The 144,179-nt window shown below is 41.8% G+C and overlaps 1 protein-coding gene across 1 annotated transcript; it reads right to left on the bottom strand.

The window, feature by feature from the left end:
• Positions 1–48,753: 48,753 nt before the first annotated feature.
• LOC309566478 (uncharacterized protein) lies at positions 48,754–120,860 on the bottom strand. The gene is made up of 4 exons (XM_082271633.1): positions 120,741–120,860; positions 119,348–119,500; positions 113,033–113,184; positions 48,754–49,211 (listed from the first exon to the last, which is right to left on the bottom strand). Exons 3-4 carry the CDS (start codon positions 113,084–113,086, stop codon positions 48,927–48,929), a joined length of 339 nt encoding a protein of 112 aa, XP_082127759.1. The 5' UTR covers positions 113,087–113,184; positions 119,348–119,500; positions 120,741–120,860; the 3' UTR covers positions 48,754–48,926.
• Between the last annotated feature and the right edge of the window lie 23,319 nt (positions 120,861–144,179).

Below are 144,179 nucleotides of genomic sequence, written 5' to 3'. Positions count from 1 at the left end.
ACCACGGATGCCAGCCTGTCGGGCTGGGGTGGTGTTCTGGGCGTTCTATCCGCCCAGGGAACTTGGTCGGAGGAGGAATCTTCCCTTCCGATCAACATTCTGGAATTGCGGGCAATAAATCTTTGCCTTTGACGCTGGGCAGACAAGCTTCAGGGCTGTCCGGTTCGGGTTCAGACGGACAATGCCATGGCGGTGGCCTACATCAACCACCAAGGGGGCACCAGGAGTGCTTGAGCGGCTCGGAAGTGGCCGACATTCTGTCTTGGGCCGAGACGCACGTCCCGGCGATAACGGCAGTTCACATTCCGGGGGTGGACAACTGGCAGGCGGATTATCTGAGCCGCCAGACTCTGAACCAGGGGGAATGGTCGCTCCACCCGGAGGTCTTCCAGATGTTGTGCGCGAAGTGGGGTCTTCCGGATGTGGACCTGTTTGCGTCTCGTCTGAACAACAAGGTGGGAAGGTTCGTGGCAAGGACGCGCGATCCTCGGGCAGACGCGTCAGACGCGTTAGTGGCTCAGTGGCATCAGTATCGGCTGGTGTATGCATTCCCACCAATTCAGTTGCTATCCCGGTTCCTTCGCAGGTTGTTCTCTGAACCAAAAACGGTGATTCTGGTGGCGCCAGATTGGCCTCGCCGGTCTTGGTACGCAGACCTCGTGAATCTGGCGGTCGACGCTCCATGGCGTCTGCCTCTTCGAGAAGATCTTCTGTCTCAAGGACCGATATTCCATCCTGCTTTACAGTCGCTGGCTTTGACGGCCTGGCTGTTGAGACCGAGGTCCTGAAGGATAGGGGTCTCTCTCCGGAGGTCATTCATACTTTGATCAATGCTAGGAAGGCCTCTTCGGGGAAAGTATACTACCGTACTTGGAAGGCCTATTTTGCCTGGTGTGAGTCCAGGGGGTACTCCCCTCGCTCATACTCGGTTTCGAGAGTGTTGGCTTTTCTTCAAACGGGCGTGGACCAGCGTTTGGCGTTGGCCACGATTAAGGGTCAGATTTCTGCTCTGGCCGTTCTTTTTCAACGCCCTGTGGCGTCTAATTCTCTGGTTGGCACCTTTGTTCAAGGGGTGCGACATCTGGTCCCTCCTAGGAGGGAGCCTTTGCCTCCATGGGACTTGAACCTTGTTCTGTCCGTGTTACAACATGCTGCTTTTGAAAAAATCAGGGAGATCTCGTTGCCTCTGTTGTCCAAAAAGGTCGCCTTTTTGGTGGCGATCACTTCGGCTCGCAGAGTTTCGGAGCTGGCGGCTTTGTCCTGCAGGTCTCTGTATCTGGTACTCCACTTGGATAAGGTGGTCTTGCGACCTAATCCTTCTTTTCAATGAGGACATTGTCTTGCCTTCGCTTTGCGCGGAGCCTAAGCATCCGAAGGAGGTGGCCTTACATTCCTTGGATGTTGTTAGGGCGATCAGGGTTTACCTGAATTCGACTAAATCCTTCCGCAAGACGGATTCTCTCTTTGTCCTTCCTGAGGAACCTCGGAAGGGCATGACGGCGTCGGCTTCTACAATCGCCAAATGGATCAGACAGACCATTGAGCAGGCATATGCTTTGAAGGGGAAGGTTCCTCCTATGCCTGTGAAGGCGCACTCTACTAGATCTCTGAGTACGTCTTGGGGCTGTCATCATCGGGCTTCTGTGGCCCAGGTGTGTAAGGCGGCGACTTGGTCGTCCGTTCACACCTTCTCAAAGTTCTACAAAGTGGATGTTCAGGCATCGGCAGATGCTTCCTTTGGCCGCAAGGTTCTTAGTGCGGCAGTACCTTAAGGTCCCTTGATTTGGGCCCTTGGCTGTTTTGGGATGTTTTTATCCCTAGGTTATTTGTTCTTCCTGGGTTGTTGCTCCTGTTGAGCAAAGTTTTTTTTTTCATGCTGCCCAGCTGGTTTCCTCCCCTTGGTAAGGTTACTTTTTCTGATGTGGAGACGGCGTTGCCTTAAGCGCGGCTGCGTTTCCCACCCCTCATGTTTGCACTGCTTTGGGACGTCCCCATTGTGACAAATATGAAGAGGCGGCGACTGTCAGAGGACGTAAGAGAAAACTGAATTTTTGTAAAATCTTACCTGTAAAATTCCTTTCTCTGAGTCCTTCGACAGTCGCCGCCCCCGCCCCTCTTTTGGGGTTTGTTTATGTACTCTACTGCTATTCTACTGAAACTGAGGTATGGAACAGGAAGCAGGAGGGTATTGACTGAGGGGACCACCCACTGGGGGTGGGATATGTTAAAAGCTTTAATATTGACATATTCTGTTGCCTAGCTACTCCTACGGAGAAAGGTCAATTACCCCATTGTGACGAATATGAAGAGGCGGCGACTGTCGGAGGACTCAGAGAAAGGAATTTTACAGGTAAGATTTTACAAAAATTCCGTTATTTTATCATGAGGACTAACTCATAAAGCAGAAACGGGATAGTGAGTATAGAACTTTGTTTTCGTTTTATTTTTATAACCTGAATAAGCCCTGGTTCACACCGCTGCGACTTCTCATGCGTCTTGTTGCATCATGCGACACAGAAAGTCGAATTACGAAAGATCACTTCCAGCGCTCAGCAGTCCTCCACTATTGAATAGGACTGTGCAACAAATCTAAATGCTAGACAGATGTAGTCCTCCATGGATAGGGAAATCCAAAGTGGAACTACAAAAGCAAGGAGACAGGAAGGCGTAGGCACCTAGTGCATTACCACAAAAAATGTATTTGAGCAAATAAAATGGATAAAAATCTAATACTTACAAAAGTGCAACTGGTAAAAACACATAGACCAAGATGCTATATAATTTAGGATATGTATGCTTCAATTGTATCCTGCTATATAACCAAGCTGAAGTGTTTTGGGTGCGCACCCTCTTCCTTAGAGCTGAACTCAATGAGTTGCACTTTTGTAAGTACTCCATTTTTGTCCATTTTACTTGCTCAAGTACATTTTTTGTGGTAATGCACTAGGTGCCTGCTCCTTTCTGTCCCCTTGCTTTTACAGATAGTCACATGACAGGTCAAAACACATTCATTTCAATGGGTGCTGACTTATTTGCTGCAAAAAAAAAATGTTCCTGCACTACTTTTCTGCGTCTTCCTGTGCAACATGAGTGCCATTGACTGCAATGCTAAAATCACAAAAGTAGCAAGGAAGTCTTTTCTTTGTCTCATCTTTGCAACTTTGGCTGTAACTTCAGATGGTTAAATAATTCCAAAAATATATGTCACACTCTGTATTGTTATGATTTACCAAAGTCAGAAAACATTACAGTGGCATTGAAGGGCGGCACAGGGGTGTAGTGGTTAGCACTTTCACCTAGCAGCAAGAGGGTCGCTGGTTTGAATCCCAACTATGACACTACCTGCCTGGAGTTTGCATGCTCTCCCTGTGCCTGCGTGGGTTTCCTCCGGATACTCCGGTTTCCTCCCACACTCCAAAAGACATGCTGGTAGGTTAATTGGATCCTGTATAAAATTGGCCCTAAGGTGTATGTATGAATGTGAGTTAGGGACCTTAGATTGTGAGCTCCTTGAGGGCAGGGACTGATGTGAATGTACAATGTATATGTAAAGCGCTGCGTAAATTGACAGCGCTATATAAGAACCGGAAATAAAAATAATAAATAATAAGTTGCACTGGGAGTTGCATGACTTTGGAGTTGTAGCAGTGTGAACTGAGCCTTAGATCTGGTCAGCAATTGTTTATGGTTGTCAGAAGTAAAATGACCTCATACAAAGTAAGCATGTAAAAAAAGAAAGAAAAAAAAAAGCTTCTTCTGAAATGTTATTGTGGGTATTATATGAGACCATTATAGATATGAGGCCTTGGGGAAGTTTTTATGAATGAATACTGTGGGGCCTTTGGTTATGTCTTCAATTTTCTGTTGGTATTGAAGACTCTGTTTCTGCTATACCATTGGTACCCCGCTTGGGAAAGGAACTATATAGCCTCAAGATAGAATATTTTATTGGTTAATATAAGAACAAGTTCTCTTGATGGCAAGTAGCTTAAGCAAATAATTAAAAAAAAACCATGAGAATTACTGGAAACGGCAATAGCAGAAAATAATGGCAAACCAGCAAAAACGGGTGAAACTGCAGCAAAAAAATGCTTTCTCCTATTTAATTATACTCTGCAATGCGGGTTCTGCACACTGTGGAGAAGCAAGCACTTCTGCATTCTTAGTAGCCTACAGGGTGCAAGTTTAAGGAAGATGGTTTTAACCTCCCTTGAGCCTCTTTATTAACACTGACCTTGCATAACCTCACGCTGGTCCTCTAGTCTTTTCATATCGCCAAAGTGTAATCAATAGTCCCTCTCGCATTAATGTATTTGCTTCCCGTCACAGAAGAGGGTCGAGAATTGGAAAGTGAATAAAATAGACTGAAGAAGCTAGTTTGAAATTGTGTTGTTTATTTAAATGTATCAGCAAGAGGGGAGAATGCCAATGGTACATGTAAATATTAGTTTACCCACTTAGTTTTTCGTTGTAAGTAATGGCAGTAATAATCTGCAGATTTACACTCCAAAGCTTTCCAGGAAAAGAGGAAAATAAACCTCCATGCAGTTATTTTGGACACTTTTGCTTAAAATCTATTTTCTGAGCTACCAGTCCTCAATGGTTAAAGTGTCCCCCGCACTGTTCAGTAACCCCACTGCCTGGACTCTGTTTAGGGTCTGCACAGCTTAAAGTGATACTAAACAGATAAGTGTTAGAGCCCATTCAGACTAGCGCGACTTGTCAGGCGACTTGTCAGGCCGACAAGTCGCGCTTGGTCGTGGTCCATGGAGTAGTACAGGACCCGTTCTAATAGGAGCGACACAAGTCGCTCCGACTTAGAAAAAGGGTCCTATACTACTTTGGGGCGACCTCGGAGCAACTTGCATAGACTTCCATTATGTGAAGTCCCTGCAAGTCGCTCCGAAGTCGTGGTGCACGGAACTGACAAGTTGCCTCCCCAAGTCATGCAGAGTCGTGTCGCGCTAGTCTGAATGGGCTCTTATTTGCCATAAATCATATATATCATGCCACTGTATTTTGGATTTGTTTTAACCCTACAAACTAGAAGTACAGCTAAAGCTTGTTTGGCTGTACTTCTATGGATCACATGAGTGCAGTTCCTTCTGTACTCCTGTGACCCGTTTTCAGCTGACAGAGGACTGAAGCCCGCTGTCGGCTGATGTCACAGAGCCGGGAAAGTTCACTACCATACCATATGATCAGAAAGGAGCCCTGGCAAAGATTCCAGAAAATGCCTAAATCTCCAAACATCCTATGATGAAGAGCCATATCTGGCTCTTATTTCTAATAATGAGCAAAGAACATTCCCATTGTAAAAATCGTTATTGAACATCAAATGTGTATTTTTGTGCATTAATATGATGTAGGCAGAATAAGGGATTACTGACACTAGCTTTCATTTTGTTTAGATGGCATCTACATCCAAGGCTCTTTTTTACTTTACAGGTATTAGCAATGAGTTTGTTTCATGAATGTAATCACTTAGCATACTATACCCCCCCCCCTACACACACACACACACACACACAGTATTTAGCAGTAGGAGGACAGTGAGGGGAAGTGCCATTTACCACAGTGTATACGTCCACATTTCTGACTCTATAGTCATATGGGCTGTACAGATAAGAAAAAGGAGGAAGTGAAGAGCTTAGAAGGGGACTGAAACTGGAGCATACTCAGTAGATGGCAACAGCTGGTCTACACAATCTCAGGCTGCAGTGGGGACACAGAGAAGATGGGAGGGACAGCTGAAGTCAGAGTCAACCAGGTATATTTAACTCTAGAAAAAACAAATGCATTAGCAGCTTTGTGAGTATGCACAATCTGTTTTATAGCATGTAATAGGAGTTTTCGATAATCTGGGTTTAATGACACTAACACCTCTCTCTACCCTCCTCACTACCTGAAGTCTATCACAGCTGCCATGCATTAAAACCTCAACTAGACTGCAGAAAATTGTCACTCACTACTGTCCTCTGCCCCAGCAACCCATTCAAAAACTCCAACTGTCAGCCTGTTTGGAAATTGCATCTTGTGCACGCAAGGATTTAGAAAGTGTTTTAAAAAAAGATTATGGGTAACAATATGCAGAATTTTGAAATCACTAATTTATTAAAGTGCAAAAAAAGTTCTTCAATCCAGATCTAAGGTGCAATGGGCCCACATAGAGGCATCCGACGTTTAGTGTGTGTCATTTGCAGTGCAAAGCATTATAAAAATATGTCTTGAAGGACTGAGGTGCACTAAGAGTTCAGGTACTTTCTCTCCTTTTCAACCTGCTTCTTATTATCTGTAGCCAAGAGCAGTGTTGGGGGTAACTAGTTACAAAGTAACGGATTACAGTAACTGCATTACTTTTTTTGGTAACGAAGTAACGTAACTAGTTACAATATTAATATTGGTAACTACACTACTTTACTAGGCTATAGGAGGTAACTACACTACTTTACTAGGCTATAGGAACGCGCTTTCCCGCGTTACCCAAGCCGTGCGATACAATCGTTATTTCGAAGAATAGAGAGGGATGAAGTTTATGACTTTTTGTTGCACTTTATGTTTTATTCTGTTTTTTCAGGTTTTGTTCTCATGTTTCCCAAAGCCTGTGTTTATACAATAAACTCTATGCAGAAAGAGTGTCATGTATCTTCTTCTACACGGTCAATTAAGAAAGAGGAAAGTAAAGTAATAAGTAGTGAAGTTACTTTTCAAATGCAATAACTAGTAAAGTAATCTCATTACAATTTACAGAAGTAACTAGTAACTAGTTACATTTTTTGAGTAAATACCCCAACACTGGCCAAGAGTAATGATACCTCATCATGAGCACCAGTTCCTCTGGCAATGTGCAGCAGCAAGTCAACCACTCCAACCTGACTTCTGTTTGACAGCCAACCAGTCAGAACTTGGGCCAAGCCTGAGGTATAAGTCTATGAATGATCATTCCTGCAGACAAGAACTGTAATGAACCATCCACTCATGTGGCATTTTAGTATCTTATCAATGGGTTTGAGCAAAATGAATGCTTCTATATTTATACAGAGGCCATGTAGGGAAGACGCTGCTTACAGAATCCTCACAGTACCTTGGTTTGAAGGTGTGGCATTGAAGCAAAGCATGTAATATCATTACTTTAGTTTCTGCTATAACTGGTTGATTGCTGTAATAATCTACAGAATTACTTAGCAGTGTAGCAAATGGAATGCTTTTAGCCGCCTCTGTTAATATCTGGAAATACTGAACTGTATTAATCTAACCAATTAAGACAGTGAAATGGAGCCTACTAAAATATCTCACATACATTAGATGATTAAGTAATTACTTAGTGGCATACATATATATTCAAATCGGGAAAGCTTATGTGATAAAAGGGAAGAACCGCTAGCCCTTTTTTGCCTATAGAGACAGAGTCTCAGTCTTAAAATAGGTGTACACAGTCTTTTGGAAATCTACCAAGCTACACATACCATCCTTCCAATCACTTCCTATATGGTCAGTTGAATCCTACACGTGACATTTTGTACATTTAAAACAGGAAGGCTTAAAGTTTCATTAAACTCAGACTATGAAAAACTCTCATTACATTCTATTTAACAGAGTGTGCATACTCACATAGAAGCTAAAGCATTTCATGAGTGAAATATAGCTGGTTGATCCTCCCTTAAGCTGTACCTCCCATCTTCCCTGTGCCCCGCTGCAGCCTGAGCTTGTGTAGACCAGCTGGTGTCCTCTACTGAGCATGCTCATATTTCAGTTCCTTTTTAAGCTCTTCATTTCCTCCCTTTTCTTATCTGTGCAGCCCATGTGACTACAGAATTACACATGTGGGCATATACATAATGGTATATGACACTCCCCTCCCTCCCTACTCCTCCATGTCCTCTTATTGCTAAACTCTATCACAATGAAACACTATTTGATATATTAGACTGATTGATTACATTCGCTAAGAAACTCATAGAAAAGCTTAGTTTTAATATAAATCAGTATTAAATATATCAAATGTAATTGCTAATACCTGTAAAGTAAAAAAAAAAAAAAAAAAAAAGAGTCTTGGATGTAGATGCCATCTGAACAAAATGAAAGCTAATTTCAATCATCTTTGACTTCGTCTACACCATACTGATGCACAAAAATGCACATTTGACGTTCAATAAAGATTTATAGGGAGCTATAAAACAGTATTTTGATATTTATAATTTAGTTGCCCCTTCTTTTATCCCACACCCTTCTCTATTATCAAATGAAACTGCTCCATTACAAGACACTCCAAGATCCCTTTCCATCATTAGTCCAAGCCTCCTGTCATTATAAGTAACTTTGCTATGAAAATTGTACTCCAATTGTGTACCCAGTACATCCCTTTTATAATGGTTCAGAGTGTGAGTGTTTGCATCTCTTAGTTTACATCTTTCTATGAAAGAGATAGATTGTTCACTCCAACACAGAAAAGGAGCCACAGGAAAGCTGGCAGTAGGTCCCAACAGTACAGCAGTTGTAGTAATTCTATTTTTAATAATATGAGCAGGAAAAGCCTGGTAGTTCTATGCCAGGGTTTCTCAACCAGGGTTCCTCCTGAGGTTGCTAGGGGTTCCTTGGGCAATGGACAATTTCTGCCTCTCAGATAAGTTACCAATGACACCAGTGTACCGTTTAGCTATCTGTAAGGGGGTAATTCTTCCCAATGATGACAAGAGTAAGGAGCATTCTTCCCACTGACTGTCACACTAATGTGTCATGAGTAGTAGATTTTTTATTTTTAGCAAGGGTTCCCCGAGACCAGAATTTTTTTTCAAGGGTTCCTCTGTGTTGAAAAGATTGAGAAAAGCCGTTCTATGCTATGTGTTGTTTAGTAAAACAGTGGAGGTAAATTAGGCTACATTGCACATTTAAATGTGTGATGTTGTGTAAATTGTATTCAACTGTTTATTCAAATGTTTTTCTGGTGAAATTCATAGCATCTCTTAATGTACCCTCTTGTACATTTCTTCCAATTTTACCATGGTAGTTTTTTTTTCTGTGTGATGACAGAAGGAAGCATATGGGGAGGGGGAGGCCATATTAAAGCTAGTGCACTATAGATCCTGAGGGCAGTACTGACAGAGAAACAATATCAGGCTGGATTTGTAAGTGGGGCCGAGAGGCCATGAGACAGATTCTGATTTATTCCTCATTCCCTGCATAAGATCTGACTTGCTATTGCAGTATATATTAATCTCATTAATCTATGCTTTGATATACTCACTTAGAGGTAAAGGTCCTTTTTCAAGCATAACTCAAGTATTGTTTTACCAGGTTGACTAAATCCTGCAATGTTATGCAAAGGGTAGACTCTAGTTTTTAACAGTACAGTGTGTATATAAGTATACAGTGGACAATAACACCTGAGCAATGTTATCCTTAAGGTAATTATGTGTCCCAGGCAAATATAAATGATGACACCCCCTCCTATCCTAAAAACTAAAATCCTAAATGATTTCATCTCTAGGCACGCCATAGATGGTGCAATTTACTTTCTTGCAACCGCGGGTTGCGCAGGGATCCGTCCCTACCAGGAGAACTGTTAGGGCTGGGCTTTTAGCAGCTCTTTACATGGTGCTCAGGCTGCTCAGCTGTCAATTAATTACCAGCCACTCATTGTTTCCACAGTGACTCACCTGGTTACTATTACCTGCCTTATTAGTCCAGCCTTCAGCCAGCCCCTTCTGACTATTTAAACTGCCTTGTTCATTCCTTTCATGCCTTTGCCTGGTCAAGATATCCTGGGTGTCTCTGCTGTGTTCCAGGCTGACATGCCTTCTGGTTCCTGATCCCGACCTTCCGCTTCCGACTACGCTGATTTCGGGCTCCCTGATCACTGGCTTGCCTGAATACCTGTTTTTGGCTTCTGAACCCTGGCTTATGTTTTGACTACATTTCTGATCTGTACTTTTTTTTATTATTACATTAAAGGTGTGATTTTTATTTCATTTTCTGTCTCAGTCTGATTCATGGTTCCTGACAAGACTACAGTGATTATTGCTAGCAGTGCTAATTTTGATGTCAAATTTTGATTAAGTTTAGTCATAATCTTTTTACTAAAATGCCATTTTAGTTTTAGTTGTATTTTACTCATCTGAATTGTTTTAGTTGTATTTTAGTCGACTAAAATCTCCAGTACATTTTAGTCAACTAAAATCTCCAGTACATTTTAGTCGACTAAAATCAAATGGGTTTAGTTAAATTATAATGCATTATTTTAAGGGTAATTACGCTTTCATTGGGAAAAGAATCAACAAATAAAGAAAAACCAATATAGCCTATATAATTGTGACACAAATCATATTGTAATTGAATGTTATTAAAAATGATCTTTCCTTTTCAATCTGCAGCTGTTGTAACTTTCTGAAAATGCAATCCAATATGGCTACCTGGAGTTGTTCTGTACACAGAATGTATACTGACCACACCCCAGAAACATAATTCCCTGCTTGTGTAATTGGCTCACCAATTTTCCCAGAAGTTTGCCTAAGATACAAGTCAGATTTCTGGCATCCCCTGCAACAAAAATGTCATTTTTGGTGAGATACTCCCAATAGGAACACGTCTAAAGGGATGTAGGCCCAGCAGCTTTCCTCATTAGAGCCCTGCAGCTGCCACAGCTGATAGATAATTATGAAACCACTCCCATTAGACCCACTCAGCACAGAGGAATAAACAATGATTTCTTCAGAATAACAAAAGGTAGGAATCTGCAATAAAGTTTGTTAAAATCCTTGCAATGTACAGAGATCACCCAGAGGGGAATGTTTTTTTCTCAACAAAAGTGGAGTTATGCTTTAAGCATTTCTGTAGAATTTCCAAACTCATTATAAATTCCTGGAGTAAAGATCTAATAAAATATTATTTATGGTATTAAGGTTTGAACATGCACTACAGACACAGATTTAGCCTTTGTGATATATAACTAGTGTTAATTTTGATGTCAACTTTTTATTAAGTTTTAATCATAGCCTTTTGACTAAAAGGCCATTTTAGTTTTAGTTGTATTTTAGTCAACTAAAATAGTGCTAAAAATAAATTTGAACACTGATTGCTAGTGGCTATAGCCGCTGGCAAAAATCGCATGCCGAAAATCGGACATGCTGGTTGTACCCAAGTTGATCGATTGATTAACTTGAGTACATTCAGGCTACCCATATATGGTTTGAATCTTGCCCGCTTCCTGCTGAACCGGCCAAGATTTGAACCATCTATGGCCGGCTTAAGTCGTGTAAAGTGGTTAACTTAGAAAAGGCAGAAGTTAGCAATTAATCGTGTAAACCTGTTGGCTGCCAGCGCAATTTTCAACTTAGATTTTCTAGGGAAAGAAGAGGCTGTAGCATTTTGAGTTATGCCATGAGCAGAGGTTACCTTCAATTAAAACCTAGGGGCAAAAGAACTTTTACAGATAAGGTTGAACTTGGCCCAATCCTCACAAACCTCCCTCCTATTTAGTGTTGCAGTCCATCACATTAAGGTCCCATTCACACTGGCCCACAAGGGACATTGCCACCCTAGATGTCAACATCCCCAGCAAACTCAAAACTGATACTCTGTAGTACTTAAATTTGCTCCTCCCCCAGATTACAGGCTTTTGTAGGGAGGTGAGGGAAGGAGTGGAATTGCTAGGCCAGTATAGACAGTAATTAGAAACTTGCAGAAGAGGAGAGAGCTGTGATGTGCAAGGTGCGAGCGGGCTGTGCTAGGGAATGGACATTTCTAAAGTAGGCAGACTTGCTAGCAAAGTGAATAAAAAATTGTAAATTGAACATTTAGAATGCTGCGAGAAAGAATTTATTATTCCTGATGTTTCTGTGCTTCCACCTGAAATGTTTTAATTTGGTGACTGGATCTTTGTAAAACACGGCTTGAGTTTTTTTGGCAGTTGTGCCTTTTTTTGCTTTGCTTTTTTAATCCAGCTTTCGATTTACTGATGTTTAGTTGAAAGCCCAAGTAACCGCTAGTATGAAAAAAAAAAAAAATGCCAAAACGAATGCTCATTTTATTTAACTGAAGCCATGGTCACATAATTATCCTTCTCTCTTCATCCCTTTACTTCCTAGGGTCCTCTTTCAGGTGTCCACATCACTGCCTGCTTGATGTGAACACCTCCTATTAGTGGAGGCAACACTTCCAGTGGCCGAGTTCTTTCTTATTGGCTCCAAAGGCAGGAGAACTCATGGGGCCAGTGAAGGGACCAGTGCCCAAGATGCTAAGGAGCAGGGAAAAATGTCTGGTCCCAGGGCAGGTTATTAGCTTTGCTCATAGAGGATAAAGTGATTGTTGATGCGATAAATTGCAGGATGGCTTAGGAAGAGGTGTTTGTAATCAAGACTGAAGAGTGGTAAATGATGCACAATGCACTTATTTTACCGGTTCCCACCCACTCTATAGTCAATTGATGGCTGGGTGGGACTGCTCTAGTTCTGGGAGGACATCATATGACGTCCTTCTATTCTTGCTGCGCATCGTGGAGATCAGGGTTAGCTGTGTCCATAAGAAACAGTGCATCACTGCTCGGGGTAAAGAGCCCATGGACCTAATTCACTATTGCACCTAGTCGGCAAATGGGTGAACAAATGGTCACAAACTACTAAAACTAGTCAGAAACGGTATTCACTATAGCACACCGTTAATATTTACTCACAAAATCAATATCACTTTAGGTCACATAAATCTGTGACCATTTAAATCAGTAGTCATGCTAGAAGCAGGTGAATTGCACATGGAAATAATGTTTAGAGCTTAATCTCTTAAATTAAATGGTTCCTAAACATGTGGTATATTGTTTGGAGATGATCTGCTTTTAAATTTCTTGAAATATTGTTGTGAAAACAGAAATATGCTTAAAAGTCTGAAAAGATATAAATTCAACCTATTTTTTGAACTCTGTACTGACACAACTGAGCATGCCCAGACTAGCAAACTAGTCACAAACCTACTCTCACTTCCTTTTCGCCCCGTGCTATAGTGAATTCTGAAATGTGTGAATGCCTAACAATCGTATATATAATTACAAGTGTCAACCATTGTTTCTCAATGTATAACTGTTAGAGCCGGTTCACACTGAGGCGACACGACTTCGGGGGGCGACCTGTGAAGTCGCGTGCACCGCTGTGCACCGCGACTTTGGCGACTCACATAATGTAAGTCTTTGCAAGTCGCTCCGGGGTCGCCCCAAAGTAGTACAGGACCCTTTTTCTAAGTTGGAGCGACTTGTGTCGCTCCTATTAGAACGGGTCCTGTACTACTCAATGGACCGCGACCGACCGCGACTTGTCAGGCTGACAAGTCGCCTGACAAGTCGCGGCAGTGTGAATGGGCTCTTACTTCCCCAAAAACATAATTTGTTTTTGTAAAAAGGTCCTTAACCTATCAGCAGGACCTATCAACATGTAACCTCATGGAATAGCAGACATTACTCTGTAATAAACCTTCAGAACAGCATTCGTCAGCAAAAGAAGAAAACCAACTATACACAATAGTTGTAATATAAATAAATAGCCATACACCCCATATTTATTGGCATACATGCACACACATGATCATAGCTAAATACTGGCAATTGCCAGTTATGGAACCGTGATTATGCCAATTTGGAAATCACTAATGCACATTCGCCTATTTCTACTCCCACTTTTCTGTTCACATGTTCACCTAGTTGAGGTCTCAGTTGTTTTAATTGGGAGTAATTAAATGTAGAATGAATATTTCTTCTCCTTATTCTTAATGAATTAGGCCCAATGTGTCCAATCACAGTTGATCACCATGTAAACACACTTGGCGGTTATTGTCATTTCTTTCCTCATGCCATCAGAGGGTAACCAGCTAATGTGAAAGGGGACATCTGCACTGATAATTAGGGCACTGATCATTAGTGTCCTGATTATTAGTGCAACCCCAACAGTACCCATCAGTGCTGCCTATCAGTGCCAACCTGTGCCCACCAGCGCTGCCAAACAGTGCCCATCAGTGCTGCCAATCAATGCCTCCCCATCGATGCTGACTATCAGTACCCATCAGTGCCGCCTATCAGTACTCTTCAGTGACGCCTATCAGTGGCCATCAGTGACGCCTATCAGTTGCCCTTAGCTTCATCAGTACCCACCAGCGCCACCTCTCAGTACCCATCAGTGCTACCTAACAGTGCCGCCTCATCAGTGCTGCCTGTCAGTGCCCATCAGTGCTGCTTCATCTGCGCACATCAGTAAAGGAGAAAAATTACCTGTTTGCAAAATTTTATAACAAAGACTAATAAAACTTTTTTTTTTTCATAATTTTTGGTCTTTTTTTTTTTGTTTAGCAGAAAAAACCCTCAGTGGTGATTAAATACCACCAAAAGAAGGATAAAAAAAATATACAAATTTCAAATGAGTACAGTGCTGCATGACTGCGCAATTGTCATTCAAAGTGTGACAGCGCTGAAAATTAGCCTGGGCAGGAAGGGGGTAAAAGTGCCCAATAGGCAAGTGGTTACATTTAATGAATACCTGGAGTAAGGCTTTACCTTTAATTTTGAGGGAAACAAGCGACTTAGAAAGGATTCACTTACTCCTTTGGTCCTTTGGTTCTCGTCTCTCGTTCATGCAGGCACTTTAGTTGGCAGGTAGTTGTATCTTTGGTACAAAAAATTATGGGGAAAGTTTACAGGTAGGTGAACATAGCATAGCATGCAAATAATGTCAGACTTTCTTCAGGTAGTCTATACATTAAATGGACTTTTTCATTTGAATATTCGTAATTTGTGACCATTCTCATTTCCTAATTAACTACAGCAGAGAGCTACAAATTTTTCTGCTCTTGCTAAACCTGCTTCCTGCTCTCATGTAAGCACTAATTACCGTTCCTGCCATAAATTAGACATATTGGAATTCAGCAGGCGAGAAAGACATTTAACCTTTTTGATACTGGAGAGGTTAGCAGGTCCACGCACCTCCTACATTCTCCGCGATTTATCACATCTTAAGCTTTATTGTCTTTCTCAACAAGTGTGGCTGATTCTTAAAAATAGATTTACTTTTATGACTGTACTTGGCTTGCTTCCAGGTTTGCAGATGGAGCTTTTAAAAACTCTAGCCTCCTAATGCGCATTTAATGTAAGAACAAGTATTCTTTTTATTAGTTAAATAAATATGAAATGGGAAATCTAAATGGGATGAAGAGAAATGGTGTATCTTTCAAGATTTGAAGATGCTGGAAATAATTACTTTTATAAAGTTATATTGTGTGTTGATATAACACAGCACTTTATTTCATCATTCGCACTTGTCCTTGCTCCTAGAAGAGTTTATAATGTAGTGTCCTACCAGCTTTGGTATTCTAGACAAAATTTTTCTCAGCATTAAAATACATTTTGTATTATAGCAGAAAACTATTGGCAATTACCTAACAGAAAACAAGGTGTGATCTAGTCGTCCTGCCTAACAGAATATTAGGTCATTGACTTCAGTTTTAGATAGCAGATCAGCTTGGTCACCAAACCACCATTAAGATAATGCATTAAGATAAAAAAACCTTCTGACTTTACTACCACTTTAAGTATTGTTCGTTTAATTACCTGAAATCTGCCTTGTATAATAAACACCCACTGGAAAACTGGTTAAGAGCCCGTTCACATTAGGTCGCTCCGACTTAGGGGGCGACCTGTGAAGTCGCGTGCAGGGCGACTTCGGCGCGACTTGCATGGACTTCACATAATGGAAGTAAATTCAAGTCGCCTCCAGGTCGCCCCCAAGTAGTACAGGACCCTTTTTCTAAGTCGGAGCGACTTGTGTCGCTCCTATTAGAATGGCCCCTGTACTACACAGTGGGAGCGACCATGCACGAATTGCCAGGCTGACCAAGACACCTGACAAGTCGTGCTAGTGTGAACCGGCACTTAGAGTGTTGTGTGTATCCTTACTGTACTGTGATGTAAAGGTTCAGGTCCATACATTTACTGTAGTCCAGTCATTTCTCATTCATGTGATTTCACTTTTAGCCCCCGGTTTACACTGATGCATTGCGGAATTTGCAGCAAGTTCTGTGCGGATTCTGCACCACATGCAAATCGCACCCCGTTCATGTAAATCGATGTGTATCTATGTTAAGTGAATGACACTCTGAAATCGGTTCTCAAAATGCAGTGTGATTTGCGGAATCGGATCACATGGGTGTGAACACCCAAGCAATCCGATTCTGGTGCTGCCGAAAAAAGGGTCCTATGCGTTTTTGGTGTAAATTCGGTGGAATTTGAGCCATACAGAATAATGGCTCAAATCACACTGCTGAAGATTTGCATGTGATCTGACCAGCAATGCAGTGCGATTCCTGTTTAAAATCACATGCAATTCCCCGCACCGCATAGTGTGAACCAGAGCTTGAGGAATGTATGGGGATCTTTGCAGTCAGCTGGTAGAGAAAAAAGATCACTGGTGGCAGTTCCATTATAACTTTAGCGTTCACCATTTACAAACCAGGGACCTAGGGTGCTTGCTGGGAGACCGGTGACCTATACCCAGGCCTAGGCATGTCATGGTGTTGTCCCCATTTGTGACTATTATTATCACATGCACTATGTAAATCTACTTGCAACATGAGCTGAAGCTGCCAGGAGCCAGAGGTGCAGCTGTACTTACACCGATTCTTGCCGTCTTTCTTAATCTTCTCCCTGTGGAGCTTTAACCACTCAGTGCTGGATTGCCTGAAATAGTTCAGTGGTTTAGCACACCTAATTACATTAGCCAATTCAAGAGCTAGAGTTCATTAAGGCAGAGACAACCAGCAATTAAATACAATGATTTAATTCTACAAATGGTCAACAACACCACAAGGAACTGCTGAGAGGCAACGATAAATGATGCACCAAACTGCAGAAGAGATATAGGGCCTAATGCACAAAAACAGAACAAAGAGATGTGCCTCTTGCCTATGGCAACTGATCTGTGTTCAGTTGTCTCATCTGACAGAATGTGGTTGCTCTGATAACAGACACTTAGGTCCGTGAGACACATTGTACTGTAATTGGTGCTACATTGCAATGATGAACCACTGTACTAGAGCCTGAGGAAGGCTTGTTTCTTTATTTACTTTACACATTTCCCCCAGATGTAGTTCTACCCAACGAGTGCTCTCTGTCATTCATAACATTTTCGAAACCACTAGATTCCATCATACGCTTTCATTTCAAGCTGTGGCTATTTTTTTTCTTCTGGGTTCTAAATGTTCCATCTTTTAAAATACTCCAATTTTTCTAAACATTTTTTACAAAAAACAAAACAATTTTAAATTTTAAACAATTTTACAAAAATGACCTGTGTTTCGGAAACATAATTTTCAGTTGATATTGCAAAATTTTATTTTATTGGCGTAAAACTGTTTAAAGCACACCTGTCCTGTGTATAAGTTTGCAGAAATTTGCATAAAAGGTATAACCTAATGTAGTGTGCAGATTGGGTAGCCTCTGCCCCTTGTACAGATTATGTGACCACTGTAAATTAAGTGGTGGGAATTAGTTTGGTTTTAGAAAGAGAGGTTGACTCCAGACATGTACAAAAAAAAAAGTCCCAAAGCAATCTGTTGGTGTTGTCCTAGAAGGCAAATGATGGTGTGTGCAAATCACAAGATAACCTTTTCACATTAGTTTGCTTATTGAACTAACACCCATCCCCTATTGGAGCTCTCCTCTGAAAAGCACTTTATCACTCTTCAGTAGTGAACTGCATCACGGACCTCCACGGTTACGCTGGGGTTCCTAGTTACTAGCCAACAATTATCCTTAGGCCCCTTTCACACATACGGTCCATTCAGTTCATCAGTTCAGTCACGTCAAAGTGTATCAGTTTTTTCATCCGTTTTTTTTTTACATCCACTACCAATGCAAAAACGGATGAAAAACGGACCGTTTGTCCGTTTACATCCGTTTTTCGTCCGTTCAAATAGAGCATTCATCCGTTCAAAAAAACAGACATTGACAGAAGCGGATGAAAACGGATGTTAACGGATGATCATCCATTGTCATCTGTTTTTACATAGCGATGCATTGATGTCCGTTTTTCATCCGTCAACGGATGAATGAAAAACGGACAAACGGACCGTATGTGTGAAAGGGGCCTTATAGGTATAAGTATGGAGGAGTGATTGATGCAGCTGCCTGTCCCCCATGACAACGTTGTCAGGTTTTAATCCTGCTGATGAAGGTGATACATTTACATTTTTTATATTTTTGTTACATGTGTTGTTCACAATAAAGTTGCATATTTAACCGCTTCCGGACCTCCCACCGCCATTTTACTGCTGCAGGGTGGCCCTCCTGCGAAAAACGACGTAGACCTACGTCGGTCGCGTGCCTGCAGCTAGGGGGCGAGCGCACGCTGCCACCAGCGCACTACCGCCCCCACTCAGCAGTGGGGATTCCGATGCATGGGGCAGGCGGCTCCGATTGCCGCCTGCCGCCCGCGATCGTTCCCCGCTGAGAGAGAACTGTCAGCTGTTGTAAACACAGCTGACTATTCTTGTCTCTGCAATGATCACAGAGCTCATGTGATCCTTCTACTGTATATAGGATCACAGGTCTCTGTGATCATTTCACAAGCCACGCCCCCCCCACAGTTAGAATCACTCCCCTAAGTACACATTTAACCCCTTGATCACCCATAGTGGTAACCCCTTCCCTGCCAGTGTCATTATTACAGTATCAGTGCATATTTTTAGCACTGATTACTGTAGTAATGTCCCTGGTCCCCCCAAAAGTGTCAAAAATGTCAGTTAGGGGTCCGATCTGTCCGCCGCAATTTCGCAGTCCTTCTAAAAATCACAGATCGCTGCCATTACTAGTGAAAAAAACTGTAAAAATTACATAAATCTTTCCCGTAGTTAGTGGACGCAAACCAATCAAAATACGCTTATTGCAATTTTATTTTTTACCAAAAATATGTAGCAGAAAACAAAGTGGCCTAAAATGTTAAAAAATTATGATTTTTACATTTTTTTTTTGGGAATGTTATATATCAGAATGTGAAAAATATAGTTTGTTTTTTTTTTTTTCAGAATTGTCGCTCTTTTTTTTCTTTATAGCGCAAAAAATAAAAATCGCACAGGTAGTCAAATACCACCAATAGAAAGCTCTATTTGTGGGAAAAAAATGACATCAATTTTATTTGGGTACAGCGTCGCACTACTGCGCAATTGTCTGTTAAAATAACGCAGTGCCGAATCGCAAAATATGGCCTGGTCATTAAGGGGGAAAATCTTCCGGTCCAGAAGTGGTTAAACAGTGCACACACATTACTCTGTGATGTATCTCTTGAGGGTTTTCCTCTTTAGTATTATACGGTTCTATTAGACTAGAGGAGATTCTCACTACTTTAGTACTTGTGAGTGTTTGCTGGTCCAGTAGGGGTTAATTGGAAGTTATTTTCCTCCTCTACTGTGGCTTACTTACGTGGTTGAGCCGGAGCCTTTTAATTTTTCATATGTGTGCAAATCATGAATTTAATCCAAAATGGTGTGGGAAAGAGTGAGATTGAACTCAGTAGGTCTTCCACAGGAATTAATGGTGAGTCCTCAATAAAATTAATAATTTGCAAATAGTAATAAAGATTGGACCAGTGAATGTGACACTGACTATAAGAAAATAATAAAAATATGTTGGAAAATGTTAGAGACTTGCATATGGTGATGACAAAGAATCTATCCAACAAATGTGTGAGCAAATGTGGTTTGCAAATCTTGCCCTAGGTGTCCCAGCTCTAAAGCAAAAATCCACTTTTGTGAAAAAACAAAAATGTTGCTAATTAAAAAAAATGACTATAGTATAAGCAATTTCTACACAAGCAATATTGTAATTTAATGTAATTAAAAATGACCTTTCCTTTGTAGCCCTCTTGCACACTGTACTGATGTATGAGCATCAGATATTCCTGGCAGAAAAACACAAGTATGGGCTGTATATCACCTGTGCGTATTTGCATGCACGCACAAGCATAAAAACTATTCTAGCTTTATTTTAAATGAAGGAAGTGTGGCATATGCACCTATTTGTGCATATTTGCACGTATACACGCAAAAATACTAACTGTCGGATCAGATTTCTGTAATTTTTTACTGATCTATGGGCCTCATGCACATGGGTATATGAAAATATGGTGCATTTTTTCTACCAAAACTTGGCAGAACAAAATTGCTCTAGTGTTGCATTTTTATGTGCATTTGCAAATGTACTTGTGCGTGATTACAGGCGTATGAGTGTAAACTTTTTCTACTGGCTAGAATATTAATTTCTTCTAGCCATTAGAATAAATTTATGCACATAGTCTGTTCAGCACAGAGGCACAGGAAGAGTGGAAAGCTCCATCGGAGAAAAGTTAAATGTTTACTCTAAGAAAAGGGCACTTAAAGAGGGATTAAAAACAATTGTAGTGCAGATCCCCCACCCTGCACAGCCAGGCACACCGACTCTTCCCAGGTACTCCAGAGACAGAGAACAGTCCGTGACTTGGTTTATTGAGGGTTAATAACTTTGATGGGGATATGAAATTTTAGGGATGCCCATTTGACTTCAGCAACAACATTTTAGCAACATCTTCAGGGACATCTTCCTGAACAAGTCTATATACAGCTTCCTCGACACTCCTGCACTTTATTTGTTTGCAGACTCCAGCTAAATCACTGAAATGGATCTGACAGGCACTGTCAGATTTAGCAATAGCCCTTTGTAGGCAGGAACTCAAAGCCCCTTGTTGTGTAGTAGAACACAGTGATCAGCCTGCAATCTCCCTCCTGTGGCTACTGGTCCCAGCACCACTTCTTCCGGCAAACCCAACCCACCTGGCTGCAGCTGCCCCTTTCACTAGCCCTCCAGGCTAACTTCACACAGCAGTCCTCCAGACTGACTCTATCTCACCAGCCCACCCGGCTGACTCTGCAGGAGATCTCCCAGGAAAGGGATGAACACTTGGCACAATGCGGTCTTCAGGGAGAACTGACTACATGTGGCAGTCTCCCCCCTTGTAAGTCCCCAGTAGTGCTGCTGTACTCACACCATTCTCACACTTGCTCCCATGACTCCAGGAAGGACTTTCCCCATGTGTTGTGGCAGGATCCTTCCAGCACTTGAGCCTCAGCCCAAGGTCACCCCCCCCCCCCGCCCCCCTAGATTAGGGGGTACCTCAGAGGGCCACCGACAGTCTCCACAGCACTTTATCTTCATCTTCCACCTGACTGCCCCTGCTGGCATGGCTCATGCCTATTTATGAGGTGGACTGCCCCCTGCCATCCTTTTACTGAGGTTTGGCTGATACCCTTATAAAAATTCCAAATGGCCCCTCCTATCCTCCACTCACTAGCTCTAGAAGTTTCTACAACCTTCTAGACCAGGGGAAGACACCAGGGGAGCTGTCAGGATAAGTCATCCCTGTGAACCCTGACCCAGATTCACAGCTCAGGCATAGCCATGTATTAAATACATTTACCTACACTAACAGTCCTACACTAACACCTAGCACACACTAGGGTCTTACACTATGTATAAATATATCAAAGGCAATTATATAAACAGTAATAACCTGTTTAATTCAACCACTCAAGCCCCGGAAGATTTTACCCCCTTCCTGACCAGGTCCTATTTTGAGATTCGGCACTGCGTGACTTTAACGGACAATTGCGCGGTCGTGCAATGCTGTACCCAAATGAAATTGACGTTTTTTTTTCCCCACAAACAGAGCTTTCTTTTGGTGGTATTTGATCACCTGTGTGATTTTTACTTTTTGCGCTATAAACAAAAAAAGAGCGACAATTTTGAAAAAATAACAATATTTTTCACATCTTTTTTATATGAAATTCCCCCAAAAAAATATGTAAAGATCAAAATTTTTTAACATTTTTGGCCAATTTGTTTTCTGCTACATATGTTTGGTAAAAAAAATCGCAATAAGCGTATTTTGATTGGTTTGCGTAAAAGTCATTTTTGGTGGTTTTTTTTTTAACGAGTAATGGCGGCGATCTGCGATTTTTTTTGCGGGACTGTGACATTGCGGCGGACAGATCGAACCCTTGACTGACATTTTTGACACTTTTGGGGGTACCAGTGACATTACTACAGTAATCAGTGCTATACATATGCACTGTTACTGTAAAAATGACACTGGCAGGGAAGGGGTTAACTTTATTGGTGATGCAGGGCTTAAGTGTGTCCCTAGGGGCATGCTTCTAACTGTAAAGGGGTGTGGCTAGTGATGTAACCACAGAGACATACGATCCTACATAGCAGGATCGTATGATCTCTGCGGTTAGATCAGGGAGAATGACAGGCGGCTTTATTTACATCAGCCGCCTGCCTTTCTCCCTCTCCACGGGGAGATCGCGAGTGGCCGGTGGACATCGGGTTCGCCGGACACACGCACGGACTTGTTAGGGAACGAGCGGGGGCGGGAGCGCGCCTCTGGCGGCGCACGCTCGCCCCCTAGAGGCTCACAGGCTAGTGACGTAGTCCTACGTCACTTTGCCTGTACGGGGCTGACCGCCGCAGTAAATAGTTGTGTGGCGGTCGGCAAGCGGTTTTAAGACACCTGGTCAAGATTTAAAAGCGAAAAGAGCTTTAACCCTAAACCAAGAAAGGGATTCTTTGCTGTTAAAGCAGTGAAAATGTGGAATATCCCACTGAAACTTAGGTAAGGTCACACGGTCTTCATTCTTGGGGTCATGCAGGACCAGCGTAACTATTCTTACAAGAGATTTCTTGCACTTTAATTAATTGAAGATGCAGGAGTATGGGCTTATGTGGTCTGCAGTATTTGGAATGTGGCCAAAGTGGACTGTGAGCACCATGTATATGAAACAAGTAGCAGTGGTGACGGTCAATAACTTCTTAACACAGGGCACCTGTAGGCACTACTGGCTGAGGATAATCTTGCAGAACATCAACTAGACAGATTAGAAAGCCTTATCCTATCACCACTGTAGTCCCCCTAATAAGCTAGCTTCAGAGGTGTCTACAGCTCACCTCCTTCCTTCTTCTTTCTATAGGCCTAATCATGAATGGTCATACAATGTACCTGTCAATATTTAGGTCACAAAAGATGCCCGACTGTGTCTTTGGCCTGCTTTACTGATGGCTTGTACTCCACTCGCTGTATTTATTCTCAAAAATAATTACTGAAACACTTGTTTAGAAACACCATGAAATGTGATAAAAAAAAAACTGCAATAAGAGTTGTCTTGTTTCATCTCAGTGGAGAACGTTTACAGGATTCTAATTCAATTATGTGACACCCATTACGTTTTAACTGTGCCATAACCAAGAAGCATACTGCATACTTTTATGGGCCTCAGGTAATAAAGAGTGTCGTATTCATAAACTTGCATTGCTTTCATGTAAGACTTAGAGAGATGAAAACACAGCAGCAAATTTGTGATTTCTCTTTAAACAGTTAACATTTCAGTGAGCTCAGTGCCTACATTTTGATCCAGTACACTTTTTAATCCATGGAGGAAGGTGAAGTGTGGATCTTAGCAGTTAGTTCAAAATGCCCTTGTACTGGTGCAAGGTTTCTACCAGTCATTTTGTTTTTAATTTTCAGTTTAATCTAAATATTGTAATTTCCAATTTAATTTTTTTCATCAAATATTTTAAAGCTGAACTCCCGGGTGGCCAGAATCAGAGGCATGCACTCCTTGTTTTTCACTCAGCTCCACTGGTTCGGCTTGAAAACTTTGAACACTCTCTCCATCTCCTCCCTGGTCCCTTTCTGTATTATGTGGCTGGTGCCTCTACCCTGTTTGTTGGATTGGTTATTTGGTTAGTTCCCCTTTGATGATGCTACAGGGTATTTGGTGGTTATCTGCACTGCTTTTCATGAAACACTCATAGATCATCATATATTTTGCTGATTTTAGCAGTTTGTTTGATGACACTGTGTGAACCTCATTTAGACCCTGATGAAGCTATAGATATATATATATATGAAATATATCGAACATGAGTCATCTCTCCGTCAAGATACCACTCTGATACTGAGTCATTTTGACCATCTTTACTATTGATGTATATATGTTTAGCTGGTTCATGATATTGCCCCTGTAGGGTGCTTACAATTTACAATTTATGATCACCATTGATGCACATAAATATATGTTTTAATGGATGTTTTATCTTTTTGTACAAATAAACATATGGGTCTAATTTTGATGAGTGACTTACTGACGAAAGAGTCATACCATTAAAGTCCTGGTTCACCTTTCCCAACTAATTTATGTCCTTCCCCCAGCCTGTACTAGACTGGACAGTAAAAGGAGGAGCCGAAGACTGGTGAGCTCAATCCTCTGTCACTCTGCTCTCCTCCTGACAGTATATCCTTACCTAGCACATGAGCTCTGCAGCAAAATTGATTAGAATCTTGTGCTGCTTCTTTCTCTCCCTGTCAGGGTTCTGCAGTATAGGGCACTGCAAAAATCTGATACCATCTCAAATTTTGGTACCCACACAACTTGCATTTAAAAAACACATTTAATGATGTGTTAGTAAATACGAAGCTGCATGTTCTTTATACCTGCTTGGAGGTCAGCTTTAAAAGGGTTGTAAACCTTTGACATACAAAATATTCAAGGCATATCCTTATATAACATGTCCTGTCTCAATCCATAGCATCTAATTTGGATCCTGATCATTCTCTCCTTCCTCTCCAGGTGTCACTTCTGGCAGTTTTCAATGACCTCGAGCATTTCATTTCTCTTTTGGGTAGAGAAGGACAGAGTTCAAATCCCTGCCAGGTCTTTTATGGTACTTTTCCACTGCAAGTACCGGCTCGGCTCCACTCGGCACTGCTTGGCCCAGCTCGGCTCACTTTGCTTTTCCACTGCGTGGTACAAGTCGGCACCTTTCAGCACTGTATAGGCTCTACTCGGCTCGGTTTGCTTTTCCACTGTTGTAGTAATTAGTACTAAGTGGGTGGGATTACAACGATTCTCTGACCAATCAGTGGCTAGAAGTGACAAACAATCAATGCTGCATGCAAAGGATTGTGGGATATGGTATCGGTACGGCCTGCTTGGAACCCCAACCGAGGTGGTACTGTTTAAGGGAGCCGTACCGACGCCGTACCATGTAGTGGAAAAGCGCCGCTGTACCAAACCGTACCGAACCGTTCTAACCCGTACCATGCGGTACCATGCAGTGGAAAAGCACCAAACCGAGCCAAACCGATCCGTACCATGCAGTGGAAAAGCGCCTTTATAGTTCTAATGGGCCTTGTCAATGTCATGCTTACCCCTAATGCAGGTGGTTAGACACTATAGCTAGCTTCTGTGTTTATCTACAGTGTCAAAAATATTTATTTGATCCCCTGCTGATTTTGTAAGTTTGCCCACTTACAAAGAAAGGAAGGGTCTATTATCATAGATGTATTTTAAATGAGAGAGACAGAATATCAACCAAAAATCCAGACAAAAACACATGATAGGAATGTTATCAATTTAGTTGCAGTTCAGTGAATAAAATAAGTATTTAAACCCCTACTAACCAGCAATAATTGTGTCTCCCACAGACTGGCTACAGTATGTGCTCATTTGGTACACAGATTAGTTCTGTCAATTTAAGCTCCTTTGTGCTCCTACACAACAACACCTTATGTGTATAAAAGACACCTGTCCACAGAATCTCTTTCTTCCATTCAAAGCTCACCATCATGAGCAAGAACAAAGAGCTGTCAAAGGACATCAGGGATAAGATTGGAATGATTATTCGCAAATGGAAGAAATACAAAATAACCATCAATCGCCCTGGGTCTGGAGCTCCATGCAAGATTTTGCTTCATGGGGTAAGGATGATCATGAGAAAAATAAGGGATCAGCCCAGAACTACACGGGAAAAGCTTGTGAAAGAATCCCAAGGCAGTTGGGAACCATAGTCACCAAACAAACCATTGGTAACACAATACGCCGCCATGGATTGAAATCCTGCAGCGCCTGCAAGGCCCCCCTCCTCAGGAAGGCACATGTACAGGCCTGTCAGAAGGTTTGCCCATAAACATCTAAATTATTCACAGAAGGATTGGGAGAAAGTGCTGTGGTCAGTTGAGACCAAAATTTAGCTCTTTGGCAATACTTGACTAAATGGCTCTTGACTCACTGCGTTTGGAGGCAGAAAAACGCTGACTATGATCCTAAGAACACCATCCCTACAGTCAAGCACGGAGGTGGAAACATTATGCTTTGGGGCTGTTTCTCTGGTAAAGGTACAGGCTGACTTTGCCACATTGAGGGGCCAATGGACGGGCCCATGGAGCCATGTATTGTAAAATCTTGGATGAGAACCTTCTTCCCTGAGCAAGAACATTAAAGATTGGTTTGATTGGATGAGTCTTCCAGCATGACAATAACCCAAAACATAAAGCCAAGGCAGCAAAGGAGTTGCTCAAGAAGAAGCTCATTAAGGTCATGAAGTGGCCTAGCTAGTCTTCAGATCTTAATCCTCTAGAAAATTTATGGAGGGAGCTGAAACTTCTGTAAAGCAGAGTGGACAAAAAACCCTCCTGAGATGTGTGCAAACCTGGTAACCAACTACTAGAAACATCTTACTTCTGTGCTTGCCAACAAGGGTTTCTCCACCAAGTACTAAGTCGTGTTTTGATTGGGTATCAAATTAATATTTGTGTTTTTCAAGAATTTTGGCTGATATTCTGTCTCTATCATTTAAAATAGACCTATCATAAAAATGATAGACCCTTAATTTCTTAATGGGCAAACTTACAAAATCTGCAGGGGATCATATAATTATATTCCCCACTGTATAGCAGCCCCCTTTGCCATAAGGCAAGCAAGCCTACCGGTACCCGGTGCCTGGCCACTACGCCTAGGCAAATGCAAACTGAGCAAAGCAAACAGGTACGTGCGGTTGGCAGACAGGCAGAGTGGTTCAATGACAGTCCAGATACAAGGCAGGCAAGGTTCAGAATAGTCAGGGTCAACCCGGAGACAAAGGGTAGGCAAAGTTCAGAGAATAGTCTGATATCCGATCTGAGGTTGTCAATAAGGAGATTCAAATAGCAGAACAGGACAGACAAACAGGTAGCTTGAGCACATGTAACCAGCACTATCGCAAGCATAAGACTGCAGGTTTGGCTGGCTTAAATCAGGTTTGGTCTCTACCCAGAGGCTGGCCACATAAATCACCTTGCAGGTGGACAGACAGACAGGGATGAATCATATGCCAAATCCAGGATGCTGGTATGAGATCAGCAGCTGTCAAGGAACAGGAATGTTTACACGTTTACATGCTCCTGACAGCCAAGTCTGTAAAGACTAATGCAAACGCAAAATAAGCAGTGCATGTGCTGCCTGCCACTTTCTTCACCGTCTCCTATAGGCTGTGTTAGAAAGCTTGAAATGACCACTTCTTATGCCATAACCACTCACTATAATCACTAGAGTAGCCTTAAATGGCCTGGGTATGAATTGAACATTTAAATGCGGTGAAATCCTTAAATTAATGGCCCATTAACTTTGGGACAGAGAGGCTTCCTGTTGCAACAATTCATCTTAATTTTTGTTAATCTTTATACTTAGGTTTTCACTGGTGAATCTTGGATTACTTACATTTCCCTGTGTAAATCAAGATAACATATAGTTAGCTTTACTAAGGTGCTTTTATGGTGCAGTACATATATCTGAGTACTGAATCTCTCCTATTCATTTCACTGAAAGCACCCGCTTACCCCATTTGACGTTTACTTAAGTAACTTAATTATCATTACCCAAGCAGGATTTTATTAATGGTGGCACTGACACAGTCCACTTCCCCTGGGAAAAGGCAGCAGCCTGTAGATTACCAAAGGAGACAGCCGAGAGAGATGGCGTTGCAAGAAGAGAGGAATGGGGTAGAATCAGCATTGATCTCTTCAGTCTATTTCAGAGACTTTCACTACAGTTTAAAAACTGGTGATTTACAGCTTGCAACCCCTCTGACAGAGACATCAGCGGAAGGTCCTCTATAAATCACAGGCGTGTGCCACTCGTCAGCACATTAACATTCAGTGATGCTGAGTAAAAACTAGCAGAGAAAACAAAGAAATGAAGTGAGCCACGACAAAATGCATTACAAGGGTCACCTCGTATCTAAACCTCATAAGGCATTAATGTATAGAGTACAGCATATACACATAAAGCATTTATTGCCCATTTATAGAACATGAACCTTTCATAAACAAAACAGTGGGTGGCATTTATGATGGACAAGAAGTATTAAAAAAGCAAAGATCATACAAGGTTTATTTTGCTGCTTGGAAATTTGCATATCCAAGCTATTTATGCTCAAGTTTTGTGGCGTAGTATGTTTAAGGAAAACACAAAAACAGTGGAATGGGAGATCTGGCAAGCACTAATGACACAATACAAGTAGGCAAACAGAGAAGGGTCCGCAACAAAGAGCAGCTCGAAAAGATGGGTAAGGAAGTCCGCTACTCTTGGTTGCATTGCCAACATATCAAGGAGCATTTGGAAAGAGTTTGTAATTTTTGCAGGACTAGATACCACCTGGTTAGGATATGGTAACCTGCTTCTGGAATTTTATTAATAATAAATGCCTTGTGTGAAAAGTATGTGTTATAGTCTTGTAATCCCCAGTTTATACTCCAACTGAGCTATATAGCGTGCAGTGGCGGAGCCAGAGGGCTAGCTGGGGTGGCAATTGACACCCCAGACAAAGTGCTTGCCACCCCGGTTGCCACCCCGCTCGCGCTCGCTGAAAATATACACTTATAAGTAGTATTAGAACGAGTGGGAGCCTGCAGCGCCTAGTTCTCCTGTCCTGACTGCAGAGTCGGTACAAGAGGTGGGCGGACCTGGGCGGAGTGTTGATGGGGGGCGGGGAGCTTCAGCTCCTTCTGCATGTAAGTGACAGGCATGGTTGACACTTGAAAGTGGTGATCTGGGCAAAGTTGTTGCCAACTGTCCCCGCCCGCTGGTTTGCCCTCCACCTGCAGTGCTTGCTTCTGTATTCTCTCTTCATTCTGGGTCTGGTCTCGGCATTTTCCGACAGCTTCTGTGTTCGCCTGTAGCTCTGCCCACTATCTGTAGCACTTCCCTAGAGTTCGTGCTACGGGTCTGATAGGTGGTGGGCGGGCCGTGGGCGGGGACAGAAGCAGTCAGGAAATGGAGACCTGGAATGATGAAAGCATACAGAAGCAAGCACTGCAGATGGTGGGCGGGGACAGATGTCGTCATGCTGGGACTAGACCTGATGTGAGAACACTGACTGTAGTATTACAGGTAGAGTGCAATTTTGTTCTGCTATTTTTACCTGAAATGATTGGAGAATCAAGGAGTACTCAGTGGACCTTTTAATAGTTCTTAAAGTGACTTTGTGCTATTGGATTAGTTAGGATTAGTTATGTTGGAGGCACTGTGCTTTATTCATTTGCCTACTTACTATTAGGGCTCATTTACACTTGCAGGCATGCCGCATGGCTGAGCCTCATTTTCATTCTCACTCCCTTCCTCTCCCCTAGGCTGCAAAGTGTTCAGATGCCACAGTCATGATGCTTTATATTGAGGCTGCAGGAACAATGCCTGTATTTGCATTACAGCTGTGCTGCATTTAGAGGATTAAAACAGGTGATGAGGAGGTGACATATCACCTCCATATTTCCTGGCACACACCTCTAAAAAGTCATCTCAGCAGTCCTTGCCACATGTGTAAACAAGCTCTTACTGCTAATTCAGTTGTACTTGACAATATTTGAAACCTACTGTATTATCTTTTTTTTAATAATGATGTCTTTTAACCACTTTACCCCCTTAATGACCAGGCCATTTTTGCGATACGGCACTGCATTGCTTTAACTGACAATTGTGCAGTCATGTGACGCTGTACCCAAATAAAATTGATCTCTTTTTTCCCCCCATAAATAGAGCTTTCTTTTGCATATATTTGATCACCTCTGCTGTTTTTATTTTTTGCGCTATAAACAAAACAAAAAAAAAAAACTTTTGAAAAAAAAAATCATTATATTATCATTTTAGACCAATATGTATTCTGCTACATATTTTTGGTAAAAAAGATCCCAAAAAACGTGTATTGATTGGTTTGTGTAAAAGTTATTGTTTCTACAAACTATGGGATAGATTTATGGACTTTTTTTTTATTAGTAATAGCAGCGATTTTTAGTGGGACTGCGACAGTGCAGCGGACAAATCTGACACGAAGTGACACTTTTGGGGAACAGTGACACCAATACTGTGATCAGTGCCAAAAATATGCACTGTTACTGTACTAATGACACTGGCAGGGAAGGGGTTATCATCAGGGACGATCAAAGTGTTAAGTGTGCTATTATGGAGTGCTTTCTAACTGTGGGGGATGGACTGAAAATGGGTGAGATCTGTGTTCCTGATTAGTAGGAACACAAGCTCTCTCTCAGTCATGCGTCCCCTGGAGCCCTTTTACAAAACCAGATATGTGATTTTGCGCTTTAGGGCCGGCCTGCCTTAGTAAATGAATGTGGGGCAGCCCTTAAGTGGTTAACATACAGTATATACACAGTAAAACCACTATGCAATAAATGTATATCAATTACAGATATGTGTAATGGAAGCTGCACTGTGGGGTGTTGCGTCTAAGACGCGCATCATCTTTAGTGCTGAGCAAGCAACTATATTGCTTTATTGCACGGTGATTTTATATGTATGCTATAGCACATTGTTCTCACTATTAGGCCTCATTCATACAGGGCATACTGCGGTCTGCGTTTGAGACTATGCATGCATATCAAATTGAGAGCAGTGGCCTTATTTTAGTGTTTAAGCACCCTTTTTTTTTATTATGTAGTCTATATCATTTGTCCTTTTAACATAGCAGCTAGAAATAATTTTATAAAAGACAGGAGCACAGACTTTAGTTTTTTTGCCTTTTTTGTTTTGTGAAATGTATTGGCAAACAAGCTGGATTTTTAATATAGAAGAGGCATACTATGTCCCTTCCTTACCTTCCTGTACAACTTGAACTATGAGCTGAGCACCTCAGTCACACCTCAGAGTGGGGCACAGACCACCCCTCTTTCTGTCTCCCCTTGTATGTGGACATATCAGATAACCAGAGAGGGGAAGACGGAGAAGCTGCCTCCATGCCCAGCGGGTGCCAGACTGAGATAGGAACTGTAAGTACACATCAGCACAGGGGGGGCGCAGTTTGCCATCTCTGCCCTGGGCACTGAATGACCTTGTCCCAGCACTGCCTGACTGACTCACTGAGACTGTCTGAGCGCGGTGAGCAGCAGCAGCGGGCGGGGCCGTGAGTCGCTGCACAGCTAACCAATCATGTATGCCGGCACACCTGATTGGTTCGCTGTGCCGCTGCTCACGACGTGATTGGTTCGCCTGTGTGTGTGAGAACTAGCTGCGGGCCGGCATGTCACGTGGGATGGATGTGGCAGGCTGTGTTCTTCACTTCTTCTTCTACCTGAGTGTAACCGTTACCTTAGGTAAGTCTCTCTGGTGGTGGTCTCTGCATGATTGTACTCTTCTAATAGATTAGTCACCTCACACTTCCCAGCTCATCATGGTTCTGTAGAGCAACTCCATAACCCCCCCCCCCTAATTTCAATGAAAGGGGTACCTATTTGGTACTGTGGTCACTGGTCCCTGTACACTCACCAGTGCCCAGCCTGGGAAATGTTGGTGTCTGCTTCCTGCATTAGGTGTCAAATCCAGGAGATAGAACACTGAGGTAACCCAAAAAAATTTGTGTACCACCAAGTCCAGGAGATGTAGCCAAAGGATATATGGAAGGCACCAAAACCTCATTTACCAGGCTAGGAGATAAGATCAAAGGGCACTGAATTGGTGACCCCCAAAGTCTCAGGTATCAAGACCAGGTGCTAGAATCTAAGGGCACTGAATAAATGATCTCTACAGTCCATAGCTCCAAGACTAGGATATAATAGCTAAGGGCAATGAATGAGTAACCCCCAGTCTCAGGTACCAGGGCCAGCAGATAAGGGCATTGAAAAGTTAACCCCTACAGCCTCATGCCAGGCCAGGCCAGGAATTAAAATCTAAGGGCACTCAATTGGTGACCTCTATAGCCTCAGGTACCAGAACCAGGCAGAAGATAACATCTAAGGGCACTGAATGGATAACCCCCCATAATAACCTGAAGTACCCAGGCCAGCAGATGAGATCTTGGGGAACTGATTGGTACTCTGTAAGTGGCATAATAACAAGACATATCTGCCTTATTTCCCCATCCTAAATGTAAATCATGAACTCCAAGGGGGCTGATTGGTTGACTGCTACCATGGCCCCTTTACCATCAGCAGATGCACAATGATTTGTATTCTGCCACATGCAGGTAGACAATGAAAGATTAAAATCTATAAATTGCTGTTTTTTTCTAAGCGCCCTCTACAAATGGCAGTGATGTGGCCCTCAGAAATACCCAGCACAGCAAATAAAATCACAATGCCACATTCAATATACTGATTGCAGTTCTGTCACTTTCTAAAATTTGCAATGCTCAATTTTGCTTTTCCAAATAATCCAGGTGCAAAGTGCAAAGGCAGACAAAGCTGTTTGAGTTAGCTGGTGCTTCTGTGCCTGCTTTAACCCTCCCAAATACTGAGCACAGCAAATGGTATTAGTGCCCCAGCACCCCTTGTGCTATCGGTGCAGAAGCAACCTGCAGAGTTAGACAGGTAGCAGGCACTAGGGGGTACTCTGCAACATTACAAAACCCCCAGCACAACAGGTAGCTGGCACTTGGGGGTCCCCTGTAACCCTGCAAATACTCCAGTACAGCAGGTATCTGGCATTTTGGGGCCCATTGTAACCCTGTAAATACTCCAATACAGCAGGTATCTGGCATTTTGGGGCCCACTGTAATCCTGCAAACCCACCAGCACAGCAGGTAGCTGGCACTTGGGGTTCCCCTGTAGCACTGCAAATCACTCAGTACAGCAAGTACCTGGCACTTGGTAGTCCCCTGTAATTTTACAAATACTTAATACTTAATACAAATACTTAATACATATATAATTGTGTACATTTTGGAAAATAAACAACTTTAATTTAATCTATATACATTTTGTGGAAAATAACTTATTTTTAGTGGAATCGAACACTTTGTATATTGACCCCCCAAAATAATACCTTGCCACCCCTTTGCCACCCCTGTTTTAAAAGTCTGGCTCCGCCACTGATAGCGTGGAGTGCAGTTCTCATCAGGATAGAATAACATAGCTATGAGAGAGGGTGTGTCTTATTGTAGGATGATCTATATACAGTTGGAACAAACAGGTGAGTGAGGATGTCAAAAGGCTACGCTTCATGGAGGAGATTTTAAAGTGTCTAATGTCACGGTCTGGCTCGGAGGCCAGTTGTTATAGCAGTAGTGAGCCACCAACCAGCTGCATAAGTACAGAAGCAGGTCACCCTGGTGGATGATATGAGTTCTCCAGAGGTGCGGAGTGTAAGTACTAACCGGTGTTCACCAAAGCTCCTGATGGTGGAGATGGGTTTTGCTGCATGTTAGTACCAGGTTGCGGTCCACAGGATCGCCACGCCAGGAGGTGAGCAAACCAAGGTCTAGAACCAGATATAGCAAGTAGGGACAAGCATAGTCAGTAAATAAGCCAAAGGTTGGTAACGAGTGGTTGTAGGTTAGGAACAAGCAGAAGCGTAGTTGAGGAAGTAGACAAGGGTCAGTAACCAGTGGTAGTGAAGATATGGATGGCAGCAAGAGTGACAACAGTGAGATATTGGCTGAAGAGAGCACAATTATCTGGCAAACAGAAAGTGCAGACACATGGATTAGATAAGGAAGTTCATGGGAGGAGCAAGGTTCACTAAAAAACAAGAGAAAAGGCAAGAAAGTCAAAGCAATCAGACAGGGAGCTGTCCAGCATCTTAGGTGACTCAGCAAAAAAGAGCTACTGCCAGACATGACAGAGGTCCTGGGTTCAGATCCAGACTCTGACATTCAGTTTGCATTGCCTTCAACATAGCAATGTCTTTAATGTGGGAACATTCTCAGAGAGAAAATAGGGATGCCTACATTTTGATAATTGTAAATTTATGATTTCTTATCATAGGGAGCATAACAGAAGTTGAAGGGAGATAAGTTTACTGGCAGTGGAATAGAATGTGCTTATGGGTACAGAGCTCATGGGCTGGAAAGTGTTGATAACCAGGGATTTTCACAGAAGCCCTGGCAGGGGAGACAAAAAATATGTATATATGATTGTAACGTTGTCGGATGGGACGCAACAACATGGCATGGCTACGCAACAACCAGATGTGACTTCAGGACTTTGAGTCAGGAAGTGATAGCGGCCACTTCGATTTATGAGGGATGGTGAGACAACTGAACTGTGACACCTGACAGTGATTTTAATTAGCGGATTTCCTGATGATGCCTATGACAGGCGAAATGCATAGAGATCTGGCTGCTGTTTGAAGTACAAGTCGTACCACTGACCTCACGTCCGGTGCCACCATGGAACGCACGCCAGTCGGCGGAGTGAGGGGTGAGAGCGAACTGAAGCTGGGGAGTTGTTTTGGGCAATTCAAGCTGATGCCGGTCTGGGCACCTTTAATGTAAGCATATTACCTACCAATGCTATATAGGGAAGATTCTCAATAAACGGTATTGCACGATTATTCTGCTTTCGTTTGCTTTGATGTGACTATTATCGGACATCTGAGGGGAGTCTATGGACTCAGACTAACGGCATAGGCTGGGGAAGTATCCCTGGATGATCTGGCGGTCATACCCATACACCGCCTGGTGGTCCCTGGGACCTGGGGATTCTGGTGAGCGCAGATTATTTGTTTCTCACGAGGTGGAGCATTGGTCTTAAGGCAGAAGAGCACCTTTATTGGGAGTGCAGTGTCACATATTATTGATAGCTTATGTATATCGGAGTGGACTGTCACAATCATTATTATAGCAAACCAAATATGCTATATGTTTTTTATTGTGCAAAATATTGGTTATATTTTATTTGTTCATTCACACTATATGCAACTCTGCAGGGGGTTGTGATTTATTCACTTGTTTATTAATATTGATGTTTACAAGTTTGAAATGTATGGCACTGTAATGTATATGTAGTTGACACACATTTATGCTATATTCCACGGGCCCCCCCAACCAAAGGGGCTACTGTCAAAGTACCTTTAAGCTTAGCTCCACCCAAAAGGGCAAGTTCCGCCGTAAGGCCTCCTCCCCAAAAGCTCAGTTTCACAAACAGGAGCCGGGAAGCGAGTACCCAATTTCGACAGGTACCCGCTCCCACTGCCGTCCTGGTCATCTTAGGGGAACAGAAGCAGAAGTTCTCCTTCCCAAAGTCTTCTGGGACACATGACCAACCGCATCACAGAGCACAGCCCTGCTCACGCATGCACAGTGGGCACCTGGCTGTGAACCCACAAGCAATCAGAGCCGGGTGCTTATAGTGAAGATGACAGTGCCGCCGAGGGAGGACACAGAGAGAAACGGCTAGGGTGTGCACCGCTGGATCGTGGGACAGGTGAGTGGCTGTCTAATAAAAGTCAGCAGCTACACTTTTTGTAGCTGCTGACTCTTAATAAACACAAAAATGACTGGAACTCTGATTTAAGGTTTTACACTATTGGAGGTTTATTTTCTATGTGGCTATCCATATGAGATCTGGATGGTGGTTGGAACTCCATAGCATTTCTTGTATCAACATAAACAGTAAGTGTTATTTGCCAGTCATGAGAATGAATGATTATACCATCTGGAGATTATTATTTTTAAGGGAGAGAAACCTGCACAAACACTGTGGTGGTGGATGTGTGGTGTACGATTTCACAGTCGGAAGAATTGAAACACTAATTTATTTTACGGACATTCATTTACGATTTTGGATGGATTTTTTTACTCACTGATCTTTCTTTGTGGGATTATTTTTGGATTATTGTTTTTTGGTGCGCTACTGTGGAATATTATTTGAATATTACTTATAATTTTTCATCTTGGTTTGCATTTTATGTAATTATAACAAGTAGCAGCACATAGTGGTATAGGTATCAGTTGATTATTTAATTTATATGAGCGCATTGTACTTATGTATTAAGAAAAATGTATAAATTCTTGTTCCAACGCGACCCACTTTTTCAGATTCATACACCAGTCTAAAAACCTTTTAGTGTGTGAGGCCTTGTAATAGAACACTGGATCGGGGAATCTGATGCCTCCATGACTTATTGGCCATGACATTGATCTGTTCTGTTCAATTTGGCTCCCCATATGAATTCAAGGAGTTCTCTCTTTATTGCCAGAATAAACCGACTGGTATATGTAAGGGAATGGTCTGGAATAGGTACAACAGACAAGGAAGTATGTTTATTTAATTGTTCTTTCCAAAGCAGGAGAAATATTTGGTACTCCAGCATTTAAGGTCCTTGAAAGTATTTGCCAAGAGGGGGAGAAAATTGGCCTTAAACATTTGTGTTATTGTTGGGGTATTCCAGGTCTCCAAGTAAGTGAAGGATGAATTTGTCCATTTAAGTGGAAAATTATTTTTATGTACAGGGATAGAAATTTTCATAGCTTGTCATTTCTATACAGTAACCCTAACATAGAAGTTCTCCATAGTGGTGAAGTTCAGCGAGTAAAATTGGGTAGAGAAGTCTTAGGTAAAGATATACTGTAAAGAAAAGTAAGACATCCGCATAGGTGACAAATTTATGCTAGCCCTGTTTAGCGGAACACCCTTTGATATCAGTGTTGTTTTTTATGTGCTGTAATAAGAGTACCTGGTGCCATTGCAAAGAGAAAGATATTCTGAAATACATTCATGGCTCAAACTGTCGCGCTTTGGTAGTAATATACAGGTGCATCTTGAAAAAACGTTAATCTATTTCAGTAAATGAATTCAAAAAGTGAATCTCGTATATTGTATAAATTCATTACGCACACAGAGTGATATATTTCAAGCATTGCTTTCTTTTAATTTTGATGATTATAGCTTACAGCCAGTGAAAACCCAAAAATCTGTATCTCAGAAAATGTGAATATAGTGAAAAAGTTCAATATTGTAGACTCATGGTGTCACACTCTAACCAACTAATTAACTCAAAACACCTGTAAAGGTTTCTTGAGCCTTTAAATGGTCTCTCAATCTGGCTCAGTAGGCTACACAATCATGGGGAAGACTGCTGACTTGACAGTTGTTCAGAAGACAGTCAATGACACCCACCACAAGGAGGGTAAGTCACAACAGTTCTGTATCCAAGCATATTAATGGAAAGTTGAGTGGAAGGGAAAAGTGTGGTAGAAAAAAGTGCAGAAGCAACAAGGATAACAGCAGCCTTGAGAGGATTATGAAGCAATGGCCATTCAAGAATTTGAAGGAGATTCAAAAGGAGTGGACTACGGCTGGTGTCATTGCTTTAACAGCCACCACACACAGATGTATCCAGGACATTGGCTAAAACTGTCGCATTCTCAGTGTCAAGCCACTCCAGAACCAGAGACAACGTCAGAAGTGTCTTACCTGGTCTAAGGAGAAAAAGAAATGGACTGTTGCTCAGTGGTCCAAAGTCCTCTTTTCGGATAAAAGTAAATTTCTCTTACGTCCTTCGACAGTCGCCGCCTCCTCTAAGTCATCACTGTTGGGTATTGACTTCCGCTCCGCAGGCGTAGCGGAGCGGAAGTCAATACCCAACAGTGATGACTTAGAGGAGGAGGCGACTGTCGGAGGACTCAGAGAAAGGAATTTTACAGGTAAGATTTTACAAAAATTCCGTTTTCTCTTACGTCCTCCGACAGTCGCCGCCTCCTCTAAGTCATCACTGTTGGGTATTGACTTTCGCTCCGCTACTCCTGGGGAGCGGAAGTCAATACCCAACAGTGATGACTTAGAGGAGGCGGCGACTGTCGGAGGACTCAGAGAAAGGAATTTTACAGGTAAGATTTTACAAAAATTCAGTTTTTGCATTTCATTTGGAAATCAAGGTCCCAGAGTCTGGAGGAAGAGTGGAGAGGCACAAAATCCAAGTTTCATGAGGTCCAGTGTGAAGTTTCCACAGTCAGTGATGATATGGGGAGCCATGTCATCTGCTGGTGTTGGTCCACTGTGTTTATCAAGTCCAACGTCAGCGCAGCCCTCTACTAGGAAATTCTAGAGCACTACATGCTTCCCTCTGCTGAACAACTTTATGGAGATACTGATTTAATTTTCAAGAATAAGCAGGGCTTGGCACCTGCCCACACTGGAAAAAGTACTAATACCTGGTTTTATGATCATAGTATCCCTGTGTTTGATTGGTCAGCAAATTCGCCTGACCTAAACTCCGTAGAGAATCTGTGGGGCATTGTCAAGGGGAAGATAAGAGACACCCGACACCAGACTAGCTGAAGGCTGCTATCAAAGCAACCTGGGCTTCCATAACACCTCAGCAATGCCACAGGCTGATCGCCTCCACGCCAGGCCGCATTGATGCAGTAATTCATGCAAAAGAAGCCCTGCCCAAGTATTGAATGCATACTATACTTTTTAGTATGCCAACTTTTCTGTATTAAAAATCCTTTTTTTTATTGGTCTTATGTAATATTCTAACTTTCTGAGATACTGAATTTTGGGTTTTTACTAGCTGTGAGCTATAATTATCAAAATTAGGAAATGCTTGAAATACAGTATCTCACAAAAGGAGTACACCCCTCACATTTTTGTAAATATTTTATTATACCTTTTAATGTGACAACACTGAAGAAATTACACTTTGCTACAATGTGAAGTAGTGAGTGTACAGCTTGTATAACAGTGTTAATTTGCTGTCCCCTCGAAATAACTCAACACACTGCCATTAATGTCTAAACCGCTGGCAAAAAAACGTGAATACACCTCTAAGTGAGAATGTCCAAATTGGGCCCAAAGTGTCAATATTTTGTGTGGCCACCATTATTTTCCAACACTGCCCTAACCCTCTTGGGCATGGAGTTCACCAGAGCTTCACAGGTTGCTACTGGAGTCCTCTTCCACACCTCCATGATGACATCACGGAGCTGGTGGATGTTTGAGACCTTGCGGTCCTCCACCTTCCATTTGAGGATGCCCCACAGATGCTCAATAGGGTTTAAGTCTGGAGACATGCTTGGCCAGTCCATCACCTTTAACTTCAGCTTTTTTTTAGCAAGGCAGTGGTCGTCTTGGAGGTGTGTTTGGGGTCATCATGTTGAAATACTGCCCTGCAGCTCAGTCTCTGAAGGGAGAGGATCATGCTCTGCTTCAGTATGTCACAGTACATGTGAATGGGAGGGGGGTGCGCTGGTCTGTGAAAAAGCTGCTACTGAAAAAGTGAAATGTGTGATATGTTAAAGTGAGTGCGCTTTTTCTTGGAAATTTATAATTAATAAATTATAATTACAATGATGGTGATGATGAGATATTCAACAATATCAAATAAATATTAACACATGTGTATAAACAAAAGCATAAACACAAAGTGATTAAATAAGTCCAAAATGAAGAATCTTCTTTCAAAGTGATAATATAATGATGAAAGTGTGAAGGAATCCAACCAAATAGTGACTGTGATGTCCCTCCACCTGGTGAATTTCCTCCTTACCCCGCGGAAAAAAGGTAAGAGCCTTAAGTGAATCCAATTTTTCCACAATCGCTTATTGTGTGCAATACACCTCCAATATAGTGATAACACCCCAATGTGTAATGGTTGAGGGCTAGAGGTAAAAGGTGGTCATGGTGCAATCTTTGAAGAAAATGCAGCGAAGAACAATGAATTTTTTGATATTGTTGAATATCTCATCATCACCATCATTGTAAATATTTCACAGTACATGTTGACATTCATAGTTGCCTCAATGAACTGTAGTTCCCCAGTGCCAGCAGCACTCATGCAGCCCCAGACCATGACACTCCCACAACCATGCTTAACTGTAGGCAAGACACGCTTGTCTTTGTACTCCTCATCTGGTTGCCGCCACACATATTGGACACCATCTGAACCAAATACGTTTATCTTGGTCTCATCAGACCAGTGGCGGCTGGTGCTCAAAATTTTTGGGGGGGCGCAAACAGAAAAATGTAATAGGCATTGCTTTGCAGCAAAATACGCTGTAAAAAATTGCGTGACTTTGAGTTCACAAAAGTGTGAAAGGGGCCTTCAGTAATCAAGGTATAGTGCGCCCCCTTCAATGGAGAGTGACCATCATGCCCCCTTCAATGCAGAGTGACCAGCGTGCCCCCTTTCAATGCAGAGTGACCAGCGTGCCCCCTTTAGATGCAGAGTGACCAGTGTGCCCTCTTTGAATGCAGTGACCAGCGTGCCGTGCCCCATTTCAATGCAGAGTGACCAGCATGCCATGCCCTCTTTCAATGCAGAGTGACCAGCGTGTCCCTTTCAATGTGGAGTGACCAGCGTGCCCCCTTTCAATGCAGAGTGACCAGCGTGCCCCCTTTCAATGCAGAGTGACCAGCATGCCCCCTATTGGACCCGCTTCCTGATTGGCCAGGAGGAGGATCTGTGTGACAATAGCGAATTTTAATTCGCTATTGTCACACAAATGGGTGGGCTAGGGCACAGTGCTCTGTGCCCCGGATCCACCCTTTTCTGAAGCCTATTAGAGCCTCTGGCTCTAATCAGGTGATTCAGAAAGAAAAAGCCCCATTGAACTCCATGCGTCCGGCGCCCCGCATGTAGATTAGGGGGCCGGAAGCATGGATAGGGGGGGCGTGCCCCTGCGCCCCCAACGCACCAGCCGCACTGCATCAGACCAGAGGACATGGTTCCAGTAATCCATGTCCTTAGTCTGCTTGTCTTCAGAAAACTGTTTGCGGGATTTTTTGTGCATCATCTTTAGAAGAGGCTTCCTTCTGGGACGACAGCCATGCAGACCAATTTGACGCAGTATGCAGGCGTATGGTCTGAGCATTGACAGGCTGACCCCCCCACCCTTCAACCTCTGCAGCAATGCTGGCAGCACTCATACGTCTATTTCCCTAAGACAACCTCTGGATATGACGCTGAGCATGTGCACTCAACTCCTATGGTCAACCATGGCTAACCTTGTTTTGAGTAAAACATGTCCTGTTAAACCGCTGTATAGTCTTGGCCACTGTGCTGCAGCTCAGTTTCAGGGTCTTGGCAATCTTCTTATAGCCTAGGCAATCTTTATGTAGAGCATTGGTCTCTAAACTAAGGCCCGGGGACCAGATATGGCCCTTTGATTGCCTTTATCTGGCCCTTGGGGAATTATTCGTTCCACTGATATAAGACAAGACATCGGCCTACTGACACCAATAATGGGGTACCATTTCTCACACTGAAGCCAGCAATGAGGCACTATTCCTCCTAATGATACCAACAATGGGTCCCTATTCCTCCCTCCAATATCAAATGTGGCAGTGTTTACTCTCATTGATGCCAGGTAAATTTCCGCTCCTGATGCCAGTCTGGCCCCCCTCTAGAGCCTCAAGGACAATAAACTGACCCTTTGTTTAGAAAGTTTGGAAACCTCTGATGTAGAGCAACAATTCTTTTGTTCATATTCTCAGAGAGTTCTTTGTCATGAAATGCCATGTTGAACTTCCAGTGACCAGTATAAGAGAGTGAGAGCGATAACACCAAATTTTACGAACCTGCTCCCCAATCACAACTGAGACCTTGTAACACTAACGAGTCACATGACATCAGGAAGGGAAACTGGCTATTTGGGCCCAATTTGGAAATGTTTACTTAGGGGTGTACTCACTTTTGTTGCCAGCGGTTTAGACATTAATGGCTTTGTATTGAGTTATTTTGAGGGGACAGCAAATTTACACTGTTATACAAGCTGTACACTCACTACTTTACATTGTAGCAAAGTGTCATTTCTTCAGTGTTGTCACATGAAAAGATATAATAAAAAATTTACAAAAATGTGTGGGGTGTACTCACCTTTGCGAGATACTGTAGATCACTCTGTGTCTAACACATCTATATATAATATATACTGTATGATTAACTTTTTGAATTTAATTAATGAAATTAACTTTTTGATGATATTCAAATTTTTTGAGAGGCACCCTTTGATCCATTTGTACATATTATGGCCCAGGCCTTGTTTTCAAAGGGTATCTTGAATAAAATAAGCCAGGAGACTTCTGCATTACTCTGATCTTGGAAATGATCGGTGAATAGCCAGAAAACACAACTTTCACTTTATTCTCCCAGAAACAATCAGACGTGGTGGTCATAAACAAAATGTGTCTATGATCATTTCACACCTGGGGTATCTTTATGCTAGAGCTGTACATATTTTGTTTTATATTAAAGATAACCTAAGGTAAGGTAATATAATTAAAGATAAATAAAGGTGGTTATAGAAGGTCAGAATGATAGGTGGGGAAATTTATCCTCAAGTGTGTCACCACAGTCAGTCTTAATTGTTGCTGATAGCTGGCACCTTCCCCTTTATCCTCTTACATTCAAGAATTAAGGATGTGCCTGTTGCACTTTAGACCCCTTTCACACTTGTGGACGGATCTGAACGGATGCCCCATGCATCTCTATGGGGCATCGGATGTCAGCAGAGACATGTTCACTGACATCCAATCCGATCCTGTCCTTTAAATCCGGACGGATGGAAACCCTATTTTCCATCCATCTGGCAGATTGGATCAGATGAGAACGGACAGGCGGTCCGTTCTCAGGCAATTCCCACATAGAGAAGAGTGGGAACCTGACGGCTCTGCCATCCGCCTGCTCAGTGGGGGATTGGCGGATCGATCCCTGCTGAGAAAAACGGAGTCCGCCGACGGAGCGGCAAGTGTGAAAGGGGCCTTAAAGTATATGTCAACTCTTAAGTGTCGGTTCACACTATGGCGATCCGACTTCGGGGGCGACCTGTGAAGTCGCATGCACCGCGACTTCGGCGCGACTTGCACTGACTTCACATAATGGAAGTCAATGCAAGTCGCTCCGATTTCGCCCCGAAGTAGTACAGGAACTATTTTCTAAGTCGGAGCGACTTGAGTCATTCCTATTAGAACGGTTCCCGTAGCACAGAATGGACCGCGACTTGTCAGGCTGACCAGTCGCCTGACAAGTCGCGGTAGTGTGAACCAGGACTTACAATTAACTTTTCTTATTTGTTTTAAGTTAAAAATACGGTTGAAAGCATTTTATTTCTCAACCATTGCTGTCTGTAAACAGGTACATTATTCTGAGCTCACTCTGTGGACTACAGAACACCATCCCTTCCATATTATGAAGAAGAGGATGGGGGGGGGGGGGTCTGTAGACCAGTCCAAGGATGACCACACTTTTCCCCCATAGATACAGTACATTGACGAAGCGTTGTCATCTTAGGACAGGCAATTTGTAACTGGCAGGATCTCCAGGTGAAAGTGAATGGAAAAAAGAAACCTAATGCAGCCACCACATCTAAGGGCTGATAAGCAGCAATATATTACATTTGTGTTCTTGGGTTTAGATACACTAAAGGACTTTGCTAAATAAAGAGAAATCTGCAAATCTGCAGCGTATCTCATTGCCATTTGCTATGGTTGAATGCTGGGCCGCTCTAAACAACAAAACTCTGACATTTCCCTGCCCACTCTTCACCCCCACCTTACACACCTTCCTACTGGCTAATAACATCATGACTCGCACATTATATATAACAAGGGGTCAGTAAGAATAGGGGGGTAGGGAAAAGCTGAAGTAGTCCATATTCCTTGTATGCATCTCAAGGTTTTTCTTTTTTATTGCTCACTAGCATACACCTTAATTTTATAGACTGTTAGCCATTTCCTGGGATCAGTTGACATAATTGTAGCTATCGCTGTATTCGGTGGGCCCACTTTCCTTCCTGATTTCTGAGTAAAGCATTTCCAGTGTAACCTGTAAGACCGCACATGAGCTTTCTAAGCAAGCCTGATTAGACAAGAAAGCAGCTATCGGCCTTTAATACATTAGCATAATGTCAATGCTCATTAGATGCCATTGGGACTTCTTAGTAGAGGGGAAGGTCATAGCAAAGGAGAAAGCAGAGTGTACAGAAGATGCATACTATACGTCTTTGTTTTCCTAGAAAACAGTATTGATGCTGCTCTAAATATATAACAGGCAGGAAGCAGCCCATGTGATTGATTGGAAGCCTAGGAGTACCCAGGCCCAGAGGAAGTCATGTGACTATGTGGCAGAGGCAATATGACTCCTTCCAGCTGCTGAAGAACTAAAAATGATAGCATGTCCTCCCATTCATAGCCTGCAAGGTGCTCAATCCTGAATGACAGAAAGATGCCTGCTTCCAGGTGGGAGCTAAACTTTAGTATTGTATAATTTAAAATAATAATGGACACCTCTCAAAAATCCTGATTTTAATAATTTGTCATTGTCATAACTGAATGGTTCAGTCTAAGCCAGCCATTCTCAACAATAGTTCTGTGGAACCCTAAGGCTCCTGTAGAGCAGGGTTTCTCAACAAGGGTTCCATGATACCCTAGGATTCTTCCAGAGGTTGCTAGAGGTCGCTTGAGCAATGAGTCATTTCTGGCTCTCAGATAAGTTGCTACTGAAACCATTGATCTCTTTAAATATCTGTAAAGGAGTAATTCTTCCTAATGACCACAGGAGGAGGATTCTTTTCACTGATCATCACTCTATGTATCATGAGTTGTAGATATAGTCATTTTTAGCAGTGGTTTCCTGATACTGGAAAGTTGATTTTAAGGGTTCCTCTGTGTAAAATAGGTTGAAAAAGGCTGATCTGGAGGTTGCTTAAAGCAGAGCCTGGGTTATTGATTATGTTATTTTAGGTCATGTGAAAATCTTTTACAAAGGCATGCTCTTTGCATAATAATAAATAAAAGATGACAATCAATCCCGTTTGTAGAACATAGACATTTAATGACATTTAATGAAAAAATAATGCATTACAGAGGCACTGGATTTTGAAAGCAAGGATTCCAAATTCTCCATTAAATGGCATGCTAATATTGGATGTATTTTGATGTCCTGGAAACTCTCAAAAAATTTCAGGTAGTAAACAATAAATATATAAGCCACAAAGTTCTTTAAAAAACTGTAGTCTTTTTAGGTGCGTTTACCTTGCTAGAAATTGCAAACAAGTTTGGTATTAATTTGTATCTTATACAGCATTCCTGATCAAGGGGGGATATACTGCACCGTTCTTATAGGCAACACTTTTTTTTTTTTTTTTCATTTTTGGATAAAGTAAGGGAGGTTATAACCCCTGTAATGTTTATTTTTGGCATCTTTATCCCTTTGGGGAGATTTACATTCACTTCCTATCCCATAGCCAAACAGAAAGTGATAAGGATTCCCTAAAAAATTAAGAAAATTTCTTGGGGGTCCCCCTCGTCACCAGAACTAGTGTCCCCATTGGAAGATTTGCCCTCTATTGCTTTTCTGGGGACAACCCAAAATTTGGGATTTTCTGTTCACTTTCAATGATAATGGTAAACAGGACAAATTAACCACTTGCTGACTGCCGCACGACTATTTACGGCGGCAGTCAGCCCCTCACAGGCAAAGTGACGTAGGGCTACGTCGCTCGCCTGTGAGGCTCTAGGGGGCGAGCGTGCGCCGCCGGAGGCACGCTCCCGCCCCCGCTCGCTCCCTAACATGTCCGCGCGTGTGACTGGCGGACCCGATGTCCGCCAGTCACTCGTGATTGTCTGGTACAGAGGGAGAAAGGCAGGCGGCTAATGTAAAGAAAGCCGCCTGTCATTCTCCCCTGTGTAAGTGCAGAGATCATACGGTCCTGCTATGTAGGATAGTATATCTCTGTAGTTACACAAACAGCCACATCCCTTTACAGTTAGAAGCACGCCCCTAGGGACACACTTAACCCCTTCTTCGCCAATAAAGTTAACCCCTTCCCTGCCAGTGTCATTTTTACAGTAACAGTGCATATGTATAGCACTGATTACTGTAGTAATGTCACTGGTACCCCCAAAAGTGTCAAAAATGTCAGTCAGGGGTCCGATCTGTCCGCCGCAATGTCGCAGTCCCGCAAAAAAAATCGCAGATCGCCGCCATTACTTGTTAAAAAAAAACAATAAAAATGACAAAAATCTTTCCCTTAGTTAGTAAACGCAATAACTTTTGCGCAAACCAATCAAAATATGCTTATTGTGATTTTTTTTACCAAACATGTGTATAAGAAAACAAATTGGCCTAAAATGTTAAAAAATTTTGATTTTTACATTTTGTTAATGGGAATTTCATATAAAAAAAATGTGAAAAATATTGTTATTTTTGCAAAATTGACGCTCTTTTTTTGTTTATAGCGCATGATCAAAAAATCGCACAGGTGATCAAATACCACCAAAAGAAAGCTCTGTTTGTGGGAAAAAAAAGACAGTCAAATTTGTTTAGGTACAGCGTCGCACGACCGCGCAATTGTCCGTTAAAGTCACACAGTGCCAAATCGCAAAATAGGGCCTGGTCAGGAAGGGGGTAAAATCTTCCGGGGCTTAAGTGGTTAAGAGGGTGAATCTCTTTAACATGGGCACAGACAGCAATACAAATCTAATAGGTGTTCTGATCCATCTCCACTCTATTCAAAACTAAAAAGAAGTTTTCCCTTTAGTGTTTTTTTTTTTTTTTTTTTATCTTAATGCATTCTATTTAACAAAGAAAAAAATTAGACTTTAGTATCACTTTAAATCTGCCCCATTCCATCAAAACTTGTCTCTTTTTTTAAAGTATCACTAAAGACATTTTGTATTTTGTTTTGGATGGGGTAGAGAGGGATTACAACACCTGTCAAGTTTTTTTTTTTTTTTTGCTGCCTGTGCCCCCATAGAGCGAGCCACACACTCTATGGGGTTGATTTACCAAAGGCAAATGGATTGCGCACATTGCAAAGTGCAGTTGCTCCAGAGCTTAGTAAATGTGTTTAAGCTTCACTTTGCAAAAAATACCCAATCACATGCAAGGAAAAAAAAACAGCATTTCAGCTTGCACATGGTTGGTTGATGGAAGTAAGCATAGCTTATGCTCATTTACTAAGCTCTGGAGCAACTGCTCTTGCAGAGTGCAACTGCAATTTGCAAAGTGCACAATGTATTTGCCTTTAGTAAACCAACCCCTATGTGTCCTGTTTAATGCTATCACTGAGAGTGAAAGTGAAAGATAATCCTAAATTTTGGGTTGTCACCAGAACAGGAATAGAGGGTAAATCTTTCAAAATTAGTTCTGGTGACAGCAAGGGACTCCATAACTTTTGAAGGATTTCCTTTTACTTCCTATTTTGGCTGTGGGACATGAAGTGAAGTAAAATCTCCCCAATAGGATACACTGCAAATAGTAATTGCCTAGGATTTTGACCTCCCCTTAGAGCCAGTCCACACTAGCGCGACTTGTCAGGCGACTTGTCAGCCTGACAAGTCGCGCTCCCTCGCTGTCCATTGACCGCTACAGGACCCGTTCTAATAGGAGCGACACAAGTCGCTCCGACTTAGAAAAAGGGTCCTGTACTACTTCGGGGCGACCTTGGAGCGACTTGCATAGACTTCCATTATGTGAAGTCCCTACAAGTCGCTCCGACGTCGTGGTGCAATGTAATGCACAAGTCGCCCCCGAAGTAGTAAGGAGTCGTGTCGCCTCAGTGTGAACCGGCTCTTACTCTATCCAAAATGGAAAAAAAAAAAGATTTAGTTCTAATTTAATCATAAATATAAAAACAAACATCTTCTATCTCTCATTTTCAAAGCCTAACTGAACAAGCTGAAGATAGATGCTTATTGGTTGCCATGCAGAGCTGCTCCAGATTCTATTAGCTTCAGTTTTCATCAGTTTTCCTCAGTGCTTTGATATTTACCATTAAAATAGAAATGAAGTCAAAACGTTTTCTCATTTTGGATAGAATAAGGGAAAGTTATATTCAATTACTTTTTTGCCATGTGTGTCCCATTGGGGAGATTTCCCTTCACTTCCTGTCCCTGTTTTGTAGATTGTAAGATTTATTGAGATGTTGATATAGGATATTTTAGCTTTATCAGGTCAGCACCTGCATGTTAATAAAGTATAGGATCATGCTCAGATCTTACATATTTCTTCAGAAAATCTTGTTTCATTAGCCTAGCTATTTCCTTCACATGTGTAGTGTGTAAATAAAGTAGGTTAGGGCACAATCACTCCCCTTGTATTAATAGAGGTTTGGTGTTCTTGAGGAGACTTCAGACAACCCCTTATGTTGGTGGGAAAGGGGGAGAGGGGATAATTCATCTTCTCTGCAAGAACAAAAATGTGTGTAGCATCTCCTGGGGTTGATTTACATAAGTCAAATAGACTGTGTATTCTGCAAATACAGTTTCTCTAGATCCTAGTAAATGAGGGGAAGCTCTGCTGACTTCAATCATCCAATCATGTGCAAGAAAAATGCATTTTTTTTTTTATCCTTGCATGTGATTGGATATTCTTTGCAAAGTGAAGCTTTACCTCATTTCCTAAGCTCTAGAGCAGTACTGTTTTGGAACTACATTTCCCATGATGCTCAACTACACTGCAGAGTACATGAGCATCATGGGAAATGTAGTTCCAAAACATCTGGTGTGCCAAGGTTCGCCATCACTGCTCTAGAGCAACTGCACTTGCAAAGTGCACTTTCTGTTTGCCCTTCCCCATTGTATATGTATATTGTCTTTGGTGGCATGTTAGAGATAGAATGACAAGATCATTTTACATCTTAAGTGACATTAAATCACATGTGATCTGGTCAGGCCTGACCATGGAATATGACCAGTTTAACACTTTTGTATTCTTAAAAGGCACATACTATGCACTTTGCTGCAGCCAGTACAATGATAACCTGTTTTCTGAAAAGCTCTCCATTTCCCTGACTGCCTACACAGTGCTGAGATCAATGCAAAGAGAATATTGAGATTATTAATCGTCTAAAGCCTCACTTATACAGAATTGACTTGCAAGCACTTAATGGATCAAGCACTGCCCTCCAGATCAGAGCACAGGCGGCTGATGAATTGTCCTGAGACGTCACTCGTTATCGTTCGGCTATCGATAGTGACCCCGGTGGCCGTTTGTCTTTTGGGTTCTCGGTGACGAATCCTCCTCTTCCTCCGGCTGGCACAGGCGTCTGCGTGATCAATGCACAGCTGCAGCTGGTTGAAGGGGACCAAATCCATCCAACAGTTGATCTGGTTCCATTTTACCAGCTTCAGCAAAGCATTTAGGCGTGGGAAGATTGGTGATGTGCAAGGCACTTCCTATCAGAGAGAAATGAAAACTTTTTTCCTTTATAAGCTATTATACAGCAGCCACATCAATGCACTTGTCACACACAACAGAACATAAAACTGTATTGTAACAGACACAATTCGTAGCTCAACTCGGATTACATCAGCCAAGTTTGTTAAAGCATATATATGGTCAAAATGTAACATCATATACTAATTTCCACATTGCATTTAATTTATTTCCAGCCTACTCCTATTTTTCAGAATAATTTTGAAGTTTGCAAATTTTCTTTGTTAAAATCCTTGAATTTTATGACATGAATTCACTATGCCCTGTGAGTAGGTCATGCTGCTTCACACAATGCCTGTCTTCTGAACTACAGAGGTGCTGAGTGTTCAGGAGGCGGAGTCAGTACAGTAATAACTCCTTGTAGGCTGAAAAGTACCATGGGATATGTAGTCCTTCGAATTTAAATGTAAACAGCAGAGGAGAATCTGCAAAGCATGCAGAAAAGTCACGGAAAGAAAAGGCCAGCACACAGGCAATATTTACTACTTGAAAAAAGATTTTTCAGGTAAGATTATATTGGATTGTCAAAAATAACTATTGTTTGTATTGCTATTACAATGCTGATGTTAAAATAAACGTGTTTGCTGTGACTATGTAGAAACACCTTTGCAATTTGAAAATACAGTTTCTCTGTGTATCTAATGATTATTGCAGCATGTGTAGACAGATTTTTATTTTTTTTTTTGATGTTTACATGAGAGCCCTTATCCTGCAGCAGGTCAGTACTTGCCAAATTTTAGCGATCGACCGATATCCGTTGCCGATACCGATATTTTTGCCAATGCATATCGGTATTGGCCGATATTTTTGTACATTTAACATTTTTTTATTTTTTTTTATTTTTATTACTTCACAGGTACTCTTGTGGAGGGCAGACAAAGAGAGACACGGTGCCCAAACAACCAGTGGATGAAAAGCCTGTGTATAACCTCAGCAGCTCTGATGGGGACTCCTGGGTGCAGAGTCAGATCAGTGAGAGGGCTGGAAGTTAGGGAGCGCTTCTGGTAATAATTGTATTAATGAAATTAGTCACAAACACCTGATGGTAAATGGTATAGTGGTGGAAAAAACGACACAGTTTATTGTATAAAATCAATAGAATTTAAAAACACACACTGGTTGGATGTGTACTTGCCCCCACCGCCGATGTACTGCTAGCTGGGTTTCTGGCCAGTATCAACGTCGCCAGCAGGCATCCATGCCGTCACAAGGATGGATGGATGCATGCTTGATGTGACAGGGCTCCAGGTGGACCAACGGTATACAGAAGACCGATAAAGGAAACACTTGCGCCGGACAGCTAAAGTGGTGGCAGCGCGGGAGATGGTGTCACTCCACCACCCATCCATCCTTGTGACGGCACGGGCGCCTGCTGGTGGCATTGACACTGGCCAGAAACCCAGCTAGCAGTACATCGGCAGTGGGGCAAGTACACATCCGACCAGTGTGTGTTTTTAAATTCTATTGATTTTTTGCAATAAACTGTGTAGTTTTTTCCACCACTATGCCATTTACCATCAGGTGTTTGTGACTGATTTCATTAATACAATTATTACCATAAGCGCTCCTTAACTTACAGCCCTCTCAATCAATATTTAAAATATCGGCAATTTCAAGGGCCGATACAGATATATCGGCCAAAGTCAATATCGGCCTCGCCGATAATCGGTCGATCTCTAATGCCAATTATAATATAGATCCGGTATCAGACAGAAGAATTCTAGATGGAAAGCATGGAGGAGTGGGGTGCAATGCGCTGTTGGCCATGTTGAGAATTTGGGTTGCTTTCTACTCAAATACATTACAGTATCACGTGGCAGCAGTTCTAATCTCTTATATGTGGTCTCTTGCAAGTTGATGGCAGTGTTAACAATACCTACTAACATGGCAGCATGAGATAGAGCTGCTTACATAGACTTCCTAAGTCTTGGCTAGGGTTGTGGGTCATGGAAGAAAGTTGGGCATAGGTTGAATGTGGGTCTGCAGTAACAGTCCCATGCAGGTATGGTAATAACAAGACACCTATACACCTTGGAACTGAACAGACAGATGGGCAAATTTCAATAAAAACTTTGTGTTAGAATGATAAGTAGATTTAGATACATGTAAAAGTCAGACATGTAAAAGAGCACACAGGAGAGTGCATATGTCTAGTGCATTACTGAAGGTTTATAGTATAAAACAAAACATACAGCCAAATGAATACTCGAGAAAAAAAATGTATACAGGCGTTGTATGACACTAAATCTCAATCCAGTGTTGCCAAACACACTGGGGGTCCCACCACCTTCTTCAAAGCTAAACCCACCAGCACAACCACTGCCATATATATGCACACTACAGTTGGTGACACCCACAGGAAGAGGCGGTTACAAAGCCTCAGACAGGGTCAAAGGTGAACTACAATAATAATGGGTAAAACATCCATCCGAAACACCCATTATTTGTGCACAAATTAACCATCAAGATGTTTACACAATAACAATAAAAGAACACAATAATATAAATAATGAAAATATAAACAAAATAAGGATCTGTGTCATACCTCATAAACAGTGTCTACCCCCAGTCTCTTAAGCCATCGTGTCTCCTGTGAGAATCCACTTTGCATCATCCAATGACATGCCCATATATATAAAAATCTATGTGTGGATTATGGAGGGTATGACGTTCCAGTGGCCATTTGCCATGGCTCAGGCTTGTTAAAGCCTTTTATCAACAATACATTGACATGTGTCATACCCTCTATTATGAGGTATGAAACGGATCCTTATTTTTGTTTATATTATTGGGAATATTATGTGTTCTTTTATTATTAACTGATTTTTCCAGATGTATGCTTTCTCCATTATTATTGAAGTTCAACTTTGACCCTGTCTGAGCCTGTGTAACCGCCCATCCCTGTAGGTGTCACCAACTGTATTGTGCATACATATGGCAGTGGTTATGCTGGTGGGTTTGGCACTGAAGAAGAGGGTGTGTTCCCCAAAACGTGCCAGCTTCCAATTGCAGCTTTTGGCCACGCTATTCTCGCACTGGATTGAGATGAGTGTCATACAACGTCTGTATGCATTTTTTTTTTATAATATCTATTTGGATGTATGTTTTGTTTTATACAATAAACCTTTGGTAATGCACTAGGTGTGTGCACCCTTCTGTGTGCTCTTTTACAGTAATCTATTAGATTCCTGATCTGAGAAAGGGGTGCATTGATGAAGCATTCCTGAAGGATGTTATTCCATTGCTTTGGATGATCCACTGCACAAGTAAACTCTGTGGCAGAACTCTGTGCAAAAAGTCAGGCTTGGCTCTATCCCCTAGGGCTGGGTTCACACATAGGCGGGTGCGGTTTCAGTGCGGTTTTGTTCTTCGGTTCAGGTGCAATTCGGGTGTAATTTTTTACCTGAAATCGCACCTGAACCGGACCCAAAGTAGCACAGCACCCTTTATACAACTGCACAGTGGCCACCCCCCACATGTGTGAACGAGCTCCATTGAAAGGCAATCTTATTTACATGTTATGCATATTGGATGTGGTTAAAACAAATCCAATTCGCATATATGTGAACCAACAAAAGGTTATTAGAATAAAATGTAAAATATTTTAGTAGATGCTCATTCCCCAATCTGGGGTGATCCTGTGACTGGACTACTATAGTAAATAACACTTGTGGGAAAGACCGCAGGAAAGTCACATAAAGGATCACAGAACTTTCAAATACATAAGTATGCTTTATTCAAAAAATATAAAAAATGTACTTTGATTCAAAATGTAAAAGTACTGATAAACCATCACCTTTACCCCTAGAATAAAAACATTTATGACAATGCACACCTCACACTCGCCTATATACTGGTAAAGCTGATTAAATTCTGGCTGATGCAGTGTGCTCACAGTGTCTCACTACTTGTGCATAACACTCTGTATCAATTGAGCACCACTGCAGGTCAGAATCGGATCTTAGGGTGCCATGATATGGCTATGTTAGCATCTGAACCAACATAGTAAACACGCAAAAATGAAATCAAAGGAAAATCTAGGATTGTGGAAAACACAAAATACTGAAGGAAAATCTCAAAACTGGCATCTTGGAGAGGCATAAAAGCTGTCAGGTTGTTCATCTTTATAACAGTTACTACATATATATATATATATATATATATATATATATGTATATATATATTTTTTTTAATAGCGTGTATACAGTATTTGTGTACATACATGTGGTTTTCAACTAAAACACACTAACACATTATTCTTGCACACAGTAACCACTGCAAACAAAAGGTTTATCTTTTAACAAATTGTGGAGTTTTTTTTGTTAAACACGGTAACAATTAAATGGGTTTTAAAACATCTGCTGACTACATAATCCCATGCAGTGTAGTGCGCTCAGCATTTTTATACAGCTCCGGCTTCTAAATACTGCTTTCTATGGCAAAACCCCATCCTCCCCCTTACAATCAATAGAAGATGAGACACTATGAAAATGCAATATGAGTCCAATTAGTTATAATTGGAGCAAATGGTGATGTAGATAAACTAGTGGAGTAAGATGTATTTGCTCTGAACGCCAGGCGCGTATTTCAACGCTGTGTGCACATCGCGTCCGGGCCCTCCTAATCCCATTTTGAGAGATGAAGCTGTTTGGGGACATATGTTACAACAGCTATCCTCATTACTCAGGACAGAATTAAAGTGTTTTTGCAAATTGCCGTTTTTATTACTCTTCTTGTTCAGATCAGTGTATAATGACAGTCTCCTACTGAGCCAAAGTGTAAGACATCATATCTTAAATTCTAAAACCTCCAAGCACAGGCCAGATCTACCCTAGATACAATAACTGCAGCCACGATTAGCCCTAAATGGCTACAGTGATCCTGGGCTCCAGTACAACATGCATCTGTGGTAGAGAAAAAAAAAGGACAGAGCCATTCCATGGCTTCTAATCCTCTGAAGGACCAACATAAAATCTCATGCCCTACTACAGTGAAATTCAATAAATATATATGTATGTATGCATATATATATATATATATATATATATATATATATATATATATATATATATATATATACATATATGTATATGTGTATATGATATTATGTATATATGATATGTATGTGTTTGTATGGCTCTATGGGCCATGTTGGAACAGGGCAAAGCTGTATTGCAGTATCCAAATAAAATTGATATAATTTTTTTTGCACAAATAGAACGTTCTTTTGGGGGTATTTTATCACCAGTGCATTGTTTTTTTTTTGCGATATAAACAAAAAAATTATATTCAATAAATATATATATATGTACATATATGTGTATACGATATGTATATATGATATGTATCTGTTTGTATGGCTCCATAGGCCATGTTGGAGCAGGGCAAAGCTGTATCGCAGTATCCAAATAAAATTGATATCATTTTTTTCACACAAATAGAACTTTTGGTGGTATTTTATCACCAGTGCATTGTTTTTTTTTTGCGATAAAAACAAAAAAAAAGAACGGAAAATATTTTTTACTTTTTTCTATAAAATCTATTAACCTCCCTGGCGGTATGATTATGTCTGGAATTACATACCAAAAGCGGTACAATTCTTTTCATGGAAATTTGGCGTTATGTATTATAGGCCTACAATTCTTAGTAATTACTGACTTAAACCTGACCAAAACAAGACTCTAGTAGACATCCCAGATGTGATAAATTTGAAACACAAACGCATGAATTATAATCAAATCAATAATATTATTTTATTATTTAATATATAATATATATAATAAAATTATATTATTGATTAGATTATAATTCATGCATTATATATTATATACAGATATGTGTGTGTGTACATATACATATATATATATATATATATATATATACACACACATATATATATATAATATATAACGCATGAATTATAATTGAATCAATAATATAATTTTATATATATATATATATATATATATATATATGTGTGTGTGTGCATATTATATATATATATATATATATATATATATATATATATATATATATATATATATATATATATATATATATGCATATGCATATGCATATATATATATATATATATATATGCATGCATATATATATATATATATATATATATATATATATATGCATATATATATATATATATATATATATATATATATATATATATATATATATATATATATATATATATATGCATATATATATATAATATAATATAAAGTGTGTTTTGTGTAACGTTTTTTTTTTTTTTTTTTGAATTTCCCTCCCTAGTTCCGCTCCCATGCAGCATTGCTGCTGCAGGGAACGGAACTAGGAAGTGATCGTACCGACGGAGGGACGGAGGAGCGGCGGGACTCTCGGCTGGCGGTCACAGCAATGAGAGATCATCGCTGGATCGCCAGGAGAAGGTAAGAGAAGCTCCGCTGCGCTCTCTGCAATCCACCCCGAGCGTGACTCGGGGTTACCGTTCCTGCAATGAAAAATCAACCCCGAGTCACGCTCGGGATTACCGCTAAGGCGGTTAAGTAAAAACAAATTTAAAAATCTAATTTCTTCATAAATTTAGGCCAAAATGTATTCCGCTACATGCTTTTGATAAAAAAAAAAATCCCAAAAGTGTATATTGATTGGTTTACGTGAAAGTTAGCACCTACACACTATGTTACCTATACTGTAATTTATTTATTTTTTTTTTTATAGTACTCATGGCGGTGATCAACGACTTATAACGGGACTGTAATAGTGTTGCGGCAATCTGACACTAGCTGATGCGGGGGGAACTGACTAACTGCCACTGACATCAACAGAGATGAGAAACACAGAGATCGCTCCCTGTGTACAGATCTCTGTGTTGAATGTCAACACAGGCCTCTGGGCTGTGAATGTGGCATGAATCATTGACTGGGACTTGCTGACATACTCCCGCTGTGTGCAATCATAGAGGGAGCCGGGTGGGGGCAAGCATGCACGCGCCCTAAACCCAGAAGTAGGCAGCGACATACCAGTACGTCACTTTACAGTACATTGCGGGCAGGCAATTGCTAAGTGGATAAAGCACCCTTTTCTATAACCCTGAGTTCCCAATGAACAAACGGGATGTTGTAATGTCAATCAGTTTTGGTGTGATCACAGTCCTGCACAAACTGCACTGGGGTGCCAATTCCTGTCTGCTCAAACCTGACTCACTTTTATCAGATTCTTTTACCACAACGTAGCGTCAAACAAAAAAGGTCACTGCATGCTAGCGTATTGTGCAGGAAACCATAATGTGTATGAAAAATGCTATTAGACTTCACATTCATAACTAGTAGCACCCCTGGCTTATGTCATTACATGTGAGTGCTGTTCATCACAGTTGTACTGTGTGCCAAGGCCTGTTGTAAATGACAGGCTAGGCTCGAAGGACATAAACTGACTGATGCTGGCCATCATTCATCCAGAATAGGAGCACCATTTGTGGGAGGAGAGGGCATTCTGTGGGATACAGCACCAGACTGAAGGTGAGCATTGCAGAAAAAGCTGCTTACTTTATTTCTAAGGCAGTAGTTAACTGTAGATAATGTCATAATGTGCTTGTGTGCACCACATGCCAGCACATTATGACAGACTTACCTCTAAAGTGGATTCCTCCAGCAATGTGCTGTCATTGCTGACAGGGCTTCCATCTTCACCTGGTTTTCCAGTTCACACGCTCCAGCCATTTGAATGACAAGGTTGCGATGATGCCACTCTTGCACATGCACACAGGAGCCATGATCTTGGTACAGCACTCTGAATTGATGGCACGCTCGAGTGTGCTGTCCACTCAGAGCGCAGTGCGCATGCGCCGGGGGTGTCACCAACTGCTACGAATGTGAATATCTCCTAAATATATCTACTTTATTCTAGGCTTACCTGTAAGGACAAGTCGACAAATGGACTTTTAAGAAGCTTTAAAGGTGCTGGGCTGTATAACTGTTATTTTTACTACTGCTTTAAGATGTTAAAAAAATGTTTTTACAAGCTTAGCGAAGAAATTACAGGAGAAAAAGACCCCTTCATGGCAATATAGGACTTTATAGGCTGTTTAATAAACGTGAGGTAACACAATTATATTAAAGTTTAAAAAAAAAAAACTTTATTAAAAATACATATTATCACAGTGACCAAATACATTCATTAAAAAATTACATCCATAATAGAACAAGAAAAAAATGTTGAACAATTGGCAGTAGTTGATGTTCATGGTTTGTGATAATTTTTTCCGACATGTTTCACAGACCATATCTGCTTCATCAGGGAACCTCTGTAGACATCTGGAAGATTATCATTTTTAACAAAACATTACCACATTATTCTATTAAAGAAGACAAAGTCTTGCCCTTAAAGTGTAGCAAATGCTTACCAACTACAAGTATTGCCATTTGCTACAGTCCTAAGGGATATCCCACATGCCAACCAACCCCCAACAGAACCAGTATGGGGTGGCTAATCGGACATTGGACTACCCAGAAGGAAGAGCAGAGGCCCCCGCGGAGGCCAACACGACAAGTGCAATAATGGAACAACTGTAAATTCAACTGTAACATATTCTACTACTCTCCCCCTATACCACCAAGAGAGCCACCAAGCAATGTATATCACCATGCTATTTAGGTACTGTCCATCTACATTGCTCAAACCTCCAACCAACATCCACCAACCTGCCATGCTTCACACAGACTCCCTGAAACACCCAGCCACACAACCCCAACCAACCCCTTTGATTTGCTTTCTTATGGCACTTGTGGGCCTTGACCTAAAGATGTCCTGGTGTGCTTGGAAATAGTGATTGTGCATTAGGAAGGTATTAGCAATAAATATTTATAGTTTACAAGGAACATAAAGTGAGGTTATAGGGCACAATTTTATAAGTGCCAGCCAATTTTACCTACTAAAAGTGCATAGCATGAGGATGGAGACAAAATTTCATTCCGAGATTGTAGCTCTGTAAATTTGGTGCCGCTATTCCACCCCCTTTAGGCCAATTTAAAAAAATTATTTCACGGCTTTGGAGGGAATAAATAGTGAGAGCCCTCCACGTGCTTGCATTGCCGTGCATTTTGAGGTGTGTTTTTGACGCGCTTCATGATGCCTTGACATGCATTGCCATTCCTTTCAAAAGCCCTTATGATGCACATAACCTTTTTTTGTGGCCAATGCATGTCAACACACAGCAGCATATATGTGAAATAAAACCATTAAAACAATGGCAAACCTTTGCACATGTGTTAAAGCACGCTGAACCTTGTGTGTTAAAATGCTCAGGTGTGAATTGGCCCTAATTGTGAGAAATCGCCATCTGACACGCTACAAAATAGTAATTCAATTTTATTTAAATAAAATGATGCAGTGAGGAGTCAACCTACATTATCAATTTATGTATCATTTTTAGGTATCAGGACTCTAAGCCTGAAGCTGTACATTTGGGCATGGGGTTTTTTAACACCAAGCACAAACCTGTTCCCAAGAGACTATATTTCTTTATTATCACCCATGGTCCCTCAGTCCTCAAATATCCCTATCATTTAATCATCCCCCAAACACTAAGGCCCCATCAACATGGGAAATCATATTAAATTGCATGCATTCCTGCAGCGAGTGAAGATGCGCTATGTTCTGACCAGTGCACTGTTGAGCTATTTATTCCTAATGGCACCCCAAAATCACCAGGCAAAATACGTGTGCACTAAAACACACCACAATGCATGGTAACCTATTGCCATGCCTGATAGTTCAATGTGCCACACATCTGTGATTGTCACGTGCAGAGCATTCCGTTAAAATAAGTGGGCTGCCCTTAGAGTGACACGCTTAAACTCACAAAAACGAAGGTGCACTGCCACACCTGCATTGGTGTGAATGAAGCTTCCACCTGTCTGCCCTATTAACATGAAACAAAACCCTTAACCTCCCTGGCGGTATGATTATGTCAGGAATTTTGTACCAAAAGCGGTACAATTTTTTGCATGGAAATTTGGTGTTATGTATTGTAGGCCTACAATTCTTAGTAATTACTAAATTAAACCTGACCAAACAAGACTCTAGTAGACATCCCAGATGTGATAAAGTTTGAAACACAAAATCAGGAATTATAATCAAATAAATAATATCATTTTATTCAATAATGTGATAAATAATGAAATTTGTCAAACAAAGAAAATTCAATAAACATCCTGAGTGTGATACATTTTGAAACATAGGACTGAACAAAGTCCGACGTCAAAATCAGGACAATGGAACCTGGTTTCTTTTCTGACTTTCTTTCCATTGCCATCTCTCTTTGAGCAGCAAACTATGCACATTCTGGTAGGTGCTGCCTTTTTTGCGGTTGGCGGGATGTAGTCCACAAAGTGACGACCAGTCAGGAGTTTTGGGTTGACAACGTCAACAGCACGACGTCCAGGTATGTTCACAACTACTGATTGCGTCTGGTGGTTGACAAAAATCCGCTCAGCCACCTTCCAGATGAACTCAGAATGAACAAGAGGCTTGTCACTCTTTGCTCTGGGCAGGATATATGCATGCCAAAGGCATTGTTCCAGAAGATGTCTGAATATCTTCTTATAATATTTTTTTTGCTGTTTGCGCATAGCCGGATAAAATGTCAATGCCTGATCGGCTCTGTCGACACCTCCCATGGTTTTATTATAGTCTATCATGACTTGCAGCTTCAGCACATCTTTCCCACCTTTTGTGTGGACCATGGCAGTGGAGGTATGTGCACAGTGCTCATGAGACACACGTCCTTCTTGTCTCGCCATCACATTGCCATCATCTTACACTTCTGCCAGGCAATCATTTCTCCGGTTTTGAGTTTTTTCTTGACAAACATAGATGGCATGTCACGTCGGTTAGGCCTAACGGTACCATATTCGTCATTCTTGTTTTGTAGCAAAACCTCATATAGTTCCGGGGACGTGTAGAAATTGTCCGTGGTCACACAATATCCCTGGTTCAGCAATGGCTCCAGCAGTGTAAGGACAGATGATGTGGCCATCCCATAGCCGCTGTACCTGGGGTTGAACTTTGTGCCTTTACCGGTGTAAATTACCAAATTCCAGATGTAACCAGTGGATGATGCACAGAGCATGTAGGATTCAATGCCAAACCGCGCTCTTTTGGATGCAATGTACTGTATCCAGCTTAGGCGTCCCTTGTAGGCCATCAAACTTTCATCCACGCTGATGTCCCTTTCTGGCACGTAGATCTGCTGGAAATTGGTCACAATAATTTGACATACCTCCCAGATTTCTTTTAGTTTGGGCGCAGGATGCGTGGCCTCATCAAATTCTTCATTGTTCGTGAAGTGGAAATACTTCATAATGAGGGAAAACCGGTATTCTGACATCACGGTGCCAGTGGCCAGTACCTTGTTGGTGGTCCAGTACCATTTCTGGAATGGTTTCCCACCACTCCCTGAAGAATGATGAGTCCCAGAAACTGCCAGATGTCCTCTTTGGTCACCGGTTCCCACTTTCTGCTTCTGGAAAACCTGGCATGCTGCGTAGTGGATTGCTGCTCTTGGTAGCGATTTGTCTCTGTGACAATTTTTTCAATTACCTCCTCAGTAAGGAATAATTGCAGGTATGCCAGAGGGTTGTCACGCTCAACATCTACCTTTATCCCAGGTGATCCAGTGAACGGGAATCTTGGGGGCGCTACCTGGTCCATATCGCAATCAATAGAGCACCAAGTGTGCACAACCGCCAGGGGGGTTAATAGTAAAGTGGCGCTTTTTTGATGCCATGTTATATTTTATGGGCACAAATGACAGTAAAATGGCAGGCAAGGGGCATTGTACTGTATCAAGTGTCAGATCTGAGGTAATACAGTATAATCCTCTCAGATTACAATGTATCACCTCTTTTATTTATGTTTATACTTTTGAATTTCCCGCCCAGTTCCGCTCCCGTGCGCCACCGCTGCTCGCAGGGAACAAAACCAGGAAGTCAGACGCCGGCCGGCGATCACAGCGAAGGACATCGCTGGATCGCCAGGAGAAGGTAAGGGGACTCAGGAGAAGGTAAGGGGACTCCCCCGCAGCTCTGCAATGTTACCCCGAGCGTGACTGGCAGTGAAAATGAACCCTGAGTCACGCTGGGGGATACCGCCAAGAAGGTTAAACTAACCTTTAGCGCTAACTCCTAACAAATAAACTTACCTTAACCCTTAAAGGGGTTGTAAACCTTTACATACACCCAGTGATGTGACTGGCTTCAGGTGATACACAGAGGTGAAACCAATCCTCCTACATAAGTTGTACCTGTTTATCTGCATTCGTCTTTTCTCTACAGCCATTCAAAGTCCAGAATTTGTAAAGATTGTCTGAGCTGCCAGGGAAAAGGGGTCAGACAGCTGAAATTACACACTGTAGAGCTCAGTGAGGAAAGTTCTGACAGCTGATTGGAGGGAGGACAACCCCCCTTCCTCCTTCACACAGCATGCGGGAACAGAGCTGAGGCTGTCAATTACAGGCTGTGTGCTGGAGATCCCTCCCCTGTCACCTTTTTTCTCTTGGTATTAGGAAAACTTTTCAGAAGTGATTCATGCTGATAGCAGAGGAAAGAGACAGCAGGCAGAAGTGACACTCAGTTCTCTGGATTGAGACAAGTGAACACTATAAAAGGATATGCTTTGTTTATATTTCATGTCTGAGGTTTACAACCACTTTAATCTAATCTAACAACTAACCACATAACCTAAAACACATGCTAAATTTTACTTTTATACTCAAATCATCGAATCAATACATACCATACTAGGACAATACTTTGGCACCCCTCATACCATATTTGGCTAAGGATGGTGCTAAAATGATAACACCTAAAAGTATGCTTCCCACTTTGTAAGTTATTTCTGTAATTTCCCCCGATGGTAAAGCTGGTGTATAATCATAATAATAGGTCAAATGAAAATTAAATGAAACACGTCTGGATAATAGAGGCATTATGCAGTTTTCAATCACAGGATCTGTAATAATTTCATATGTCATTTTTTTTGAAGCACAAGAAATTATCTGCTTCACTCACACTGCATTTCACCGAAACATGGCAGCGGCCAGCCTGGCTGGGACAGCTTCAATGTAAAGCAGCCTGGTGGTGTGCAGTATAGAGAGCTGGAAATGTGCTGACACAAGCTGGATCAAGGTCACAGTCAGGACAAGCTGCACATTGTCAGGGATGGAACGTGAGCTCAGGCCAATCTTTCTACACGCTAATATGGAAAGGACTGTGCTGCTGACAGCCACACTGCTCTCTGTGTGTGCAGGGGGATTCTGAAGACCCCACACTGCAGTACTGTGTGTGTAAATCACTAGAAGATCGGGCATCATCCCCTGCCTTCCACCATGCAGTGCAGGCATTTTAGTGGCCTGAATTACAGTGTACATTGTGGATCATTATCCATGTAAACACCATTTGGATGTATCTAGATTCAGACAGATTGCATTGGAAATATGTTTACACTTTGTGTGGCCTTAGTATATATTTGTACTGCATTCATGATGCCTTTGTGATGCGTTCACCTTGTGTTGACTTTGTTTTCACAATGCAGCTTTTACAAAAACCCTACACTATGGGGTTGATTTACTAAAACTGGAGAGTGTAAAATCTGGTGCAGCTGTGCATAGAAACCAATCAGCTTCCAGGTTTTTTTGTTAAAGCTTAATTGAACAAGTTGAAGTTAGAAGCTGATTGGTTACCATGCAGAGCTGCACCAGACATTGCACTCTCCAGTATTAGTAAATGAACCCTATGTGATAAAATCCATACACAACCATAAAGCCTCATTACGATGCAAGTATATTCTGAGACCCTGTTGCTGTATTTGGAGTTCTGTGGGCACAGCATACATTTAATTTTAAAACATCAGCATTGTAATACCAATGCACATAATAGTTATATTTGTTGAATTAATATAAGGCTTATTTGAAAAAATCTCCTCTCATTATGTGAGTGCTGCCTGTCTGCTTTTCATCTATGTCTACTACTTCCTGGATTTCCTGCATGCTTTGCACCTTCTCCTCCGATGTTTACATGCAACTTCTAAAGCCTGGTACACACTAGCAGTTTTTTTTTTCGTTCAACCCAGCAGGCTGACTGCAAAAAAAAATTAAAGAGCTCGGGTGGAGCCTCTGTACTAATTATCCGATGTTAGTACAGCTTCCCCCCCCACTGAACTGACAGGGAGACGCCCCCGCCAGAACAGACTGGTCAGCACTCGCAGTCATTGGCTGACAGCACTGATCGGATGCCAACCGGCAGATCTTGTTTGGTCATGCCCCTTCGAAAGAAGCTGGGCGTTAACCTGGCCTCTGCAGCATGGCTGCCGTACACACAAGGCGAATGTTGGCTGGTTCAACAGAAACCACCTGATATTTAGTCTGTGTGTATACGTCCCTTAAAGCATAACTCCATGAAAAAATTGTATTCTCTCATGCAGTGGGGCTCTGCCTGCATTGCATGGCTTAACTGCGCGTTTTATCTAGAGGCGCAAGGAAAAACTTGGTCCTTCGATCTTCCGGAAAATCACATTCCCCAACATACAGCGGTGGACTGTTCCTGCCGTCCTCGCATCCAGAGACGGTCTATGGGCGTGATGAAGTCAGGAACAGTCCATTCACAAGACCAATAGGGGGAGGTGGGGCAGCAGCAGCGGGGACCGGTCTTGCACTCAGGGCATGGGCGGACTAGGTAAGTATATCTCAATTCCGAAATCCCCAAGACAAAAATGAGCAGTTAACCCATGCAGTGCGGGCACAGCCTCACTGCACAGGAAAATCATTTTTTTTCTCCAGAGTTCCTCTTTAAGTGTGTGTGCAAAAATATATGTGAGCTTGTGCACAAAACTTTTTTTCAAGATTTGAAGTAGTTAATCTAGGTCCTCACCATTTTACTGTGTCTCCCCCCACGCACCCACCACCTTGCTTCACAGAAATCTATAGTCACAACACACACGTTTATTTTATAACATCATCATTGTAATATTATTACAATACAAAAGTTATATTTGACATTCCAATATAAGCTTATTTAGAAAATGTGAGTGCTGCCTGTCTGCTTACCACAACTTCCTGGATTCCCTTCATGCTTTACAGCTTCTCCTCTGCTGCTTACTTTTGATTTCTAAGGACTACATATCCCATGGTACCTTGCCTACAAGCAGCATTCCTGTACTGACTCCGCCTCTTGAAACTCCTCCTCTCAGCTCCTCTGTGGTTCAAAAGGCAGGCTCTGTGAAATGTGTGACACAGCAGTGACTGCTCACAGGACATGGTGACTACATGTCACAGAATTCAAGGAAGTGAATGTGTGGGGATCTTCACAAAGTAAGTTTACAAACTTTAACACCATTTAGAGTAATAGGAGTAGGCTAGCAATAATTAAAATACAATATGGAAATCAATACAACCATTTTCAATTTTCAAAACAACCCTGGGAAGGAGACCTTTCACACTCACCTGTTCTGCCACCCATTCCTCAGATCTTCACACTGTTGTCAGCTATGACTGCTGGCACAGTCTTCACATATGTCACTTCCAGATTTGCTAGATGCCAGTTCTCCAGCCACATGCTGTGGTTCCATCCTTCAGCCCCTATATTCCTACAGGATATAATAGTGGTTTAGTTGCCAGTAGATGGAACCATAGCGTGCAACAGAGAACCAGGCATTCAGCTCTCCAAGAAGTATTCTATGTGAAGATTCTGCCAGTAGCTGTAGCTGCTAAAGAGAGAAAAGATCTGGGGATTGGGTAGCAGGACAGGTGGGTATAAATGGTCTTTTATAGTTTTTTTTTAAACAGCCGCATGCTTGCAGAAGCACAACCCTAATGAACATGTAAATAAACTCTTACTTATATTGTTTTTTAATTGTACTGACAAAACTGTAATGAAAATATTTGGCTCAGGAGGAAATAATTTACGCCTGCTTCTTGCCACTGATGTTGGCGTATAGCTATACAGTTATATACAGATTGGGAGATACTACCTCTAGTGGTGATGTAAGTATCACTGCAGCCGCCTGCCAAACAAATGAATAATAAAACCTTGCATATGTATACATATCAGCAAACATAAACTCATAAACAAGGTTTTTAACACATGAATTCAGGTTATTCACATTGAGTGTATCACATAGCATTTATGGATTAAAAAGATTGTAAACCTTAACATTTTTTATTTTTAAAATAACAAACATGTCATACTTACCTGCTCTGTGCAATGGTTTTTCTCCGAGCAGCCCAAATCCTCCTCCTCTCAGATCCCCGCTGGCACTTCCTGACATGCCCCCACTGCACACCCACTGGGAAGCTCAGTGTGCTGATGTTTCCCCCCCCCCCAGCTGTTATGCAGGTGAGAACAGAGGGAATGTGATCAATTATAAAAAAGGGAAAAAAAGAGTATTTATAATGTATTTTTTTAATGTATACACAAATGTTTTGCCTTTGATTTCTATTTTAAACTTAACAGATTGTTTTACAAGGTGATAGTTTACAATCACTTTAAAGTGAAACTTCACTCTCTCAATCAACATATTTTAAGCCTCAGTTCACATTAGGTCGCTCCGACTTAGGGGGCGACCTGTGAAGTCGCGTGCAGCGCGACTTCGGCGCGACTTGCACGGACTTCACATAATGGAAGTCAATGCAAGTCGCCTCCAGGTCGCCCCGAAGTAGTACAGGACCCTTTTTCTAAGTCGGAGCGACTTGTGTCGCTCCTATTAGAACTGCTCCTGTACTACACAGTGGGAGCGACCGTGCACGACTTATCAGGCTGACCAAGTCACCTGACAAGTCGTACCAGTGCGAATGCTGTCTTAATGTAATTGTAATTAGTATAATTAATGCTGCTAGTAATAATAAATAGATAGGGAAGTATATTATATTTACTCGTTTTAAACAGTGGTGGCTGGTGCATATGGGGCGCAGGGGCGCCGCTTCCCCATCCATGCGTCTGGCCCTCTAATCTACATGCGGGGCGCCGGACACATGGAGTTCAATGGGGCTTTTTTTTTTCTTTAACCATGTGATTAAAACCAGAGGCTCTCACAGGCTAAAAAAAAGGGTGGGCTTGGGGCGCAGAGCGCTGCACCCTGAGCCCACCCAGTTGTGTGACAATAGCGAATGAAAATTCGCTATTGTCACACGGATCCTCCTATTGGCCAATCAGGAAGCGGGTCTTGAGACCCGTTTCCCGAATGGCCGAAAGGAGAAGCTATGCCATTGGGCATGGAGAAGGGAGGGAGGAGACGCAGAAGACAAGGGGAAGAAGACAAAGCTGTCGCCGCCTGCTGCTACATCCAGGCAGGGTGAGTGAGCGGAGGGTGGGGGGTCCTGTCCTGTCTCCTGTCTCGCTGGGGGTGTATGGTGTGCAGCCTGGTGTGGTCCGGGGGGGTATGGTGAGGTCCGTCTGCCGCACGCCCCGGCCCATAGAGCACCAGCCGCGCCACTGGTTTTAAACATTTTTTCAGTTACTTCCTGGTTACTAGGCCTAGGCAAATGATGTCATACATTTCAGGAGTCTTCAGGAGAGGAGGAGGGGTTTTCTCAGCTAAACACACCCTCCTGCCTGCATGCCTGAGCTAGGGGCCGATGGATTCCATGAAGTAAAGGCTACCTAAATCATCTGCCCTTACTTAAGATGGCCACAACCAGAAACGCTAGGGTGTGTTTTTCAAAGCGCCTGCTCAGCAAAATAAAACATGGTGGAGACATGGATGGATGGGGGAGTTTGCTTTAAATAATAAAAATGAATTTTCAGTTTGCGGTGGTCAGATGCAATGTAGTTCCGCTTTAAAGCCAACAACTTAGTCCTTGTAGCAGTCTGAACTACTAATCCCAGCAGGGCATGCCAGGATCTGCATTTTCTAACCAGCCTCAGCAGTGCAGGCTACCCGATGCTTTTGTTGGCTGAATATGTGACCTGCTGCCGGAGAGACATTTTGTGCAGCAGATTGTCATATTCTGACAAGTTTATTACCGAAAGAGTTCATAAATAAATAGAGATCAGCAGTGCCTCCCAGTGCATTAGAAAAGCACAAACCATTTTAGTGTACAGCAGACAAGTAAGGCCAGAATATTTATTGTGATTGGTTTCCAGCAGATGTATTCTTTATAAATAGGAAGGAGGAAAGTGTCTATATTTACAGTGACCAATCAGATTACAGCTATCTTTCTAGTACAGATTAGGTGCATCAGGCACAACAAATAAGCGTGATAAAAAAAAGACATTGAATTAAAGTCACATAACTTCTGTGGTGCTAAAACCACACATTTTCACCGCAATTTTGTTGCCTTTTGTATTGTTTTTCTATTAGTATTCATTACTAGGATAAAAAGTTATATTCAATAGCTTATTTTTTTTTTTTTTGCCTTTAGAACTTTTATCCAGGGGTTCTGCTTGTATAAGAGTGATGTTTGCTGCAAGATTTTACAGAGCATTGGTTTTCAGCAAGGTTCAGGTTACTTCCTTGAAAAATGAAGAACTCTTCAGCTCCAGTATAGGGGTGTTTTTTAATGGAGAAGTATGGGAATGCAAAAAAAAAAAAGCAAAAAACATTCATACTCACCTCCCTGCTGCACCTGTCCGCTCCAAACCCTAAGTGTTCATTCACATTGATCCGACTTTTTAGGCGACTTGTCAGCCTGACAAGTCGCGGTCCTCACGCTCCGACTGTTTAATACAGGAGCCGTTCTAATAGGAGCGACACAAGTCGCTCCGACTTAGAAAAGGGGCCCTGTACTACTTCGGGGCGACTTGCATAGACATTCATGTTATGAAGTCCTTGCAATTCGCGCCGACGTCGCGCTGCACGCGACTTCACAGGCCGCCCCCTAAGTCGGAGCGACCTAATGTGAACGAAGGCTAAAACTGAATGATCACATGATCATTGATCAATCAGTTCTCGGTCCCCTGTGAGCAGAGAGCGAAATTTGTCAGTCACCGCTCTCTGCTCTGCCCCTCCAGCGCTCACTGGAGCACCGAGCTGCGGAGGGGGGTGGGGGTAGCGGCCTCAGGCTGTCAGCGGCACACAAAGAGGTAGAAACAGCTGCCGATCAGCTGTCTAGGTGGATCCTGACATTATTGTCGGGAACCTTCGAGAGCTTGGGGCCTTCAGCAGACAGCGGTTGATTCTGGGTCACAGGAGAGCAGTATGACCTACAAGAGAACTATGGCCAAAAAAGCTTTAGTCCTACCTCCCTTTTACCATAGATCATAGTGTGCCTTTACTTTAAACATAGACAGACTTTCATGCCTTCAGCTCATTTCAAATAATGCTGAAGATTTTTGCTAATGCTTTGCAAACTCTTTCTGTACATACAGCTCTAATGTATGCTGAACTCTGTGGAAATGATTTATTAGGCAAATAGGCTGTTCACTTTGCATGGGAGGTTGCACTTTGTACGAGATTTTTATCCAAGAGCTTAGTGAATGTGGTAAAATTTCACATTACAAAGAATACAAAACCATGTGCAAGGAAAATAAAAAATAAAAAAACATTTTTACTTGCGTATGATTGGATCATCTCAGTCACTAAGCTCTGGGGGAAAATTACCTTTGCAAAGTGTGACTTTGTTTGTAAAGTGAACAGTCTATTGGTCTTTAGTAAATCAAACTCAGTATGTACAAAATCCTGAATAAAACAGTCTGGTGGGACATTGGGTGTTCTGGCTATTTTTCTTCCTCCATTTTTATGGAATACCTTGTATCTTATTTACCAGACGAGCATTGCAGCACAACTGATTGGTTCCTTGTTCTGCTTCTACCTTTCACAATTGGAGCTCTACTTTACAGTGACTGCAAACGGCTGATACCAAGTCAGATTCAGGTACTGACATTCCCTGTATTTAAAAAAATAAATGTAATGATATATTAATAAATACACTGCTGTGTATTTATATTTGCCCATTGTTCAGCTTTAGGCTTTGTTCACACCATATGCATTGTGTTATCATATATCAAACCACTGTGCTGCAGTGTGCACTAAAAAAAAAGTAGGATGTGTTGAACTTTTATCAGTGCAGTGTGTTGCGACGTAGTACACCGCATCACAACCCACTGCAGTGAATAAAGATGAATGAAATGCCATTTCAATGAAGTTGAATAAAAAAAAGGGAAACGGTGCAATGTGTTATGGTACATCAGCACCGCTCTCTTCAACTCTCTGCTCTTATGATTCCAGCTGTGTGCTTTTACAGAAACATTGTTCTTTAACATGTGAGGCTCCCAGTCAAATATGATTCCTACAGGCAGATGCATGCAGTGCCGGAACAAGGTCATCCAGCGCCCAGGGCAAAGATGCCAAACTGCGCCTACACCCCTCGTTAATTATGTGCACACTTAGGGGATCCTACAATTAGCAGTCTCTTACTGCCTCTGTCACAGAAGGAAGGTACCCCCAGTAAACCCAGGGCAGCCGCCCCCCTCTCCTACCCACTTCTTGTCCCGGCCCTGGATGCATGCCAAACTCACCTGACTCTTCTTCAGACATTAAACTATTTAAGTCCCCTTTCACACGGGCACCTCCATTATGTGGATTCCGCTTGCTCAGGGAGGGATCTCTCCGCTGATCCCCGCTGAGCAAACCAATGACAGGTCCTGTCCACACCACTGTGCAGAGCGGACACAGACTCAGTCCCACTCTCCCCTCCTATGGGGAAATCAAGTGCAAACGGACCGCCTGTCTGTTTTCATCTGACCTGCCAGACGCATGGAAAATAGGACACCTGCTGTCATCCGATACTGCCCGCAAAATCCAGATATGTATAGCACTGATTACTGCAGTAATGTCACTGGTAACCCCAAAAGTGTCAAAAATGTCAGTCAAGGGTCCGATCTGTCCGCTGCAATGTCGCAGTACCGCAAAAAAATTGCAGATCGCCGCCATTACGCGTTAAAAAAAAAACAAAAAAAATCTTTCTCTTAGTTAGTAAACGCAATAACTTTTGCGCAAACCAATCAAAATACGCTTTTTGCGATTTTTTTTTACCAAACATATGTAGCAGAAAACAAATTGGCCAAAAATGTTAAAAAATTTTGATTTTTACATTTTTTTTGGGGAACTTCATATAAAAAATGTGAAAAATATTGTTATTTTTGCAAAATTGACGCTCTTTTTTTGTTTATAGCGCAAAAAGTAAAAATAGCACAGGTGATCAAATACCACCAAAAGAAAGCTCTGTTTGTGGGAAAAAAAGGACGTCAAATTAGTTTAGGTACAGCGTCGCACGACACACAGTGCCGAATCGCAAAAAAAGCCCTGGTCAGGAAGGGGGTAAAATCTTCCGGGGCTTGAGTGGTTAACATCCGTTTTCATCCGCTTCTGTCAATGTCTGTTTTTTTGAACGGATGAATGCCCTATTTTTCATCCGTCAAAAAAACGAATCGGACGAAAAGCGGATGACAACGGATGACAACGGATAACAACTGACGAAAAACGGATGAAAAACAGATGGAAAACTGATACATTTGACGTGACTGAACTGATGAACTGAACGGACCGTATGTGTGAAAGGGGGCTTAGGTGGAATGGGAATGTACTAGGAGTAGACAGAATCTGGATATGGAGGAGCTGTGCATGTCAACCAATCAGCTTCTAGCTTTCATTTTCAAAGCTTAAGTGAACAAGTCTCAGAAAGAAGCTGATTGGCAACTATGCACATCTGCTCCATATTCAGTCTGCTGCAGTTTCAGTAAATCCCCCCCCCCATCACAAATTTCTTGCAGTTATTTGCAGAAAGACCATGTATTAAATCTTTTATCACCGTCGGTCTGTCTATATTTGGATAGCATAGGCAATCCAGTCACATGTTTTTATGTTAACCCTTTCATGACGAAGGGTAAAAAAATACCTGAAGACAGTTGTGCATGTGTTAGCAAAACTGTACATATCATCGTCACTACTTAGTGTATCCAGGTGACTTAGGGCTCTTTCACACGGGCGGTCCGATCAGATCCGCCTGTCAGTTTTTTAGGCGGATCTGATCGGATCCTCCATGCAGCTCTATGGGGCAGCGGGTGTCAGCGGAGGTCACCTTCGCTGACACCCGCTGCCATCCGCATCCGATCCTGTGCTGAAATCTGGACGGATGGAAACCCTATTTTTCCATCCGTTCAGTAATCGGAGCGGAGCGGATCTGAGGAGAGCGGACAAGCGGTCCGCTCTCCTCCGATCCCCCATAGGGGGCAGCGGGTGCTGAGACACCTCCCTCTCCGCTCTGCAAGCGGAGACGGAGCTGTCATCCGCCCGGCTCAGCGGGGATCGCGGATCGATCCCCGCTGAGCTTCACAGATCCGCCTGCGGAGGCGGACCGTGTGAAAGAAGCCTTATGCCTTTTCTTTTTCAGGACAAATTGAGCTTTCAATTGGTTGTAAATAGTATTTGTTTCCTGTTTGTTTTTTTTTCGTTTTTGTTTTTTAATATCAAAGGAAAACTGATGCAAAATTGTTAAAAAAAAACGTTTTTCAAAATACCATAACCTACTGCCAAAAAAACAATAAAATCTATTTCTCTGCTCTTGATGATTGCAGCTAAACAAATATTATTATTTTTTTTTTTTTTACACACACTTTATTAACAGCTTTCTGTTCTAGCAGATAGAAAAGATACTGTGTACCTTTTTCTCCATTCAAGAGGAGAAAACAACACAGGGGTGGGCTATACAGTGACTGATCACTGTTATAGCCAATCAGTTCAGTTGATTGGGAACTGGGCCACCCGATTCCTGATAATTACTACAGGACCCGGAGATCTTGGCGAAAGTTCGGTCTCTATGCACAAACACAAATATGCATATATGTGTTCCCATGGATAAAGTCCCACTACAGCGAGGCCACATATAAGTGTACAGGCATCAGGAAGGGGTTAAAGAAGTTTACTTTTATGATTACACAAATGTTTTTAGTCCAGCCTCAGTTACAAATAAAAAAATAAACAATACAACCACAAAACTGAATTGTCACTAACAGGGTTAGGCAGTGCTGCCCAGGGCTCCACGTTGGTCAGTTTCCCTTCACAGAGCTCAGCACATGCAGTGGTATGACAGAGAACAGTGAATATGCCAAGGTAAAGATGGGGTCTGACTGAGGTTAGCAGGAGGGTATTTGTGGGGGTCTGATTAAAATGTACATAGTGTTTAAAATTTCAAATCCTTGCTAGGTTGAGGAGATTTATTTTCAATTCCTGTCCTGTAATTACACCCGGAAGCAACATAAAATCTCTCCTGTTTGGTTCTGCAGAGGCAAAGTCCTGAACAATAAAAATCATTTCTGAGAGTGTAGGGACCACAGCTCTCCTAGCCATGCTATGGTTTGCTCCTATATCTATAGATTAGTAAGATCGCACTTCACACTCTGCAACCAGCGGGGAGACAAGAGGAGCATAAAATCAAGCAGACCACACCACAACCACAAGAGCTGCATTCCCGGTTTCCCATAATGAAGAATAGCTGATTTTTGGGGTACGGATACACAGCATAGGAATATTAGTGATTACAAGGCCATAGGTCCACTTTAAATACTCTAAATCAGATTACAAATGTCTAAAAACAAATAAGAAATCCTTTAAATAAACCTGGTAAAGCTGTTACAATATTTTCACAGTCTCTGATGTGATGTTTACATTTTTTTATTTATTTTTTTTTTGTATGTGACAATATTTCTTTTTCATAGCTTGATATTTTTCCTGGTTCTACCTTTGTTTTAAAGGGATATTAATCATTCTGTACGACCCCAAGGCGTGGAGTTCATAATGTGAATGAAGGGCACAGGTTCACTTTTGAAACACACTTTGTAAGATTACAAATGTATAAAAAAAAAAAAAGTCCTTTAAATATACCTAAAATATTTCCTTAACAGTCTCAAATGTTCTGTTTACATTTTTATTTTTTTTGAGGTATGTGACAATATTTTTTTTTTTTACGGCTTGATATTTTTCCTGGTTCCACCTTTGTCTTAAAGGTATACTGATCCTTCTGTACGGCCCCCAGGCACATCATGGAGTCCATGACACTACAGTATCTGATTATCCATTTTGCAGGCTGCACTGCAGTGCTGAGGTTCTCCCTCCTGCAATACGACGTGCACAGTTCCCAAGCTGAGTCAGCACTATTTATTTATTTATTTTTTTAATTGGATGATTTGCGAATAACATTTTTAATTTATTCTAAAACAGTGGAATTCATTAAACCCACTTGCTGTCTCTTGTTACCTCATCTTAAAGACAAAATTAAATGAATTACTCTTGCCCACCTAGTTAACCATCCAAGAAGGGAACTCGCTTTATATTTCGCCACAGTGTTAAAAACTCAATTTCCACTAACCTTGTACATACAATAAATAGGCTAACTGACTACAAGCCCAGTTGGCGTTATTTTATGTGTATATATGGCTGGCAAGATATAAAACTGCAAGGCTCATTGAGTGTTAAAACATATGTGAGAGGTGCAGTGTTATATCGTAATAATATAGTGCAAATAATAAATAGTGTAAATATTTGGCAACACTATTTATGCATAATATGAATGTGTGCGTGTATATATATATATATATATATTTATATACATATATATATATATATATATATATATATATATATATACACACAATATATATATATATATATATATAAAAGATTGTATAATTCTTTGGGGGCAGGGCTAACTTATATGGCTCAATATGTTAGAAAGAATACCAAGTGAGACACCATTATATCAGAGGTATGTTAAAATGTTTTCTGAACCAGTCAACTGTAAAATGAGCATAGAACAATTTCTCTCGGGCCTCTTTTGGCGCTTTTCCACTGCATGGTACGGATCAGTTTGGCTCGGTTTGGCGCTTTTCCACTGCATGGTACCGCATGGTACGGGTTGGAACGGTTCAGTACGGTTTGGTACAGCGGCGCTTTTCCACTACATGGTACGGCATCGGTATGGCTCGCTTAAACAGTACCACCTCGGTTGGGGTTCCAGACAGACCGTACCGATACCATATCCCACAATCCTTTGCATGCAGCATTGATTGTTTGTCACTACTAGCCACTGATTTGTCAGAGAATCGTTGTAATCCCACCCACTTACTACTTAGTACTACTTTAGTGGAAAAGCAAACCGAGCCGAGTAGAGCCTATACAGTGCTGAAAGGTGCCGACTCGTACCACGCTGTGGTAAAGCAAACTGAGCCGAGCTGGGCCAAGCAGTGCCGAGTGGAGCTGAGCCGGTACTTGCGGTGGAAAAGTGCCATTTCAGGTTTAGTCCCTAAAGGTAATAGTGGTGTATTCTCATTGAGTGCATCATTTTAATTTCTGTGCTCAAACATGCATGTTACCACAATGCATGTACTGTGGTGCATTGCCGTGCATCCCAAGCACTAATACAGTAGTGAGCAATGTACCACACAACACCAAATGCACTGTTAGGGAAAAGGTCATGTAAATTTCTGCCTGCTTTGTGGTATATTAGCTGCATTTTCACAAAGAACTCATGTGCAGTAACACTGCAGAATACAGTGCAGTAGTTTGGATCTAGCCAAAATAATTTCTCAAGCCCCCAATGTATTGGAAATATGTCCTTTGTGTAGTGCAGTAAGGGGCTGCTTTGTAATTAAGAGTGCGTTTTTATTGTGACGCACACAAAAAAATAAAATAAAAACACAAGAAAAATTTATAAAAAAAAAAAAGGGAATTTGTTTGCATGCTTGTTATAATCTCCTCTGGTCCCGTTTTATTATTTATTTTTTCCTAACCTGAAAATACAGAGGTGACTGAGCAGTGAGCACTATGGTGTAAGAGACTTTCATCTTCCGCGTTTCAGTCCATTATAGTGTTTAAGACATGTGGGCTTCTAGCTTCATGTCACTGTTTTTTGGTGGTTTGCATTTCTGTCCTACCTGGGCCAATGTTTGATATGGTCTTGCTGGTTTGTACAATTATGTCTGCTATCATTGCGGAATGTGACCTCTGTACTATTTTCTCTTATTTGATAAATAAAGAATTGAGAAAAAAAAAGTGAAGTACTGCTCATTCTGTTTCTCCTCCCAGCCTGTATCTGAGCTGCAGGATTTCTAGGGGGTGGGGTTAGTTTTTTTTTTTTTGGCACTATGCTTTTTATTTCCACATTTGATGCTGGCTGCGGGCGGATTTATTGTTTCTGGGGGAACTATTGTTTAGGGAGGGATATGTTTTTTTTTGTGACTCTTATATTGCTAAGGGGGTGGGAGGAGGGGTCAGTTGTTTCTGGGAGGAATATACTGTTGAGGGAGGGGTCTGTTGTTGCTGGCTGCTGGAGGGTCTATCAATGCTGGCTGCTGGGAGATGTATTGCTGCAGGTAGGGGGCTGTTATTCTTATCATTATCCAAATGATGACCACTAGGGATGTCGGTACCATTCATAAATAATTATTTATTACAAGCACTCCTATTATTTCTCTGGGTAGGTCTGTTGTTGCTCGGGGGGGGGGGGATGTGGAGGTGCTTTGTTGCAGGGGTTATTTTGTTATTATGCTGGGGGTATTTGTTGGTGCTGGGCGGGGGTCTATTGTTGCTTTGGGGGGGGGGGGGGGCTATTGTTGCTGGCTGTAAGGAGGTCTATTTTACTGCTTATCTTGGTATGATTAAAAAATTCTATACAAAATAGGGGGTGAAACCAAGGGAATGGCGCTCGGAGGTAAGGGGTGACTTGGAAAAGGGGAGTACCTGCACCTATTTTCTGAGAAAAAGCCCTGCGCAGTTGTAAATACTTGTGTAGCACCCTGCAGGTAGGTGCTAGGTAAATTGTATAGTGGACCTTGTCTGCCTGACAGCAGGGCTGTGATTTGTTAGGTAGGGTGTCAAGACTTCCAGATGTGCCTGCTGAAAGTAGAAGTATCCCCACTGGCTCCTGTGAGAGGTTTCTCATAGGGCAGTGTGGGAAGCCCAATCAGGGGACACATCCCAGCTTGTAACTACCCCAGAAGGCAGATTAGGCTGCAAAGGTTTCTGGGATTGGGTATAAGTCTGGGGGAAGTGCGTGACAGGTTGTCTTTGGTGGGAGCAGAGTCCCAGGAAGGAGAGTGCGGCTGTCTCTCCTCCTGTCTGAGGAAGGTGAATGTCTCGGGGTGTCGCCTGAGTGCTGAGTTGAGCTGAGGGGATCCGGTGTGCCAAGAGCCTGCTGAGAGAGAGAGGGGTCCAGTCCCAGGAAAGCCTACACAGGTCGTGAGTACTGAGGATTGCCCCTGGGGGTTCGCCTGAAGTGTTAGAGGGGACCACTCCGGAAGAGGTTCTGGGATCCAGTGTCAGCTAGCTGTAAAGGGGGTGGCTAGGTTGAGGACCCTGAAGTTGTAAAGAGGGTACCGGCAGTCTGGGCCCTGAATTGTACAGAGAGTGTCAGTGAAGCGACTGTTCTACAAGATACTACCTCAAGCTGTACCAAGCGGGGGACAGTATTTAGTGACTTCCACAGCACAGCAGTGTCAGGAGTCTACAGCTCTCAGTCTTTCTATCTACAGGACTATAAGTCGGGGATTCAACACTTCTTCGGTTACACAGAGAGTTCCAAGAGTCAGTGAGCGTTGGCTGGCCCCGGCTGGCGCCGGCTGGCGTCAAGGAAGCGCCAACGGGCATTTTTCGGTAACAAAGTTGAGTTTGAGCCGCAAGGAGTATCCCACTCATTCCTTTCTCCCATCCCCTTTAAATCAAATAAAAACCACAAACAAAGATGCCGGAGTTGTCGCTGTTTCAGTTATCACACCCAGGGTCGCACATGGGCTGGAGAGAGTACCGGTTCTAATGGCAGACCCACATCAGGCCACAGGCCTGGAAACCTTGCTACACTTATAACAACTTTGTTTAGGTATTGAAAACTGCAGCTGTTGAAATTACCTTAGGAAATCATTGCAATATAAAATGCTTGCATCTTAAAATGCCCCCCCAATTCTGCTTTGTACATATAGTTATCCCAAATAGGTGTAAACCTATTATTTCCTTAACTAACCTATATTTTTATTTAACAATCGAGAAATACAGGCACCACCCAGGAAATAAAAAATCCTCTTCTGTAATTTTGTACCTTACATAGATCTGCCTTTCTCACACATGCACTTATCAACTGATATATATATCCCCTTAAAACAGTCCACACCTGCACTGCTATAGAATACATTCATGGGGGGTAGCTACTGTATATCTCTCTCATCAATCAGTTTTTCCCCTCCATATAAGAGCTTTTAAAGGTACTTAGATATTATTTGAAATTCACACCAGTAAGTTACCATTTTTTTTAAAATTAGGCCGCCAGCTATAGGCACAGGTAGTTTACACCGTGCCCAAAATGTGACATTAGGTGGATCCAGATTTAATGCAATATACGTTTTAGGATTTGTGTAAATTGTCACTCCTAAATATTTAAAAGAAGTAACCATTTCAATGGATGTGGCAGACTTGCGTTTTATCTTCTGTATAGTAACAATACCGACTTACTTCAATTAGTTAATCATTTTGGAGAATTACCAAAGGCAGAAATGATAGTCTTTTCTACAGGGTGGCTTGTATCCCCTTAAAAAAAGAACATATCCCGCATATAGCACTATCTTTTCTTTTATAGGACCTCGTTGCTTATCCTTTTATTGTGGCAATCTAGCATTAAATGGCTGTTTCTCGGCAAAGAGTTGAAGAAAGGGAGTTTTACAGCACAGTTTGTGGTACACATTTATAATGATCATGTCCTACAAAAGCTTCCGCTTAGTTCTACCAAACCTGGCCTTGTTTTACCTTTTCCTCAGCAAGTTATAGGAACAATATTTGGACTATTGAACATAACACTCGCTGCTGACAAGTTATTGTGAGGACACAATCATGCATCATCCACACTTACAGTATATACCAACTCCGCAGATGTTGCTTTAAAATGAAATGTTCTTTCCAAAAAATGATTTTTTGGACCTACTTTTTAGCTTTATATGGAAAATTCTTCACCATCTTCCTAAACTGTCAGTATATTATCAGGATAGAAAGCTATAATAGATTTGAGTCATTTATTTTAATTCATTTTTAAAATGTAACGAATGTTTGGGCTTTTTATAGTTTAAAAAATAAATAAATATATATATATATATATATATATATATATATGCAATTTTGGTTTACAACAAATGCAGGATTTCCAGAAGATCTTAAAAGACCGCACAGCAGTAACCATCTCTTTTCAGGCAGACTGGGACCAGTCACTTCCTTTGTGATTGTAAACTTCAGATTGAGCTATTGTGCTCTGTAAATCACAGCCACTTTTATTAGCTGCTGCCCCCCGCACTGTTTATAATCTCAGTGGCCAAATCTACTCTAATGCTGGTTGCACCTTGGACTCCACATAGACATTATAGTGGTACTTCACCTGTAGAAACACTAGGACTGGAGTACAGCTTTATTGACTATACAGTATTATGGAGAACATTTTGGCACCAAGTATGTAAACACCATAGTTGGGGAGGGAAGGTTCTATGTAGAGGTATGTACTGTATATACTACGGTGGCTGTAGTTCTTAGTTAGATCGACTTATGCCTCGTACACACGCATCGATAGTTGGCCGTGAATTTTCGGCCAACGTCCGATCGGCCGATTTTCGGCTTGTTAGTATGATGCTTTCGACAACCGACTGCGACTTTTTGGCCGAATAAAATCTGGTGTGCATGCTATAAAATTTTTGTTGGCCGTCAACACAACGGCCGATTTTCCATCAGTCAGTACAGATTTTGGCAGACAAAAATCTGATGAGCAAGTCTGGGCATACTCAGAGAAGAAAAAACACACGAAAGTAAACCAGCACATGACATCACTTCTGAAGTTGGTTTTTGTTGGCTGAGAAAATTTGTGTGCAGTCTAGGCACATTCCAACCAACACAACAACACTGGACAAAAGTTGGCCGATCGGTCGGCCGATAATCGTTGCGTGTGTACGAGGCATTCGTTTCTGCAATGCATGGGTCTAAATGTTGAGCAAATGAGCTATTTAATGCAACACAAGTTCAGCAGACAATACCGCTCATGAGGTACTACATTGTACTAGAGTAAAAAGGGCCTTTACAAAGCCAAATAATTTCAACACATAACACCTTACACTGTATTTGGTCTCGTGAGAGAGAGCTAATGGACAATCTACTGTTGTGATTGAAATCTCCAGGAGTTATACGAAGTAAGTAAGCAATTGAACCCTGTGCTGCCCACCTAAATCCAATAGATTGTTTTTTTGTTGTATTTATACCTATCCTTTTTTACTTGTGATTTGTACCAGTCTATGAGGCTGTATAAGTAGGTATGCAAGCTTCTATTTTATTGTATGTGTCAACTTGTCCTCTAATGGCATATTAAGAATCTTGTAAACGTACCCCCTTGTAAATTGTCTCTGTGCGCAAGTGTTTTCTGAAGCTGTTTACTGTTCATGGGATTGTTATATACATACAGCGCGTGTCTGGCATGCCATTCGGTTTGCACACATTGCATGTGCCTTAAAGCGGTAATAAACCTATGTGTGTGAGGTTTTTTTTTTGCATCCTGCAGGGTAAAGCCGTAATTTGCTAGTATGCATCGCATACTAGCACATTTTGTGAAACTCACCTTAGAAGGAAGTCTTCCAGCAGCACGCTGTCACTGCTGACAAGGCTTTCATCTGTAACTGGTCCTCCTTCCGGGTTCACAGACTCTTGCTGTGTGAGTGGCCAGAGCACCGAGGACGTCACTCCCACGCATTTGGGGGGTAGTCGCTGTTTACGGCACATGGCCTGGGTGGCCTGTCCTTCAGAGCGCATGCGACGGGGATGTCACCGGCTACTGTTACAGTAAATATTTCCTAAACAGTTTATGAGATATTTACAGTACGTATAGGTAAGCCTTAATATGGGCTTAGCTATAAGTACAAATTATGCATGAAAGTTTACTCCTACTTTAATACCTGGCTCAAATAAATTGCAACCAATTCAGACATCTGCAGTTCTGCATTAAGGCAGCTAGTCTGACAACCCTGACTGTCTGTATATAGAAACCTGTGTCTCCATACAGCAGGGAACTTTGTAAACCAAGGGCCAGTTTACTGTCCTTCAGACTTTGGGGGGGCTGGACTGTGCCCAGTGGGAGTAGAAAATGCCCCATCTGGTTGGTGTCAGTGAAATGAATCATGCCCTATTGTTGGCGTCAGTGGGAGGAATAGTGTCCCATCATTGGTGTCAGTGGGAGGAATAGTGTTCCATCATTGGTGTCAGTGGCAGGAATAATGCCCCATTGTTGGTGTCAGTGAAAGGAATCATGCCCTATTGTTGGCGTCAGTGGGAGGAATAGTGTCCCATCATTGGTGTCAGTGGGAGGAATAGTGTCCCATCATTGGTGTCAGTGGGAGGAATAGTGTCCCATCATTGGTGTCAGTGGGAGGAATAGTGTCCCATCATTGGTGTCAGTGGGAGGAATAGTGCCCCATCATTGGTGTCAGTGGCAGGAATTATGCCCCATTGTTGGTGTCAGTGAAAGGAATCATGCCCCATTGTTGGTGTCAGTGGCAAGAATAGTGCCCCATTATTGTTGTCAGTGGCAGGAATTATGCCCCATTATTGTTGTCAGTGGCAGGAATAGTGCCCCATTGTTGGTGTCAGTGGCAGGAATTATGCCCCATTGTTGGTGTTAGTGATAATAAGGTGAAGCAAAGGGTCATATCTGGCCCCAGGGCCGCAGTTTGGAGACCACTGCCATAGAGGCTAGGGAGACCTAACTTCCTGCTGTCTAGGAAGGCATATGTACCAAGCAGCAAACTCTGCAGGTATGACACCTGTGTAAGTCACACATTACAGAACTCCTTGTCAGTGACCAATCTTTCAGAAATTGCAGTTTTTGTGGAAAAAAATGTAATACATACACCTGGATTGCTTGTACAAATGTTAACTTGTGTTTTAGTGTATGTATATAAGTATCCCTTTAACATATTTCAGCTGAATAATTTTTGTTTTAGTCTGATCAGCCATATAGCTATGAAACCACAGGCTGAGCGCCTTAGGCCACAAAACTTACAGGCTGAGGAATTTTATTGCCCTCATCAATAACTTTCAGCGAAGGAAGCAGATAGATATGTTACAGCTTTCTGAAATAGTGTCTAATCACCAACTTGTTTCAAAACACTGAGCTTTATTTAATAACATCTGCAAAGAGCAATGGTGTGCAGTAGCCCACAGGAAAGAATCACTCTTCAAATGTCAAGACTGGGTCCACTAAATACCATAAAGAGGAGTACTGATTCGATCCTACAGTAAATAGTACCGTATTGCTAAATAAGTTAAAGGGGAAAGAAAAATGCTCCCATTCAGTGGTGCTCCCCCCACACTGCAAGGCAAGGGTTAAATGCTTGTTTATTCCCAAGGTACCAGTAACAAGGAGTTTTACTGATCTCATCCCTCACTCCAATACGCTCCTTCCATGCTCTGTCACCAGTGCACACAGCCTTTTCTCTAAGGGGCTCCAGCAGTCACAGGCACACCGACTGTGAAGTACAATGCAGGGCCAATAGTACAGAAGAGTCACCTTCAGGAAATGACATTGTACGCACATGCACAGAGCATCAGGAGCTTTCAGCAATTCACTTCAATGGCTGGCTGTCCTCCTCACACACGGGAAAACATTGGGGTTGATTTACTAAAACTGGAGAGTGCAAAATCTGGTGCAGCTCTGCATAGAAACCAATCAGCTTCCAACTTCAGCTTTTTCAATTAACCACTTAAGCCCCGGAAGATTTTACCCCCTTCCTGACCAGGGCCTATTTTGCGATTCGGCACTGCGTGACTTTAACGGACAATTGCGCGGTCGTGCGATGCTGTACCTAAACAAATTTTTTTTCCCCACAAACAGAGCTTTCTTTTGGTGGTATTTGATCACCTGTGCGATTTTTAGATCATGTGCTATAAACAAAAAAAAGAGCGTCAATTTTGCAAAAATAACAATATTTTTCACATTTTTTTATATGAAATTCCCCCCCAAAAAAATGTAAAAATCTAAATTTTTTTAACATTTTCGGCCAATTTGTTTTATGCTACATATGTTTGGTAAAAAAAATCGCAAAAAGCGTATTTTGATTGGTTTGCGCAAAAGTTATCGCGTTTACTAACAAAGGGAAAGATTTTTGTCATTTTTGTTGTTTTTTTTAACGCGTAATGGCGGCGATCTGCGATTTTTTTTGTGGTACTGCGACATTGCGGCGGACAGATCGGACCCTTGACTGACATTTTTGACACTTTTGGGGTTACCAGTGACATTACTGCAGTAATCAGTGCTATACATATGCACTGTTACTGTAAAATTACACTGGCAGTGAAGGGGTTTACATTAGCCGTCTGCCTTTCTCCCTCTGCACCGACGATCGCCGAGTGACCGACGGACATTGGGTCCGCCGGTCACACGCGCGCGGGGGTCCGTGACCGCGCGGGAGCGGGAGCGCGCGCTCGCTCCCTAGACCCTCACAGGCTAGCGGCATAGTACTACGTCGCTCTGCCTGTGAGGGGCTGACCGCCGCAGTAAATAGTCGTGCGGTGGTCGGCAAGCGGTTAAGGTTTGATAGAAAGACCTGGAAGCTGATTGGTTTCTATGCAGAGCTGCACCAGATTTTGCACTCCAGTTTTAGTCAATCTTCCCCAATGTTTTTTTTTTTTACACTAGGCATATTAACTATTTACTGCCTAATAACGTCCATGTTTATGAGGCCTTAAAGTGCTCTTTAATGCATGCAAACATACATATGTACTCACAGAATAATATATTGCAGCCCTAGATTTTTTTTTTCACATTGTAAGCCTTCGTCTAAAAATGTCACAACCAGAAAGGGATAAAAAATGAGGTCTTTTGTCAGCAGCTTACAAATCCCCATCAGAAAGAAGAATGGGTAGTGCGGTCACTGTTAAAATGAGTGATGTGATTAGAAACACTTTTCAAACCCTCAGACTGCCCTGAAAGTACCTCTAACAGTTGTGGTAGTACAAGAACCTGCATCTCTCACTCATACAGAAACAGTGATTACACATATAATATGTACTGTATATCCTAGCACTGTATACATAATATCTCATGCTGCTGATAGTGGCCTTACATCCACTGATTGTATGCTGATTCAAGCATTTCTTGTGACGATCATGCCTGCTGCATTGGTGTTTGTTACAGTTGTTCTCAGTGCTGAACTTCCAGCACCATTCTTCACATGTCCTAAAGCTGGCCATACACTAGTAGATTTTGAAACAAACGTTCATATGAAAATTCTCAGTACATTCGATGACTTGACAAATGTCATTTGAAAGTACTTCAACATTTTTTTGCTTTTAAAGTGGTTGTAAAGGCTCAAGGTTTTAAGGTTTTTTTTATCAGGTAAAAAACCTCCTCTGTGCAGCAGCCCCCCCCCCCCCCGAATACTTACATGAGCCCAATCTTCCTCCAGCAATGTGCACAAGAGCCTCGGCTCTCCTGGGGACTCTCCCTCCTCATTGGCTCCCGCTGCTGTCAATCACAGTCAGCAAACCAATCAGGAGAGAGATGGGCAGTGACAAACTGCGGCTCTGTGTGTGAATGGACACACAGAGCCGCGGCTCATGAACAAGCCTGATTAGGTGCCCCCATTGCAAGCTGCCCTGATGCAAGCTGTAATCAGCAGGAGGGAGGGGCCAAGAGCGTTGGGCAGGGACCCGAGAAGCGGTGGAATCAGGGATTCTGTGCAAAACCACTACACAGAGCAAGCGAATATGATATAATTGTTATTTTTTAGCGTGTCTGAATGGATACACGGAGTTGTGACTCAGCTCGGGGGCCTCCAATAGAAAGCTGCTTGCTGTGAGGGCACTCAAAGGGAGGGAAGGGTCAGGAGAGCCGAAGAGGGACCTAAAAAGAGGAGGATCTGGGCAACTCTGTGCAAAACCAACTGCACAGAGGAGGTAAGTATAACATGTTTGTTATTTTTATTGAAAAATACAAACAATTTAATGACACCAGTCAAGACAGCTTAAAAAAATATAAACCCAAACCCTTAAATCTCATAAAGTTTACCATGTCATTGCAATTAATTTTTTCTTTAAAGTAATGTAAGGTAATTCTACCTCAAAGGTCCATTTTTTTCCAGGCATTCGTAGGTTGACACTATTCTGTCTCTGAGTTAGGAAGCTTTCACATTGCCCCATTGTGGTTTCCCAGCAATGTGGGGTGCAACGCTGTGTTGGTGCACTTTCAGAAAACACCCAGGGAAAAACACGCAGGCAATCCACACAAAAACCACAGGTTCACAGCACTACACCTATGCCTTATGCTCCTACATTGCCACCCCGTCACATGTGCTTTCTATGAACAATACAAGCAGTGGTTTCCAAATACATTAGGCAGGCATAATTTACTGTTGTCACCATCATCAAAACCTGAGAAATTGAGAAATGTCATGCAGCCATAAGAGGTGGCGATAGATCAGCAGCTCTGACATGTAACAGGATGAAAATAAGTATTTTATCATAAAACAAACTTTTAACTGTTTATGTTGCACAGTGTTTTAGCAAACATAGGGGTTTATTCACTAAAACTGGAGACTGCAAAATTTGGTGCAGCTCTGCATAGAAACCAGTCAGCTTCCAGGTTTTATTGTCAAAATTTAAATTGTTATTAAACCCACAACAGTAAAATCGGTCTGTATTCCTTTGCATTGTATATAAAGGCTGATTGATTCTGTCTTCTCTGATCCTCTTCTTCTTTCACTGTCTCCACCAAATTACCTGATATTTACAGGGCAAGGGGAGGGGCTGCACATGCTCAGTTTGGTGTGTATTGCTAGAGAGTTTTGTTTTTTTTGGGAGAGTGAATGTGATCAGCACAGGGCCAATCAGCACTCTCCAGACAGAGGGTCAGGGAAGATTAAAAACTCCGCCTAAAAGCTTTACTAGGAGCAGATAGAAGTCACAAGACTGCTATATACTGCTGAGGAGAAAAAGTATTTAGCAGTTTATATTTACTAAAATAATTGCATTTCCATGTTCTGTGTGCTGTGGGTCACCAGATATATTGAATGCAGGCTCCTGGGTTTATTACTAAACCCAGGAGCGAACAAGCTGAAGTTAGAAGCTGATTGATTTCTATGCAGAGCTGCACAATATTTTGCACTCTCCCGTTTAAGTAAATGAACCCCTTAATGTCATTTGTCTAGGATTTACATCTGCTATAACTAATTTAAGTGAATTTTCTTTTCGTCACTTTGGAGGGAGCAGTCATTCTTAAATGCTTGAAATTTTCCAGCATCTATATTCAGTCTCATGTGAACTCCTTAATTTTCCGGTGGCTTTCAGGAATTTTGCACCACAGGAATCTCAGTCCATCTCTATATATTAAACATTGACACGTAGCATTGCTACCGGACAGTTGTTTGCATTTCACACCTTATGCAAGGATTTAAGATTTTAGAACATTGTATTGCTAGTGGGAAATAACTCACCTCCTACCTTTGCTGAGGGAATCCTGCCATTGCATACTCTCCTAATAATCCTAGTTGCTAGCTGCTATGTGAATCTAATGTCTTCAATTCTATGGATCAAAGTCCTTGAAACCGAATAGACTTCATATGATGCCGAAGTGCCTAAGACAGACCATACATTATGTAATTTTCTTTCCTGCAATCACAGGTTGAAGATAAGAAAATAGCTTGATTCCCCCATCAACACAACCTCCTGCAGCACTATTGTGTTCTGCCGGGGAGCATTCCACACCGTCAGAATACAATGATCACTGCTGCCCAGCTATAGCCGCCAGCAGTGATCAGGCAAGAAAAATCTGACAGGTTGGTTGTATTGAAGTTGATTAATGGATTGACTTCAGTACATCCAGCTTGCACATAGGCAATCGAAATTCGGTTTCTGCTGAACCAGCTGAATTGCAATCTGTCTATGGCCAGCTTAGTTGTTCTAGGTCATTGGCTCTGAGTTTATTGACATCAGAGGATCAAAATAACTGCCACGCAACTAGAGTTTTCAGAAAGAGCTGGTTTCAAGTCAAGGTTGAAGTGACATTAAATCACTAAATCCTTACTTTTTTTTTGGGGGGGGGGGGGGAGGAGTCCACAATTACTTTGCATATCTAACCACATGGCTGGTCCCCAAGCCACTAACCCCCCTCATGCAAATTAGCTGCTAAGGAGACATCTGTGCATGTGCAGACAAGGCAATAAAGTAAAATAAAAAGTGCCTCGTGTTTAGTACCACTTTAATTTGCCAAATGTCAAAACTTTGCACTGAAATTGAATCAAATTGACTGCCCTGCTTGCAAATTCCCTCTAATTGAAAAGAACCTGACCTTGAATCACTGCTCCCAAATATGTAAAAATTCAGGCCAATGTGTTCCTGGGTTCCAGTACCTCTGTATTTCTAGTACACACACTGGGCAGTGAGAGGTAAGTTGCACAAACATATTCATGAGATGAGAGGTTGTAGCACCACCCAGAGAAGTTAGATAAATTGTCAGATCTCAGGATTTGGTGAATGCAGTGGACTTTCTTTCTGATTTTACTTAGCACAAAGCTAAAGGCTGCTAAGTTTCCTAAACTGCATTTTGCAGAACAAAACACAAGGCTAGAACATGATCAAAATAATGACTATTTTATGATTTTTCATATTGGCTAGCAGCAATGACATTTTGTTCCAGTATGTAATTTGCTGACTAACATTGATACCCCTTGAAAGCGTTTGGAGGAAATGCGTTGGGTGGAGCTTTTGCCTACTTATCGCATACGCTGGAGCCGAAACCAACAGCACTGTTTACTGTTTGACATGCGCGATTATATGGGGAGAGTGTGAGTAGATACAGTTATTTTTATCAATAAAGTAAGTGTTTTACTATGGAATGCTGTTATGTGTTTCCTTTGCCGGAATAACATCTGTGAAGCATTTAAGGTAATCTGACTAGTCTCCCTGTTGGTGTGCCCTATGGTTCCTCTATTGCTGAATGCATAGGCTGCAGTGTCTACACATTCAAAGGTGTTTTTAAACCACCTATAATGCGGGGTCTCCCTGTCTGGTAAGGGGCTACTTATGGCAAGGTGTTAGATCTCACTGGGGGCTTTTTAAGTGGATTTTTCATTTGAATGGACTTTTTGGGACTTCTTTATGTGTGATATCACTGATAGTGTTTAAATATTCACATCTTGATCTATACACTTATATATTAGATATAGGAATGTTTGTTTTAATTTTTTTTGGTTTACTTATAAAGGTACTGCACAACAATTACATACAAGAGTAGTGCAGTACTAAATAAAGTAAATATGAAAGCACAAATTTTTGTGCAGAAAATAAAATAATATATAATAAATATTAACACCATGGTGACAATGCGAAAATCCTCTTTGATGAGAATTATAATACAGCCATTCGTGTAGTGCCCAATTATTCTGTGATCCACGGAGAGGGGCATAAGCTTACAGGATTGAATGGACTCCCAAACCATGGGTATCATGTCAATCACGCTTGTTTGGATATGACACAAAAGGCAGTAGAATGACCACCTCTTCACTAGGAAAGATCAGGTTATTAGCATATCATATAAAGCTCTCCGGATAGGTCCCACATGTAAACTCGTGGTTGATCACCAACATTAGCTATATAAAAAAGAACAGTGCCACAAAGTGTAAGCGCCGGTTCACATTGCAGCGCACCGCGACCTCGGAGCGGCCGCCACGGACTTCATAACATTGAAGTCTATGGCGGTCGCCTCCGGGTCGCCCCAAAGAAGCTCCGGACCCTTTTTCTAGGTCGGAGCGACTTGTGTCGCTCCTATTAGAACGGGTCCGCAGCTTCCCTATGGGAGGCGACCTGTGGCGACCTGTGAGGCGACCAGGTCGCCTCACAGGTCGCCCTAGTGTGAACCGGCACTAATACTGCTGGACAATGTTTATTAAAAACAAAGAGTAACAGATTATGTAGTATCAAAGCGCTCATGTATAGCAGCCATCCTAGGGAAATAAAAAGATCGCTTCCTGGATGTAAGAACGTGAGGATGTCACCAGCAGAGGCTCTGCTGACGCGTTTCGTCATAACTGACGTTGTCTGGCACTAGGGAGCTGTGCCTAATCATTGCGCCTTATAAAGGGTGACAACCAATGGAGGTTATATCCAGGGCTAAGAAGCTGTGCCCAATCATCATGCCTTATAAAGGGTGACAACCAATGGAGGTTATATCCAGTGCTAAGAAGCTGTGCCCAATCATCATGCCTTATAAAGGGTGACAACCAATGGAGGTTATATCCAGGGCTAAGAAGCTGTGCCCAATCATTGCGCCTTATAAAGGGTGACAACCATTGTAGGTTATATCCAGGGCTAAGAAGCTGTGCCCAATCATTGCGCCTTATAAAGGGTGACAACCAATGGAGGTTATATCCAGGGCTAAGAAGCTGTGCCCAATCATCATGCCTTATAAAGGGTGGCAACCAATGGAGGTTATATCCAGGGCTAAGAAGCTGTGCCCAATCATCATGCCTTATAAAGGGTGACAACCAATGGAGGTTATATCAAGGGCTAAGAAGCTGTGCCCAATCATTGCGCCTTATAAAGGGTGACAACCAATGGAGGTTATATCCAGGGCTAAGAAGCCGTGCCCAATCATCGTGCCTTATAAAGGGTGACAACAAATGGAGGTTATATCCAGGGCTAAGAAGCTGTGCCAGATCATCATGCCTTATAAAGGGTGACAACCAATGGAGGTTATGGCCTGACGTATCCGCGGTTCGGGCCTCATTCTGAGAAGCAAACGTCCTGTGTTCCTAGCCTCACTCTGAATTCCAATCACGGAACTTACAGAGCCGGAAAAGACACCAAGTCTCCGTTTGAATTCCAGTTGGCTGCTCCTATAACGCGCAAGCCATAACTTTCCTTTTTTTAACACGTTATTAAAATCACAATGGCTAAAATAGTTCTTATAACAGTGCAACAATTATTGCACAATAATCTTAATACTTAGCTGGCATAGTTGAGTTGACATCCTATTAGCTTCTGGCATCTCAATGGATTTCCTTGTAATCGTTTTTATCTTTGTCCCTTCAAAAAAGGCCATAACAAAGGTGTCATTCTCTCATAACTGGACTGCCCCAAAAATGGTATTATTAGGAATTATAGAGAATCCATTGGGAAGGGTGACACCATCATTTAGTTGGGATTGCAGTAAAATTTGACAGAATGCTTTTTTTCATAGAGAAAAAGATGGAAGAGACCAACATGCCACTGACCACACAACTCTCAAATACTGTATCCGTTTTTGGTAGTATTGGCCTTTGAGGTCTCCTTGGTATATGGACAGAGATAGTATTTAAAAATAAGCGCTAACATCAAGACACTGTTTTATTCTAATATAAAGAAGCATAAGAAGGGACAATGTGGACCTTAGGAGCGAAGAAGCCAGTTATATTATCTCTATATATCTCTTTTTTTACTTTCTACTATAAATAATAACTATTGTACTGATCCTTGTGAAAAAAAAAGCAATTAGGAATTTTTCAGAGACACAGCTTCACAACCCAGTGATGTCCGAATTGACAGCTGTGTAAATGCCAGCCTTTATTTTTTTTTCCTTTTTTCTTTTGGAAATAAAGCTGGACAACATGTTCCCTCCTTGTGGAGCCTCTCTCTGGCCCTGCCGCAGTCAGCTCTTTGAATATTTAATGTCCTGATGAGAGAGGTTCCACCTGCTGACACAGTCAAAGTGGTACAACAATACACACACGCGTACAAGATCATCAATTGACTCTTCTCCCAGTCTGCTGGGTCAGGGCTTTTCTCGTGTTTTTTCCTTTTATAACTTCATTTTTTTTTCCTTTTAATTGATCCTTTCACTACTGAAGCGAAACACTGTGAGACAGCTGTGAGTTTCATTTCTGTACAATGGTGCAGCCGCATGCAGGTATGTTAATTAAACTGCATGATTTGTTCAATTCTACACACATTTTATGAACGTTTTTCAATAAAACCCAATGTACCAGCTCTGTGCCAGCTTTGGGAGCAGATATATCCATTTTTTTTTTATGTAAAACCAGCCATGAGAAAAACATGGAGGCTTCCATTAGTGACCTCTCCTGGAAACATTGGAAATGCTAAATGTCTGTCTGTTACGCTGACCCTCCTAAAACCCAACTTTCAGTTTTAACCACTTGCCGACCGCCTAACTGTAAATGTACGTCATGATTCTGACTAGCTGCCATAACCCCGGTATTTTTTCCCTTAGGCGGCCAGCTTTCAGATAAAAGTGATCCCAGCAGGAAATTTGCCACGGGATCACTTTTATAGGCAGCGGGAGAGGTGTCCCCTCCTGCCGCTTCCAGGTCGTTTCCGAGCTTACCCGAACCAATGCAGCCGATGGCTATGCAGGAAGCGGGGTGAGGCAAGATATCCCCCACTCAGCTATTTGTACTTGGAGGACCGGAGCAACCTCCAACGTCACTTCCGGTTCTCAGGCTTAAAGACATCTTTTTAACCTCCAGATCTCTCAATAAAGAGGACCTGTCATGCTTTTTTATATTACAATGGTCATTTGTTCCTTGCAATAGGAATAAAATAGATAAAAAAACAAAAAAAATAAAGAGACAGTGTAAAAATAAAAAGTTAAATAAATAAGAAAACATTTAAAAAGTCCCATCCCACCGTGCTCACTCGCAGAAGTAAACGCATATGTAAGTCACGCCTGCATATGGAAATGGTGTTCAATCCACACATGTGAGGTATCATCGTGATTGTTGGAGCGAGAGCAATAATTCTAGTGCAAGATCTCTTCTGTAACACTAAACAGGTAACCTGAAAAAATATTTAAAGCGTCGTCTATTGAGATTTTTAAGTACCGCAGTTTGTCACCATTCCACGGGTGTGCGCAATAAGGCGGCACTGGTGGGCACTAATAGGTGGCACTGAGGGGTGGCGCTGATGAGCACTGATGGGTGGCACTGAAGGGCACTAATAGGTGGCACTGATGGGCACTAATAGGTGCCACTGATGGGCACTGATAGGTGACACTGATAGGCAGCAATGATGATGGGGCACTGATAGGTGGCACTGGTAGGCATTGATAGGTGGCACTGGTAGGGGGCACTAGGGCACAGATGCCCCTCCCCTCTTCTGGACCAATGTCTCTCTGACAGCAGCCGGCGATCGGCTGATAGCGTGTGGAGAGAAAAAAAAGCTGAACTCCGGCTGCTGTTAACATGACGTGATCAGCTGTCATTAGCTGACAGCTGATCACGTGTTAAGGGGCCCAGGATCGGCCCCTTACTCAGATCTGTGATCAGCCATATTTCATGGACTCGCTAATCACAGAGCCATGCAGCTAATGCATGGGAGGACGTACATGGACGCCCTCCCGGCAATTAAGGTCCACGCTGTTGCCGTCTTTTGGCTATATCTCGATGGGAAGTCTTTAAAGCCCTGAGTCAGCAGTTGTCAGACTTCTGCAAAGGGACTGCTGCTACCACATAGCTAGCAATGGTCCTTCTGTGAAGTGTGCTGGCAAATGATAGACTTTTTTACTCAGGATGTGGCTGCTTCCTAAAGGAACTGAACTGTAAGGGTGCTTTCACACTGATACTGTTTTCCTGCATTTTTTCCTTGCAAGGAGAACGCAAGAAAAATGTTTCCCTTTAAATCCTATGGGACTTTTGACACCACTGCTTTATCAGTGCAGTGCGTTTTGAAAAGTCCTGCATGCTGCATCTTTGGTTTTAAAACCCACATCAAAAGCGCAGCTTCCCATTAAAAGGAATGGAATTCACTGCAAAATCACGGTAAAAATGCAATTTTGCGTTCTTGGTGCGTTTTTAAGTTATGAGGCATGTCAGTTTTTCACAGGCGCAGGCATCCCAACCCAGAAATGCACCAGAAACACACAGCAAACGCATCTGAAACACAGCAAAATCGCAATCTGAAAGTAAGGCTTAAATACCTTTTGTTTTGATTCCCCTGGGATGTATTTAGCTTCCTTTGCATATCATAGCTGTCAATATTGGGGACCATCAGTGGTCTTAAAGAAGTTCAGGCCCTGCATGAAATAATTCAAGTTCATTGGCCTAGCCACTATGGTGACACTGAAATACTCAGATGAAAGTATGTAAAAAAAAAAAAAATAGCAAAAGGAAAAAAAAGTCTTAAAAAATGTAATTAAAAAATATTTGTTTATTTATTTTTACCTATATCATGTGATTAGCTGTAGCCAATCACAGATCACAATCATAAGCAAGCTTTTCATGAATGGGAAACCCATTCATGACAGCTAAAGCTGTTGCTTCTATAGTGATCATCACTGTAAAAGCAATAACAATGTACAAAAAAAAAATCCCTGATCACCCCCAGAATAGTACAGTGTCACTATGATGACAGCGAGCTACTCTGATGAAAAGATGTGAAAAAATAGTAAGGAAAAAATAAACGTTAAATAAAAGAAAAACATTTTTTTAAAAATCTGAAGAAAAAATAATTTTGATTTCATTTCTTATTTTTTTACATACTGTCACTAGTGAGTATCCCTGATTACCACCACACCAGTCATATGATAACACTGTACAGCACTGGTAATAGTTATGGAAACATAAAAAAAAATTGTGGAAAAAAAAAAAAAACTTTTTATTTAACTTCTTCATTTTCCAAAAAATTGTAAACAAAAATTACAACTTCAAAAAACTCACCATGCCTCTTACTAAATACCTCAAACCGTCTGCTTTCCAAAAAGGGGTCATTTGGGGTGGGAATTTGTACTGTCCTGGCATTTTAAGGGCCTCACGAAATGAGATAGTCCCTCAGTACATCAGGATTGATCAATTTTCAAATATATATATACCATAGTTTGTAGATGCTATAACCTTAACACTAACCAATATACACCTATTTGGATTTTATTTTACCAAAGACATGTAACAGAAATCATTTTGGCCTAGATTTATGAAGAAATTTGATTTTATGGGATATGTTTTAGAACAGGAAGTTAAAAAAATGTTCGGTCATTTTTTGTTTATATCGCAAAAAAAAAAAAAAAAACCCCAGTGGTGATAAATACCACCAAAAGAAAGCTCTATTTGTGTGAAAAATAATTCTATAAATTTCAATTGCCTGTTAACCACATACATATCACATATTCACAGCAGATGTCCCGGAAGCAGATAGTTTTGCCTACATGGGCTACCTGCCTGCAATGTACTGTGGACAGGTAGCCCATGTAGGCAAAACTATCTGCTTCCGGGACATCTGCTGTGAATGTATACAGTGGGAGTCTGCCAGCAAGCCTTGGCCAATGATTCATGGTGGGGACCTGCTGATTAGCTGTGTCCAATCACAGCCCAGAGCTCTGTGTTGACAATCAACACAGGGCTCTGCACAGAGGGAACAATCACTCTGTTTCTTATCTCTGCAAAGCAGAAAAAAGTAACAAAGAGATGTGCTAGTAAAATCAGCACACTGTACACACATTACACATTTAACCCCTTTATCGCCCTAGGTGTTAACCCCTTTCTAGCCAGTATCAGTGTATAATATTATCACTGATCACTGTATTAGTGTCGCTAGTGATGTCAGTGGCAGTTAGTTAGTTCTCCCACAGCATCAGTTAGTGCCAGGTTGTCCGCCTCACTATCGTATAGTTCCACAATAAGTTGCTGATCACCGCTATTAGTAGTATGAAAAAAAATTCCAATATATATAGCATAGTTTGTAGATGCTATAACTTTCACACAACCAATCAATATACACTTATTGGGACATGAAGCAGAATACATTTTGGACAAAATGTATGAAGAAATTCGATTTTTTTATTTTTTTTATATGTTTTATAGCAGAAAGTAAAAAATATGTTTTTTTTTTTTTTTTTCAGATTTAAACTTTTTTTTTTAGTTTATATCGCCAATTAAAAAAAGCCAGCGGTGATCAAATACCACCAAAAGAAAGGTGTATTTGTCATTATATCATTTATCTAAAAATGATATAAATTTAATTTGGGCACAGCTTTTCGTGGCCAAGCAATTACTAGTTAAAGTAGCACAGTGCTGAATAGAAAAATATGTTTATGAAGGGGGTAAAACCTTCCAGAGTTCAAGTGGTTAATATGCTATACATTTGATGTATTCTTCTGATTTGAAAAAGTGCAGATTCAGTAAACATGTCTTTAACATGAATCCTGGAGCGTCCAGGTTTTTTTTTTATGATTTTCCTCTGGGACCCAGTCATAAATAGTTCATTGCTTGCTATGTTCATTAGAGGATCTCCCTTTTCTTGTATGTGCATGCAGCCAGAGACCCTCACTGAAATACATTTTAACATCACGTTACTATAACAGTGTAACCTTTTCTGAAGATCCTCTTTTCACTTTTATTGCATCAGAAATATGAAAGTGGCTATGCTGGTAATTTAGAATACATTTTAAATAGATTTCAGACACCCTTTGCTTATTTGCCGAAATATAAACCCCCAATTTGTTTCTCAATAGATATTGATTCTGATTTCTCAATTATTCCTGAACCAAGTAAAGGGACATTAGGGGACTGAGATTGTCCTCATAATAGGGACTAGACTAGTGGCAATACTATGCAATCTGTTTCCATCACCAGTGTGTGCCAGATTCTCCTTCCATCCACAACTCTCCTGTCCGCTGCCATGCTGCATGCTGTATCCCCCTACCTGGGATACATACTTCTTTACATTCCACACCAGTGGCATGTCCATATGGATATATAAAGAAGTATGTCCCCCAAACAGGGCACGTGTCTTGCAGTTCCAGATATTGGAGTTACCAGAAAATGGTGTAGTCCGTCTGCTTCCTTGAAAACTTCACTTAAAGGAGAAAGATTGGGCTATGTGAAAAAAAACAAACATACCGTATTTTCCGGCGTATAAGACGAATGGGCGTATAAGACGACCCCCCTATTACATGATCTACCGGTAACTTACTTACCTCCATGCTGCAGCATTGGTCTATTGCTGCAACTGTCCCCCGTTGGCTCTAAGCTCTGGCTCTGAGTATGTAAATGACCACAGATTGCTCTGAGCTCTGTCAGCTCTGAATGAAGAGTGTTGATTCTCAGTCTCCATTCTTTGTTTTGCCTCTCCAGTGCTCACTGGAGTACAGGGCTGCTGAGGGGGTGGGCACAGCTGGCTTGGGCTGAGAGCTGGAGCCAGCTGTCAATCAAGCAGCTAGGTGGATCCCGACAATATCTTTGGGATCCTTCCAGAGCCTGGAGCGGCTCTGTGATGTCAGCTAATAGTGGGCAATTGCACACGATTAGCTGACTCTGGGTCACAGGAGAGTGAAACTAAATGCACTCCTTAGACCCAAAGGAGAAGTATGGCCACAAAAGCTTACTTCTCTTTTGAACTAGTATTAAAGTGTTACTAAATCCACAACAGTAAAATCGGTCTGTATATGCAGTAAAGTACACTTGTTATATTTATTGTGGAACCTAAGGGGTAATCTGCATTGTGTAAAAAGGCTTGTCCTCTCTGATCCTCCCCTTCTTCCACTGTCCCCAATATATCACCTGATAAGACAGAGCCTTTGGAGTCACTCTGAACATGTGTGTATTGCTAGAGAGGATTTTTATTCTTGGGAGGGTGCAGGTGATCAGCACAGGGCCAATCAGCACTCTCCAGACAGAGGGTCAGGGGTCCTGCAGCCCCATAGGACAGTCAAAGTAGAATGAAAACTCCTCCTACAAGCTTTAACCAGACACTGATAGAAGTCACTAGACTTCTATATACTGCTGATGAGAAAAGGTATTTAGCATTTTATATTTACTAATTGCATTTCCATGTCCTGTGTACTGTAGGAGACCAGATATAGTGAATGCAGGCTCCTGGGTTTAGTAACACTTTAATGACTAATAGAAAATGTTCTCAATATTTCTACAGCTATTCACAGATGAGTAACTAAAAGGAAATTTGTAAAGGGACCACATCATGTAAAAACGTTTAAAGATCCAGAGTAACATTGAGAGATAATTCACACCAGATCCTTACCATACAATGCATCTGATTTTAGTTTTTTGGACGCACTGTTTAGAAAAAAATATCCAAAGTCTAAGACCTGTAGCATAAATAAAGTTATATTTAGTTGTGACTTGACATAACCCCCCCTCCCCCCCCCCCCCCCCCACCAACAAACTGGGCAAAGTAGAACTTTGGGTGCAAGTATTGCTCAAGCTTATAGATAACAAAAGAATGTAACAGACAATAAATTAGATATCCTGATAGTGGGGAAGATTACTGCTGATTTTTATTATAGATCTAGTTTTCTAGGAAAGGAGTATTCTGGTAGTTCTCCCAAAAAGGAGTACTCCTGCAAGAAAAGATCCTGGTATCAGGGTGTAGTACATGGCACTCCACAATCCACAGATCTCTAGGTGTGCAGTTGAGGAGTCAACTCTTTTTCACAACCCCCATGCTTCCCTTGCAAGCTGCCAGAAATAGTGTCCGGTCTGAATTCTTCCACTGGGTGAGTGCCATACTTGGAGTGCAGCTGCTAAACTTTACACCTGGAGATCAGTGGCATGGAGGTAAGTGTTATATTTATTAGAACACTGGCCTCAACACAGTGTAGGGACCTTTTCACCTTGGAAATGCTGTAAAAAGTATAATCTTTATGTATGTGTGTGGTGCATCCCAAAGTTGTGCCAGATCAGGATGTCACTGCATATCCTTATGGCGCTTTTCCACTGCATGGTACGGCTCGGTTTGGCGCTTTTCCACTGCGTTAGAACGGTTCGGTACGGTTTTGTACGGCAGCGCTTTTCACTACATGGTATGGCTCGGTACGGCTCGCTTAAACAGTACCACCTCGGTTGTGGTTCCAAGCGTTCCATACCTATACCATATCCCACAATCCTTCGCATGCAGCATTAATTGTTTGTCACTACTAGGCACTGATTGGTCAGAGAATCGTTGTAATCCCACCCACTTACTACTTTAGTGGAAAAGCAAACCTAGCCGAGTAGAGCCTATACAGTGCTGAAAGGTGCCGACTTGTACCACGCAGTGGAAAAGCAAACCGAGCCGAGCAGGGCCAAGCAGTGCCGAGTGGAGCCGAGCCGGTACGCGCAGTGGAAAAGTGCCAATAGTGACCACTGTCACATTTTTCTTTTTTTATATAAGATTACCAGGCTTTATTGCTTAGAACTTGTAAAGAAACTAGCGCTGGTATTTACATAGACTTGGACATTCCCCCTATGTGACAGTTATTTGGCTTGGTGATACTTCGCCTCTATGCATTGTGGAATAGGGTGTATTTATTTTTCCCGTATTACAGAATTTGAAACATTTTTGGGGATTCAAGTGGCACAGTCATAAATAATTCTGTAATTTAGAAACAAAATAGAATGTAGCCTGGTGCATCTAGTGATGTGTCTCCATCCCTTCATAATATCTCCATACAACCAATTTATTTGTCCTGGGACTTTAAATGAGGCGCAGCACATACAACCAATGAATAACTATTTCCCAACTTTGTTGTTTAATAAATGAATACTGCATACAAAAATAGGATAATAGGAGTCCAGAGAAGGGCAACAAATATAATACGGGAACTTGAGGACATCAATTATGAGGAATGACTGCAAGTACTAATTCTTGGAGAAGAGACGCTTGAGAGGAGACATGATAGCGATTTACAAACATCTCAATGGAGATGCCAGCATAGAAAAAAGATTCAATCTTAAGGAGTATTAGAAAACACAGGCCACACAATGAGATTGGAGGAGAAGCAGTTTAAAATTAAGCTGCGCAGGGGGTTTTTCACTGTCAGGGCGATAAGGATGTGGAACTCTCTTCCACAATTGGTGGTGTCAGCAGGGAGTATTGGTATTGGTAAAAGACTCTTAGATGTGCATCCTAAAGAACACAACATACAGGGATATGGGAAATGTTTATTGTCACTGACACACGAACACCTACACGGGTTGAAGTCGATGGACTATTGTCTTTATTCAACCTTACCTACTATGTAACTATAAAATACTAAGCTGATTTGTAATGAATCCATATTTTTGCATTTCATACATGAGTAAAGATAATGTTGACCATATACAATCCAACTGGAAATACATGATTAAAACAAAAATTGCATCCATAAACTCGATGCGTTTCCTGACTTTTTGTTTGTTTTAATCATGTATTGCCAGTTGGATTTTATATGGTTAACATTATATTTAATTATATATGAAATGCAAGAATGTGGATTCATTACAGATCAGCTTCTTACCACTTTGTTACCATTTTATCTTGTTACCATTGTTACCATTTTATGTTACCATTTTATCTTGTTACCATTGTTACCATTTTATGTTACCATTTTGTCTTCTTTTTGTATTCAATATTTATTCATTAGTTAACCAGCAATGTTGGAAACGAGTTATTCATTAGTCGTTTGTGCTGTGCCAGGACAAATAAATTGGTTGTATTTTGTAATTTAGAAGGTAAAGTCTGCCACCTTATGGTGCCTCCTTTACAGTTTAGAAGCTTCTCGCTAGAAATGTACTTTACAAATGCTAAAAAGTTGTTAATTATTAAGCCAGACTGGATTTTTTTTATATTTTTTTGGTCAATACCCACTCTTCCTGTAGGTAAGACCTCTCCACTCCTTCACAGCATGCACATCCCAGAGCTACATGTGTGCAATTAATTAAGTAATTTTTTATTTTTTTACAATTGGAGGGCAGATCATGATTGCACGTCTATGGCACACTCTGCTCCTGTGCAGTTGGAGACTTTCAGAGCCCCTGGACCTGTTAGACAAGTGTCAAAAAGGGGGCTAGCATCTCAATCTCGCTTCCACAATCACCAGCATGTATTGTGCTTAAGGGTTTGATAAAACGGCTGGTTAGTTAAATGTACACTTTGCAGTGGATTGCGGTCCATCAAAATGACAGGTGCTGCAGTAAATCTGGCACTGTGGCACTTGTTCACTAATATATGGCTACTCTGGGAAGGACCTACCACACATGGGAGGCCATAGACGCACCATCACAACAAATTTAAAACACAGTACGCTAAGCCCTTGTGTATGTGAGCCCTCTTTCCTCTAAGATTGTTAATAAAAATAACGATTAAAAAAAAATAAAAAATGTTGTTGATGGATTCCTGTGAATGCCCACCCTGCATTTATTACAAAGCTTATTTTTAAAACGCTGGTGTTAAAAAAAGCAGAGCTGTCGAAGATAACAACCAGCCATATGGATTGTTCCTCTTTGGCATTAGCAGTAATAGGAGCTATGGCTTAGAACTAGGTTGTGACAGTTCATCAATGCTATTACCATAACGCTTCTTGGCTATAGACGCATCATTTTCAAGTATTACTTAATAATTGCAAATGTACTCAGACATTAAGATGGCTTCACTGTTACTACAAGCACAACAAAGCTTTATTTGTTGGTCAAACATTTCATCTAGTGTCTAAATTACTAAAATAACTAGCATCTAAATTAAATCTTCCTCTGCATTGACACATAAATGTAAAATTGTTCCCTTTTAAAAGGAAAATGTGGCATTGAAGGAAATCATTTGAAGAAGCAGTTATATATGTTAACAATGGATAATCAACCTAATATGTCTAACTCAACGTGTATTTCCACCTTTGCAGACAAATTTGAGAAATTCCCACTGAATGCTTATTATGTATTTCCACTCACACAGCATACCCGCTTGCCGACCGCCCTATAGAAGATTTACTGCTACAGGGCGGCCGTTCTGTGCAGAATCACTTATAAACAGTGCCTTGAAAAAGTATTCATACCCCTTGAAATTTTCCAACCAAAAACGTAAATGTATTTTATTGGGGATTTTATGTGATAGACCAACACAAAGTGGCACATAATTTTGAAGTGGAAGGAAAATGATAAATGGTTTTAACATTTTTTTACAAATAAATATGTGAAGAGTGTGGCATGCTTTTGTATTCATTCCCCCGAGTCAATACTTTGTAGAACCGCTCTCACTGCAATTACACCTGCAAGTCTTTTTGGGGATGTCTCTACCAGCTTTGCACATCTAGAGAGTGACATTTTTGCCCATACTTCTTTGCAAAATAGCTCAAGCTCTGTCAGATTGGATGGAGAGCGTCTGTGAATAGCAATTTTCACGTCTTGCCACAGATTCTTAATTGAATTTAGGTCTGGACTTTGGACCATTCTAGCATAATTCCATTCTGGCTGTATGTTTAGGGTCGTTGTCCTGCTGGAAGGTGAACCTCTGCCCCAGTCTCAAGTCTTTTGCAGACTCTTACAGGTTTTCTTCTAAAATTGCCCTGCATTTGGCTCCATCCATCTTCCCATCAACTCTGACCAGCTTCCCTGTCCCTGCTGAAGAAAAGCATTCTCACAACATGATGCTGCCACCACCATGTTTCACGGTGGGGATGGTGTGTTCAGGGTGATGTGCAGTGTTCGTTTTCCGCCACACAAAGCGTTTTGCTTTTAGGCCAAAAAGTTACATTTTGGTCTCATCTGACCAGAGCACCTTCTTTCATGTTTGCTGTGTCCCCCACATGGCTTCTCACAAACTGCAAAAAGGACTTCTTATGGCTTTCTTCTTGTCACTCTTCCTTAAAGGCCAGATTTGTGGAGTGGACGACTAATAGTTGTGCTGTGGAAAGATTCTCCCACCTGAGCTGGGGCCCCTCCGTAGCTCCTCCAGAGTTGCCATGGGCCTCTTGGCTGCTTCTCTAATTAATTCTCTCCTTGCCCGGCCTGTCAGTTTAGGTGGACGGCCATGTCTTGGTAGGTTTGCAGTTGTGCCATACTCTTTCCATTTTCGGATGATGGATTGAACAGTCCTCCATGAGATGTTCAAAGCTTGGGATATTTATTTATGACCTAACCCTGCTTTAAACTTCTCCACAACTTTATCCCTGACCTGTCTGCTGCGTTCATTGGCCTTTATGATGCTGTTCACTAAGATTCCCTAACAAACTTCTGAGGGCTTCACAGAACAGCTGTATTTATACTGACATTAAATTACACACGGGGCCTCTATTTACTAATTAGGTGACTTCTGAAGCCAATTGGTTCCACTAGATTTTAGTTAGGGGTATCAGAGTAAAGGGGGCTGAATACAAATGCACGCCACACTTTTCAGATATTTATTTGTAAAAAGTTTTGAAAAAAATTTATTATTTTCCTTCCACTTCACAATTATCTGCCACTTTGTGTTGGTCTATCACATAAAATCCCTAAAAATACATTTACGTTTTTGGTTGTAACATGACAAAATGTGGAACATTTCAAGGGGTATGAATACTTTTTCAAGGCACTGTATATGTGACTATGCACTTTTGGTTAGGGGGTGTGCATGCTTCACAGGCGCGCCACTTCTGCTGTGATTTGTCACAACAGAGGCCAATAAGCGTGTGCTGGTGAATAAATGACCGATGCCATCTGCTGATCAGTGAGGAGACAGGCTGGATGGAGCTCTGCAAATGTAAGCAATGCAGAGCTCTGTCCTGTCAGCGGGGAAAAAGCAGGGAAAAAATTCCAGCACATCCCTTAGTAAAAGCACCTCACAGTACATACATAACATAACACTAGGCACATATTTAACCCTTTGATCACCCTAGATGTTTAACCCCTTCCCAGATAGAGTCATTAGTACAGTGACAGTGAATATTCTTAACACTGGTCACAGTATTAGTGTCACTGGTTTCCACAAAGTGTCAGATTGTCTGCTGCAATATCGTAGTCCCGCTATAAGTCGATCGCCACCATTACTAGTATAAAAAAAATAAAATGTCCAGTATATATATACCATAGTTTGTAGACGCTATGACTTTTGCGCAAACCAATCAGTATATGCTTATTGGTATTTTTTTTTACCAAAAATATATAGCAGAATAAATATTTATGAAGAAATTACATTTTTTACATTTTTTTATTGGATATGTTTTATAGCAGAAAGTAAAAATATAGTTTTTTTTTTTTTTTTAACTGTCCGTCTTTTTTTGTCTATAGCACAAAAAATTAAAAAAATGCAATCGTGATCAAATCCCACCAAAAGAAAACTCTGATGGTGGGAAAATAAATTTCATTCATGTACAGCGTTGCATGACCACGCAGTTGTCAGTTTAAGTAATGCAGTGCCATATAGCAATAAATGGCCTTCCGGAGACCAAGTGGATACCTAAAGATAGTTTTAAAAAATATATACTTTTCTGGTTGTTTCTTCGGAGCACGATTATACATAGGGGGGCCTCTATTGTTCAAAATAGCTTTCAATTAAATGACAGATTAAACCACTTCTGGACCGGAAGGATTTGCCCCCTTAATGACCAGGCCGTTTTTTACAATTTGGCATTGCGCTACTTTAACAGAAAATTGCACGGTCTTGCAACACTGTACTGAAATAAAATTGATGTTCTTTTTTTCCCCCCACAAACAGAGCTTTCTTTTGATGGTATTTGATCACCTGTGCGATTTTTATTTTTTGCGCTATAAACAAAAAAAGAGCGACAATTCTGAAAAAAAAAAAACCAATATTTTTCACATTCTGCTATACAACATTCCCAAAAAAAATCTAAATTTTTCATCCTTTTAGGCCAATTTGTATTCTGCTACATATTTTTGGCAAAATTGCAATAAGTGTGATTGGATTGCGCAAAAGTTATCGCGTCTACAAACTAGGGGAAAGATTTATGTCATTTTTATTTATTTATTTATTTTACTAGTAATGGCGGCGATCTGTGATTTTTTTAACGGGACTGCGACATTGCGACGGACAGATCGGACCCCTAACTGACACTTTTGACACTTTTGGGGGGACCAGTGACATTAATACAGTAATCAGCAGAGGTGGGGGACTTGAGTCACATGACTTGAGTCAGACTTAAGTCACCAGTTTGAGGACTTGAGACTTACTTGATTAAAATTAATAAAAGACTGGACTTGACTTTGACTTGGTATTCATGACTTGAGACTTGACTTTGACTTGAGACATATGACTCGAAATGACTTTACTTTTTTAAGTTATTAAATATTTGCATTTTCTCAAGATGTGTTAAAACAAAATGAATGTGCCTGTTATGTTTCTGACTCCACAGTCACTTAAAACACCTCAGTGTGTTCTGATTTTTAGGACACTGGCTGTTTAACAATGGAAATACTTAACATGTTTTTAGCGAATGTGGTGTTGAAACATGACCGGACGAAGGATTTTGAGCTGTTTAGGCATTCAAAGTGTTTCTTTAATATATCAAGAAAAAAGCACTAAGCAGTTTTGTTAATGTTGAAAATAAAACAAAACCTTTCCTGACCACTGACTTTTAACCGATTTAAAGGTGAAAATTGGGGTAGATCAGTATTTTGACTTGATTTGTGACTTTACCAAAATAAATGACTTGACTTGCTTGACTTCTAGCAGGGACTCGACTTGACTTGCTTGCTTTTCGCCACAGTAACTTGGGACTTGCTTGAGACTTGAAGGTTAAGACTTGAGACTTGCTTGTGACTTGCACATGTGTGACTTACTCCCATGTCTGGTAATCAGTGCTAAAAAATATGCACTGTTACTGTAATAATAACATTGGCAGGGAAGGGGTTACCAAGTGGGTGATCAAAGGGTTAAAAGTGAGCCTATGTGGAGTGTTTACTAACTGTGGGGGGGGGAGGGGCTTGTGAAATGACCATAGAGACCTGTGATCCTATATGGATGGATTACAGGCGCTCTGTGATCATATCAGAGAGAAGAACGGTCAGCTGTGTTTACAACAGCTGACTGTTCTTCTCTCTCAGCAGGGAGCGATTGCAAGTGGCCGACGGTGATCGCAGCCGTCGGCCCCATGCATCGCCAACCCCCCCTGCCTAGCGGGTAAGCGACTGACGTAGGGGTACGTCGGTTCACGCAAGAGGGCCAGCCTGCCGCAGAAAATGTGCGGCTGGCAGTCCGAAACCTGTTAAGGACAGAATTTTTTTTTTTTTAAGTGCATTAACTTACAAACCAAGCCTTAAATGCATTTTTTGTTAGGCAGTGTGTACATCTAGTCTACAACTGATAATAGCTATCTGCCAGCACAGGCACAGAGTTAATTATGGTATACATAACTCCCCAGCTCCACCCCCAACATTACAAAGAAGGGGAAAGCTAAGTCGGATTTTTCAGCAAATAAAAAATGTAAGCTTATTTTATTTCTCTTAGATTGTTATCTGGTAGGAGCAGGGCCCTTTTAACCCTCTTGTTTTGAAATGTACTGTTGGTGTTCTGTCTCCCTTTATATTGTAAAGCTCTGTGCAAACTGGTGGCACTTTATAAATCCTGTATAAGAATAATTTCAAAGCTATCCTATGTGAATGGGGTCATGTAACAAATATAAAATCGGTGTTATCCCAATTTGGCTGCAGAAGGGTAATTACACTTTAAAGAAAGCCTGTCATGAGAGAATCACGAAGGCCACCATTGCAGAAACTCCTGAAACTGCTATTTTCCTAGTTTACATGATGACCCTCTGGCTTATATACAATAAGTCACTGACCCAGGATAAGTATACAGATTAACGCTTCATAAATTGCCCTGACTGTCAGGATCTACCTACTAGTTCTGGGTCAGTGATTCAGGAAGTCCAGGGGTCAGCATATCAGCCAGTCAGCAATGGCTACCCCTGTATTTATTTATTTTAGGTTTGCTATTATTCAGAGATGTATAGTAACGAAGTAGAACTACTTAAGTACTGTACTTAAGTACCGAAATGCGGTATCTGTACTTTCCTAGAGTAGAATTTTTTTCTCCTACTTCTACTTTTACTTCACTACATTTTTTCGATGATTTCAATACTTCTACTCAAGTATTTTTTTTTTGTGCTGCATAGTTACTCGTTACTTTTAAAAAAATTACCACTGCCAGAACAGTAGATGGCAGGTTACATAAAGCTCAAAAAAATGTGTATAATGTCATTTGTAAATCAGCGCATACGAAAATAAAGGCTGTGTATAATAAGAGCTGCTATACCAAATCTTTCCAATAAAAAGAAAATATGAAACAAACAAATAAATGGTGCTACAGCGCTTAAAGTGCATCAAGAAACTACTAACAAACACAACTTGGCTGTGCGAATAAAGTGCCTGTGCAATCGATATAATATCATCGTTGCCCCCAGTGCCCTGCCCACACTCCACACAGTATCAAAAATAAAGTGACATGAATGTGCTAAAGCCTAAATGCAGTGAAAATAATTATTCCCACAATGTAACAGTAAATTCAATTCATATAAAATATGACAATAAAATCACAATAAAATAAGTTATGAAATAAGTTAGGTCAGGTGCGTGCAACAAGTTGAAGTGTGTAAACCTATCTATAATGAAAAGTCCATAAATGAATTCCAGTGTGCAAATCTAAAGTGTCACATCACTTGTCAGATGCTTCCACCTCCTTCAGTGCTCGAGTGACCGACCAACACACTTAATGGTGTTGGCACTGGTGGATAGCGTCTGGGTGGCACTGTGGCACTGGCACTGACTGCACTGGTTCAAAAAGCCATATATATTTAATTATTTCAATTCTCAATCTCATAGGTCCTTTCCTCATAATATATTAATAAGTTAAGATTAGGTGATGAACTTCTTGGCGGCCCTGGTAGGATGACGGGGACACCCGCCACTTCTGGAGCCGAGCCGCTGTGATTCCCCAACATGTGACAAAGTGACAGCCAGGAGATCTAGTGGCTAGTAGTGCTCAACAATACCGCTTTTATATATAAAAATGAAATAAAATATACTGACTCACAATTTAGTAGTAGGTAGCGTGTAGCAGTAGGCAGCACAACTCAATTCAATCAATCCCACAGCCTCGCTCGCGCCGCGGCCCGTGGAATCACTGTCATGATCATCAAGTTAAGACCGCACTGGAGGAGCCATGCTGCCGTCTTCCCGCTCGAGGTCTCCGCCTCTAAACGTGTTGTGTGTCACTCAGACTCCACCCCTTAGGGCCCTTACTGAGAGGAGTTGTGACACGGGCGGCGGGACTCGGAGCATTTTCTTCGTTATCTCATCTTCTTCTCTATGAGGTGAGTGAGGTGGACCGTGGAGAGGGCCTAATCCTTGCCATGGCAAATGTGCCATTTGAGAATCAAATAATCAATATAAAATATTAATATATTATATACACACGGGTCATGGGTGGCTTTTTTGAACCAAGAAGAGTGAGACTGACGGCTATGATGATTATCCATGGACCATCCATGGTCCATGGACCATAAGTGTTGTGTTGTGGTGGTGCCTGTGCTTCCTGCGGCCTGCCTCTGCCTGTGCGGCTGTGCCTGCACTGCAGTGGCCACTGGCAGTGGCACTTGACTTGAGCAAAGCAAATGAGCACTACTAGTGTGAAGGACAGGTGGTGGAAGCATGTTCTGACAAGTTCTTATAATGAAAATAATATAGACAGCTTTTTGAACCAGTGCAGTGCCAGTGCTGCTACTAAGGTGAGACTGAGAGAGGCTATCCAGTCCACCACTTTACTTGAGCAGATCACAGAAGAAAGGTGGAAGCATCTGACAGCAAGTGACAGCACTTCTTAGATTGCACACTGGAATTCAGTTATGGACTTTTCCTTATAAAGTTTAGTTTACACACTTAAACTTGCACCTAACTTATTCACAATCACAACTTATTTTATTGTGGTATTGTCATATATATTTTATATGAATTAAATTTACATTGTGGGAATAATTTGCACTGCATTTAGCACAGACATGTCACTTTATTTTTGATACTGTGGGCGATGATTTTGAATACAAGAAGAATATATATATATATATATATATATATATATATATATATATATATATATATATATTTGCAGGCACTTTATTAGCATTTTTAGCACAGCCACTTTGTTAGTAGTTTTTGATGCATTTTTCACTTTAAGCGTTGTAGGTTTGATGAAGCTGGCTTGGCACATCATCATCAATTGAGCAAATCAAATCAAACCGCGATTAAGAAGACTGCGCATGCTCGTTCTGCCTTTTGATCAGCTGAAAAGATGGACAAACCAAAAACACCACCTTCCACCCCTGGCCCTTCAACTTCAAGTGATCTGCCTGGCTGTGAGAGTGAGGAAGCTCAGGAAGGAGACCACCCCTGGCTTTAAAAGGTGGATGCTTTAAAAGGGGAAGGGGGGGACATACTTTATCTGTTTTTTGTTTACAAAAAGTTACAGCCTAAGGAATTGTGATTGTCCTTTAGGTTAATCATTTGAATAAATCATTTGAAATAATAAAAAACAATATGATGTTCAAACTTTTGACTTCTTTCTTTAATAACTACATAACACAGTACTTCTACTTCTACTTTCAGTACTTGAGTAAAATTTTTTTTTTTCAAAACTACTGGTACTTTTTACTTTTAGTACTTAAGTAGCAAATTTTTGGAAAAAACTACTTGCAATACTTAAGTAAAAAAAATGTTGAATACTTTAGTACTTCTACTTAAGTAACTTTTTCTGCGAGCACTTCCACTTCTACTCAAGTCACTTTTTGATCGAGCACTTGTACTTTTACTCAAGTAGAAATTTTGAATACTTTATACAAGTCTGCTATTATTATTATTATATTATTATTATACAGGATTTATATAGCGCCAACAGTTTGCGCAGCGCTTTACAATTTGAGGGAAGACAACACAGTTACAATACAGTTCAATACAGGAGGAACTAGAGGGCCATGCTCGTTAGAGCTTACAATCTATAATAATAATAATAATCTATAATAATAAGTTTGCTGTAATGCAGTCTACAAACTTTAGTAGAAATAACTGTTTTAGAACCTCTGCGTTTTTATTAGCACATGAAGCCCATCACTGAAAACATACAGCGATCCTGTATTTGATGTATTCATCTCCTATGCAGAGTATAGGCATACTGCTATATGGTAACCTCTTCAATGCCACTGCATTCACCGGGGAATCAGTACTGTTTGCTAAGCAGTATAACCTTAATGAAGCATAATCCCTATTGTAAAATAGACCTATATGTTTCCATTGGAGGAATGCCTGACCGTGTTTGCAGGTATGGAGGCACTTGTGACTTTGGCAGAAGCTCTCTAAATGTCATTAAAGCTTGGGCACAATATATATATTTTTATGCAATAGATACATTGCCACAAGTTTAAAGATAATCTCTATATTTCAGTAAACCCCCGCTCCATCGCAGTTCAGTTTTTGCGGTCCCGGTATATTGCGTTTTTTTTCTGTAATGTTATTTTACTATATAAATCATTGAAGATTAAATATTTTTGTGTTTTCCATAGCTTTTTCTCTGTCTCTCAGTATCTTTTATGTGTTTAAATTAGTTTCTATTGTTTTAAAAGTGTGTTTAAAGACCTTAAAATGCTTTTAAAAGTACAGTGACAGTAAAAAAAACATGCCTACAGTGTATTTTAATAGGGTTTTTCTATTTTGCGGATTTTGACTTTTCGCGGGTGGGTCCGGAACGTAACCCCTGCGATGGAGGGGGGTGTTTACTGTAATGCATATAGCTTTTAAGGGTCTGTCCAGCCAAAAGTAATCTTTCAGTTTTCTATAGGTTTTACAGGGTTGAATCGCCCACCATTTTTATATATATTCCTCCCTGGAGGAGGGAGCTCTCTGCAGTTAACTTTACATATAGGGGTCTCTCACCCTCTCTCTATTCTTCTATCTCTTTATTTCTCTCCCTCACCCTATTGGAGTTTCCATTAAAGTGTTACTGAACCCACAACAGTAATAGCAGTGTGTATATGCAGTAAAGCATGCTTGTTATACCCACTGTGGAACCTAAGGGGTTAATCCTGTGTAAAAAGGCTGTTTGATCCTGTCTTCACTGATCCTCCCCTTCTTCCACTGTCCTTAAACCATCTCCTGAAAGAACAGAGCCTTGGGGGCACTCTGCACATGCTCAGTTTGGTGTGTATTCCTACAGGGCCAATCAGCACTGTCCAGATAGAGGGTCAGGAGTCATGTAGCCTGATAGGACAGTCAGAGGAGAATGAAAACTCCTCTTACAAGCTTTACCCAGTGCTTGGCCAGACACTGATAGAAGTCACAAGACTGCTATATACTGCTGATGAGAAAAGGTGTTTAGCAGTTTATATTTACTAAATCTATGGCATTTCTGTGTACTGTGGAGGGCCAGATATAGTAAATGCAGGCTCCTGGGTTTAGTAACACTTTAATGTTACATTAGGAAGATTACGGTCGGATGATTAAGACTGTTGCTGCCTTATGAAGAGTGAGACTCCAGCAGGCAGGGCCGCTGATAGGGGGGGACCACCAGCCCTCTTGTAGGGGGCCCAAGCACACAGGGGGGCCCACACAGAGAGGGGGATTAGTGATGGACAACAATAACAGAAATCTTCCTCCAGCACCTGAATCTGATCTGTCCCTCTCCCTGCTATCAGCTTTTATCTGTTGAGAAAGACAGCTGTCCCTCACTAATCCCCTCCCTTGTGTGCCCCCTCCCTCCCAGCACTTATCTCTGCTCAGGAGTTTATTTGTAAATTGTAACTTTGTTTCTCTTTCTCTCTGTCTCTCTGATCACTGAGCTCCAACTGTCCAGCCTGTATATTTTTCTCATGTTCTTTTTTATTTAACATAGTTTTTTTTTTTAGATTTAGCAGGAATTATGCGAGTTATGTTATATTTGTGTCTGCTAATAGTGATTTTGTAGGAATTTTAGCTAAATATATCTTTAATATTTTCTTGGGGGGCCCCTGCCAGGTAGTCTGTACGGGGCCCCACGATTTCTAACAGCAGCCCTGCCAGCAGGGACCTCCACCTCTTAAAGTCCCCAAAAGATAAAAGATACCAGTGGACGAGTCAGCTCACCAGCATCTATTTATAAGCAATATTAGGATTGAGCGGAGAGACCCCTAAAGAGCCTGAAATACACATCCTAATTTTTATTCTATGAATCAATATTGATAAATGTGTCATGCCATCAGACACATAGTGATTAAATAGGAGGCCATCTGTGTATAAGGCTGTATAGAGTACAGAATATTTCCATGCGGTATGATGTACACACAAAGCACTTTGTCTCATATCCTTCCCTTCATAGCCTGACACGTGCTCACAGCTGCATGCAGCACAGGCTTGGGATGGTTATAGTCCTTACACTGCAACGGGCAGGCCTACTGCTCAGTACATTCTAACCTTATGTACATAGCTGTCAGCTGCCCCTGAGTTGCAGCTACAGTACCTGGTTAAAGCAAACCTGAAAGAATAGACATATAGGAGCTGCCACTTCGGGTGCAGGCTGCAGGGAAGTTATCCCAGTCCTGTCTTTACTTCCCAACGAGATGCTGGATGGAAGTTTTGACTTTTTTTCACAGGCTTTTTTGGCTCTATGCTCGTTCCGGTCAGTATTTCACTAATTAGTGAAGCAAGGATCATGTCCCAAAGCCAGCAAAATTACAAGTCAACAATGGCAGCTGTCATATTTCTATCCATTACAGGCTCACTTTAAGCTTTGTCCTTGGCAGTATTCCTGGCTTTCAGTGCTGACTGGCTACACAGTAAAACACTTTCTTATTGCAGTATTGTGTTTTTTTTTCCTAATCAATATCTGTATTTTTTTTTTTAAGTTACCGGTAATTTGCAAAATATGTTTCAAATGCAAAAAAACACCATTAAGATGTATTGATTGGGAATTAGTTCCACTGTCAGAGTATGGTGACACCAGCAAGCTTAGAAACACCATCTCAGTCTCCAAGATATTTGGTAAAGTGTTGCCAACTATGTATGTGTATAATATATCTATGTACATAAGGAAAAAGGGGACAAAAGATAAAGTTTTAGAGAGAGAGGCACCACGTCCCAATTCCATGTTCCTCTCCTTTCTATCTATGTACATAAGATGAAAGTTGGCTGATGTAAGTAATGTTAAGTAAGCAATTTTATTTGGCTGATTTTTTTTTATGTGGGGTGATTGTGGCGGGTCATCTCAGGATATAAAACTGGTTAAAAAATGTAAATTGTCTTAGAATTTTTTTGCAAGCCCTGTTTTACTAAAACAAGTTGCTTAATGTGTTCTATGTTGAACAGAGCACAGATCGGCATTGGGGTGAACCTAGAAAAGACGAGCAACCTTTGGCTAGCCTATCGTTAGCACAGAAATTCTATTCTAATTCATTCATACACAGAAATGATAATTCTAAGGTATTCTAAAGTTCTTTATGGGGCTGGTTAGTTTATTTCCTAAAGTAGGAGCAAGCCTGTGCCGTGGTGCTGTCCAACAAGCCTGTGCCGTGGTGCTGTCCACTTTGGTCTTTGAGGGCCTTGATCCTTCCAGCTCTAGGACAGTAAGGGGTTGATTTACTAAAACTGAAAAGTGCAAAATATGGTGCAGTTCTACATAGAAGCCAATCAGCTTCCAGGTTTCTTTTTTTTGTCAAAGCTTAACCGAACAAGCTGAAGTTAAGCTGGCCACACATTACACAATTTTCTTATTCAATTTCCTTTAGATTTACCTTCAACTATCTATTGCAAGGGACTGCTTGATTGCATACAGATTGAAAGTGTTTAGGTTTGACCTGATATTTTCTGGATTTGGTAAATCCAAAGGAAGGTTGTACAAGAAAGTTGTATAATGTATGGCCAGCCTTACAATCTGATTGCCTACCAGCTGCACCAGATTTTGCACTCTCCCGTTTTAGTAAATGACTAAGTAACAGCATCCTGGGATTCAATAACATTAATTATCACCCGCTTTTTGTTATTTTTAGAAAGTTGCATTTCAGTAATGATCTTTAATCAAGTGCAATCACTAGATGCTAACACAGCAGAGCATTTTTCAGGTGCAGATATTTGTTGTATTGCAAACCTTTAACTGCTAATAACCAATCAGAAACATTGAGAAAATCTCAGTCTGACTTACATTTATAAAGCGTATACATTTACCACCATCTGAACCACTGCTATCTTATAGGAGGGTCTCGAGGGAAAATTCACTGTGCAGAATTGTCTTCCTCAAAATTCTGCATTGCGTGAGGTCATCTAGGGCAACAATTTGACTTTGAAAATTTGTAATAGGGTTGATTTATAAAAACTGGAGGGTGCAAAATCTGGTGCAGCTCTGCATAGAAACTAATCGCTTCCAGGGTTTCTTTTTTTTTTTTTTTTTGTCAAATTTGAACAAGCTGAAGTTAGAAGCTGATTGGCTACCATGCAGAGCTACACCAGATTTTGCATTCTCCAGGTTTAGTAAATCAATCTCAAAATGTTCAATGAAATAGTCTTTGAAAATAGAATAAAAAATATTACTTTTATATTCATTCTTCTGTAAAGGCAAAAAAAACCATCTCCATACAGTGCAACTTGATTCATAGTTTCCAACATTTAAAACCATTTCTAGGGACACTTTGTTGCTGCACCATTCATGCAACCATGCGTTATAATGTAAGGGGACCATTAACCACCACCTTTTCCATTATATCACATCTCCAGAATGGGTTAAAATTATTTTTACATTTCTAAAGCAAGCTCCAGTAACTTAAAAAAATTAAAAAAAAAAAGAAGCTTATAGAGGATGGAAGTATTTACCACCCTGAAAATGGAGGATTTAACTGTTCATTGGGGTCAAAGCTGAACAATTACAGTTTTTCGCACATCTTGGAAACCTGGGATAGTTGGCAACTATGGTCTAAAGAGCATTGCAAAGGTCACAGCCCCTAGACTCGAAATCTTTCATTGCCACTGCAGTCTGGTGTCAAGGTGAGCGGCACAAGTAAGGTTAATACAACAAGGCAAGCAGACATAACAGAGAATGAATTAAAGCCAGGTCTTACCTCTGGGGTCCGTACCAGATCCCTCTGCTGCACGCGGCTCTTATAGAGGTGCATCTCTCCACACTATAGACAAAAGGCTGTGCCCTCTGTTCATATTCTATTTTCTAATGTTAAATGGCACTGAATCTCTCTGGCCTCTCCCGCCCATGCATCTGAAATGAAAGATAAATCAGGGAGGCAGGTAAGGCACAGGCCAGGCACGCCGGTCTCTGTCGGTCTGTCTCAGCACTTAACACAAATCTGTCCCTTCTCTTTGTCTCCTCTCTCTCTCTCCCTCTCTCTCTTTGCTCACTCATTCCTTTGCATCTACTCTGAGCTTTAAAGCTCCCCTAACAATGTAGAGTGACTTCCACTAGTGAAAATGATGATCACACTAAACAGAGGGCTATTATGAGCTGGATTTAGGCATCTGACTAAACCAGAGGTCACAGTTGTGTTTCCTGCTCAGTCAGCATTGCTGTAATGGAACGCTCAGCTGGTCAACTTACCTGCCTCACTGCACTGTCTCTCCCAAGCACTCTTCTCTCCAGTAACATTAAACACACACACACACAACTCCCAACTATGGAGATCAATAGCAATTTACTGGCTAACAGAAAATGGCTGTTTTAGTGTTAATGATTTTTTTTTTTTTTTGTTGCTGCTTTGGCTACGGTTTTAATAATGAACCTCTTTACGCAGGGCCAGATTGAAATGACTGTAGCATATGGACCACTTTGATTTTGTCTCCGCGTTTTTATTTGATGTACTTAAAGTGGTACCATTTGTTTTTAACCTATTGTTATTTATAATTTATGTCTATTTTTATATTTTTCTTTTTTTGGTTATTTATTTTAATGTATCTCTTGTATGATACAATGGGGGGGGGGCAGCCTTTACTGATACCCTCATCCTACACAAGGCTGTGAAAGTATAGCTCTCAGTTTGCAGGTTACTCTAAATATAATGGCATAGGTGTCCGCTGACTTTGATGTTATCTGCCTAACGAGGGGGACCATCTCTAGAGCTTCTAAAGCTAACAAAACCATTGACTGTGTTTGGATCAGCATCAGACTTGATTTTTTTTTTTCTATCATATCATCATTGATCAAACATTCACACTTTTATATAGTTCATATTCTTGGTAGAGAGACCACATGCTTTCCTCCAACACCAGTCTTACCTTAGGGAATATTAGTGAGCAGCTAATCTACTATCCACCTAAAAGCAATATCATGGGTACCTGCTGGCATCCACAGATAAAGGAAATTATCATTGTAGGTCTATAGGGTTTTGAGTTCCATCCATAGACGAGACAGCCTCTAGAACCTCTATGTGCACAGCATTGCAGGTATTTACATCATCCTTATCAGCAATCTCTTTTACCCTTTCTTGCCACCCAGATGCATAGCCTAAAGCCAGAGGGTCTTCGCTTCCTCTTATATTACATAAAAATCTTTTGTTAATTTGTGTTTTTTTTTTTTTTTTTTTAGTAATCCTTGTAGACCCTCCAGCAGCAGATACCAGAGCAAAAATGTAAATTATTGGCGATGTTGCTTTATCCATTATAGAATGTAGTGTGAGCAGAACCCTGGTATATAAAAGGGGGAGGGGCCATAATGATGAATCCCTTTGGCCTCATGGGCCTGGGGGAATTTGCACCCTCTTCACACTCTATATTAGGGGTAGGCAGCCTCGGGACTCCAGCTGTGATTAAACTGCAGATCCCATCATGCCCATGCCTCTAGGACAGTGATGGCGAACCTTGGCACCCAAGATGTTTTGGAACTACATTTCCCATGATGCTCAACTACACTGCAGAGTTCAGAGAGCATCATGGGAAATGTAGTTTCAAAACATCTGGGGTGCCAAGGTTCGCCATCACTGCTCTAGGAGTCTAGCAATATCTCATGGGACTTGTAGTTCCATTACAGATGGAGTGCTGAGGTTGCCTACCCCTGCTCGATAGTTACATCTTAGTAGATGACTCTAAAAAAACAGTAGCTGGGATTTATTTGGCTTTATGTCATTCTTGAAGTGAAAGGGATTTGGAGGTAATAAATGGGTAAAATGCTGGTAAGGCCGTTTATCAGCCACAGCCAGCTATACAATAATAGCTCTTTTTTATTAAACACATATGCAAAAACAAAAACAAGCAATAGTAATATCAATAGCAATTGTAAACGTTTTCCATATATGAATGCTGATGTTCCTTTTAAACCTCCCTTTATGCAAGAAAGGCACCAGAAGTCTTTCCCTGTATATAGAGCTAATTGAGTCAATAATCCAATGTTTTTGCTAATGACTAGGGAAAGTGGGATTGAATTCTTTGAATGGACCGTCTTCCCAAGTGCTGATTAATATCGCCTCTCCCTAGAGAGTACAAGAATGGCTTAACGCAACTGTGCATTTAGTGAATTGTATACATCTAGGAATTTGTGCAAATAGCTCAGTGCGTAAATGGGACCGATTCCGAATAATTAGCAAGTCAATCGTTTGACTAAGGTTCGAGTTGTTATCTGAAAGAGTATTACCTGCAAACGAGAGACAAAAACAGTAAGTACCCGTGACTCTTCAGTGATGACATCATAGACACAGGTGTGAGCCCCGGGTACTCTGTTCATGGGGAGGCCTGCACCAAAACTGCATAGTATGATGAAGTTCAGTACATATGCAATGAATACTAGAAAGCTTTTTCATTTTCTGATATTCAATATTGACTTGTAATGAAGCGGTGCGGCATATGAGGCCCAACTGATGTGAGCTAACGCACGGCAAGCAAACGTTTATTGCTCTCTATCATTGGTTGCTTTGGGTTTTTGAATCTTGCAGATTTTTATTAAAACCTCTTCTACAAAAAGCACTTGTAGAAGGTGATTCCATTCTGTCTGAACTAACTCAAACAACCTTAGTAGCACTATTAAATATCTCGGTGTCATTTGCATTTTTAGAAACTATATGTAATCTTTTCTAGAGAGAACACCTGAGTGACCTGTTTTGCCAGCTCACCTTTTCACAAAGGTTGGGGGAAATGATTATGTATGTTTAATCACAGAAATTCAAATGAAAGCAGACATTACCTGGCTGGCACACTTGCAGTCTTGTGTCATTATTGGTGAACCAGTTCAGGTTTAGTCCACTGCCCTAGGAACTAGTATGCTCACTATGAATTGGAACCACAGCTTCCCTTGAAGGCTTCTAAAGCTAAAGCTTCATAGCTTCCCTTGAAGGCTTCTAAAGCATACATTATACAATTTTCTCAGTTTCCTTACGATTTACCTTTAACTATGTAGTGCCAGATTGCACACAAATTTAAAGTGTTTAGGTTTGACCTCATATTTTATGGTTTTGGTAAATCTAAAGGAAAATGGTACAAGATAATTGAATAATGTATGGCCAGCCTTACTCAGGCATTTTGCTTTGTGACTGATTCCCTTTAAATCAATTCCCTTAGAATAAGCTGGCCATAGAATTTTCCTATTCTATTTCCTTTAGATCTACCTTCAACTATATAGTGCAAGGACCTGCCTGATTGCACATAAATTGTAAGTGTTTAGGATTGAACCCATATTATATGGTTTTGGTAAATCTAAATGAAAATTCTACAAGAAAATTGTAAAATGTATGGTCAGCCTAAAATGATGAAGTGTTAAAGGGTCAGTCCACTTTATTGTAATATTTCGGTTTTTAGGATTAACCCCTTAAGTTCCGTATCCTGAAGCAACAGAATTTTTGTTTCATTCATCACCCTAAAGCAGTCTGATCAGCGAGATCTGATTGGTCGTTACAGATTACTGCACTTTGCGCATTGCTTTCTGCCACTCTTATGAATCTGTTGTCCCTCAGAAATGATTGCAGTCAAAGAGTTAGCCAAGGTAAGTCCATGCAGATGCTCGGAGCCTTAGAAGACCTGTACATATAGGAGAAGTCAGTTCATCACATATAAACAATAAATGATCTAAGGGAAATGTGAAAGTGTTACCAAGCTGTTACTTTCTTGCAGGAAACAAATATCACCATGTCCTGTTATTTGCTGCTCTCTTCTGAAAAAGCACATTTCTTTCCCCTTTATCTAGCACAAACCTTGCCTTGCTCTGAATTATCGCCTTTTACACTTTTGTTTTACATTACCGTATTATTATGCACCTAAAATTTTACAGACACCATAATAAGCCAGCAGTGCTATGTAAAGTAGGTGACTGCAGAATACCTTTTTTTTTTATGATGGGCCTTTTTTCAATATCTCTCTGCTTGAAAATAATCTACTCCTGCTGTTATGTATTAAACAGGAAGATTTGTGCTTCTTGTAGTTATAGGACATTTTCAAGATCGCTTTTAGCTTTGCAGTAACATAATGCCATTGTATTGGACAATTTCTTTGACATCCGTTTGATGCTTGCATTAAGAACAGAGAAGGTCAATAGACTAAAGACACACACGTCCTGCAACCTGCAAAGAAAGTTCTTAAAACTGCCTGATATCAATGTATGGTATATGGGTAATATACATGTGTGAGTGTATATATATATCAAAATGAACATTATTCTGGATGCACACTTCCTGATATTTGCTATAGATGTTTCTGATTTAAACATCACTAGAACAAAGTAGGTAGTGTAGGGGTTAATTGAATGTGAGCATTGATAAGCAATAAATGTTTATGTAGCTTTAATGTTAAGATTTTACAGCATATTGGGAAATATCTGCAAATATCCCTTCAAATTGAAGAATTTTCTACTGTGTCTCAGCCAGAAAAAAGAAGTTGCACTGGTTTCAATGACTACGCATATCTGAAAAAAGGTCTAAGCACGTATGACAAGTGTGTATATAGCAGCATGCTGAAGCTGGGAATATTAGTGGATAGGGAGTGACACATGAGCCAGCTTCCTTATTCATCTCTTTTGCTTGGGTGGTAATATGGCACCTTGAATGCTGCTTTTTTTCCCCTCATGGACCGGGCCTTACCGCTACATCTCAGCAGCACAAGGCCACAATAACGCAGTACATCAGATAATGGATATAACTGATAACATTAAATATCTAAATGCCATGCTGGGACTTGTGGTTCCTTGACAGTTTCATTGCAGATGCTTGACCAGGCCTTTGCTGTAATACCAAACAAAGCTAATCGTTTATAAAACCAGGAGAGAAAAAAATTAAATGTGACTTTTGCTCAAACCAACCAATATCGAGTTGGCATTTTCAGCGCACACTGCGAAAAATTTAAGCTGCAATCCGGTTGCTGTGGACAGCGCAGGAATCCTCATCACTCATGCATGCTGTAATAGTTACACACAGCAACTCATTCATCCTGAATCCAAAATTTGTATACAACTAAAACACAAACTTTATCCAAATATTAATTTAAGCTTAAAAATATGTAATTTAAAACTATAACACTGCAAAACCAACATAATAAAAATAATCAAAATGATTCATGCTCCACACTTGTGCATGTTATAATACATAGATGCCACAAATATCTCTTAAAATAGCAATGAATATTAGTAACAATATGTGTGCTTATTTAATACGCAGGGCAGCAGTCAAGTTTAAATTGCAGTAACCCATACCAACTGAAGACATGCTCCCTATTGACAGTTTAGAGCAGACATGCATATTTCTAATTGATTAATATGATCAGGAGACTTTGCGCATTGGTGTCTGTCCTACTACACAAGTTTGAACGCAAGAAATATCAGAAATGTTGCATGTGATGTTTAGTGCAGCAAGACAGGCTATAAATATTTCCAATAAAGAAAGCAGTCACTATAAAATATTAGACCTATTTTATGAACGCAAACCCTTAATTTAAAAACCTTAGCACATGTCTAGTGCGAACACAAATAGAGTAGAATGTAATTTCTTGCAGTGAATGCTCTTAATTAAAAAAAAAAAAAAAAAAAGCACATCGCTCTCTCTAGCATGTATTCACTATTCGCTCTCACAATTGAAGCTTGCGTTATCTGAGGAGCAATGCCACCAACAACGCAGGCCTCCACCGGCAACCAACAGGTTAACCCCGTCCAACGATTACATGTCAAAGTTGTAAGGTTTCAGGCTGATACATGTGCTTTAGCTGCTTACGCTGCAGAATCCTGCAATGAGTAATTTCATCCTGAACAAGCCAACCAAAGAAGCACATTTGTGCACCCCCCCTTGATGCAAAGCAAAGGGAGACAGAGAAAGAGGACAGACATCCTCCTGCAAGGAAATGATGCTCATGTAAGTCACCAGTCAAGTTTGAATGGAGCAGGTAATGTGGTGTGTTAGCATTTAACACGCAGAGGTCTGGTGCAGCCAGAGAAAGAAGAGCATAGGCAGAAAGATACATACCCTGACAGAAGAGTCTGTTGCAGCAGTGGAGTCACCAGAGCTGAAGCTGAAAGCTGAATCAGCTTTTGAGAGTTAGGGATGCATAGAGGAGGGTCATAGAATCACAAGGTAATATTATGCTGCAGCCGCCTTCCCCTCTTCCAGAGCCAATCTCTAATGCAGGAAGGGAAAAAAAAAATAAAACAGGCCCTGTAATGGTATTAGTCTATACTTTGAGAGAGAGAAAATACCCAGCCCCCCCCCCCCCCCACCACCAGTCTCACACACACACCACCCCCATCACCGGCATCTCCACCTCCCTCACACTCATAGCAAAGCACCTTAACACAGACCAATTCTTTTTGCATCCTCCCTAGGGATGGAGCATTGCGATAGATGGGATAGCAAAGCCTTAAGGATAAGAATCTCTAGTAAGATGGGAAAGCGGCCTATGGAGAGGTGCCTGGAATAGAGGCAGTATTCACAAGCTCAAGGTTCCATGCACAAGGGACATTGCTAAAGGATGGCCGTCCACAGGCACATGCATTGACGTTGGGCATGCTTGTTTACTCATTGCAGGGTTATGTTATTCTTGGCTTGGAAGGCAGCTTAAAGTGCAGTGTGGTCATTATGTTGTAGAAAACAGGCCAGCGTCCCAAGCACAATTTCTTTCTCATTCTACTTTCAGCAATAACATGTCAGAGACCATGACCCTCTCTTGCGCTCAAGTGACATGGAAACCACTAGCAGTGAATAGCCACCACACCCCAATGCAGCAAGCAAAATAAGCACCTTAAGCACAAAATATTCAGTGTTGGGATTATGGAACAAAACTGATAATATTTACTTTATTTTGTCTTGCTATATGACCTTTCTCATCTATCTTGCAGCAGTGCAGTCATCACACTGTATATATTACCCACAATACTTTGAGCTTACTCTATTTATGTTGGATGCTGATTACCCCCCCCCCCCTCCCCCCTTTCCTAATTTTCAGTGCCATGGTCTCCATTTTTTATAGACAAAATAAAATAATTGTAGACACCCCCACACCTCTAAGATCAATATTATTTTTGATACAAAATATACTTTAGAACCCATACAGACCTAAAGCTAAAATACAGCAAACACTTTTTTGCTAAATTAATTATTTTGCTGCTCTGACATAAAATATCAAATTTCCGAGAAAGGTGGAGGTGTATTCTAAATCTTGCAGCAATGTGGCCATTACTGGCATTACAGCTCTCGTGTCTTACTGTTTCCTGGCTGTGTGTTCATGAAAAAAAAAAAAAAACTCGGATAGATGATGAATACTCTTACATCTGAGTGGCATTAAAAAAACGAGTCTGACTTCCTAATTCTGCAAATGAGCATTGTCCTTTAAACATCCTTTAAATAAAAAGTTAACACTCACGTTCAGATGATGTTTCCTAGCTGTCAGTCTGTTCGATAAATATTCACATTGCTGTGAAGTAGGCGTCCAGTGGAGAGAGCTCAATAAACCAGGAGGACGTAAACGTCTGACTAGAATGGGTCATGTTGTGGAAGGCAATGAAATTGTTTTCTTGAGGGAGAGGTGGGATTTCAAAAACCGATGCATATATATCCTGATAGGCGTTCAACTTTTGCAGCGGCAGGCAAGTGGCCTCTTTTACCAGCAACTTCTCTCTGATCATTTATAGTCAGTCGTAATAGAGCCAGCACTGGGAACCCTGTGAGTCCATTGATTCCTAGGCCTGAAACAAGCTTTGGGTCTGGTTCTTACCTCGCCTTTGCACTCAAAAAAGATTACGCAGTGCCTTTTTTTTTCAACCTCTTCTATTTTCTTTTTTCCCTTTTTCCCACAGTCTCCTGCTATGGTTAAGAAGTAAAACAAATTCTACCACTCCCTGTACAATATCTTGCTGACATCATCCCCTGATTCCCAAGCTCCCTCAAGGGAGGATAAATTGTCATATGTCATGAGGACCTAAATGGTGACACAGTGAGTGAACTCGAAAAACCAATTTCGGTAGACGAGGTGGCAAAGGCTATTACAGCCACCCCTTCTGGGAAGAGTAGGGGCCCTGACGGCTTTACTCCGAAATTCTATAACATTTTTGCTCCCCTCCTTGCCCCTTTTATGACCAAAATGTTTAACTCCCTCTCAGAAGATATCCTCTTCACACCCCAGACACTTGAGGCCCATATCTCTCTTATCCCGAAACCGGGCAAAAGACTCATCTTCCTGCGCAAACTACCATCCTATCTCCTTAATCAGGGTAGAGCCTAAAATATACGTCAGAGTGTTAGTAGATAGGCTACAGCCTTTAATGCCCAGGTTAATACACGTGGATCAGGTTGACTTTGTCAGGGGACGGGAGGAAAGGGATAACACACTGAAAACTCTCCTTTTGGTGGAATATGCTCGCACCCACAAAATTCTGCTATGCCTCCTAATGGTGGATGCCGAAAAGGCGTTTGATCGGGTGGATTGGCAATTTCTCTGTTTAACTCTACAACAGATAGGGCTGGGATCCCATGTGCTTTCCCGAATCATGGCACTATACTCCTCTCCCTCCACAAGAATTCAAATTAACGGCTCATTATCCCCCAAATTTACCATCCACAATGGGATGCGTCAATGGTGCCCCCTTTGACCCTTCTTATATGTTCTAACGATGGAACAAATGGCCATAGCATTACGCAATAACCCCTCCATTTATGGTGTTACAGTTGGTCCAATACACTCCAAACTAGCTGTTTTTGCAGATGACTTGTTGTTTGTTACTCGTCCCCATACATCAATACCCGCAATTATGAAGGAGTTCAAGGAATTTGGAGGTGTGAGCAATTTTAAAGTCAATCACAGTAAATCGGAAATCCTTAACATTTCATTGTCGGAAGAGACCCTTAGGCTCCTTTCACACACTCCGTCCGTCGGACAGAGTCTGTTTTTCTCAGCGGGGGATCGATCCGCCGATCCCCCGCTGAGCAGGAGGATGACAGCTGTGTCTCCGCGCTGTGTGCGTTGGCACAGCTGTCAGTTCCCCATGCATCTCTATGGGGGAAATCGGATGGGAACGGACCGTCGGTCCGTTCTCATCCGATCCCATCCGATCCGATCCGCTGGACGGATGGAAAATAGGGTTTCCATCCGTCCAGATTTGACGGATCAGATCGGATCGGATGTCAGGGGACATGTCTCCGCTGACATCCGATGCTCCATAGGAAAGCATGAGGGGACCGTTCAGATCCGCCAAAAAAACTGACAGGCGGATCTGAATGGTCCGCATGTGTGAAAGAGCCCTTAATCAACTTTCGTCTTCCTTCCCATTCAAGAAGATTCAAGGTTCCACCTCAATCCGTTATTTTGGGATTAATCTCCCCGCCAAGGAGTCCCAGCTCTTCGCTGAAAACGTCGAACCCTTACTCGTTAAAACCCAATCTGACCTATCCTCTTATTCTAATAAGAGACTCTCGTGATTCAGGAGAATAAACATCTTGAAAATTGATGTCCTCTCCCGATTCCTATACTTATTCCAGACGATTCCCATCTACATACCATCTTTGTATTTTAAGAAGCTCCATCGAATGTTCTCCTGGTTTCTGTTGAAAGCAGCCCAACCCAGAATAAGGTATGAGACACTATCTCTTCCTAAAGATCGGGGAGAGCTGGCGTCCCAGACTTATCCCTGTACCACAAAGTGGCCATGCTGATGCGAGTCATTGACTGGTTCCACAGCTATTCGTTGTAGTTGAAGTTGTGGATCCAATTGAAACAACTCCTCAATCCTTTCGATCTTTGCCCTATGCCATGGACGCTGTTCTTTGGGACCATCGTCACCTGGCCCAAATATTACGAGCAGACCGGACACTAATGACTGAACCCCCGACTCAGACATCTCACAGCGCCCGACAGAAATGGATGCGGACACAACAAGTCGTCTCATACCTCCATACTTTAAATTTCCTTTCCTTTCGGACGTGATAGACGAACCTTCGGGATTCAAGGGTATGCTACTTCAAACAGATCCCCCTAAGCATGTCATTTCTCAACTTTATTGTCTGCTACTCAACGCCTTCTACCCAGACCTCCCATCATATACTTGAATATGGGAACAGGAACTAGGTCACAATATCTCGCCCCTCAATTGGCGTAAATGCTTTAGTTTAGCCCATAGACTCTCCATAGATACCAAAGTACAAGAGAAAGGATTTAAACTGCTGACCAGATGGTACATATGCCCCTCTACCATCAGATATATAGATCCCACACACATGTTGGAGATGCTCATCGGCTAAGGGTACCATGCTCCATATTTGGTGGGATTGCCCCCCAGTCTTGGAACTCTGGAAAACTGTTTTTGCTCTGTACTGCAGGCTTATGGTGACCACATTGTTACCCTCACCTGACATGGCTTTGTTATCATTGATTCCAGGCTCCCTCAGGTCAGTCAGGAAAGATGTCCTTTGACATTTCTTGACTGCTACAAGAGCAGTGGTCCCCAGATATTGGAGAAAGTTGGAGATGCCTTCCCTGGTTGAATGGGCTGTGGAGGTGGACAAAGTCAGAGATTTGAAATGCCTGCTGGCACAAGAAAATGGTGCTATGGAACAATTCTCGTCTACCTGGTCCTCATGGTCTATATTCCGGGCCTCAGCGGAGTTTGCTGTTTGGGCCGCAGACCCCTCCTCAGATACTGAGCCCCTGATGTAGCAGAGTGCATACTTTCTGCCCCCCCCCCCTTTCCCCCCCCATTACTTCTTGCTTTTACTTTCTTGCTTCCCTTTTATTAGCTTTTCTAACTGCACCTACCCTTTCTCTTGCCTTTACTCTTTCTGACATTAACCCTCCTGAGCATACGATACATGACACCATACCTCCACTATTATATTAGGAATGTTCCCCTCATTACAACAATATTAGGAAGATGCTATGGTCTAAGAATATGGTCATTATCTGAAAACACATATTTACCCGGTGGGGCGCTAGTTGTCTGGAATAATTCACTGGTCTAAGCTCGCCTCAATGGCGGCATAAAGCCCAAGGTGTTTTTTATCATACATATGATATGTTGATCATTTACTTTTGAAAAAAGGATACATGTGTTCATGTCTTAATATGCTTGTTTCCTGTAAATGCTTTTGGAGAATGTTTATGTCTTTCTTTATATGACTTTTTATCAATAAAATAAGATTGAACTAAGAAGTAAAACAAGTTACATAGGTTTTAAAGCTTTTGGTATTTTCTTTTTCTTTTTTTTTTTTGGGCGGGGGGGGGGGGGGGCTTCAGCCCCATACACATCAGTTATGCATAATGGTGCATATCCCATTACTTGCAGGTGGATGCTTCTGCTAAAAATCCAGAGGAGAAGGGATTTTTCCCTGAGGGGCTGTCTTCCCACACTGTGAGAGTTAATAGCAGCTGTTGCCACAGAGAAAAGTTGTGCCGCACGTCTACCCCCTTCTGCCTTCTCCACTATTCACAGAACTCCTTCTGATGTATGTGATGCATTGTGGGACAAAAATAATAGGAGTTCTGTAAATGGCTGAAAAGGCAGAAGTGGGGGGTTGAGCTGTGCAACTTTTCTCTGTAGCAGCAGCTTCTGTTATTGTGTATGGTGTTGTATCCCAGAAAAAAAAAACACTAATCTTCAGCTTTAAGCTAGTATGATAATATTGGTGGGCTGTGGCATAACTACATCCCAAAATATCAAGTTACTTGGAATTTCTTTTATATTCTTTATTTCACAATTTAGGAGCGGGGTGAAACCAGAAAAAAAAAATATTTAGAGGTGCATGTGTTAACACTTCCTGTTGTTTCTTGAGACCGCAAGCAAAAGAAAATCTCGAGATAACTAGAACAAAAAAAATATCAGGGGTTTTAACTATCCCCTACTCTATCCAAAATGACATAGAAAGTTTCTTTCTTATCCATTAAGAGACATAGGAATTCTTATACTGTCGGGTTAAATTGCCACCTACAGAAAAAAGATCCTGATATTAACTCCCACAACCATCCTGCCTAGTTTTTTGTTAGTGTCCACAGGGGAGCGGACATGTCCTTTTTAGCTCTGCTGTTTTCTGTTTTTTTCTACTATCACCAGCTGCTGGTAGATTAAGGATGGATATGTTAAATCCTGGAAGTCTCTCCAGTCAGCCATTAGCCACAGGTTTTCACAGTTCATATTGGTGTTCTCTCTGCGACAACCCTGAATTTCAGGAAGTTTCTCTAGTCGCCCTCAGCTGTTTGAAGCTTCAGAACACATACAGTAAGTATAGAAAAGAATCACTCCCTTTAAAATCACATTTTGTTGCTTTGCAGCCTGAAATGAAGACAGACACAGTTTGTGTTTTATTCAGCTGTATTTACTCAGTGCAACTTATAATATTCAAGTGAAAGATATAACACCAACATGTCAGAAAAAAAATGTAAAAAAATGTAAACGCAGAATTATTGAGTTGGAAAAAGGATCACCTCCTCCTAAAAATGACTTGTAAGTTCAATCAGGTGTAGCTAATCACCTTCTCAAAAACACACAAAGCCATTTCATGTTCAACTGTTCTGAACTGAGGTTATTTTGATTAGCTCAGCATAAAAAGAGCTTTCCTGGAGCATTTCAGTGTCATGGTCTTACCTTCTTGCTGTTCTCCTTCGTTTGACATGTGCTGGCGGCCATCTTGGTTTCTGGGTTTCTTGTAGCCTCCCGGTTCTGCCCCCCTTCCACAGCGCTTTGGGGGAGAGCCAACTCAGTGCCGAGGTTTCCTTAACCAGGTGGGCATTTATTTCGAGTTGCTGCCACATGCCTTTCCTACTGAGAGATCAAAGGTGGGCTTCTTAATTTCGCTGCTCTCGGACAAGGCCTTGGCCTGGGCCAGCCCTTTATGGGAGAACAACAATCCGGTGGTTGCCGAGTTTTCCGGTTTTGTTGCTTCTCTTCGGAGGGTATTCGATGTGCCGGCTCGTGCTGCCTCTGCTGCGAAGCTCCTTATGTCCATCAGACAGGGTTCACGATCCGTAGCTGAATACGCCATTGAGTTTCGTACCCTGGCAGCAGAGGTGGGCTGGAATAATGAGGCTCTGGTCGCTGCTTTCTCTCATGGTCTCTCGGATGCCTTGAAGGATGAGGTTGCAGCTAAGGATCTACCAGTGGAGCTTGAGTCTCTTATTTCTTTCTTGATTTTGATTGACACCAGACTCAGGGAGAGACCTTCCTTTAAGGAGAGTCTGCGGAGGCCTCCTAACAGATTGGCGCCTACCTTTGCTGTCCCACCCGTGCCTCCCTCTCCTCCCACGCCTCCTAGGGATGACTTGGCTGGGGGTGAACCCATGCAGCTGGGCTTTGCTCGCCTGTCCGAGGGGGAGAGGGTACTCCGAAGACGCGAGGGTCGATGCATGTACTGTGGTCTCGGTGGGCATTTTCGGTTGGCATGTCCGAACCGTCCGGGAAACGCTCGCACCTGAGATCCTGTCGGGGGCAGATCTTGGGTGGAGTCTCCTCGTCCCCGGTTTCCCGTGTTGACAAACCACTGATCACTGTTGTCCTCTCCTGGGTCGGGGGCTCAGTGACGACCCAGGCGTTGGTGGACTCTGGTGCTGGTGGTTTGTTCATTGATAGTGTGTTCGCTGCCGCCAATTCCATTCCTCTGCAGGCCCGAGGTTCTCCACTGGCTCTTGAGGCGATAGACGGCAGACCCCTTCTGCCGCCACACGTGACTCATGAGACCCTTCCAGTGGGGATAGCCATTGGTGCCGTTCACAGAGAGTCGGTCTGCTTCCAGGTTATTTCGTCTCCACACTACTCGGTGGTCTTGGGGTACCCCTGGCTCCAGAAGCATAATCCGACTTTCGATTGGAGATCGGCCGAGATCCTCTCGTGGTCACCGCAGTGTGGGGCTAGTTGCATCCATGGGCCTGTCAAGTTGCTGTGTACTTCTTCGGACTCTCTGTTGCCTCCTGAATACGAGGAGTACCGGGATGTATTCGATAAGGTGCGCGCGGTTGCCCTACCGCCGCACCGCCCATACGATTGTGCCATCGAGTTACAACCTGGTGCCGTTCCTCCTCGTGGCAAGGTTTATCCACTGTCGGTAGCGGAGAATGAGGCCATGGAGGAGTACGTGAAGGAGGCGCTTTCACGCGGACACATTCGCAAATCCTCGTCCCCGGCAGGGGCTGGATTTTTCTTTGCGAAAAAGAAGGGCGGTGAGTTGAGGCCTTGCATGGATTACAGGGGTCTCAATCGCATCACGATCAAGAACGCTTACCCGATACCCTTGATTTCCGAGCTGTTCGATCGCCTTAAAGGGGCCACGGTCTTTACCAAACTCGACCTGAGGGCGGCATATAACCTCGTAAGGATCAAGGCGGGCGATGAGTGGAAGACCGCGTTTAACACCAGGACCGGTCATTATGAATCCTTGGTTATGCCCTTTGGGTTGTGCAATGCGCCCGCAGTCTTTCAGGAATTCATTAACGATGTTTTCCGTGACCTGTTGCAGCAGTGTGTGGTGGTCTATTTGGATGACATCTTGGTATATTCTGAATCCATGGAGACCCACATTCTGGATGTCAGACGAGTGTTGCAACGGTTACGAGAGAACAAGCTGTTCGGTAAGCTTGAGAAATGCGAATTTCACCGATCCCAGGTAACCTTCTTAGGATACATCATTTCCGCTGAGGGGTTCTCCATGGATCCTGAGAAGGTTTCGGCTGTCTTACAGTGGCCCCAGCCCAGTGGTCTTCGCTCCCTGCAGCGCTTTTTGGGCTTCGCCAATTATTATCGGAAGTTCATCAGGGACTTTTCCATGCTAGCCAAGCCTCTCACGGATCTGACCAGGAAGGGCAGTAATTCCCAGGTCTGGCCGCTCGAGGCCATCCGAGCTTTTGAGGCTCTAAAGTCCGCCTTTGTGTCGGCTCCGATTCTGTCGCATCCCAACCCTGGGTTGCCCTTTGTCCTCGAGGTGGACGCGTCTGAGACGGGAGTAGGCGCCCTTCTGTCTCAGCGTAGAACACCAGAGGGTCCTCTGCTTCCTTGTGGGTTTTACTCCCGGAAACTGTCTTCCGCGGAGTGCAACTATCAGATTGGTGACAGGGAGTTATTGGCCATCGTGCAGGCCCTTAAAGAATGGAGGCACTTGCTCGAGGGTTCGGTGGTTCCGGTCCTCATCCTGACGGACCACAAGAATCTGACCTACCTTTCTGAGGAAGAGATTGACACCACGTCAGGCCAGATGGGCTCTGTTCTTGTCACGTTTTAATTACGTGGTCTCCTACCTACCCGGTTCCAAGAACATCAGGGCGGATGCCTTATCACGGCAGTACTCCGACCTGTCCAGGGAGGAGTCGATTCCGACTTCAGTCATACCTCCGAATCAGATCCTGGCCGCCATTCGCACCAGCCTGACCTCTCCCCTGGGTGAGCAGATTTTGGCGGCTCAATCTGGTGCTCCCTCTAGGAGACCCAACGGCAGATGTTTTGTGCCTGAGGAGTTGCGCACTCGGTTGTTGCGAACCTACCATAACTCCAAGACCGCGGGGCATCCTGGAAAGAATCAGCTGTCCTGGGCTGTTTCACGTCTGTTCTGGTGGCCTTCCCTACGTTCCGACATCGCCGCATATGTAGCGGCATGCTCCGTTTGTGCCCAGAGTAAGTCCCCTCGGCACCTTCCGTTGGGCCTTCTGCAACCCATAGCCACCGGGGAGCACCCATGGTCACACCTGGGGATGGATTTCATTGTGGACCTCCCTGCATCCCGAGGCCATACGGTCATTCTCATGATTGTGGATCGATTTTCCAAAATGTGCCACTGTGTTCCTCTCAAGAAGTTACCCTCTGCACAGGAGTTGGCCACGATTTTTGCCAGGGAGGTCTTCCGGTTGCACGGTTTGCCCAAGGAGATTGTGTCGGATCGGGGGAGTCAGTTTGTGTCCAGGTTCTGGCGCGCCTTTTGCTCCCAGTTGGGGATTCATCTCTCCTTCTCCTCGGCCTACCACCCTCAGTCCAATGGGGCCGCAGAACGATCCAATCAGGCCTTGGAGCAATTCCTTCGTTGCTATGTCTCCGATCACCAAGACAATTGGGTTGACCTCCTGCCTTGGGCTGAGTTTGCCAGGAACACGGCGGTGAACTCTTCCTCTGGGACGTCTCCCTTCATGGCCAATTATGGGTTCCAACCTGCCGTGTTACCGAAGGTATTCTCTCCCCAGGATATTCCGGCTGTGGAGGATCACCTTTCCGTCCTACGTGCTTCTTGGGTACAGATCCAGAAGTCCCTTGAGGTCTCTGCGCAGCGCCAGAGACTCCAGGCTGATCGCAGACGAGCGCCTGCTCCTTCCTACCAGGCCGGAGACCGTGTATGGTTGTCCACCCGCAACCTCAACCTTCGAGTGCCCACTCCCAAGCTGGCGCCTCGCTTTGTTGGTCCCTTCCGAGTGCTTCGCAGGATAAACCCGGTAGCCTATGCCCTTGCGCTTCCTCCTGGCATGCGGATCTCCAACGTGTTTCATGTCTCCCTGTTGAAGCCACTGGTGTGTAATCGTTTCACTTCCTCGGTTCCTCGGCCTCGTCCGGTCCAAGTGGGCAATCGTGAGGAGTATGAGGTGAGCAATATCCTCGACTCACGCCTGGTCCGCGGTCGGGTGCAGTTTTTGGTTCATTGGCGTGGTTATGGTCCAGAGGAGCGTTCCTGGGTTCCCTCCGCAGATGTCCATGCTCCTGCCTTGCTCCGAGCCTTCCACGCACGCTTCCCTCAGAAACCGTTCTTTACTCCGCAGAGGAGGGGCCCTTGAGGGGGAGGTACTGTCATGGTCTTACCTTCTTGCTGTTCTCCTTCGTTTGACATGTGCTGGCGGCCATCTTGGTTTCTGGGTTTCTTGTAGCCTCCCACCCTGTGGCTCCTCCTTCCCACTGGGAGGAGCTGGATGCCTAGCTCATATATATAGGAGGTCTGTGGCTTCAGTTCCTTGCTTGGTCCTCCTGTGTTCACATGCTTCTAAGACTGCTGCTGCTTCTGGTTCCTGATCCTGGCTTCGTCTGACTACCCTGCTGGTTCCTGATCCTGGCTTCGTCTGACTACCCTGCTGGTTCCTGATCCTGGCTTCGTCTGACTACCCTGCTGGTTCCTGATCCCGGCTTCGTCTGACCACCCTCCTGGTTCCTGACCTCTGGCTTCGCAAGGACTCTGCCTCGGTTTCGCCATCCGTTTGGACTTTTGCTTTACAGCTTGATTTTCAATAACGCCTTCTTATTTTCACTTATCTGTTGTTGTACGTCTGGTTCATGGTTCCGTGACATTCAGTTCCTGGTAGTGCAAATGAAGCAAACAATCAACTATGGGGGACAAGGTACTTCATCTCCATGATAAAGTTGTGGAAAGGCACAAGTCAGAAGATGTATACAAAAAACATTTCAAAGGCTTTTTTAATGTCTAGAAGCACAGTGACGTCTATCATTAACAATTGGAAGGAATTTGGTTCAACACAGTCCCTCCCTGGATCAGGACGTCGCTCCAACCTGAATGAAAGAGCCAGGTGGAAACTGGTCAAAGAGGCTACCAAGAGGCCTACAGCAACTGTAAAGCAGTTGCAGGAATTTATGACAAAGAGTGGTCATTGTGTGCATGTTACAACAATATCACAATTTCTCCACAAATGTGGCTTGTATAGGAAGGTTGCAAGGAAAAAAGCCACAATGACCCAAAGCACACAGCAAAAATGACCACAGTGGTTGAAGGAGAAAAAGGGGAATGTCCTTGCATGGCCTAGTCAGAGCCCAGACTTAAACCCCATTGAAAATCTGTGGAATGACTTGAAGACTGCAGTCCACAAACGATCACCATCAAATGTAACTGAACTTGAGCAGTTCTGCAAAAAAGAGCGGACAAATATTGCAAAGTCTAGATGTGCAGAGTTAGTAGAGACATGTCCCAAGAGACCAAAGGCTGTAATTAAAGCAAAAGGTGGTTCAACAAAATACTGACGCAAGGGGGTGACTCAGTGATTCTGTTTTTAAAATTTTTATTTTTTTCTGATATGTTGGTGTCATATCTTTCACTTGGATGTTATAGGTTGCACTGAATAAATACAGCTGGATAAAACATAAACTGTGTCTGTGTTCCTTTCAGGCTGCAAAGCAACAAAATGTAATTTTTTTAAAGGGGAGGTGATTTTTTTGGAAATTCTGTAAAGTTTTTCAGCTAGTTAAAAAGTGCAAACTTCCAGTCCATTATCTATGATGGTGATTGCTCTACGACAATCCTGCTATCAGTGCTGACTACCCATCTGTGCTCCAGTTTTCAGGACTCTGCTACCTAGGTCAGGCCAGTATGTTTAGGGGTTCCCTACAGAGTCATCAGTCAAGACATGAGGCAGTTTTCCAGTAACCATCGCTGCAATTCACTTTTGTTAGTTCCTAGTAGGCTCATGCTAGATGCGGGTTCCTCTATTATGCTTGTTGAGGCTACCTTCAGTATATGGTATATTCTACAGTAACATCTGCAGTTAATTGACCATTTTGTGCTGGTAGTTAATTTTTTCCTTTTCTTGCTATGCTTGCTGTATGTTATTCATAAATTTGCCTTCCTTTTTTTCTTTTTTTTTACTTTGTGACTCTGGAAAGCTTTAGACTTTCCAGATATTATTCGGATCAGCCATGACACCTTCTTCTTAAAAACATCTAAAATGTAATGTTTTTTTTTTTTTAGATATGTTGTGTAAATGAGAACACATGCAGACATATAGTGGGCTTTAGTCATATTTGACTGCAAAGGTAAAACACACTTTAAGAAAAAGAGGTGGGAAAGTAGAAGCATTATGGCTGAAGAACCTTTTTAGTAGCTTTGCACAGGGAGACCTCGGTCAGATAAGTGCTTACTGATTTTCTAAAGCCGCTTTGAATGTCACTATTATGTAAGATGTGCAGAAAGAGGCATTCCCAGTACATGAACATCCAAAATTACTTAGACTCACTTGCCTCATGTGTATAGGGATTCTTTACAGACTTACCTTGGCTTACAATTACCTTTTCTACCCCTTCCCTACAAAAGCCAAAATCCAAACACAGACATGTTAGACTTTATTGGTTCAGTTGGGATCACTCTACAGATCTGTTATCTCATATGAATTCATTTTCTTTTTAAGGGAAGAATTTTTCAGATCGATTTGAGTCTGTGACTGTTGGAAGTTTTTTCTCTTTATTACGGCAATCTGCTTACTGATCAATTATATCTAATCTATATTGGACTATCAGGGGAATTTTGAAGCACTAAAAAGTACTAAAGATAGCTCAATGGGGCTTTGAAGTTGTTACACAATGACTCTAGGTTCCCAAAGATACACTACCCTCCAGTTAGTGGAATTGAAGCTTTGTTTAATACTAAGTACTTTTCATCTAGGATGCTAAAAATGATAAAAACACTCATTCAGTTATGTAGAGGAAACCTTTCATTTGGTGGGGATACTTGGACATTTTATATCTCTGTTGCTTGGGTGCAGTTAGTGATATCCCAGGGCTACAAAGTGAAGTTTCTCACCTCCAAATATCCTGTGTCACCGGACAGATTAGCAGATCTCCCTTAGCCCTTTTGGGTCTTCTGGATCAAGGTATCATTGCCCTACTTCCTGTGGAAAAACGGTTTTAAGATTTTTACTGCAACCTGCAAACCAACAGATCTGTCGTTGCATCCCTTCACCAGGGCAGCTTTCTAGCTTCTGTGGACTTTAGGTAGGGTACCTGCATGTTCCCATCTTTTCAGCACATCTGCATTTCTTCCAGTTTTGCTTTGCTCCCCCAGATTGTGGCCTTGTCTATTGGCTGCTTGGGTGTTCACCAAGGTTCTAGTCCTAGTATTAGCCCTGCTGCTCTCTCATGGTAAACCCATTGTGGCATACATGGACAGCATCCTGTTGGAGTATCTGGTTCTAGTTCCAGGGAAAGCTTAGGACAGAATATTTCTTCCCCTAAAGAAACTTTAGTTTCTCTGGTCTCAGACCGAGTTTTTTAGTCCAGAAGTTGCCTGAATCTTTGCTTTTGCATGAGAGTCCTAGGCCTGAACTTCAAGGCAGTTCCATTTGCTGCCCAGTTTCCCACCAGACCCCTACAATATGGCATTCTTTTATCATAGGACAAATCATTGGCCTCAAAATCCGGGTTCTCCCTGGCCTGGTGGTTCTGACTTTTACACACAGTAAGACACCCCTATCTCCTCTGGTGTTACTTCATCTTCAAGAGGACTCCCAACACTTCAGTTCGCTTATAACAGTTCTAAATATAGTTCCACTTCTCAAAGTTCTTTTTTCTAAAACACAGAAATTGATTGTTACTTTGAAGGAGGCTCAAGAATATTTAAAAAAAGGCTGCTGACAGACAGGGACTGTCTTGGAAGGAGGGGCATTTTATCAGGATCCTGAATCTGGATCCTTAACCTGGGACCTCAGTTGTGTCTGGCTGTTGCTCTTCTTATTGCGACATCCAAAATGCTGAACAGCGCCTTGCTCCTCTTTGCTCCTCCTATTAACTTCCTATTTAACCTCCTCCCATCCTGCCAATGCCAATAAACGGCCGGGTGGGAGCTTCCTCCTTCTGAGTGGACGTTCCTGAACGTCCTTCAGAAGGAGGGAGATTGCGCGGCTGATCAAGAAATGAGATTGGTAGTCAGTACATCAGGAATGATCAATTTTCAATGATAAACACCCTAGCTTGTATACTCTATAACTTTCAAACAAACCTATTTCCCGCATGGAGGACCTCACCCTTCAGGCTCTCGATACTCCGTCCAAGTTTTATGATACTTGGGCCCTGTGGATCGATTTTTCCTTCTCGGATGAGTACCACCGTCTGCTGACCGGTTAGATATGACATCTGGTTGCAGCTCGTCTCCTTCCTCCGGCTCGTGCCTGGGGGAGTGCACCCACGTCCTTCTCCCTTTGCCGGCCCTCCCCCCTCTTTCCCTCCCCCCTCTTTTTTTTTTTTTTTTTTCTTTTCCTTCTCTATTCATTGTTTCCCATTCCAATCCCATTCATTGTTTCTCTTGTTTCCCCTTCATTCTTGCCTCTCTTTCCTCCACATCTACTGTTTCCAGATGTTCCCTGCGTATGTCTTATGTAGTTCGTCCCAACCCCCCCTCCTATTTTCCACTGTTCCCACGTTCCCTCATTCATTGGGGAGTCGATTGCTAACACTACCGGATGGTCATCCCATGGATTCGGACACAGTTAGATCCCCTTGGGGGTGTTCGTCCCTGGGACTATTCATCTTCACATAACGTTTTGATGCCCCCCCACTGCACCCTCCACTTATCTACAGGTAGTTGAGATAGGGAACTCCCCCCCCCCCCTAGTTACGTTCCCTTTTTTCTTCTTCTTTTTCCCCTTCTCTCCTCTACACCTCACTTACAAGTGCTTCTTCCTTACGTGGAAGCCTCCGTAGACTTACCTCACACTCGTTTTGTCCGTTCAAGCTAGGGCACGTGCCCGTGATACATCTGCACTCTTATGTAATGTACCTATGACAGCCTTACTGTTTCATGTTAAGCTCTACTTGCTTGTTTTAATGACATAGGAATTTGAGTACATTATGCGATGCTTTCTGTTGTATTCAGTTTTCTCACTTTGTATCACTTGGCCTTGCTATTTCGCTACTTGATTATATTGTTCTGTTTATATTTTTCTCAATAAAACGTTTATAAAAAAAAAAAAACTTTCAAACAAACCTATTATCATACACTTATCAGGATTTTTTTTTTTTTTTTACCAAAGACATGTAGCAGAATACATTCTGGCCTACATTTATGATGAAATTTGATTTTATTGGATTTCTTTTGAAAGAGAAAGTATAAAATGTTGTTTTTTTCTTCCAAATTTTCGCTCTTTTTTCACCTATATCGAAAAAAATAGAAAACCCAATGAAAAATAAATACCTTCAAAGGAAAGCTCTATTCGTGTGAACAAACTGATAAGCATTTTATTTAGGTACAGTGTAGCATGACTAAATAATTGTAATTCAAAGTGCGAGAGCACTGAAAGCTGAAAATTGGTCTGGGAAGGAAGGGAGTGAAAGTGCCCAGTATTGAGGTGGTTAAGCCATGCCTCTGCATTCCCTGTTTGCCAAATTATTGTGCTCTCTCCATTCAATATTTTGCTCCTTTGCGTGCCTGCTACTGTCCATATCTTTGCTGCCACTCGTTATTGACCTTTGGCTTGTTCATGGAGTATGCTTCTGCTTGATCGTATCCTGCTACCACTCGTTACCAACCTTTTGGCTTGTTCATTAAATACACTTCTGCTTGCTCCATATCTGCTTCATCCACTACCTGACTTCTACCTCCCCCCCTCGCTTGTTCTCTTTCTGCTGGGGAAATCCAGAGGACCATGACCTGTCATAAGCACACTGTGAAACTCACCTTCACCATCAGGAGCTCTGGTAAAGACCAGCTAGTTCTTAGACCCCTCCTTTGAGCCGGCATCATCTAATAGGGGGATCTGCTTCAATCCCCATACATCCAGCTGGTTGCTGTGTGAACCTCGCTGCTGCTAAAGGCACTGGCCTCTGAGCCTAAACCCAGACTGTGACACCTTTCTGGTTTTGCACAGGGGCATGGTGGTGTTGAGGCCCACGACTTACTTATTGCCTAAGGTAGTTCTGCCTTTTCCTTAACCAGGACATTCTGGTCTCTATCTGGCTGCAGATTAACTAAAAGTAAATTACCTCTGTTGTCTGGATGTGTTTCGAGCAGTGAGAGTCTAATATTTTACAGAGCAATACTCAGTCTAGGAGGCCTTTATTAGGAGGTACAATGTTTTCAGTGTATTTGTAGAGTGCTTAGAGCTTATACCTTCAGTCCCTACACTATTGCATAAGTCGTTATTCTCCATCATATTTCCTGAATGAGTCTCCTGTCAGTGAATATGAAGAGAATTCTTTGGTTTGAATGTAAGTCTGCAGAAACAGTAATGTAAGAAATGCTTGATTCACATGCCTTGGATAGTGAACATCTCTTTGGTGCTCCTTTGGACACCTCATAAAATATGTCACTGAAGGTAAAAGTTGACTAAGGGAAGTGAACACTTAACACCTTAGCGCTAAGAACTCCTAGAGAAGTACACAGTACTTCTGATTATGGTAACCACTATGCAACCCTGACTGGATGATCTAGGCATTGCTGATGTTTTAAGATCAGGGAATCTTGTAACTGCACAAACAATAGAACACAAAGGGCGCAAATGCCTAGTGCATTATCCACAGCAATTTTTTGAAAGGTAAAAGACGTAAAATATACTCACAAAACCATTGTGAATAATAGTGATGTAGAACCCAGGAACTAAAAGCAATCCTATCTAGGACTGTCTCAGGTTGAAGTACATGATAACACCAGCTAATGTGTTTCAGGGGACAACTTCAAGCCCCCTTTTTCAGAGCAAAATGTATTCTGGATACCTCCAGCCAGTTTGTCTTCCCCAAAAAACTTCTAACTTGCATCTTCCAGACTTGAACTTGCAGTGAATGGATTGTATAACTACTACAATTCTGCATCAAACTTCAAATCAGTTCAGTCTCTAGACAAACTGACTCACCTGACACTGAAGACCAGCTTATCTCTGGCCTTGTGGCTCAGGAAACTAGCTCCAGAGTTGAGAAAATTCTTCCTCCCACTGTCTTAGAAAATCCCAAGAACAGATGCCAGCCAGAAGGGCTATGGAGGGGTCCTAAGCACCTTGGTTATGAAGAGAACTTTGTCACCAGAATCTCGTTTGGTTGTTTCTGCAGTGCTGGGCATATTGACTGGAGTGTCAGCCAACATCGATTTAGTCAAAGTCACAGCATTGGCACACATCAGGGAGGAACCAGAAGTCTTGCAGCATCAAGAGAGGTAGAAAGGATTCCAGCTTGGGGAGAACCCCATGTGCCTGTCTTGTAAGCAATTCACATTTCAGGCGTGCACAAATCCATCGGATCTCCTATCCCAAGAACCAGTTTACCACCCTGCTTCACAGTCCCTGGTTTTAACAGCATACCCGATGAAGCCCGGGTATTGAGAGACTGGGTTCTTTCTGATTCAGTAATTCCCATGTTATTAAGCTAGAAAGTTTACAAGGTCTACCGTCACAAATGGAAGGCATATTTCACCTGGTGCAAGAAAGGAGTATTGACCCCAAGAAATACTCCTAGTAAGAGACCTGACCCTCTTGCAGTCAGGTCTGGATAGGTATATGACTCTAAGTACCAATTCTGGCCCTTGTGATCCTATTCCAAAGCCTGCTAGCCTTCTATTCTTTGATCAGGACTTTTGTGTCTCTCATGTAGCTCCTCCTGTACAACCACCTATGACTATGTGGGTTTTGAAACTGGTTCTGTCTGCTCTTCACAGACACCCTTTTGAACCTATTAGAGATAGTCCCCTTTTCACTCTTGCTCACAAAATTGCATTGCTTTTAGCCATTACCTCTGTGAGGCTTGTGTCTGAGCTGACTGCATTATCCTGTAAAGCCCTTTTTGGTCTTATAAAGGAATAAGGTGGCGTTGAGGTCCATTCCTCCTCCTCCCTTCTTCTGGTTTTGGCCTTTCATCTTAACCAGGAAATAGTTCTCTGTCTTTCTGTCCAGCTCTAGTACGCCAGAAGGAAATTTCTTTTCACTGCTGGATGTAGTTCTTGCTGTGCTGGTTTACCTCTCAGCCACTGATTACATTGGAAAGACTGATTTTCTTGTTGTCATGTTTGAAGGTCCCTGAACTATGGAAATAACTTCTCATTCCACTATCTCTCGGTGGCTGAGACAGATCATCATACAAGCTTATGAACTTACGGACTATGTCTGTGGGTGCTTTTCTGCATCAGGCAACTGTTTCCCAGTTTTTCAAGGTCATCTGTTTACATGTTCTCTAAATTTTACTGAGTGGATGTTCAGGCCTCATCTAGAGATAGGAAATCTGGAAAAATTGAAAAAAAATGTTTTTTTTTCCTCTTTTTCGAATGCTGTTTTTTTTTTTTTTTTTAGCGAAAAATTTATAAAAATGTGAAATATTTTCTTTAACAATAAAAAATAATATATCTATGAAATGGAATTCAAACTATATAACATGAAGATCTTGATGAAAGATTGCTAAAACTTTATGTAAAGTCTTAAATGATTGCAAGTTTTCTGCTGAAGATAAGCAAACCCTGGAATACAATTCAAGTAACACTGTACTTTTCAATGCAGTTCTCAAACAAGAGAAATACAAATTTCTGCCTCTAGGGGGCACTGCAGGGGAAATGCTCCAGTTTAGTTTTTTTGTACCTTCTACAGCTGGATGATAGTTTCTGTCCTCACATGCTTTAACCTCCCTGGCGGTATGATTCTTTTGGATTTTAGGTGCTGAAAGCGGTACCATTATTTTGCATGTAATTCTTGTGAATGAGCAGCCCAAACCAACTGTATACATTTATTATATATATTATATATATATATACAGTAAAACCTTGGATTGCGAGCATAATTCGTTCCGGAAACATGCTTGTAATCCAAAGCACTCTTATATCAAAGCGAATTTCCCCATAAGAAATAATGGAAACTCAGATGATTCGTTCCACAACCATTTATTCATAAGTCCTTCAGTTTATAGTCCATATAAAAAGATTATAGCATTGCGATAGGTTGTGTAACCATAAAATGTCCATCCACAAATAGCCGCTTCCATAAGGGGATTAGAAGCAAAATCCAGCAGGAGCTACAGAGTATAAAAGAGAAGAGAGGCGCCTCTAAGTGTAGCAATATGGTTACATTTAATGAAGGTACAACCTTTAGCAACTCACATGGTTGATGAATAAAACAGGCACATCTAAGTATGCAGGCATCCGGGGTAAAGCTATCCACATAGACTATCTTCTGCACTGCCAGCTGCCAGTCTGTAATCCTGACCGGGAAGACCACCCTGCAGTAAAGCGATCTGAAAGTGAGGGGCAGCAAGGAAGGGATGACGTAGATGTCGGTGCGGAGGATGGTCTATGTGGACAGCTTTACCCCTGATGCCTACATCCTTAGATGTGCCTATTCCAATCATCAACCATGTGAGTTGCTAAATGTTGTTCCTTCATTAAATTTAACCATATTGCTACACTTAGAGGCGCCTCTCTTCTCTTTTATACTTAGCTGTGACTTGAGGCTACTTGTATATCAAGACATCACTTGTATATCAAGACAAAATTTATTTGAAAATGTTGCTTGTCTTGCAAAGCGCTCTTAAACCAAGTTACTCTCAAACCAAGGTTTTACTGTGTATATATATATATATATATATATATATATATATATGTATGTATGTATGCATATATATATATTATATATATATATATATATATATATATATATATATATATACGTATATATATATATATATACGTATATATATATATATATATATATACGTATATATATATATATATATATATATATATATATATATAATGTATACCGTTGGTTTGGGCTGCTCATTCACAAGAATTACGTATATATATATATATATATATATATATATATACATACACATATATATATATATACATATATATATATATATATATATATATATATATATATATATATGTATTTACATAAAAAGTACAGTAAAACTGCAGGAAAGGGCACTGGGGGGCAAACTAATGTGATTTTTTTTTATTTTGAATGGTATCAGTGTGTTTGGTGCGTTTTTACATTTGAATTTGCCGCCGGTTCCACCCCCCTGCGAACGTCACGTCGCAGGAGACGGAAGCCAGGGCACGGAGACGATCGGGAGGAAGATCCGCCGCGAGACACCGCCGAGACACATCGCTGGATCCCGGTGACAAGGTAAGTAACCTCTTTTACAGGATCCAGCAATGCTTCTGGCGGTACCCCGAGTGTGGCTCGGGGTTACCGCTTTTGGCTCTGAAATGTAACCCCAAGCCACGCTCGGGAATACCGCTAAGAAGGTTAATTGACAGGTAAGAGGGTAAATGTGTCTGACAAATTAGTTTACCTTTATAACCTTTAAATAATTCCTATTCATGTTCTTCACCATTACAGCATAATGTTTACCTATAGTTTGATCAGTAAATAATTTTTTTCTTTTCCTTCTCGCAGATCAACCTCTAGAGTTTGTAAAAATCTCAAACAGTGCAAATTTCTGCTGAGAGCAATGTTGAAATTTGCAAATATTGTGAAAGAAGTATTCTTTTCCAAATGCTACAAGGATGACAAAACACATCCTGGCATGCTAGAGGTGCCCTAAATGTATTAAAAAATACTTTATGGAAATAAATGATGAGGACCAAAATGAAAGTGCAAGTAACTTTTCCCTCCAGATTTCCTATTCCAGAAACACTCTTTCTGCTGCTTCTGGATCATCACAAAGTGTTTCTTCACCAGCAGTATCTTCAAGTAAGGAGGTGTTGCAAACCACTGCCTCACAAAAATCCACAATACAGTTATTGTTATTATATTTGTAATAAATAAATTAAATTTAATTTGAAAAAGCAAATTTAGTTTATTTACTGAATAAGCTTTCAAGCATAATACATTTTTATATATTCTGCATTTCACCTCCCCAGTGTAACAAAATGGCTTTTAATTTGTAAAAAGAGAAACAAGTTTTTTCTCATGGCTTCAATATTTCCAGAAATTTCACATCACAACTTTGAGCTGTAGACTGCCTGCACAGCTTTTGGCTAGGTTCACACTAGCTGCGGCTCACAGGGGTGCGTCCCTGTTCTCCGTTTCAGGTACGAATTAGGTCTGAATTTGTGCCTGAATTCTGACCTGAAACAGCAACTCACAGGACCCTTTTCCAAGGAAGACTGTGGCCTCCCTGTAAGTGTTTGAACCAGCTCCATTGAGAGCCGGTCACAGTCTCCTGTCATACGAATTGGATGCGGGGAAACCCAAATCCAATTTGCATAAGTGTGAATTGTTAGTGATGTGATACTGTTGCCCATCCCTCATTTAGACTGTATTTTGACTTCTCTATTGTCTCAGAATATTCTATTCTTTAATGAATGAGAAAGAAAATGGGATTTTTATACGTAACATAAAAATCTGTTTCTTGAAGTTCATTAACCACTTGCTGACCGTACAACCTAAATATATGGTGGCAAGGTGGCACTGCTGCACTGGATCATGTACCTAGTACATGATCTGATACTTCTGGGTTGGGGGCGTGCATGCACCCACCACTGGCCCACTCCTGCTGTGATTATACACAGTGGGAGCTGATCTGCAGGTACCACGGACTCGATGTTCACTGGCACCCACCGATCATCCAGCACAGAGGCAGAATGGTGGTCTTCCTTTGTAAACAAGGCAGATCACTGTTCTGTCAGTAGGGAAGGCATGGATCCTAAGTTCCTGCAAAGCAGGGACATGGATCCATGCCTTCCCCGAGTAAAAGTACCCCCCACACTGGCTAGGCACACAGTTAACCCTTTGATCGCCCCTGATGTTAACCCTTCCCATCCTGTCATTAGTACAGTGATAGTGCATATTTTTTTAGCACTGATCACTGTATTAGTGTCACTGGTCTCCAAAAAGTGTCAGTTAGTGTCCGACTGTTCTCTGCAATGTCGCAGTCCCCCAATAAGTCGTTGATCGCTGCCATTGCTATTAAAAAAAAATATTTATATATATATATATATATATATATATATATATATATATATATATATATATATATATATATATATATATATATATACAGTATATATATATAAATAAATAATAATATCTCACAGTTTGTAGACGCTAAAACTCTTGTGCAAACCAATCAATATACGCTTATTGGGATTTTGAAACTGATAAATGTGATATTTTTTTTATTGGATATGTTTTATAGCAGAAAGTAAAAAATATTGTTTTTTTTTTTTTTCAAAAGTGTTGGTCTCTTTTTTTATAGCGCAAAAAAATTAAACCGCAGAGATGATCAAATACCACCAAAAGAAAGCAAATTTTGTGGAAAAAAAGGACATAACTGTGATTTGGGTCCAGTGTCGCATGAAAGTGCAATCGTCAGTTACGCAGGGTAAATCTTCTGGGGTAAATCATCCAGTGGGGACACAGTTGTGATATACTGCTAGTACTGCTTTTCTACAAAATTGAGGTATTCCAGGAGTGGGAGGGGCTATATCTGGATGACCAAATGTTTTTTGTTTGCCAGTGTCCTGTCCAAATCCTCCTATAGGTAGCAGTAAAACCCAAATGGCTCATAAGTACCATCATAGGGGCTGTTCCGCCGCTTGATTGTTCTTACAGGTGGCAAAAGGGGACATCCCCCCTCCCAACACCCTTCGGTGCTTCTCCCGGCTTGCCTGTGCGATCAGCAAGCCAAAGAAGGAATCCGCCAGTGGTGGAAGTACACCATAGAGAATACCGAGGACCAGATGGTCCCCGGCAGTCTCTATGACTCTCGGAGGCCCGGGGTCACGCCCAGCCTGACAGTTGTAAATACTTCTGTGATCTCGGTTGGATAGCCGAGATCATTTTTTTTTTTTTTTAGACTTTTCAGCCTGTAGGAGAGATCTGAGGTCTTATTGACCCCAGATCTCTCCATAAAGAGGACATGTCATGCACTATTCCTATTACAAGGGAGGTAAATTCCCCAAGGGGCCCTCCCTTACCACCCACCCGCAGACCCTTTATTGAGCAGGTCAGTCCAGTGCAGTCATCAACTTTCTAAAAAAAAAATCCTATATTAGGAGAAGTGTAGACTCCAGAGAGATGGATGTAATTTTGCCCCTGTATAAATGATTAGTAAGACCTCATTTGGAATATGCAGTTCAGTTTTGGGCATCAGTTCACATTAAGGATATTGGGAAACTGGAGAAAGTGCAGAGAAGGGCAACCAGACTGATAACAGGCATGGAGGAGCTCATCTATGAGGAAAGATTAGAGAAACTGAATTTATTCTCTCTTGAGAAGAGGAGATTTAAGGGGGATATTATTACCATGTATAAATACATAAGTGATTCATATAGTGAACTTGGTGTTGAGTTATTCAGTTTAAGGTCATCACAGAGAACAAGGGGGCACTCCTACATCTGGAGCAAAAGAATCTACAAATACGGAAAGGCTTCTTCACAGTAAAAGCTGTGGAAATGTGGAATAGACTCCCTCAAGAGCTGTCCAGCTCAGTAGATTGTTTTAAAAAAGGCCTGGATTCTTTCCTAAAGTAACATAATATAACTGGATACTAACATTTATAGGTAAAGTTGTTTCAAGGAATATCCGATTGCCTCTTGGGGGATCAGGAACAAATTTTTCCCCAGCTTGAGCAAATTGGATCAGGCTTTGCTGGATTTTCTGCCTTCCTCTGGATCAAATGTGGGTATGGGATTGTGTATATAGGATTGTATATATTTTTTTTCCCACCTTTATTGGTTGAACTGGATGAACTTGTGACTTTTTTTTCAACCAGACTAACTATGTATGTGTAGAACTGTGACCCACAGTTTGTTTAGTGTGCCGCTCCGGGTCGATTACTGTAGTGTGGGTGATGCCGCGTCCGCTGCAGGAGTGCCAACAAGGGATGGAGGTCGTCACTGGAAGGAAGAGAGGAAAGATCCCTTGTGCCGCACATCCACGGAGTCCTATGTTGCTATGAGAGAGATGATTCCCATGACTAAGCCCCAGGGGGTGGAGTGAAATGTGTTGGGGGTGTGGCCTGGCAGGTGCCCAGGCTGAGGTTGTCTCTCTCATACCACCTTAGGACTCTGTGGATGGGCGGCACCAGAGATCTTTCCTCCCCTTCTTCCAGTATGTATGTGTAGACAAATTGGGTTTTGTAGAAGCTTTCCACATGTACTGATATTACTCCTGGACAGTGGTAGTATTGTACGGTATCACCCTGAACACTTGGATACCGAAATT

The sequence above is a fragment of the Pelophylax lessonae genome (genome assembly GCF_965119305.1).
Source record: "Pelophylax lessonae genome assembly, chromosome: 11".
NCBI lineage: Eukaryota > Metazoa > Chordata > Amphibia > Anura > Ranidae > Pelophylax > Pelophylax lessonae.
This window is presented reverse-complemented; position numbering and strand designations above follow the sequence as displayed.

Coding starts and splice junctions, on each gene's coding strand:
- LOC309566478 (XM_082271633.1), bottom strand. CDS start 113,086: ATGCACCTCTATAAGAGCCGCGTGCAGCAGAGGGATCTGGTACGGACC. Junction 49,212..113,032: donor ATCTGGTACGGACCCCAGAG/GTAAGACCTGGC, acceptor TCTCTCTGATAG/GAAGTGCCTTGCACATCACC.